Source organism: Diceros bicornis, chromosome 2 (assembly GCF_020826845.1).
Source record: "Diceros bicornis minor isolate mBicDic1 chromosome 2, mDicBic1.mat.cur, whole genome shotgun sequence".
Lineage (NCBI taxonomy): Eukaryota > Metazoa > Chordata > Mammalia > Perissodactyla > Rhinocerotidae > Diceros > Diceros bicornis.
This window is the reverse complement of record NC_080741.1, coordinates 17,933,232-18,077,410: the sequence shown is the minus strand read 5'-3', so window position 1 is coordinate 18,077,410 and position 144,179 is coordinate 17,933,232. Positions and strand designations below refer to the sequence as shown.

The 144,179-nt window shown below is 43.0% G+C and overlaps 2 protein-coding genes across 13 annotated transcripts; one reads left to right on the top strand and one right to left on the bottom strand.

Moving 5' to 3' along the window:
• Positions 1–64,395: 64,395 nt before the first annotated feature.
• ANAPC13 (anaphase promoting complex subunit 13) lies at positions 64,396–71,452 on the bottom strand. 4 transcript variants are annotated; one of them, XM_058552809.1, is made up of 3 exons: positions 71,331–71,452; positions 68,529–68,653; positions 64,396–64,578 (listed from the first exon to the last, which is right to left on the bottom strand). In XM_058552809.1, the coding sequence occupies exons 2-3, from the start codon at positions 68,625–68,627 to the stop codon at positions 64,453–64,455; spliced, it is 225 nt and encodes a 74-aa protein (XP_058408792.1). In that variant the 5' UTR covers positions 68,628–68,653; positions 71,331–71,452; the 3' UTR covers positions 64,396–64,452. The 4 variants fall into 4 exon arrangements, with proteins under 4 accessions (XP_058408792.1, XP_058408803.1, XP_058408784.1 ...); XM_058552820.1 differs by lacking the exon at positions 71,331–71,452 and adding an exon at positions 71,136–71,224; XM_058552801.1 differs by lacking the exon at positions 71,331–71,452 and adding an exon at positions 69,001–70,932.
• On the top strand, positions 71,142–129,515 carry CEP63 (centrosomal protein 63). 9 transcript variants are annotated; one of them, XM_058552709.1, is made up of 15 exons: positions 71,143–71,421; positions 80,119–80,187; positions 81,378–81,555; positions 91,311–91,406; positions 92,257–92,379; positions 96,683–96,796; positions 106,587–106,820; positions 107,068–107,207; positions 108,034–108,171; positions 111,246–111,360; positions 112,469–112,666; positions 114,573–114,659; positions 119,498–119,703; positions 120,470–120,749; positions 122,951–129,515. In XM_058552709.1, the coding sequence occupies exons 1-15, from the start codon at positions 71,225–71,227 to the stop codon at positions 123,107–123,109; spliced, it is 2,334 nt and encodes a 777-aa protein (XP_058408692.1). In that variant the 5' UTR covers positions 71,143–71,224; the 3' UTR covers positions 123,110–129,515. The 9 variants fall into 9 exon arrangements, 8 of the variants coding, with proteins under 8 accessions (XP_058408739.1, XP_058408692.1, XP_058408711.1 ...); XM_058552737.1 differs by lacking the exon at positions 71,143–71,421 and adding an exon at positions 71,488–71,567; XM_058552746.1 differs by lacking the exon at positions 71,143–71,421 and adding an exon at positions 71,960–72,039.
• The last annotated feature ends 14,664 nt before the right edge of the window (positions 129,516–144,179 follow it).

The window sequence follows — 144,179 nt, the reverse complement described above, 5'->3', positions numbered from 1 at the left end:
ATAACAGTGAAACACAGAGACATCAACCATTGCCTCAGTTATGAGGCTCAGACTGCTGGAGATCAAGAAGAGGGGATTCGGGGCCAGACCCATGGCTTAGCGGTTAAGTGCGCACGCTCCGCTACTGGCGGCCCAGGTTTGGATCCCGGGCGCGCACCAACACACCGCTTGTCAGGCCGTGCTGAGGCCGTGTCCCACATACAGCAACTAGAAGGATGTGCAACTATGACATACAACTATCTACTGGGGCTTTGGGGAGAAAAAGGGGGGGAAAAAAAGGAGGAAGATTGGCAATAGATGTTAGCTCAGGGCCCGTCTTCCTCAGCAAAAAGAGGATTGCCATGGACGTTAGCTCAGGGGTGATCTTCCTCACAAAAAAAAAAAAAAAAAAAAGAGGGTATTCACAGGGCTGACATGGGCAGGGAGGGGTTCTGGAGATAGGTGGGTTAGAGCTTCACCTTTGAGTATGAAAAGCGTTTGAATAGAAGGAGGGCATCCCAGCTTGGGAGCAGCATAGCAGGAAAGGCACGTAGATGGGAACTGGTGCCGCGTGACCATGGGCAGGGAAACAGGCCTGAACACATGGAAGGCACATGGTAACAACTTAGAAAATAATGAGAGACTGTGAGGCAGGACCTTTCTGAGTTTAGGAGGTGGGATTAGCAGGACTAGTCTTGGAAGGGAGATGAGGAAAGTACTCAATTCTGGGAGTAAATAACTCATCACTGGGCCTAGGGATAGGCAGCCCCCAGGAAGAGCCTGTAATGGGGCAATGTGTTGGGGGGCTGGGCTGCCATGCTGCCTTCCTCCTCTCCAGGAGAAGCTGCTGAGAATGTGAGTGGGTCTTCGATACAGCTGCCAGGGGAACAACAAAGTTCACCCCGATTCTTTGTGGACTGCTCTAAGATCAGGGGAAAAACTATCATAGGAGAGAAAAGGGCAGGGTCATAGTCGAACTTCTGTGTGACTCCATCCCCTTCCTCTCCCAGTCCTACTCACACCCCCTTTCCTCTCTCCTTGTCTCCTGTCTCCGCTTTACTTTTCTGCACCGCACTTACAGCCACCTAACACATCGGATGTTGACTTATTTGTCTTACATATGGTCTGTTTTCCCCACTGGAACGTAAGCTCCATGAGGTCCAGGATTCCCAGAGACTACAGAGCGCCTGCCACATAGTAGACACTCAATTAATGTCTATCGCACAGAAGAGGCCTTGTTACAAAGTGATAAGCTCTGCTAATAATGAGTTTGATCTGGTTGGGAGGACAGGGGTGATGGATTTGCCACCTCACCCCCAGCCAGGGCAGCTGCATGGGAACGTTGTGTGTCTTTACCCCCAGAGAAGAGCATGCTGGGAACAGCTGCCACCTCAGTCTGGGCCCAGGGAAAGCTGCAGGTGACACAGCCTCCCTCAGGGTCACACTGGAACGCCGCTTTGACTACCCCCAGTAGGCTAACTTCCCAGGTCTCTGAGTTTGGGGCTTCTGCCGGTCTGGAGCCCTGTGCCAGCCTGCCCCCACCTCCCTGGGTGCCTGTAGGAGTTCCATCTCCTCTGTCCCCTCCAGCCAACCTCAATGGGTGCCAGGACCACCTCTGCGTGAGACCCTAGCTGGAAACGGCAGAGCTGGGTTTTTCTCTTCCCCACATCCACCCCCAGCCCCAACAAGCTGCAAGAAAGAGGGTTGTTGATGTTCAGATGCTCTATGACCCCATAAAATATGCTTCGTTTTTCTCAGAAAATGAGCCATTTTTTTCCCTCTGTGTTTTCACATGGTGCCCAGAAGTCCCTGGATTTCCTGGAATTTATATGAAGAATTCCAGCTATTCCAGCCATAGTTTTCACACACACAGCTCCTGCCAACAGACTGTGGCCATCTGGGGCAGCCTGCGGGGGCGGAGTCAGCTCACTCTGGAGCCCTGGAGATTGGGCAAGGGCTTCTCAGCTGACCCCTTGCATGCTCCTGGGTGTTTTTTAAGAACAGTTTTATTGAGGCATCATTGGCATATAATATACACACTGAACAAGGTGTTAAGCTATGACTTAACATGTGCACCCATGAGATGGTCACTTGGACAAAGTCATGAACATGTCCGTCACCCCAAAGGGTCCTCCTGCCCCTCCCTTCACCCTGCCCCCCTCCCCAGGCAGCCACTGATCTACTTTCTGTTCCTATAGACTCGTTTGCCTTTTCTAAACTTTTATACAAATGGAATCATCCAGTAGGTACTCTTTTTTGTCTGGCTTCTTTCACTCAGCATAATTCCCCTGAGATTCATCCACACTGTTGTGTGTCTCAATAGTTCTTTTCCTTTTATTCTAGGTAGTATTTTATTGTTTATGGATGTACCACAATTTGTATATCTCTTCATTTTTTGATGGACATTTGGGGTTTTTTTCCAGCCTTTGGCTCTTACAAATAAAGCTGCTCTAAACATTTGTGTACAAGTGTTTGTATGGACATATATTTCCTTTTCTCTTGGGTAGTCACCTAGGAGAGGAACAGCTGGTTAATCTGGTAGGTAGATGTCTAACTTTTAAAGAAACTGCCAGGCTGTTTTCCAAAGTAGTTGTACTGTCTTTCATTCTTACCCACTGTGTATGAGTGTTTCATTTCCTCTATAGACTCACCAACAATGGTATGGCCAGTCTTTTTAATTTCAACCATTCTAATAGGCCTGTAGTGGTATTTACTATGGGTTTCATTTGAATTTCCCTCATGACTATTGCTGTTGAACATCTTTTCATGTGCTTACTTGCCATCTATATATCTTCTTGTGAAGGGTCTGTTCAAATATATTGCCTTCTCTTTTCAAATTGGGTTCTTTATTTTCTTCCTGCTGAGTTTGAGAACTCTATATATTCTGGACACAAGTCCTTTATCAGACATATGCTATGCCAGTGTTTTCTTCCAGGCTGTGGCTTGTCTTTTCATGCTCTTAAAAGTGTCTTTTGAAAAGCAAAAGTTTTTAATTTTGATAAAGTCCGATTTATCCACTTATTCTTTTATGGGTTATGCTTTTGGTGTTATATCTAAGAAACTGATGACTAACACAAGGTCATGAAGACTCACTCTTATATTTCCTTCTACGAGCTCTTACATTAAGGTCTATGATTCATTTTGAGTTCATTTTTATTAAGGGTGCAAAGACTCCAACTTCTTTCTTCCCTCCCTCCTCCTTCTCGTCCTTCTTCATAGTCTTCATTTTGCATACACATATCCAATTGTTCTAGCACTGTTTGTGGAAAAGGCTGTCTTTTCTCCACTGCATTACTCTTATGTCTTTGGCAAAAATAAGTTGTTCGTACATGCCTGGGTTTATCTCTGCATTCTTTATTCTGTTCCATTGATTTTCTTATTTATCTTTGCACCAATGCTACATTGTTTTTATTACTATATCTTCATAATAATTTCTGAAATCAGGTGTTAGTCCTCCAACTTTTAACCTCTTTTTCAGGATTGTTTTGGGTATTCTAGGTCGTTTATATTTCCATATGAATTTTAGGATCAACTTGTCAATTTATATTTTAAAAAATGCCTGTCAACTTTTGATTGGGATTGCCTTGAATCTATAGCTCTTAGCTCTTAGATTTTTTACTTTACTTCCTCCCTGAGCTTCAGTTTCCTCCTCTGGAATGTGGAGATAACAATTCCTGCATTGCAAGGCAATTGGGAGGTCCATAGGGGCTGGTGCTGTAAACACAGCGCCTAAAGCATAATAGAAACTAAAAGATGTTAGCTCTTTTGTACCTAGTTATATGACAAAACCTTGCATCTTTTACTCCTAACCTTCCCTGTAGATTTCCCCTTGTTGTTTTAGGAAATTCCACCATTACATTCTGGGCAGCAGTGGAAGAGACCTTTTTTTTTGCCTTCTGTCTTTTAAGTGGCCTCAAAAGCAATGTCTTCAGGATCTGTTTAGTTTCAATCTCCACAAGAAAATCTGGGCTTAGGTTTCAGTCATAACACTACTGGATTTCCACAGTCAACCTCCTGACTGGATTCTTCCTCTCCAGGTTTGATCCTCTCCAAAGTTGTCTGAGCCCCAGCCTACTAGTTAGGAATGTGTTCAGTTGCAAGTAACAGTGAATTTGACTGATAGCTTAAACAAATAGGAGTTTATTTCACTCATGCGAGGAATGTGGTTGCTTGTGTTGGTTCAGATGGTTAACAATGTGGCCAGAATACCAAAGGGCTTTCCTCTTTCTGATCTGCCATGCTTAGCCTGATGGTTTTCACCCCTGGGCTTGTTATCTCATGGTCACAAGATGGCTGCCAGGGCTCCAGACAACACATCACTTTAAGGCAGGAAGAAGGATATGGGAGAAGTAGAAGCTTTCTCAGAATACTTCCTCCTCCAGTAGACTACTGCTTATTTCACATTGTCCAGAATAGGCTCACATAGTCATGCCTAGCTGCAAAGGAGTCTGGGAATGCAGGGAATAGAATTTTTGTGATCCATCACCCAGGGCTGGACATATTCTCATCCTACATAAAGCTAGGGTTCTAGTAGCAGAGAAGATGTGGAACATGGATATTAGATAGGCAATGGGCAGTGTCTTTTACACTCAGTTCTCTTACTTGAACATGGAGATAATAATGAAGTTGTTGTAGGATTAAGTGAGATGATGTATAAGGTACTTAGCACTGTACCTTGCCCATGTTAAGTGCTGAATAAATGGTATATATTATTTTTATTACAATTAGTATCTTCATTGACAAGGTCTAAAGAATTCCTTCATTTCTCAAAAAGCCCATTTGGTTCCCAGTGAAATTAGCTCCTCAAACTGGGCGTGAAATCTTTCCACCTCTCCGTCCCCCTTTCCTGACCACAGAGCATGGCTGTGGCAGGTATTTAAGAGCACTCAGGGTGTTCTAGGTTGCAGTGTTGTAGAGAACAAGGCAGACACAGCTGCTTACTCATGGGAAACAGATGATAAACAAACACACAAACAAACAGGGGTGATTACAGCCAGCGATGAGTGGCATGCAGAAATAAACAGGATGGGGAGCTGGAGGGTGTGGAGGAAGCCTCTTCTACAGGGCAGCCAGGGAAGGCCTCTCTGTGGACCCCATTTGAACTGAGACTTGAAGGATGAGCTGGAGCTTCCGAGGGAAGTGCATTCCAGGCCAAGAAAACAGCCAACAGTCAAGGCCTAGAGGTATGAAAGGGTTGGTGTACTTGAGGCGGCTGGAAGGGGGTCAGACTGAGAGTGGAGGAAGAGAAGACACGAGATGCTGCAGGCAAGGGCCAGCAGACGCTGGGAAGGAGTTTAGATTTTGTTTTAAGTACAATGTGAAGCCACTGAGAAGTTTTCAGCGTGGGAGAGATGCGATCTCACGTAAATTTTCAGATGATCACTCTGGCTGTTCATTCACTTATTCAATCACCGTTGATTGGGTACCAGGCAATGTGCTGAGCACAGGCATAGGAATAGATTAGTGAGCAAAACAGACAAAAGTCTCTGCTCTCACGGGACACCTACCATCCCCGTCTTCCAGGGATTTCCTGGGGCATGGTAATTTCAGTGCTAAAATAGGGACAGTCCTGGGCAAACTGGGATGGGCATGATACACAGAGCATGCATTTTCCCCACTAGAGATGGAAAATAAGCAAAACAAGAAAGTAAACTGTATCATTGGTTTGATAGTGATAAAGAAGAGGATCTGAGAATGTGGGTAAACTGTGGTGTTTTGGATAAGGTGGCTAGGGGAGGTTTTCCTGGGAAGGTGAAGCAAGGGCACTAGCACTGTGGATGTTTTGGGGAGCAGCATTCCAGGTAGAGGGAACAGCAAGTGCAAAGGCCCCGAGACCAGTGTTTGCAGAGCAGTAAGAAGAGCAGTGTGACTGGAGCAGAATTTGTGAGAGCCAGAGTATCAGGGATGAAGTCAGAGAGGGGAGGGAGGGCAGGTTATGTAGGATTTTGCACAGCATTATAGGACCCTGGGTTTGCTTTGAGATGGGAGCCAGCAGAGGAGTGATCAGAGGAGCAGAGTGACGCGATCTGATCTACGGCATCACTCTGTTTGCTGTGTTGAGAAGACTGAGAAGGCAAAGCAGGGAGAGCAGTGATGAAGCTATGGCGATCATCCAGGTCAGGGAGGCTGGGGGTTTGCACCAGGCAGAGGCACATTCTGGAGGCAGCATCATTGGGTTGAATCTGCTGGGGTGGGGAGGGTAAGGTAGAAAATGGATGAAAGGCGATCTTCTGCCTCTGGTTTGGGGAAGAGGGTAGAAGGCGGGACGACTGCTGAAGTCAGGTTTGGGGTAGGGACAGGGAACCAAGAGTTTGCCTCGGAGAAGTGTGTGAGATCTGCAAGAGCAGATACTGGGGGGAGAGGGGGATGTGGGAATTCAGGGGTGTTTGGAACTTAGCAGACAGCTGTGGACTGGAATGCAAGTTAGGAATCCTTAGCAAATGTGTGGTATTTAGGGCTGGGGTGATGAGTGTTACCATCCAGCAAGGGAATGCAGACAGAAGAGACTGAACTATTGCTTCCAATTCTTTGCTCTGCGGTAATACATACCTTGGCCACTATTTCATGGTGGGTAGAGTGAACATTATCCCCTTGACTTTGGATTGGGCCGTATGACTTATTTTGGCCCATAAGATGTTAGCAGATGTTACGCTTGCGTACTTTGGCTTGGCACGCCGTGCTTCTGCCACCACCAGAAGAACGTACCCTAAGGCACTGGGCCCCTCAGCTTCGCCCCAGAACAAGACACATGGGACAGAGCCAGCCCAGCCACCACACAAATCCACCACCTCAAGCAGAGCTGCAGCTGGCCCACAAATGCTGAGTAAGAAAGAAATGCTAACTGTTGTGTATATTTTGTGGTTGTGTGTTACGCAGCATAAGCTAACTCACACCTCCCTTCAGCCTCTTGCGTCCATCTTTTCTAACTCCAGCTCTCCTCCACATTGTAATAACCTATCATCTCCCAGCTGCCAAATATTTCCTTTGCTCATCCAAGATCTTCGAATCCTATCCCCTGGACCTTGCTAGACAAGGTGAGGGGGACGAGAAGAGTGCTTTGTCTCTAATAGTGACAATCTGTGAGCACACAGCCCTTCAGCGGGCCTGGAACACGTCTTACACGTTCTTATGTGGTAGGTGTTCTTACCTTGTCCTACTGAGGAGGCAGCCAAGGTCCAGAGGGAAGGAGAGTCTTGCACCAGGTCCCACAGCTGGAGGCAAGACAGGAGCCCAGCAGCCAAGACGGAAGCCTAGGCCTTCTTGGGGCCAAGCAGGAACCAAAAACCAAACACTGACATTCTGGGAACAGGTTGTTTTTCACTGAATAGCCATTTGTTCCTTTTGAATTCTGTACCATGTGCATGTGTTACCTACATACACACACACACACACACACACTCACACACACACACACAAAGCCCAGGAATAATCAATAATATTAACACACTTAAAGAAAGACTCCATCTGTGAGTTGAAGGCGATGTGAAAGGGGATTCAGAGAAGCACACTTCTTCTGTTTCTAGTTCTGTCTGGGGGAGGAGACATGAGGTGCAATACCCTGGCGAGTCTTCTCCATTCCCGGTGCTGGGCCTTCCTTTGGATGGAGGATTATGAGCTGGAAGCGCTAAAAGTCCTAGAGGAGGAGAGCCCTGCTCTACGTGGGATTCTGCCCTGCCTTGTGTGATGGGGATCTGGAACCTCTGGGGTGCCATCACTCCCCTTTCGTGGCAGAGGGTCAAGAGACTGACACCCACTGAAATGTCAGCCTGGAGAGGCCGCACCTGAGAGATCAGCCCCAAATCTCCCCACTTGAGCCCTGACACCCCTTTGCACAGACACACCTGCTAGTAACAGCAGCCCAAACTGAGTACGGGTGCCTTTAGTTTTAAATCTAGAGAGATGAATTCCACATCTGTCCACATCTCCCCTTGTCTCTCTGCCTTTGTTTTCTCATCTGTGAAAAGAGGTGATGTGCTTGTTGTGTGTGGGGGTGGGGGGTGGGATCGGTGGGGTGGGGGCCCCCTCCAGTGGAGGCTGAGGAGGTGCCTGGGAAGGAAGACAGATTAGAATCTTTGGGGCACAATGCAGTAGTTTGAAACAGCACGCTCACAGTGACCACAACGACCACAATAGCTTTGTTTTGTTTTCCTATGTTTATTTTCTTTTTGGTCGGGATATGTCAAAGCATTTGAAGCTGCCACTAACATTAAAGGAAGATGTGAGATATTAAACAAATGAGGGGGAAGAAAAGACTGCTGGGACAGCAGGCCGGCTGGTGGGGCGCGAAAGGGCTGCATTTGTGGCTGCAGAAAAAAAAAAACCTCTTTTTTCAACCCAGTATCCCAAGAGGCCCGGACAACTGGGGTAAACCCGCAGGATCAGACGTGCAGACAAAATCGGCATCTGCATTTGAAACGCGCTCCCGGGGGCTCCTCAGGGAGGCCGGCGGCGGGATCTGCCGGCTGCGGGTTCCTCCAGTCCAGATAACATCCCAGAAAGCCCAAGCAGGAGGCTCCGGCTCAGCGCTCAGGTTGCCGACCCCGGGTCTCTGGGTCCGGGAGGGGCCCCCAAAGAAACCCCGGGCCGAAAGCTGGAGGGCGGCGGAGCGGGCGGATGCCCCGGGACTTGGCTGTTTTGCTCAAGGTCACCTCCAAACGGGATTGGGAATAAACCCTCCTTGTTTGCCTCTCGCTTTGCCTAAGCCCCGGGTCCCCTTGGGTGTCGTCCAGGACGCCAGGCGCGGCTGCTTACAGTGGCGCTCAGACGACAGATGGCGGGCGGGTAGGGGAGGGGCGCGGGCAGGTGCGCGGGGGGACGCGCCGCAGCGCCCGACGCCCGGCTGCCCGGCGAATGGATCGCAGCCCGCCGGCTGCACGCGGCCGCCCAGCCCCGCGAACAATAACCGAATTCTCCGCACCCCCGGGCTGGGCCACGCGCCGGGCAGCCGGGGCGAGCGCCCATCGTGCCGCGCCCATCCCCATGCGCCCGGAGCCCGCGTGCGCTCGGGGCCGCAGGCAGACCTACATGCTCACACTCACGCGCTCACGCGGGGCGCTGGGCCAGCGAGTCCTTGAAAAGGTCACAGGTGTGGCGAGCCCAGTGCGAGAGCACAGTGGCTTTCTTCACTGGCACACAAGCCGACTTCAGAAAGAAGCAGGTTTGGTTTTGAGTGCCGAGCTCAGGACCATAAACCGCGGGCTGGGAGTCAGGCAGGGCGGCGACCGAGAGAGCCCTGAACCGGAGTTGGCGGGGCTGCAGCTTGGCCCGGCCTCTGCCACCCGGTGGGGCCCAGTCGGTGGGCTCGCTGAGCACCTTTCCAAGAGTGCTCACTCCGCCACTCGCCTCTAGCCGTCAGGCCTTCGCAGCTACTGTTACACGCTCCCTCTCCTGTGCTTTATGCTCCTTCTTAAAGTGAACCTGAACGAGGCAAGGCAGGTGACAGGACAGCAGCCCTTTCTGTCCATCCCCTCAGGCCAGAAGCTTTCCTGAGGCCAGGGAGGAACTTTTGTGAGGCCCCAGCACCGTAGAGTGTTCAGTCTTTAGGGGAGTCGCCCTAATCCTTAGGAGACAGTTCACTGCAAATGGAGGCAGGACCCAGCGCAGGCTGAGCCAGGACCCCTTTGTTGTTGAAGAGCTAATGGCAGTCGGGTGACCTGGGCTGTGAATGTCTAAGGTGTGAGTGTGTGTTTGTGTCTGTGACTTTGAGACTGGTGTGTGTGCCCTCAGGGCCTCTAAGAGGTGCCACAGTGACCTTCCCTCCCCACTCCCCAGCACCGTGTGGACAAATAATGATGAACACGACACAACAAAAGAAACATGTGAGGCTCTTATTCTGGAAGAAATTCCTCCCTGTAGTAGAGGCAGATTGGGCTCTGAGGTCCTCCCTAGCCCAGATCCCCCTTTGGAGGGGGTGCTCTGTGAGAGAAAGTCCCTTATGATGGCCACACCTCCTCTCCTGCCTTTCTCTATAGCCCTAGGGTTTCTGTGTCCTTGCTGCTGTCATTCAACTGGATTAAATCTAAAACATTGTAATTCCTGCCTCCTTGCTTTCTTTAATTATCTGCCTGCGTTTTGAGGTCTATCTATGAATATGCTATACATATGATACATATGCATCATACATACCTGGTATATATATGAAATATGTATATATGTATATGGCTTGTCTGACCATGGAAAAGTCATTTTACTAGTTTAACCTTGACTGTAATCTCTCTTCTTTTTTTCTTTAAAGCAACACATAACACCCTGTTAGAAGAACATTCTGGTAATTATACTATGCAGAGTAAGGCTGCACCAGAGCTGGAAGGGAAATACAACATTTTTCTGGTGCAGTATTTCTCAGGCTTTGTCACTTACACGCCACCTTTGTGATTTCTGTCATATCATGCACCACCTGTAATATTAATTACTTAATATGTTTCTGTAAATCCTCTTGCTTTTTAGCTTAAATTTATTTCAAAAGGATATTTTAGAGGTGATTTTGGGGACATGGTAGCCTGATGTGGTTCCCTATCTATCCACTTCCAAATGAGTTTCTCTCCCTCTGGAGCTAAACAGATGTAGGGGCCAGTGGAAAGAACGAGGGATGGTTGTTTTCCCCATCAGTTCGTCAAATACTGGGGAGCCTTGAAAGAAGGTTTCAGAAAAGGAGGAGCCTAGGGAGAGTTTGGACCCCAAAGATCTGGGGACCCCCCAGAGGAAGGCTGACAATGGGCCAGATGAAGATGCTTGGTCCCCTGTACCTCGTCCCAGCAGCTAAAAAGTTGTTGAACCAGTGGGCTAAGTTCCCTTGTTCCTGAGGTCAGAGACTCCTTGGAACTCAGACCAGGGAAGCATTTTCCAGAGGCCTCTGCAGGAGATGGGCAGCATGCCTGCATGCACGCTGCCTTGATTAGGACAGAGCTTCTTTCCCACTGATAGAATGCCCTTCCTTAGGGTTCCCCAGCACTTGAGCCCCAGTGAGCTGGAAAAGAGAGAAGGGACAAACAGAACACACATCCAGGGAAATAGAGCTGCTGAGAGAGGCAGATGACAACATGAATTTTAAAATAATAATAAGCACTGCAGATACTTAAATATAGCAAAAAGAGACTTTGTGGAGCTAAAAAAATGTGATTTCCCGACTAAACAGTTCAATTGGCGAGTTGAAGGAGAAAATGGTTACTACTAGAATTCAGACAAGTAGCATGGAAAATCAAGATCAACAAATAGCTTAAAGCACAGAACAAAAATATAGAGATGGACATTAGGGACAAGAGCAGTCTGGGATGGTATGTCTATCGACCTGACATATGAATAATAGGACTTCCAGAATGAGAAAAAGGAATAGACGAAAGAAATAATAAACGTAATAGAAAAATATTGCCTTGAGCTGAAGGAAGACTTGAGTCTGCAAGATTGAAAGGACTTTCTCAGTTTCAGACTGAATTGACAAGAAAGTACTTAGGCCTATTTCTGAACTCTAAGGATAAAGAGAAAAATGTTACAAGGTCCAGACCTCAACTCACCTATAAAGAGAAAAGAATCAGATTGGCATTAGACTTCTCATCTAGTAGTAGGAGCTGGAAGCTAGTGAAATGGACTCTATAGGACTGTGCCTGATCCAGTGGTTCACCTGTTAAGGAAAAAGAAATATATTTGAAGCTAACCCCATCTGATGAAAATATTCAAGAAAAGATGATCCCCAAACATAATGAACCAGGAGAGAATGGAATGGAAAAGTAGACTAGAACTCTCAAATTAACAAGGGGAAAAATGGAAACCAGTAAAAATAAGAAAAAGCAAAAGAGAGAAGAAAAGAATTGCAGTATATTCTCATTATTCTAGGATTCCTTATTTGAAAATTCACCTACTTGCTAAACTTTCTTTGTAACCTCAAAATCAATATTGCAAAATGCAATATGTATAGAAAATGCAAAATGTACAGCCACTTTGGAAGACAGTTTGGCAATTTCTTACAAAACTAAACATACTCTTACCATATGATCCAGTAGTTGCACTCCTTGGTATTTACCCAAAAGAATTGAAAACTTATGTCCACATTGAAAACCTGCACATGAATATTTATAGCAGCTTTATTCATAATAGCCAAAACTTGGAAGCAACCAAGATGTCCTTCAGTAGGCAAATGGATAAAATAAACTGTGGTACACCTAGACAACAGAATATTATTCAATGCTAAAAAGAAATGAACCATCAAGCCATGAAAAGACATGGAGGAACCTTAAATGCATATTACTAAGTGAAAGAAGTCAATCTGAAAAGGCTACATGCTGTATGATTCCAACTATATGACATCCTAGAAAAGGGAAACTACGAAGACAGTAAAAATAGCAGTAGTTCTGAGGGGTTGCGGGAAGGGAGCGAGGGATGAGTAGGCAGAGCACAGAGGATTTTTAGGGCTGTGAAACTATTCTGTATGATACTATAAAGGTGGATACACATCATTATACATTTGTCAAAACCCATAGACTGTACAACATCAAGAATGAACCCTAATGTAAACTGTGGACTTTGGGTGATAATGATGTGTCAGTGTAGGTACATCAATTGTAGCAAATGTAGCAATCTGGTGCCAGATGTTGATAGTGGGGGAGGCTGTGTGTGTAGGGGGTCAGGGAGGTATATGGAAACTCTGCATTTTCTGCTCAAATTTGCTGTGAACCTCAAAATGCTCTAAAAACATATCTATCTCCTTATCTCTATCTCTATCTAACTCTCTTTCTATCTATGTTGGATTAAAAAGATCAAAAGTTATATAACAAACTATTTAGAAAGCAATGGAAAACTTGAAAATAAAGGAACTAAATATTCATCTTACAAACTAGAAAAGCAAAATAAACAATAACCACTAAAAAATAAGACACTGGATTTAAAAAAAAGAATTAAATCAAGAAAAGGGACTCTAAAAATGATAAAAACTGAAATTAATGAAATAGAAACAACAACAACAAAAATGTCAAAGGACAAATAAACCACAGAATGGGGTCTTCGAAAAGATGAATGAAATAGATAAATCCTCCATAAACTTGATCTTAATCCTTAGACCAAAGGGAGAGAAAGGGCAAAACAAACACTGTTAGGAATGATATAGGAAACATAACTACAGATAAGATTAAAATAATTATAAAGAATACTACATGTAAGTCTTTCAACAACAAATTTGAAAACTTGGAGAAAATAGACAATTCCTTAGAAACATATAAATTTTCAAAATCGATCCTAGAAGAAATAAAAAATTTGAAAAGACCAATTAACGCAAATGATTGGAAATGTGATAAAAATTTACTACCAAAAAACACAGTACCAGATGGGTTGGCGGTTGAGTTTTTTCTGGCCTTTAGGGAAAATCAGGCCATAGAAAAAGAAGGACTGTTTCTAATTCATTTAATAAATCTAGTCTCAGTCAGGTTCTGCTGCAATAATGCTGCATGATAATTTTTTAAAAATCTCAATGACTTTCAACACAGGCTACAGGTCTGTGGGTCAGCTGTGGGTTGACTGGGCTTGGTTACTCTTGGCTTCAGGCTACAGGTTGGGGTTAGTTCTGCTCCACATGTTTCCTGATTCAGAGACCAGTGACTATCAGGGAAACGATCTTCTTAAGGAAGAGGACAGCGTTGCAAGAAGCCAAGTCAAACCATGGATGAATGTGACATTGTGTTTGCTCACATTTCAATGGCCGAAGGAACTCAGGTGACCCAAAGTCAATGGGATGGTGCCATATACTCCATCCTCAATGAAGCCTTGGCAAAGGCAGAGGAGGGGTGGGGCAGAAGTGAGGGGGAAAAGAACTATGTACAGATATTTACTTTCCAGTGTTATTTGAATACCAAACTTTACATTTTAATGTAAATGCAAAAGCTCTAAATAAAATATTAGCAAACAATAGAAATCTTCTCTATCTTGACCTGAGTGGTGGGTATGTAATTATTTGAGCTACTCACTCTGGATTTGTGCTCTTTTCTGTAAGTGTGATATTCTTCAGTAAAAAGTCTAAATGTATACTAGAAAATTAAACACAAGTCCAGACAACCCACAGACCTATGAGCAAGAAATAAGTGGTTTTTTTATTGAAGGTCACTGAAATTTTTAAACAGCTTGCTAAAAGGTAATCTTCATAAGATCAGGGATTTTGTGTTTTGTTCCTTGCTGTGAATCTAAACAATGCCTACAACATAGTAAGCTGTCTGTAAGTATTTGTTACTAGCAAATAAATAAAGTAGCAAATAGATCCCAGGAAAATATCAAAAGAATAATATATTTTGACCAGGTAGAAGTTTTTCCAGGAATAAATATCAGAAACTCCATTCAACATAATTTATCACATCAGCATGTTAAAGGAAAAAAATCATAGAATCATATTAATAGATACTACAAAGACTTGGTAAAATTCAACAGCCATTCCTAAAAAAATTTCATAGTAAACTGGATATAGAAAGAAACTTTAAACATTTAAAAAACTATCCACCAAAATCCAATAGGAAATGTTATTCTAAATAGTGAAACATTGAGATAACTCAATTAAAATTAGGAACTTGACAGGGGTGCCTGCTATGGCCATTGCTATCCAACATTGCTTTGGAGGTTCTAATAAATGCAATAATACAAGAATATTAAGTAATTGCTATAAATATTGGAAAAGGAGAAATATAACTATCGTTTTTTTTTTTCTGGTCATGTTATAGTTCACCCAGAAAATCCAAAAGACTTTAAGAAAGAAACCTTGCTGGAATTAATAGGATAATTTGGAAGGTGTCTTGATAGATGACACATATGTCAAAATAGCTTTTCCTTATTTTAGCAATAAACACCTAGACACAGAAGTAGGAAAAAATTTCAGTAGAGGGGTGGCAAAAGATACATGGCGCCAAGAATAGAGTTAGCATGAAAAACACAAGGTCTATTTGTAGAAAATTCTGAAATCTTACTGAAAGACATATTCTTCTTTGAGAAGGCAATGTCATAAACTATCAATTCTTCCAAAATTAATAAATAAATTTAAAGCTTTGAATTTCCGTAGGACTTTTTGGAATTGGATAAACATTGGATTATAAAGAATAGTATAATGCCTGAGAATTGGCCAAAGGGTTAATATCTATAGTATGATAGGGGCTCTTATAAACTGATAAGGAAAAGACGACCCAATTGAGAAAATGGGCAAAGGATATGAGAACGAAGTTTAGAATGGCCAAGAAACAAAAGAGAAGATGCTCAAAACACTAGCCATCAAGGATATGCAAATTAAATTAAAAATGAAATAACACTTTTTCCTCCTTTGACAACAAAAATTAGAAAGGTAGAGATAGCATCGGTTGCTGGAGGGGATTCAAGAAAGAGGTACTATCATATGGCCCTTGTAGAAATGTGGGTTTTTTGGACTGTAATCTATGAACATCTATTAAAATAAAAATACAGCTTCTCTTTGACCAGCAATCTCACTCCGAGGGTCTACCCCTTAGATATTAAACCACGAGTGTGAGGATGTTTATAGCAGTGTTGTTTACAATGGGCAAGAGTCAGGAGCAGTGTGAATGTTCATCAGTAGGGTTGTGGAACTGCGATGCAGCCACGCCAGAGAATTACATGGTACACATAGCTTCTAAAAAACGAATTAGAGCTATAGCAGTGAATCTGGGGGAATTTCTGAGAGGTATTTTTTTCTGTTTTTTTATTGATGTCATAATAGTTTATAACATTATGAAATTTCAGTTGTACATTATTATTTGTCAGTCATCATATATATGTGCCCCTTTACCCCTTATGCCCACCTCCAACCCCGTCCCCCTCTGGTAACCAGTAATCTATTTTCTTGGTCCATGTATTTGTTTATCTTCCACATATGAGGGAAATCATACAGTGTTTGTCTTTATCTGTCTGGCTTATCTCACTTAACATATTACCTTCAAGTTCCATCCATGTTGTTGCAAAGGGGATGATTTTGTCTTTTTTATGGCTGAGTAGTATTCTACTATATGTATATATACAACATCTTCTTTATCCATTCATCAATTGATGGGCACTTTGGTTGCTTCCACATCTTGGCTATTGTGAATAATGCTGCAATGAACATAGGGGTGCATAAGTGTCTTTGAATTGTTTATTTCAAGTTCTTTGGATAGATACCCAGTAGTGGAATAGCTGGGTCATATGGTATTTCGATTTTTAATTTTTTGAGAAATCTCCATACCGTTTTCCATAGTAGCTGTACCAGTTCGCATTCCCACCAGCAGTGAATGAGAGTTCCCTTTTTTCCACATCCTCTCCAACATTTGTTGTTTTTTGTCCTGCTAATTACAGCCATTCTAATAGGCGTAAGGTGATATCTCATTGTAGTTTTGATTCGAGAGGTATTTTTGAATAAATAAAGCAAAATGCAGGACAGCGTATACACCAGGATTCCATTTTTGTGGAGCCAACAGGGCAAGTCCCTGTATGTATGAAATTAAAAAAAGAAAGAAATAAAATCATCGTGATTTTTCAAATCAAGTAAAAAGGAAAAGAAAACAAAACCTTCTTGTCCCTGCTAACAGTCAGAGGGGTTGATCTGTACTTAGTGTATTTCTGCTGAGTACCTGGATTGATAACAAAGAAGTGTAAGTCAGAGCTCATTTGCAGGATACATGCTCTAATTGATCATCCTTAATTCAATAACATCTGTAAGTGTCTTCGATTTCCTTGGTCTTTTCTAATATCTGGAAAGGTTAATCCTGGCAGGTTTAGTTAAAGCACACTCCCTACCCAACCCCTGCTTCCCCAACTAATGTTAAAATGGGAAGCCCTTTTTAATGAAAAATAAAAACTGAAAAGGAAGCTATATTTTCACCATAAATAGGAAATTAAGTATAGTTAAAATAAATATAAGGTAGCAGAAAAAATAAAAATAATAAAATCAAAATGAAGTTATTAAATTCCAGCTGCTATTGCCAGCAGATGGCTTGGACGGAAGCCCTGCTCAATCTGTTATAAAGGAGGATCGAAGTCATTAGAGAAGTGTTAAAGGCCGGACAGCACCAAACTGAGACTTTCTCTCCTACAGTATTAAAGAACCAAAAGATAACTGTAGAGGAAAGAATTCTGTCAGTGCTTGCTTCTATGTCGTTTGATGCTCTGCTCCTGTGCCACCTAAAATCCCTGGTGTCACAGCCTCAGCACTTGGGCAAATGCTCATTTAGTCTAATCCTCATTTCTTAAATTGGAAAACCAACCCCTGGAAAGATGCGGGCCTCATGCAAGGTCAAACGTCTGGATGGTAGCGTGTCTTTTCTGCCACACCAGCTGGCTCTTCCTGAAGAAGCAGAAGCCCCTCTAGACATTTGAAAGAAAGAGCAAAATCAGGAGATGACGTTCAGTTCTATTCTCTGCTCGTCGTGGAAAATAACTCCTTGCTCCTCTTCTTCAGTCACTTAGAAAAATATTCACATTTATATGAAAATTAAAATAGATGTTCAAGGGGTAGCATGGAATATATAAAAGTCCTTGGAGGAGAAAAATGTTCGTCAAGAAACCATTTAAAGCACTTTGTCTTGTTTCTTAGGGCGGGGAAGGAGTTTAAGAATAGAACTCACGGAAGCAAGTGTTCCAAATGGAAGAGAGCGGTGGCGGGTAATTATAATGTGATGGGTAATTATGGTTTTCCAGGAAGTGCCAAAATTACAGGGCAAGTGTCATTTCCATGTTGCTTCCTCTCAAGAAAAATAACAAAGGTCAGAAAAATTGAGGTCTGGCTGGTACGCATTTGAAACTTGGGCACACCTCATCCAAGGCAAGGCAGCTTTGTTTCAGGGTCTCACGACTGCCCCCGTTCTTCCTTCAGCGCCTTGTCACCTGGCGTGAGGGGTGGCGGTCAGTGACTTCCTCGCCTTCTCTGACCACTCTCTACAGTGAAGGTGGCACTGTTCACTAGCCTCCTCCCTGCCTTCTCTCCAGCTCCCAGAGAGATGAAATGGTCAGAAAGTCAACAGTGGTGAGGTCATGGAGAACTGGCAGCTGTGAAATAGCAGATTCTCTCTCTCCTCTCCTCTGTACAAAGGCAACCTTTCATTCCCTTGGAAAAATCCACCTCAGGCCCTCGTGAAGAAATGGTCTTCCTGGGGACTCCTGTTTACTTAGCTCTCGCCTGGGAGGCCAGGACTGACTGACACAAATGCCACCTTTTTAAGCCATACTGACCTCAAATTGGTAGAGTAGAAAAATAAGAGTTTGTGTGAGGGGCTCCCACAGGGAAGGTCTATGGAATTTTCCTGCAGCCATTTTGACTGCAACAGCAGCTATTTCACACACAGTTGTTTTGATTCAAGGACATTTTGACTCAGCCTAAAACCCAATCGTTAAAGTTTAGGCTTAAAAAAAAAGAAAGGCTAAGTACACAGACCTCCCTATCCTATTCCTGAGCTTGAGCCCTGGGTGCGGTGAGAGTCGGGAATGGAGTAAGGGTTTTAAGAGTCTATTTTGCACATTGATTGATGATTTTAACAAAGTGTTTTACACTTTGACACAACCTTGTCAAAGTGTCAAGATGGTGGCATCAGGGTGGCCACATCAAAATGCCCAGCTTCTCAGCCAGCCCCACTCTTGCCCTCCCACATGGCACCCCCTTTCTCATATTGCTTCCTCTGTTGGTTCTTGTCCTGGCCCGGGCGTAGTCTCCTTAGGGGCAGGCACCACTTCTGAATCTCCAACAGGAACAGCTGCTCGGTGCACGCTGATTTGACTAACAGAAGAAAATATGCTTCCATTCGGTTGGGACTTTCCCACATCTCTGAAAAGAAAAGATAATAAATGAAGTAAGATCTCCAGACCAGTGGTTTCTTCAAACTCTTTGACCACAATCTATAACAAAAAAGGCATTTTGTATTGCAACCCGGTGTAGTGTAATCACACACACACACACCACACACATAACACCTGATACAAAAGTTTAATGAAATAAAACTTACATTCCTATGTGCATTGCGCTTTGCTATTTTCTATTCTATGCTGTTTTGTTCTCCTCTATTTCATTTTTTAAAATGCTTGAACGTTCTGCATTCAGTTGATTTGATGGGCATCCAATGGATGGTGACCCATAATGTGAAAACATTGCTGGACCTGTTCCTGACAGTACTCAGCAGGGCACCAGCCTCATGTGTCACTGCTCACCGCTCACTCACCTCCTTGAAGGTGCATAAGAAGGAGTTGCACCATGTACTCTGATCCTGGGCCCATGCTGGCTCCCATTCCTTGCTGGCTGCTCTACCTGCACATGAAGCTGGCACTCAGTTGATTTCATGGGGTAGGTGGGTAGACCAAGTCTTTCGTGCCAACATAGAGCTCAGGCCTGGTATGCCAGTCAGGGTGCGGTTGGCAAAAGGGAAACCACACTGGGTATTTCAACACAGAGGAATTAATATAGGGAATTGCTAACACAGCTGTTGGAGGGCCGACAAAACAAAAAGGCAAAGTGAGGTAATTCAGAGGTAATGTCAAGCAGTCAAGCGAATCCTAAGCAGAAGCTGCAGGCAGTGGTTGGGCTGGCTTGCCACACATCTGTAGATTTGCCTGGGAAGGGGCCCATGAGCCTAAGTGGATTTAGACAGTTCGTTACTCACAGCACAGCAGGCATCATGAGCGCCATGTTTGCATCCCTTGTCCCCCATGGGGTGATGCAGAGGTGGGCCTACATGAATGCCAGACAGTGGGTCTGCATCATAGCAGAGGAACCCTGAGCTCAGGAAACTCCCAATCTTTTAAGGGGCCTGCTAGCAAACCTGCTGTGTTAGGGCTGCTATCACGGTATTATCAACAGAAATTTACTTTCTTATAGTTCTGGAGGCCAGAATTCCAAGACCAAGGTGTCAGCAGGCTGTTTCTTCTGAGGCCTCTCTCCTTGGTGTGTAGATGGCTGTCTTCTCCCTGTGTCTTCACATGGTCTTCCCTCAGTGTGTGTCTGTGTCTTAATCTCTTTTTATAAGGACAGAAATCACATTGGATTAGAGCTCACCCTAGTCATCTCATTTTAGCTTAATTACCTCTTTAAAGACCCTGTCTCCAAATACAGTCACACTCTGTGGTCCTGAGGGTTAGGACTTCAACATGAATTTTGGGGAGGACACAGTTCAGCCCATAACACCTGCCCAAACTTTGCCCCAGAAGGATCCATTATCTCTATTATCCTGGCCAGAAGACTCATTCTGTGTCCCAGAGGGAAACTCTCTGTAGCTTTCAAGGCTGTTTGCTGTGCAAACCTCTTTGAAAAGATCCTGAACAAAAGCTATCACAAGATGTGTAGAAATGTTTGGAGAATTGGCTCCCAACAGACAGTAAGTAGGGAGCAGCTACCACCCTTTGGGCAGGGGAACAAGGAGAAGTTGAAGTTATCAGAACCTACATGTTCAGATGTGGGCCCCGTGCAGCTGGGACGCAGACATCTGAAGAACGGGCCCTGCTAGGGGTCTCCTCAGACCTCTGACGGAGGCCACAGTGAGGCTGATTCTAGGAGTTTACAAAGAAAATAGGGGCCAGAGCCCAAGGCTGCTGCACGGGTGAAGGGCCTTTTCTGAGACAGGAAGCAAAGGGGAAGGAGCAAGTCCCATCTCCATCTAGCACCGCCTGTTAGTGGAATCTATCAGGGGAACCAAGTAAGCTAAGGGAAGGTAGAGTTTGCAGAGTCCTAATCCCAGTATCTCAGAGCAGAGTACAGAAAAATGGATTTGGGACTGAGAGATAATCACTTATTGACCAACACAGTCTCCCTCTTTGGCTACTGAACATGGAAACACACCCTTCTATAAATCCTTTAAGTCCCATGCAACAATCACAACTCTATGCTTCTTGATGACAATTATGCTTCGTGAAAACACAGATGCTTTCACCCTCCATCAGGAAGAGGAGACAAAATGTCCCACCATTATTGCATCCATCTTTGGGCAATAGCCATAGTGTCTATCTCTGGGTAGTGTTCATTATTTCTCTAATTCAGTCATAATCCCGCTTGATTATTTTCTAACCTAAAATCAGATTCTACAGGTAACTACCAACAGCAATCCTTACATAAAATAATAATGGGAAGAATAATGGAGGAATATACACACACGCCTACCAGCATAGCTGCTATGGTCCTCATTCCTGTAGCTGGTCATGTATTTGTAGTCGATATTTATTACTTTTTTATTTTCTGACCCATTCCACGTTCTCAGATGGCTGCAGTCCTTGTCCTGGTAGGCTGACTCAAACCTTCACTCCTGCATGGTCTGAGTCCTCAGCAGCTCTGACTTTTCTTTGGTTGCTGAAATTTTCATTAACTTTTACTATTAGAGATAGACGTGCTAAGAAGCTGCCAAGAGCATCCTCTGGGTTCCAGATATAGTCCTCCTTACCACCATTGTGCAACAGTAACCCAATTTCCCCTTGGTAATCGGGATCAATCATCCCAGCCTGTGGAGTAAACCCTTTTTCTACCTGCTGGCTCAGTGGCACGAGGATTCCCAAATGGCCGGTCCCATCTTCCAGTTCAATGGAATCAGTGTTTGTGTTCTCTGGGGACTAAGACCTCCAAACCAGCAGAGATCTAAGTTGTATGGGAAGCAAAATTTCCAAGAGCGGGTTATTTGCTAAAATAGTGAGAGGAATCACCCCCACTTCTGCCCCTGATTCCCAGACCCATGTATCCTGGCCTGGAAAAAACAGCAATATCTATTCGTTGTTGAGTCAAAGCTCATGCTGCATCCTGTAGGGCACAACCCCATCATTTAGGCTGTTGTCTCCCAACTGTAGACCCAACGGCTGTAACTGGGTCTTCAGCAGGCCCTCCTGCTGTTCCACCAGCCTGCTGTTTCTGGGTGATGGGGCCTGTGTTAAGACCAGTGAAATCCACGGGCATAGGTCATCACTCTCTTTTGCTGTGAAATGAGTTCTTGCTGTATCTGGGTTCTTAAGAGGATGGAAGAGGAAGGCTGGAGGGAGGATTGGGAGTCATGAGACAGTGCCCCATTTCCTGCAAGAAAAAGTCTAGACCCCTTGATCCAACCTTCAAAGCCCTTTTCTCCCTCAGACAGGCCCTCCTTTCCCGCCCTGGTCACTTTCCCTGCATAATTATGCTCCCTCCTGCCCCGTGAACTCCTCAGTTCTCAGGACAGCTTTCTCATGTGAGTCACTGCCTCTGCCTCTGTGTGAAGCCCCTCTCCTCCACACCTGTGCACCTGAAGCTCTGTTTCGTCTTTTCAGCTGCTGGAACTCTCTGTGCCAAGCCTCAAAGCCCTGACCTGTCCTGTCCTTCAGGGTCGAGCTCCTGGAAGTCTCAGGACTGCCATTTGGATCTGGGTTACTCCTGTGGTGCCCCAACATGTGGTCATCTCAAGAAGGCCACTTGTTCTGGGGCAGGGAGGCAGGAACGGAACTGGCAGTGTACCAACTGTGGGTGTGGGATGCCATGCCCAGCTCTATCCTGTTGAAAATGAGGCCCATTTGCCTGTGTGGGAGTCTGCTCACTGGAGAGTTACTTGTGTGGCCTGACAGAAGATGGATGTTGGGAAACCAGACTCAGAGCAGCGTCTGCCCCGCAGTGAGGGGGTTGGGTTGTGGGGTTACAGCCCACAACAGATGGCATTAGCTCAAGACCTTCAGGCCACAGTCCAGGTCACCTAATCCTGAGTCTCCAGTGAAAACCAAAGCTCATTGAGGGGGTCTAGGGAGGGGAGGAGAGGTGAGGCAGTGCAGGGCGTTGTACAAGGCTGTGCCCATAGGAGTGGGGGGTGAGGGGTGTGGTCCCTGGGGAAGATGCCCTTGCAATGAGCACTCTCACAGGGGTAGGCTCATTACCCTATGTAGGCATCCATTGCCAGGGCCTTAGACACCGGGGACCCTGCCAGGGCTACACTTCCTTGCCAAGGGAAAAAGAGCCAGCAGGTCCATAGGCAGAAAAATAAACCACGTGGGACAAAAATGAGCTAGAAAGAAAAATGTAGACTCAACTCACTTCTGAACTAGAGAGCAAGGACTATCAAGTCATTTTTTATAAAGCAAAGAAATATACTTTGGCAGTGTATTCTGTCCAGTGCAGTGGAATCATAAGGAGAGAGTGACAGAAAAAGGGAAGGGAAGGGGAGAGCTACCTGCAGGGACAAGGAGAGGGCCTGAGAGGGGCAAGAGGCCACTTTTGGCCACTCAGAGCCCCTCGGGCCAGGCTTCAGCTTCTTTGTCTATGGCCCCTTCCTTCCTGCTGTGATTCTATCCATCCTCATCTCAGCACTCATCCTTGCTCCCACTGTGGTCCGCCTCTCAGTCCTTGATTTTTTTTAAACAACTTTATTGAGGTATGATTGACCTGTAAAAGGCTATACATATTTAATGTGTACAACTCGCTAAGTTTGGGGATAAGTATACACCCTTGAAACCATCACCACCATCAAGGCCATAGACTTCACCATAGATGATATCCATTGTCTCCCAACATTTCCTCCCACCTTCTTTATTATTATTATTATTATCATTATTATGATGATGATGATGATGATGTGTGTGTGGTAAGAACACTCAACATAAGATCTGCCGTCTTACAAAATTGTAAGTATACAATGCGGTATTGTTAGCTATGGGCACAATGCTGTAGAGTAGGTCTCAGGAACTTATTTATCTTGCATACCTGAAAATGTGTACCTTTTGACCATCACTTGCCCATTACCCACTCCCCCCAACACCTGGTAACCACTGTTCTACTCTCTGCTTCTATGAGTGTGACTATTTTAGATTCTACCTATAAGTGAGATCATGCAGTATTTGTCTTTCTGTGTTTGGCTTATTTTACTAAACGTAACAACCTCAAGGTCCATTGTATTAGGCCTCTCCAGAGAAGCAGAACCAACAGAATACATACAGATGCGTATAAGAGGACATTTGTTATAGGAATTGGCCCATGTGGTTATGGATGCCGAGAAGTCCCACAATCTGCCATTTGTAAAGCAGAGGCTCAGAAAAGCCAGTGGCGTAATTCAATCCAAGCCTGAAGGGCTTAGAGCCAGGGGGCCACTGGTGTAAGTTCTGGTGTCCAAAGCCCTGAGACCCTGGAGCTCTGGTGTCCAAGGGCAGGAAAAGATGGATATCTCAGCTTAAGAAGAGAGAGTGTATTAGCCTTTCCTTCACCTTTTTGTTCCAATTGGGCCTTCAGTGGATCAGATGATGCCAGCCCACATTAATGAGAGGGGATCTCTTTACTCAGTCCACTGAATCAAATGCTATTTTCTTCCAGAAACACCCTCAGAGACACATCCAGAAATAATGTTTTACCAGCTATCTGGGCATCCCTAGGCCTAGTCAAACTGACACACAAAATTAACCAAGACCTTAAATCCATGTTGTCACAAATGGCAGGATTTCCTTCTTTTTTAAGGCTAAATAATATTCCATTGTATGTAAATACCACATTTTCTTTATCCATTCATCCATCAATGGATATTTACGTTGTTTCCATATTTTGGGTATTGTGAATCTCAGCCCCTGATTTAGCCTACCGAAGCCCACTGTGTCCCTGTGTGACAAAGGGCCTGATGAGCTGGACTTTGGACCGGAATACTCTTGCCACTACATGTGGACTAAGGGAGAAGAGAGAATTTGGTGCCCAAGTCCTCTGGATAAAGTCCAAGTGTTGCTGCACAAAATTGGGGTTCTCACTCCCGATGTGCATAAAAAAGCCAATTAGTAGGGCATCAGATTTTGGGAAAAGAAATCAGCTTTACTACTAGATTGATCTGCAAGGAGACAGGGGTATATGCTCTCAGATCTGTCTCCCTGATCCAGGGCTTGGGATACCATGTAAGGGATGAAGGGCAGGGTGGTCTGAAGTGTGGAGACAGATGAATGGAGGTAAGGAGAAGTGAGGTAATTGATGATCTGCCCAAGTGTAGTCAAGCTTCATGCCTCTTCATAGGATGCATGTTCACAAAATGGTGGCATTACCATGATCTGAGGTAGAGTTTTTAGTTCCTTGACATCAAAAAGGTCACTTATTGAGCATTTGTGCAGGCCCAGTTGATGGGTTGGTGGTCTCAACTGGCCTGAACTGGATAAGGGGTCTCAGTTCCTGAAAAACCACTCTTTATTACTCTGTTGATAAGATAGGGTCAGTTGAACCGGTCCTGGAGGGCCCGTCGTTACACAAGAGTCACAAAGGAGACATTGTTTCAGCACCTCAGAACTAGAAGAGATTTTAGCCATCACCTAGTTGAAGCCTTCATTTCACAGATAAGACGGCTGGGGCTCAGGGACTCCCCCAGATCTTCAGCTGCCACTGGCATGCTCTTGCCCACCATTGCAGAGCTTGTTCCAGCCCAATCTGGGCTGGCCAGGCCTGCAGCATCAGGCCCTGTCTCGGTCAATTATACCACTGGACATCATTTGCCCTCGATTCTCTCAGTGTGTCCTTGAACTGCATGCTCTCTCTTTGTGGGGAAGGATGGTAGAAAGTCCTGGGTTCAAATCTGGGCTCTGACCGTTACTTAATGAGTAACGCTGAGCATCACTCACTTCCCTGAGACCAAACCTCTTTGCTCTAAGAATGAGGATCTATCTTTATAATGGTGAGGTATAGACTAGATGAAATAATGTTGGTGCATAAGGCAGCTATGGAATAACAGAAAGAAGTTATAGTTTTATTTATTTATTTTTTCTCCCAAAGCCCCAGTAGATAGTTGTATGTTATAGCTGCACATCCTTCTAGTTGTTGTACGTGGGACCCGGCCTCAGCATGGCCAGAGAAGCGGTGCGTCGGTGCACACCCGGGATCCGAACCCGGGCAGCCAGTAGTGGAGCTCGCGCACCTAACCGCTAAGCCACGGGGCCTGGGTTCAGTTTCCAGACTTGCTAGTTGTCTGAACTTGAGCAAAGTTGTAGCCTCCCTGACCTCATCACACTGATCTGTAAAATGGGGATAATAACCCCTCTCAAAAACAGTTATTATGATGATAATTTTATTCATCCATTCACTGAACAAATATTTATTAAACTATCAACTACTATGTGCCAGGCTCCATTCTAGATGCTAGGAAAGCAGCAGTGAATGAGACTTACAGAATCTGTCATCATGGAATTTATATTCTATTGGGGGAGATAGTTAATAAGCAAAAGAATAGATGTATATATAATCTAATCTTCAGAAGTGAAAATGGCTACAAAAAATGAGAGAGAGAGAGAGATTGGTTGTGGGAAAGTACTGGGCAAATTACAGAGCACCAAATAATTGCCTGGCACTTAGTAGGTGCTCACAAATGCTTATTCCCTTCTCTTCTTGTCTACATTTCTTATTTCTGCCTTCCTTAGGCAATTCCATGCCCACTGTTATTCTCAGGATGCCCATTGCCCCCCTTGGAGAAGCCCCCTCATTTCCCTCAGCCATCCGCCCACCGTGCTGTATTTGTCCTAACTCTCCACGTCCTGCGGCCCCTGGGCCAGGCACTGAGTGCTCAGTAGGGCATCAATGGCAGGAAGAGGCTTGGGACACAGCAGAGGGACGGCGGGGAAACAGATGCGCAAGATAGAACTGTGAGGCATTCCCCTTGGTGTTGGGCGGCTGCTTGCTCGCTGAGGCCTCGCCCTGAGGCCTGAGAAACTGAGAGATTCTCTGAAAATACCACACTGATTATCAAGGATCCAGCCTCTCTCCCAGATTTATTTGTAATAATGAAGCTTAACATCATTAATTTATCTTATCCACCAGAGTGTAAAAGCAATTCCAAAGTATAGAGTGAAGACAAGGAAAAAAAGAAAAAAATATTTTTTATAAAAAAAGGGAAGGAAAGAAAATTTAAGAAATCCATCATATTTTTTTCACTTGTAAATGTGTACTCTGTCCTATTGCACTCTCCCACGTAATCATGAATAGCTCCCCTGTGAGTTGCTTGTCTCATCTGCTAAGAGTTCAAGGGAATGTCCTTGATTAGTTCTGCTCAAGGTTTCAGAGGAACCGCTTACCTTTTCTGGGAGAGAAGAGTCTTAAACAACCTTCCTTCTATGGCAAAGCCTCCCTTTCGCCCTTTTCTTCCCTCTCAACCCCCATCTCAAGCCAGTCTCTGGGGCAGGCACCTGCAATTCGTCTCTGAGCAAGGGTGGGTGCTTGCACTGGAGGCCTGTAGGGGGAAGGAGACAGAGGCCCCATTCTCAGGGAGTTCGAAGGGAGACCTTGGAATCAGAAGCTCTGCTTTCAGGTCCAGCTCAGATTTTTACCACCAGTACGCCCCAGGCCTCAGTTTCCTCATTTGTAAAATGAGGAGACTGGTATAGATTAGCATTCCCCTAAATGTTATCCACGTACAACAGTCCCGTTAGATGCTCTGGGGACCATGGTACTTTGGACAGTAGGCTTGCGAGCCACTGACACCTCCAGGAGCATCCTGGGAAGGCCTGCGGGTGAAAGGTCAGCTGCACGCTCTCAGCCCAGGCTGCCCACCCTGGTCGGAACACAGAGCCCTTTACTGCCAGGTGCCTGCAGGCAGCTTTCTGGGAAAAGCCAGCTGTGGGTTTCTAAAGGCCTTTTCCAGTTGGAGAGGCCTGGGGAACGAGAACACCATCCTGGGGTTGTGAGGATCTGAGTACCCTCTGTGACCTGTGGACTGTGGTCATGACCCACCTCCGCAGAGCTGCCCCAGCTGCAGCGGGGCCTGACTTCTCCGCAGGCTGGTGGTTAAGTGGGCAGACGTCCGGGTGCATAGCCACCGCCGGTCCAGCCGCAGCCATGAGCAATGGGCGCTTCACTGTCTGCCGCCCCAGACAGGGCGCCTCATCCTGGCCTCCTCACACCCTCTCCTGGTTTTTCCAAGATTCCCTGGGGCAAGGGAGACTCACGGGGAAGCTCAGACTACACAGTGGAAGGGCAGGTCTGCTTGCCTGGTGGGGCCCCTGTCAGGGTCACAGCAGGGACATCTCACCTGGCTTCTAGAAATGGCAGAGTGGCTGGACCGTCAGAGCAGGTAGAGTCAGTCTTGGGTTCCCTCTCTGTCTAGTCCTTCTCCAGTCTATGGTTGCCTCCTTCCAGAAAAAAGTGACCAATTAACCATCCTTGGTGAAAGAAAGACAGAACAACACGCAAAGCCCCTGGTGACCGAGACAGTGGTGGCGAAGGTCAGTTGGGGGAGAGGGTGACCTCAGCCCTGGCATGTGCAGTGTCAGGGTCCAGGAGCCCAGCTGGCACGGCCAGGCCAGCAGGAGGCAGTGGGAGTTCTGGCTGGAGTGTAGACTGAGTCATCTCAGGACGACGGAGTCCAGGATAGTCACCCATGAGTGATGAGCACTTTCAGGGAGGACAGCGTCACTGACGTGTCTGGAAGGTGAGTCAGGGACCCACAGAATAGAGGTCTCTGCATTCCTGGGAATGGCTTCCTCTTACTGCCTTGTTCTGATACGTTTTCTTCCCCGAGTGACCTCAAAGGAATGACTGCTTTGCAATCCACGTTTCTGCAGCAAAACAAGCCAGTGTACATCAGAGCTCCAGAGGGTGGAGCCTGAGGGGTTTCAGAGGCTGATAACTCTTCTGCTCTCCTTCCCTCGTTCCCTCCCTCCCTCCCTCCTTTCCTCTTTCCTTCCTCCCAGTGTCTGTGCCTCTTTTCTTCTCTTCTTTTCTCCCTCTCTTCTCCCTCTCTCTCTCTGACCCTCCTTCCTCCCTTCCTTCCATCGTGTCTATATTCATCTTTCAGATATTTATTAAACAACTACTAAGTGCCAGGCAGTGTGGTCTGGAGACACAGTGATAAACGAGACACGGATGGTCCCTTCCCTCACACATCCTGGAGTCTAGGACGGGAGGACACTAAACAATCACAAATAATTACCTGCAATTTGAACTTAGTCCAGCAGGCTCTGAATGCATCTAACAGAGGTCTTGGCAGGACCTGGAGGGCCAGGGAGAACTTTCTTGAGGACAGTACACTTAGGATGAGACAGAAAGGATAGAAAATTCACCAAGGAAGAGTATTCCAAGCAGAGGGGACAGAAGAAGCAGAGAGCTTGATGACTCTGAGAAACAGTGTGGTCAGTGTGGCCTGAGAGAGGGGAGTGAGGGGGAGGGGCAGGGTTCAGGTCAGGCAGGGCCTGGGAGGCTGTGCTGAGGACCCCGGGCTTTATCATAAGACCAAATATTAGGCAGGGGAAGGTGGAGGACTGGATCCCCGCAAGCCCTGCAGGGGAGTTGTGAGACTCGGCTCATGGAGTGTTCTGAATGCCCCTGCCATCAGTCACAGCACGTAAGGGTGAGAGCTGATGGATGAGCCATGGAGAGGCTCAGGACCAGACTTCCCACTCCAGGAGGCTGGCTGCCCGGTGTCGTCCTGCCCAGACCCAACATGGGGATGGGGGGCAGGTGCTGCAATTCCCATTACTATAAATTGAGTCGAATAAACCTTGGATCGGGATGTTGAGTTTCTAAGGATGAATAATAGCAGTGGCTGGAGGGGAGCCTTGTGCTCTTTTAATGGACAGTCTAGGCCCAGATGGAGGCTGCTGAGTGCTCCCCTCCAAGCCAGCAAACCCTGGGGTCACAGAAACATAGCAGCCTCTTCGTCGTGAGGGGGCACCTTACTCTAGGAATTGGAAAAATCCCAAGGAAGAATCAAACAGTTCACAGATACTTCGATATAGTGGAAGGAGTCCAGGCTTTGGAGCCAGAAAGACTCGGACTTGCATTCTGGATCTGCCACTAGCTCTGCAGCCTTGGGCAAGTCACTTAAGCTCTCTGATCCTCATGTCCTCATCCGTAACTAGAGGACAGTTGTAACGAGCTACCTTTATCCAGTTGTTCGAAGGATTAGCGATGGTGTTTGTAAGAGGTTTAGCACAGTGGAGGGCAAGAGTTGCCTTTCAGTATTTGGGAGAGGCAGGAAATGTTCAAACCTTCTGAGAGAGGTGGCTTTTCTGAAAAGGGAGAAGGCCCATCTGCCGTCAGTGCCCTACCATGGTCCTTTATTGGTCACTGCTAGGAAGTCCTGCCTCAAGTCTCTCTGCACAGCTGCTGGAGCCCATCTCCCTTGATCTGCCCTAAGTTGACTTGGCAGCATCTGGGGACAATCACCGCAGAGAGGAGCCTAGACTTCTGGCCACCCACAGGATTTCTCCCCCTAGTTCCCACTAAAAAGCTCACAGAAGACACGGCACATGGGGCCAGCTGACACAGCATGAAGATGGCTGGATTAAATCATGTCACACAGGCATCCCTTTCCCCATCACTGCCCATGGGCCAAACACCAAGACCTGTCGCTTCAGGCACTAAACCCTCCCAGAACCAGGGCAGGAGAGACCAACCCTGAGGTGAGCAAGGAGCCAGGATGAGGATACGGGGTTTCTGGGGCTGTGCACACACACACACACACACACACACACACACACACATGAACATGGACACACATGAGAACTCATAATCATGTAACACATAAAGAAAGACAAGTAAGGGGACCGCAAACCCAGAGACCTCCAGATGCTTGAGTACATAATAACGTTAGTTAACTTTTCCACACCTCAGGTCTCCTGTCTGTGAACAGGGATGATAATAAAAGGGTAATGTTGTCAGGATTACACATAAGGTACGTGGAACACTGCCTGGCCCAGAGTGGGAACTCAGCTTTTGTCAGCTGTGATTTAGTACAGCTAGAATCCCTCACAGGACACAGACAGACATGGGAACACAAATACACTCAGACCCAGCAGATCGGATCACAGGCACACACATACCCCGAGCCTGAGCACAGACACCACGTGCAGGTGCCCATCCAAGAGAGGCTCCACTGGTGGCGGTGTGGTCGGCTCATACAGTTTGGCCTTCCAATTAGGCCTGGTCTGTTTCAGCCAGACTGCAGCAAAGAAAATGAAATTGCTCTGCAAATTCAAATAAGCAGAATTTTGAGACGGAGAGTGGAGGGAGGCCAAGGAGAGAGGGAGGGTATGAGGAAAGGCAGGTGGCTGGGCCCAAGAGGTCAAAGCTTCTTTTTAAGAGGTCAGATAGTCTCTTTTAAGCTGTCTAATGGCTGATGCTGCCAGGTAGCCCCCACCCCACCCCTGACTCTTTGGTGGAAGGCATATTGCTAGCAGTGCCTGACATGGCAGGTGCTTGGAGATGATCAAAGAGAGGGGGCTGTGTTCCACATCTGAGTTAATGCACAGCTGGTTACACTCAGAGGCAAGAGACAAGAGATTGGAATTCAGTGGGAGCGGGGAATTAGAGCAAGCTGACCAGGAGAAAGGGAAGAGGCCAAGGCCACTCAAAGATATCCTCATAAGGTGAGGATCAGAGCCATTACAATGGCTGGAGGGTGCAGGACCATCCAGATGGCCAAATTCTGGATTATAAACAGGACAGAAATATGAGCTCTTACGTCCGACTCTCTCTAAAACAATATCCCCACCTGCTAAGGGAAACTGGAGTGTGGGAATTACACGGATCTAGTAAGAGAAGACTCTGTGGAAAGTGAGTGTGGGGCAGAGGAAAAGCTATGGGTGGTCAACTTGAAAGCAGTGCAGTTACATCTTGAGGGAGGTCCTCTAGGTACTTTCTCTGCAATTCATCAAGAGATTTCCTGTGAGCCCACACTGATTATATATAGGAGGTGGCCCTCAGATAATTAGTCCCTATCGTCTTTCTTTCAAGGATGAAGCCACCCCATGACACTGTGATTTACACAGCGACTCTGGGTGTCAGCGGAGATTAAAGGAGGGGATCAGGCGCTTGTGAAGAAAAGGTGGCCATCTGGATGGTGCAGGTGCAAGGTGGCTGGGGCTGAAGGTGGCAGATGGTTTGGTTTTCTGAAGACAAATTAGGGAATGCAGGGGATGACAGATGGGCAGGTGTTGGGTCATTGTGACAGGGATTTGCCCAGGTGAAACAAAGATTTTTTTTCTATTTAAATTTGGGCTGAGCACAAGGATTTCATCACTATTTATTAACTGCCTTTCAACCTTTGCCCACAAACGCAGTAGGAGTCTCTTTACGGCAGATTAGTTTAGGAAATAACTCAAGCAATAAAAAGAAGAGAAAGAAGAAGCCAGGCACTACCATCCCTTATCTGCAATTCCAAAAGGTAAAACAGCTCTGAAAACTGTACGTTTTTTAAAAACTCATTTGGCAGCACAATCTGACCTGAATTGCCCGGAAGCTCTTTGTCACCTTTATCCCGTGTAGTGCGAGCATTTGGTGCAGGCTATGGATGCATTGGACTATCGAGTACTGCCCCAGACTCCGCTGGGGTTTTACATTATACAGGTGAGGTGCACTATATTAACTTTCTAAAATCCAAAAAGTTCTGGATTCTGAAAAACATCTGGCCCCCAGGGTTTGTGGACAGGTCCCACCCACCTCCAGGGACAGCTGAGAATGGCTGCCTGGTGATGGGTCGCACCATGGGGCGCTCAGGTGTAAGAGAGTGGGAGAAGCTCCAAGGAAGGCTGAGATCTTTGTATGGGTACACTTGGTGAGGGGGAAGCAGGAATACACACCCAGGCTGACTTGAGGGTGTGAAATTAACAGAGAGAGAAATCCTTAGGAAAGCCGTCCTCCTGGATGGAATGATAATTCACTTTGAAATTATGCTAATAATTAAAACATTGTTATGGTGACTTTGTTTTAAAAGACTCATTCAGTTAGGTCTACCTGCAGAGCCACTCCTACACCTTTTAAAACACAGTTCAGCAATCTGGGGTGTGGTTTTGCTGTCCTTTCACTCGCCTTTCTTGTCTCCCTCAGATGAGTCCCCAGTCCTGTAGCCCCTGCAGTGTCCCCTCCCGGGGGCAGGAGGAGGTGAGGAGGAAGGCTGGGGTGGGAAGGAGGGAGCCAGGATTATCACCATAAATAGATTCGCCTTCCCCTTTCTTCTCATTGAGGCGCTCCTGAGCGTCCCAAAACAGCTGGGGCAGCAGCACAGCCACGGCCGCAGAAGTGCGGTGTCACCCAAGACACAGCATCAGGTAAGAGAAGGGAGTGGCTGCCAAAAAGGGGCAAAGTCAGAGACACTCTGTCGGCTGCCAAAAAGGGGCAAAGTCAGAGACACTCTGTCGGCTGGGAGCTTCGGAGCAGCCTGATGAGAAAGGTAAACCACAATTAAATAAACACACCCCCACAGAGTTCTCATAAGAAAGGAGGAAACATACAAATTCCTTGGACAATTTTTTAAAAATAGAGCTTAATTCAAAAAGAAATATCTTGTGTGAGGTTTATGCAGAGAACCTTGAGTGACTTGCTTCTTTAACATTGGTTTTGCCACAGATACAAGGTGAATTTTTAATGATTTTTTTGTTGATGTCACCGACGGAAGACCTTAAATGAGGCTCCAGACTAGTGCTTCTGCAGGAACCACTGTGAGCATTCACTTGTAAGCACGCTCTCTTACAAAGGTGCAGGAGCAGGCCGTGCTAGGGTCTCCTCCGGAGGGCGCACGAAGAGATGCTGATGGGGCAGGACTTACTAGGGAGAGAGGATAAGGATCTGGGTGGGAACTGAGTCCTCTTCACAGATATGAAGAGCTCCAAAAGGAGAAGGAGTCGGGCAGAACAGGGACCAATGGCCTGAGTCTCCATAGTCACCTTCTGTCTGACTCCCTTGGGGGAAGAATTCTTCCTGAAGACGGAATGGGCTGTGGTGGGAAGCAATCAGCTTCTCAGCACCAGAGGTGTTTAAGCAGAGGCTGGCAACTCCCTGACAGACATGCGGCAGAAGGGATTCGTGTATCAGATGGGGGATTAAAATAAACAAGTTATTCTCGTCAGGAAAGACAGAGGAGAGAAGGTTTCCAAATCGCGGAATGGAGGGGGCCAGCAAATTACTGTGTCTTTTGGAGCCACTGATCTGCCCCTCCTCAAAATCTCAGACCACGTGTAACTGAAGCAGATGGGCAAGCGTCATGTCAGTCAAGCTGTTAGGGAGGAGAGGTTGAGGACCTCTGGGCTGATGCTCTCACCTGGGGTACTTTGAGCAACAAATACTTGGGTAACTGTAATAGAGTAGAGAAATACTAAGCAAGAGTTTCCCAGGAGTGTTTCAGCTCAGACAGGCAAGCTGAGCTCACGTTTGACAAAAAGTCTTTTCCAAGTTCTTCTCCAGGTAAGCAGGACCCCCAGACACCACTGTGTCCACCTTGCCTGGCTAAGCGCTGCTTCTGGTTTATAGGCCACGGGATACAAAAGACTGTGGTGTCGGCAAGTATTTAACACCAGGTTAAAACATGAAGCTGTTTCATTTGTTTCATCAATCCTCCTCTTTTTGCTGAGGAAGACCAGCCCTGAGCTAACATCTATTGCCAATCCTCCTCCTTTCTTTTCCTTTTCTCCCCAAAGCCCCAGTAGACAGTTGTATGTCATAGCTGCACATCCTTCTAGTTGCTGTATGTGGGATGCCGCCTCAGCATGGCTGGACAAGCAGTGTGTCGGTGCACACCCGGGATCCGAACCCGGGCCACCAGTAGCGCACACACTTAACTGCTAAGCCACTGGGCCGGCCCCTATGTTAGCTTTCTTTTAATTGGTGTTCACATGGTATATCTTTTTCTATAAAAAAATCTGTTGACCTTTAACTTTTCTGTGCCTTTATGTTTAAAGGGGGGTTCTTATAGACAGCATATAGTTGGGTCTGTTTGGGTTGTTTTTAATCCAGTCGATATTTCATTTTATCTCCACTTTTAGTTTTTAGCTATATGTCTTTGTTTTATTTTTTAATGGATATAATAGGATTTACAATGTATATCTTTATTACAGTCTACATTTAAATAATATTATACCACTTCAGGTATGACATAGAACTTTACAACAATATACTTTAAGCCTCTCATCCTTTGCAGTATTCTTGTTATACATTTTATTTCTACTATAACCCCACAATATATTGTTATTATTTTTTCTTTGAACAGTCAGTTATCTTTTAAATAGATTTTAAAATGAGAAAAAATCTTTCATGTTTACCCACTTCTTTACTATTTCTGGCACTTTTCATTCTTTTGTATGGGTCCAAGATTCCATTAGAATCATTTTTCTTCAGTCTGAAAAAGTGCTAGTTATATTTATAAAAAATCTTAATATAATTTTATAGAATAGGTCTGGTGACCATGAATTCTCTCAGCTTTTGTTTGTCCGAAAACGTCTTTACTTCGCTTTAAGTTTTGAAGGATATTTTCACGCCTTATAGAATTCTCAATTGATTTCTTTTTCCTTTCAGCATTTTAAAGATGCCATTCCATTGTCTTTTGGCTTGTATTTTTTTCTGATGATAAGTCTATGATAATTCTCATTTTGTTTCCTTTATGTTGTGTGTCTTTTATTCTCTGTCTGCCTTTAATATTTTCTCCTTATTCTTGGTTTCCAGCAACATGCCTTCATGTAGTTTTATTTGTATAAACCCTTTTTGGGATTAGTTGATCTTATCAGATCTGTGGTTTGAAAAATTTTGCCAAATTTGTAAAAATTTCAGACATTATTTTTCCAAGTATTTTTTTGCTCCCCAGCTCCTTACACATATGTTCAACTACTTGACATGTTTCCATAGCTCATAGGCTTTGTTAACTTTTTGCAGTTTTTCTTTTCTCTCCATGTGCTAGCTTTGAGTTTCTATTGTTACGTCTTCAAATTCACTTGCCTTTTCTTCTTCAGTGTTTAATCTGCTGGTAATTCCATCCAACAAATTTTCATGTCAGACATTGTATTTTTTATCCCTAGAGTTTCTTATTTGTCCTCTTTCATATCTTCCATTTCTTTTCTCGTTATGTCTATTTACATTAGCAAATTTATAATAGCTGTTTTAACATATTTGTTTTCTTATTCCAAAATCTCTGTCATTTCTGACTGATTTTTTTCCCCTAGTGATGGGTCACATTTTCCTGCATCTTTGTATGTCTAGTAATTTTTTATTGGGTGCTAGGCATGGTCACAGTTGCCTTTTTGAGGGGATGCTTTTTGTTTTTCCTTTTAAAGAATATTGAACTTTGTTTTGGCATGCACTTGAGGACCTTAGGATCAGTTTAGTTTTTTGAAGGTTTGCTTTTAAGCTTTGTTAAGGCAGGTCTAAAATAGCCTTTACTTTAGGTCTATTCTAGCCCTGCTACTAAGATGTAAGCCTTTTGGGATCTCTACTGAGTGTCCCAGGTGTCCAGTGGGCTCTCTTCTCTCTGGCTGAATCTCTACTATCTCACAGCTCTGTGTAAGCTCTGGGGATTATTCAGCATACAGATTCCCAGAACTTCTTTGCACTGCCTCTTGGAGTTTCACCCTAAACATTCACAGCTTAGTTTTTGCAATAGACTCAAGGAGACTCCTCTCTAGATTCCTGGAAGTCCTTCTCTGCATAGTTCTTTCCTCTCTAGTACTCCACCCCCAAAATTCCAGCTGCTTCAGACTCTCTGAACCCGGATCTCTGTCTGCGTAACTTGGCAAGCCTGCAGTGCTATGCTTGTGTTCCTTTTTCTGCACCACTCTCTGGAAAAGCAGATCCTGGCAGAAAGCCAGGGCAGTCGTAGGGCTCACTTTGTTTCTGACTCTCCTTAATCATGGTCCTGCACTGCTTGTTGTCCAGTATTTGGAAACAGCTGTTTCATATATTTTGTTCAATTTTCTCATTTTTTATAGTGGGAGGACAAGTCTGGTACCAGTTACTCTGTCAGAACTAGAAAGGAAAGATTTTTTTTTTTTTTTTAAAAAGATCACATTCACAGCAGTGGTAACTCTAAACATTTCTCATAGAGCCACATACCAAGGGACTTTGGGAACTGGAAAGGACTTTGGAGAATGTGAAGTGTGGAGATTTGACAGTGGTAGCAGAGGCCCAAGATGCCAAGAAAGGGATTTCAGCAGAAAATATGACACTTCAGGCTAGAACAATTATAATTTCTGTTGTGCAGCCTGAGACTTAGGATGGGAAGAGGATTTGAGTATTTTCTATCTAAACATTATTTGCTTCTTCTTGAAGCAGAGAACCCAATATGAGATGGACCAGGGCCTTTTCTTCTAAGAACTGGATCTCAACCTTGGCTACACATTAGAATCATCAAGGGATCTTTTATGAATCTTGATGCTCAGGCTATACTGAAAAAATAAGTCAGTCTCTGGGATGGGCCTAGGCATCTATATTTTTTAGAGCTGCTTAGGAAAGTCCAGTGAGTGGCCAAGGTTGAGAACCACTGCTCCAAGGTTCTCCACAGTCAGCAGGGGGGCTGTAGATCTTTCTTCCTGGGGAGCTGTATCAAGTGCTTTCACTGTATCACTGTATCAGATGTATATCTGATATCACCCACTTCCTTTACTTTCCTGAGCATCTTCTCACTTTTCCCTTTTCTGCTCAGAAGGAGGCCCAGGTGATAAAACAGTGGGGAAGGCTAGGCAGGATGTTTGCTGTGGGAAGGAGGGGAGTGTGGATCCAGGACCTGGGAGGGAGGCGGGGGCAGAGAGCAGAGGCTGCAGAGGGGGAATCCCCATTGCCCCTTCCTCTCCTCCTGCTCTCACACTTCCTTCCTCTGCTCTAGGCCAAATAAGTCTGCAGCTAGCCAGCTCGGTTGGAGACTGTCCAAAGTCTTCTGCCCATGCTTCCTGGCCATCATCCTCCTTCAGGGTGATGAAAAGGCCCTGGCAGTCACTTCCTATTTACCAAGGAAGTGTGGGCTTTTCTCCCGGGAACATAGTCCACAGACTTTCTGTTATGGAAAGCGCCATGGGTCAGAGCTCCTGCCCGGCCACTGACTCCAGGGTGACCTGGGTCAGTTGCTTCTCCTTTATGCACCGCAATTTCCCCACCTGTAAGATTAGGGCACCAAGCTACATGGTTTCCCTGGTCCTCCAACTCTGACAGTTTGGATATGTGCAGGCAGCCTTATGTTCCTTTGTGCTCCAGAACTAGGCTCCAGAACTTCTCCTCAGAGCTGTGTGACGTCTAGTGGGTGTTGGCGCTGATCTCCCCTCCTGAGCATGCCCAACTCTGAGGAACAGGTTGGAAACGGAGATCTTTGGCAGGTGAGAAAATGTCAAGTGGATTGTTGGATGTGTAACAAAGTATGCAGTGAAATTGGAACTTAGCATGGCTTTTTTTTCTTTTCCTTTAAAACTGAGAAAAATGACCATTTTGAAAGGGTCATATTGGGGGCAGACTAAGTGTCTAATTTGAAAGGACCCATTCAGCACTCCCACTGGTGGTGCCAGAAGGGAAAGACCTGATCTCTCTGGGCTGAGCATGTGCCATGGAGACTCCTGGGGATTGGGTGGGGTGAGGGTGAACAGCCAGATGGAGGATGCTGCAAGAGGACCCTATCCTTGGAGGATGTCTGGGAGCTGGGAGAAGCCAGCATAGTAAGGGACTCTGCAGAAGGGCTGAGCCTGGGGGCTCTCCGAGGAGAGGTGTGGAGCAGCAGTGGAGGAGAGGTTTCTGTTCATGGCGTAAGGAGCCAACAGAAGAACCAGGTCTCCAGGCTGGGCCCTGCAGCAGAGCTTTGGCGGGGCTCAGCCCAGCCACCAGCAGAGAGATGCCTTCACAAGGACAGTGGGCAGAAGGGACAGCAGTGCTGGGGCTAAGGATGAGTGAGGAGGCTGTCTGGAAGCATGTCTGAGGCTTGCCTCTAAAGCCCACAGGGGATGGCTCCTGGGAACCCCCTCGGAACGTCTAGGGAGCAGACTTTCGGAGAGCCCAGATTCCCTGCATTGTAGGACAAGAAGTGGTCCTTCCTTTACCACTAGGGGCTGCCGAGAGCGAGGGCGTGAAGGCTGCTCCTCCCAGCACTTAGCCCGCACACAGACATACTGCACAGAATGGGGCGAAGAGCTGATTACCAGAGCAAAATGTGTAGGACCCAGTGCCTTCGGGTGCATTGATGGAACTGCTGCTGTGATGATCATCATTGCTAATGATCCATCATGGGAATGTTTTCATGAAATTTGGCCCAATTTACAGGGATCCTTTTGTTGACTTTTGCTTGGGTACCACTGTCTGTCCAGGCCTGCTGCTCACATTTGTGGGAACAAGTTCAAGAGTGCAAATGAAGGCCTACATACTTAAACATTATAAATCTAGCTAACAACCAAATTTAATAGCAATCTGAATTATATAATGTTGCAAAACGTTCCTTAGCCACCATATATATACAACTGCTGTGAATGCAGCACTGATCAATGAGAGCATCGAGAAGCACACATTGGAACACGAAGAGAAGCAAGAAAGTGGATGCCAGGCACTACTGGGAATCTTATTCTGTTATGCAAGGTTCTATTGCATTCATGGTCTCTGAGAGGAAGGGTTGGGTAGGAAGGGTTGTTAATTTTCTTTTCTTGATCTAAGCACACTGCCCATCTCCGAAGCCACACCTTCACAGCAGTCACACAGTCCACCATTGTCTGAGGCTTCAGAGAAAAAGGTTTGGAGATGGATTTTCCTGGACTCTAAATGGTGCTTCTCAAGAGGGTGGATGTTTAGGTTTTGTGTATGTAATATGCGGGGTGCTCAAAAGCGTGGGGTCCCCTCATTGGGTCAGCGTTGTTTTATTTCATTTTATTTTATCTTTGCACCTTAGATACAGAGATTTTAGTTCAGCGTACTCCTCAGTTCATGATACTATATAATCTTTGGTGTGTCCAAGGGCCTCTTAACATTGGATGTGAAATTCAGAATGAGTTTTTCAGAGAACTATCAACTTAGGCTAAATGTATGACTAAGATGATGGTTCTCATCTATTTTGAGAAATATGACAATTAGTTTTACATAGATTCAGCTCAACTCTTGGATTTTTTTATCAATCAGTTTTCAAGTTTTTTCTTTAATATCAGTTAATAACCTATTGAGGATCAGAAGGATCAACTCCATTGGATGCAGATAAGCGTTTATAGAGGAAGGTGTCTAGATTTCCCATGAGGAGAATATAGCAATCGAGGAAGAGGTGCTAAACTTGTGGGCTGGGCTGCCTGTATGTGAGGAATGTACAGCTCATCCTGCATCCCCATCACTGGCTTGTCCACTGTGGCTGTCCCTGGCGGTCAGCCTCTTCTTGCCTCCCTGGCTAGCATCTGCTGGGGTTTCCCACCCCCAGCTGTCCATTCAGCCATTGAAGTGGGCACCGCTCGAGGCTTAACAATGTTTCTGGTGTCTCCTCAAACCCCAGGGGCCTATCTGTGCCCTTTGTGCCCACCTCCCCCATCTCATCTCAACTGTCTTCCCTGGAGGCCAAAGGCTCTGCTTACGGAAACTTTTGCTTGGCTATCAACCACGGCAATCGAGAATGGAGCTGTGGTGAGAGCACCGCCACAAGCCGACCTTGTGTGGCAGCTCTGGGAGTGTGCCGCTCAGCTCTCTCTTCAAGGGAACTTATCGATAGGAGGGTAGTGAGCTGACAGCCTCCAGCCTCAGGATCTGTCGCTGTGCCTGAGCTGAGGCCACACTCTCCTGGGCAGCAATAGCCAATGACTGTGTGTAGCAGGAGCACTAGGGGCTGACAATTTCTGTCCAATGCAGGACTCCTCTAATGGGCAATCTTTGTTCCAGAGGTCTCAATTGGGCAGGCCAAGATTTTCTTGGGGCTGTACTGCTCTGAGTCTCTTCCTATATAATTCTCCTTCCTTTCCTCTCTCCTTTCATGGGGGGTCAGAACCATATTGCAATCTGAATGCTCTCTCTGCCTACTCCTACTCCTTCTTCTTCCTCCTTCATAGTCATCTCCCCCAGCAAATCTCTTGCACTCCTAACTCCATCTTAGTGTCTGCTCCCTGGAGGACCTGAACTGACATAACTTGTGAGAAAGTCTGTGTTAGAAAAACCACGTGTGGCTTTTCAGCTGTTGGCAGAGAGGGGAAAAAATGGCTTGTGAGTGGGAGTGGGGAGTGGGCCAAAAGAGGCCTGCCCAGAGCCACTTGCCCATAAGAGCGTGGCTTGAGCAGGAGTAAAGTGGGGGAAAGGTGTGGGCCCCTGGTTTCTGTGCCTCCCCAAACCTAGGCCCTTTCTGCAAGGGTATAGGGAGCCTGGGATCCAGGCCTGGTGCCCACCTTCTTCTTTTGACCATTATCCGTCCCCCACCCCCACTACTCACAGGGTTTTTCAACAGGTGGAGGACAACAAGGAAGAAACTGGCAGTGAGACCCTCTTTTCATCTGGCCAACTTGCCTACATATAAATTCATATCTGTTGTTAATTACTTGTGCAAATATCTCTTAAATGTCTGTCTTCACCTCTACAAGGTAAGCCCAATGAGCAAAGAGACTCTGTCTGTCCTGTTCAGAGTTGACTCCTTAGAACCAAAATAGTGCCTGAAACATAAGAGCAACTCGATAATATTGGTTGATGAATAAATGAGTGAGTGAATGCAGGGTGAACCATATTCTTATAGCAGTTACAAAAGTGAATTAAGAAATAACAGATATCTCAACAGTTTAGTATTCTAGACAAAAAAATACCTCCCATAGCCATCTTTCTAATGGGCATGGTCCCTGTGGTGTGTCTATTCACCCTCTCACTCTGTCACAGAGCAATCCGTCCCTCCTGAATATCTGCCCCTGTCCTAGAGATGCCATTCCAGTATTCAAGACTTTTTTTTTTAATTTCTTTTAGAAAGACTGTGCCCCAACCCCCTGCCCCCAGACTTCCCCAAGAGGCTAAAGCCAGCTCTATCTGTGTTGGCCAGCATGTTTAGGGTGCCCCGAGATTACTCAGGAGAGCCTGTGAGATGACATTCCAAAGGGTACTCCTCCCATCTTCTTTCATTTAAGTAATTACAGGGCTCCTTCTCCCGAGGTCCTGAAAGAAGGTCCCCATGGGGCAAAGTCCTTTGGAAGGTGACCCAAGCCCAGCTTTGGTGATGTGCATTCATACTTTAAAAGCCATCCTCTATCAGTGATCTCAGGCACTGGGCATGCTAGCAAGTAATTATTTGTCTATACCGAGAGGAAAAACAAAAGCCACACTCAAGAGTTGAGTTCAGCTAAGGATCGCTGGGCTTTCTCAGAGTGGAGGTGGGAGGCTCAGTCTATCCTTTCTTCACCAAGGACCAGAGAAGAGACAACCATCCCATGAGCTGGTTGTTGCTGAGCCGTGGCTCCCTTAAAAAAGGTCAGCTCACTGTCGTAGAGTATGTAAGATGTGCTCACAGAAGATAAAGTCTTGTGTTCCCTTCCTCCTTGGTCACCTCAGCATACTAAGCCAATTAAAGGGCAAGTTGCCATACCAGGGATGAGTTCTTTCAACAGAAGTGTCTCTTTCTATCTGAGTCTCACTCACTCACTTGCTCTATCTTTCAGAAAACATTATGTTATATAAGAGGAAGTTTCTCCAAGACCAAGGTGGGAAAGAGTATGTTCATTACATTATTTAGTCATTCAACAAACATTCATGATGTGTGTGCCAGGAATTGTTTTAAGAGCTGAGGGTGTGGCAGTGAACAAAACATACAATGTCCCTGCTCTCAGGGAGCTTATGCTTTCATGGAGAGGAAAGACTATAAACAAGCTGGAAATAAATGAGCAAGACAATTTCCAATAGGAATAAGTTTCAAGAAGACAATAAAACAGATAACGTGATGGAGAGGATGGGCTCTCTTTGGGCAGGGGCATGTGTTGGGGACAGAGTTGCTAATTTGGGTTGGTGGTCAGGAAAAAACTCACCAAGGAGGTGCCTTTTGAGCTAATACCCGAACAACCCCAAGAAGCCAGCCATACAAAGACCTCGAAGCAGAGCTTTCTGGGTGGATGGAAAAGCAAGGCCAAGGCTCTAAGACAGGAATGAGCTAGGTGTGCTTGAGGAATTGAAAGAAAGTCCAAGTGACTGAAGTGTAATGAACTGGGGGGAGAGGAAGGCATCAGAGATGTAGATTATGTGGTGAAAATAACCATCCTGCCATACTAAGGAAAATTTAACTGTTCCATGCCCATCTCAATCTCTAGGCACCTAACACTAGGTGCCTATCGGTGCAGGGATCACTGATTGGTAACAGGATGTGGGACCTGAGCTGACTCTGGTCCCTTCCACAGTCACACATATATGCAGGTGTGTGTAGAATCCTTCATTCCCAACCAGCTTCTGGCTGGTCTCTTCCATATTTCACTCTCATCTTGGTCAAGTCAACAGAAGCAGCTTTGCAAACTCATCATTGCCAACCAACTATAGAATTCCCATTTCAACAACTTGTGTTACAGGAGAGGGGAGTGGTTAGCCTTCTATGCTTTCCAGCGATGCCTCTGAATTCCATGTTGATTCTCTTGCTATGGAGCATCGGGCTACAGATCAAATCTGATTCAAAGAATTCACACCAAAGCTTCTCACTGATCAAGCCAGGGCTTTGCAGAGTTTTGCAGCGCTTCCACTCATTTTCCCTAGTGATTGTATCTTCTCCTACTTTCCGTTGACTATTAGAGTCAGAAGAGTCATTTGAGATTCGTGCTTCCGACCCAGTGAAGGAATCTCAGTGCCAACATCCTTGTCAGGCCATCATCCATCCTTGACTAGATTGTTCCTCTAATGGGGAGTTCACCTCCGTTTGAAGGAGTTGGCCCCTTTGTTGGGCAACTTTAGTTACTAGAAAACTCATCTACCTATTGAATAGACATTTGTCTTCCAGTAACATTCATCGACAAGATATTTGAAGAGAGCTATCTTGTCTTAGAGTCTTCTCTTCTCAGGATTACATCACCAGTTCCTTAGCTGCTCTCCATGGTGAAATTTCCAGATCCTTCCAAGAACTCAGATACACTTGTATCAGTTAGGACCCTTTTGGTAACAAATGACTGAAAATCCAAATCAAATTGATTTAAGCCCAAAAGGGAATTTATTGGCTCAAGTAACTGAAAAGTCCAAGAAATGCTCCAAGACTGTCATGATCCAGGGGCAGGTTTCCCCCTGTCCAGCTGACAGATTCAGCCTTCCTTTATGTTGAGTTCATTCTAGCGCCCCACGTGGCGGCCCTTGGAGCTCCAGGCTCACGGCTGATTTTACACGTGATGCTCTGATTGGCTGATCTTGATCACATTCCCGCTCGTAAAGCACAGGCACTAGGAACAGAGGTGCTGAGCATGGAGGAGAGGCGGTCCTCAGAAGAGAAGTGGGGTACAGCTACCTGGAGAAAAAAGCGAATAGACGCTTAGGGGCAAAACAACAGCTCTCCAAATAAACCACAGATTTAAAAGTAACCAATAGGTCCAACTTCATCTGCTTGGGGTACAATTAAGGTCATATTTTTCTTCGTGGTATTCCAGTTAAAGACCTCAAGCCCCCAATCTCTGCTCATCTTTTCTTTCTTCCTGGGCTCTACCCTGCCAGGATAAATCGAGAAGTGTCCAAGTGGTTAACTTGTGTTTGTGTTTTATCCTGCCTCAAGGTGGAATTAGAACTCAGACCTATCCCAGAAGCCAGAAATCAGGCACCACAGCTGATGCCTCTGAGGCCCCTTGAGACTTCTGCTGCTGCGGTGGCCCTCACCACACAAGGATGTCACACTACTGGTCACAGGTGAAAATCTGTGGCCAGCTGGGACCGAGTCTCCTATTCAGGTGCAGCCTCTGGCAGAGGCAGAGGATCCTCAGGTTGGGATGGAGGCTGACTTCCCACTCCTCCCCTTCCCAAACCCTTGTGCCATAGACTCTTACTTTGGGGTCCTCAACAAAGTATTGCCTGGGCTTCAAGCATGTACACAAACAATTCTTTAATGTTTGAGGGCTTTGGAGGATGGAGAAGAATTACTACTCCTGTACTTTGTTTTATGGTTCATTCATCACTGTTCCAAATTTATCAAATGATTAACATTCCATTAACTTTAAATGCTGTATATTTCTCTACATATTCACACAACACTTACACAAATATAAATCAAAACTCATTGACTTACAAATTACATTTCCCCAATCATTTTCCCATTGATGGAAAATTATTTAATCTTCTAAAACATTTATCATATTCTAAATCATATTTTAAAATTACAAATCCATTATATCAGACTTTCTTAAATGCTTCAAATACTTTAAGAAATAAAAATACTCCAAATATCACAGTCATAAAACCGATTATTAGGCTTCTGTTAAAACCATTTACAAAAGTGCTAGTACTGGGATTTATTTATTATATCTGGTCTTATCCTCATTGTTACTTTTATTTTTTTATTTATTTTTTAAATTATTTTTTATTTATTTATTTTTTTGTGAGGAAGATTGGCCCTGAGCTAATATCTGTTGCCAATCTTCCTCTTTTTGCTGAGGAAGATTGGCTCTGAGCTAACATCTCTGCCCATCTTCCTCTATTTTGTATGTGGGATGCCGCCACAGCATGGCTTGATAAGCGATGTGTTGGTCTGCAATTGGGATTCGAACCTGTGAACCCCGGGGCTGCCAAAGCGGAGCTCGTGAACTTAACCACTACACCACTGGGGCTGCCCCCTCATCGTTAGTTTTAGTCTAATATCTCATTGAAGTTCTCTTGCTAGGGTTACAATGAAGAAAATAATAACTGCCTATGTTTCTAGCTTTCTCTTTGTAGATTGCTTGAAACAAAGGATGCTTCTAACAAATTTAGCTTCAAACAGTGAGATCTGATTTATTTTACAATGTTAATATAGGTTACATTTGGGGAGTGGCAGTGGGAGGAAAAAGAGGAGAAACTTTAATTTTTAATGTATATATTTGTATATTGTTGGAATTTTTTTTATCAAGCATTTACTACCTTTGTAATAATAAATACAATTTAAAGTGCTCTGAATAATAAAAACTGAACCACCCATGGTAAGCACTGTTAATACTTTTTGTGCTTCCTTCTAGTATTTTTTTCTCTGAGGCATCTATTTCTTTTTGCAAAATTAGGACCATAATCCATATTTATTTTTTTCCTCATGCTTTTAATTTTAACTTAACATTGTGTCACAAGCACTTTCTCATGTTATCACATATTCTTGGGAAAGAAAGGGCTTGTGACAGCTGCATGATACTCTATCACGGGGATGCACCATAATTCATTGAGTCATCCTTCTATTGTTGGCAAAGCATTGCTTCAAATCTGGGAAGTACATGAAAGATCACCCCATTTGAGTTTCTTATTTTCCAGATGAGAAAAGTGCATTCCCTGAAGCTAGTAATTTGTGCAAGCATGGCCAGCTGGTCAGAGCCTGGCTGGGACCTGGCACTCCCGGGCCTGGGCCTCTGCTGTTGCTCTTGTCACATGCTGTCTCCTGGGCCTCTGCAGGGCACTTTTTGGAACCTGACTGTAGGGCACTGCCTACATTCTTTCTAAATTACATTTTGTAATTTAGGGCCCATTATTCCTGCCTGTCAAGAACATTTTTTATCTTCTGTCATATAACCATTAGCTAATGAGGGACACTGCAGCCAACTTCAGAAATTACGGCTCTTTCCTCTACCAGGATGTGCTTCCTAAATCACCCCTGTGCCAACAAGGGAAAATATTGTCATAACTTCTATCAGATAATTCCAATAGTCACCAGCAATTACAGGAAAGGGTGCTAATAAGCATACTTCAGTCCATGTTTCTCAGGGATCCCGTCTGCGATCAGCATTCCAGCAGATGCCTGGGCTCTCCCCAAGGGCCAGTGCTCACAAGGTAGAAGGAGAATAACCATTGGGTGGGGAAGAAAGAGGAGAGGAGGGAACTAACATTTGTGGCCACTCTGTGCCCAGCTCTGGGTGCCAGGGTGTGGATGATGGAAGCATTACAGGAGGGGATCCTGGAGGATGGGATTGGTATGGTTTTAGGGAAAGCAGGTAGATCAGGGGTATCTCCCTTTTACTCACACCGTCTCATTCTGAGGCTGTATTATTAAACTCTATCTGGAGGAATTCACCATGATAGAAGAGGTCACTCTTGGAGGGCTGGCGCTTATTCTGCTTTTTCCTTCACATTTTATGAAACATGTTTTATCCAAATTTTGTAAACGAGTCTTTGACATCTGTCATCACTAGAACCACTTTTTGAGTTATCTAATATAGGTTTTTTTCCAGAATGCCATGTTCACTCCCGCCATTTGAGATATCCCATTTGAGATATAGTCCCTTTAGAGTCTGTCTTTGGAAATGTTGTGGTTTGGCTTTATTCTGCATTGACATTTTTCTTATGTTGCTTTTCAGAAAATGCTTAATTCATATGAATGTGAATGGCAGGCACCAGACAATGTGATGGTTTCTATTTATGGTTAATGTTAATCCATTGACCATATGGTAGTTTAAATTTCTGGTACAAATTCTTTTTGCATGATGTTATAGCTTATTCCTGGACTCTTATAATTATGTAATTTATCAATGTGAAAAATGGACTTTGAAATGTAATAGTCCAGAACTAATATGGAGAGCAGCAAGGGAATTTAGTATGCTTGAAGAAGAGATGTTTCCACGGAAACTAAATCCTTTGAACAAGGCCCCTGGGTCCCCGGGCTGCAGTGCGAGTTGTGCGTCCAGGTGATGTGACCTGGGTTCCAGGCTTGGCTCTGACATGAATTGCCAGGTGCCATGGGCAAGTCACTTAACCTCTATGGGACTTAATGTTCTTATCTGTGATTTGAAGAAGTCAGACTAGTTCAATGTTTACCAGACTTTGGAGTATTAGTGCCAAATAATACATAAATATATTATTGTTATTATAAATAAAATATATTTATTTTTTAAAGTTTTATTTTGGAATAATTTTAGATTCATGGAGAGGTAGCAAAGATAGTACAGAGAGTTCCCATATATACCTTCCACCCAGCTTCTCCTCAAGGTAACACCTTACATAACCACAGCACATTTGCCAAAACTAAGACATTGATCTAGGTGTGATACTATGAACTAAGCTACAGACTTTATCTGGATTTCCCTAATTTTTTCACTACTATCCTTTTCTGTTCCAGGATCCAATCCGAGATACCCCATTGCCTTTAGTTTTCATGTCTCCTTAGTCTCCTCCAATCTGTGACTGTTTCTCAGTCTGTCTTTGTTTATCATGACCTCCTCAGCTTTAAGGAGTACTGGCCAGGTATACTGTAGAATGTCCCAACCAGTAACATTTTTAAAAAGCAAAACCAAATTGGAGGAGCAGCGTAGGGCTGGAAAAATTAGACAAGATGTATGAGTGAGGTCTCTGTGTTGAAAGCGACAGACAACCCACCCTGAACTGTCCTGTCAAACAGGGAATTACTGGCTCATGTAACTAAAAAGGCCAAGGGCATATGTGGCTTCAGAAGGACATTCATATCCAGTTCTGCCCTGTTTCTTGTTCTCTCCTCTGAACAGTTAGGTGATTCTCAGATGTGCATTCACCACATAGTTACAAGATGGCTACCAGCAGCCCACATGGCTATGTCCATCCAGTGTGTGCGTATGTGTGTGTGTGTGATACCCGTTTCTCGTCCACTTTCTCAACTAAGCTCTCAATGGCTCTGATTCTGCCCTCTGCCCATCCTTGAACCAAAGGGAAAAGATAACCCCTTTTCTGCTTCTGATCTGAGGATGCGTTGCCCAGAGTTGTGGCCACATCTTGTAACCACGAAGGGAGAAAGCTGACAGCTGAGGAGGTCACAAGAACCTTGAAGATGGACGAGAACCTGGGTTCTGGGTGATGTCACTTAGTTGTGGAGTTAACCAACCCTGGATCTGGGTTATGTGACATAATAAATTTCCTTATTGCTTAAGCTTCTGTTAGTTGAGCTTCATACAAACAAAACATCCTAAATGATACAATGATGTTGCACTTTTCCCTGTTGGATACAGGATATTACCTGGATACAGGTCTGTTTGTCAGGCTTTTATATTTGACAGCACAATACAAACTGGAGTTCAACATATTCTGGTTCACAGTCTGCATTAGAGTTATTGTTGAAAAATTCAGCTTCATCGTATAGGCATTTTGGCAAAAACAGAAGTGATAATCTTCAATTTTGCACCATATAGAACAACTGAATAATTGCTCCAATGTTTCTGGTTGCTTCTTCCCATGAAGGCTAGAAGCAAGCCATGGGGAAGGCCAGGGAGGGAACAGGAAAGGGTCTGCAGGGTGCTCCTCACTCAGAGCTCACCAGTACTTAGGCTTCTGCTCATCCAACAGGTACCACGTGGAGTTGGTCAGAAAGGACACCCTGCCTGGAGAACACTGTCTCATAACAAACATTTGGGCTCCCTGGGCTGAGATGATCTCGTCTAAGGCCCTTTCCACTCAGTCAGGCTAGTGCTGCGTGATGTAAGGGTGTGGGGACCACCAAGCCAAGAGCTGGGGGTCCTTTCTCTCAGGGTAATAACTATCACTGAGATAATCAAAACCTGAGTGATAAAGATTTTTTTAATAAAGGTTTTTATAAAGGATAAAAGGTTTTTTAGGACAGAAAGATAGAAAGTGATTTTAAAAAGGAGTTTTTAAAATTAACATTTAAATTAAATTAAACATAAATTAAAAAAACAAAACAAAGTGTAATTATTACTAAGAAAACAAACACCAGCCTGTGGTTTCTCATTAAAGAGTAATCTTCCCAAGGGCTAGAATGACAATTTGGAAATGCACTGGCTTCTCCCATCTCTATGCCCTATACACTCACTTCTTTAATGATGTATATGAATGGATTTTGCTTGCCCTTTTAGCTTTTTAAAATGAAAACAGCTTCTACTCCTTCCTTCCCTCCCACACACAATTTCTCACAAGCAGATACATACTTACATGAATACTCTCAGACTTCTTGTGGATCCACATATTTTGGGCATGGACATAAAGCCATTTATAGGGGTTTAATCCATGAATCATAAACAGGAGATTCTCATTAGGAATGGGCAGTGGCCTCCTTAAACTCACCGAATACTCACAGTATTTGAAGGTGGAAAACTGTCAACATTTTATGGGAGGCTCACAGATTACAGTGGACTCTGCATTTGAATGTAAAAACTGAGATAAGGGATTAAGCCCAAGAGGTAAAAACAATCTGATATGATAGCAGCACTATATTTAGGGCCCGGCTTAGATTAAGTTGTCAAAAACACTTGCCGAGAAAATGAATGACCCTTTCCCCCATTTTTAACGACTGAATAAGGGAATTAGGGGTTTTCAGCATAAAAGTTACAAAGCAGAGCTTCAGGGAAAATCAATGACTTCAGGATAAATAACAAATATTGCTGGATTGTTAAGTGCTGAAACAATTTTTAAGTTTCTCTGTAACCTTCAACAGGGCTGTGGACAGTCCCACGCAGATTTGTTATTTTTTGGTAAATGAAATTTCGTCTTTAGTGAAAAACTGGCTCTCTTTCTTGAGCCTATTTTTCACGGGTTACAGCTGTTTTCCAGCCCCCCACCCCCAAAGCCCTCAGGGCCTGGGTACTCACTCCATGCTGAGGCCTACACTTTTCCTCTTGCTCTCAAATTAGTTTAACTGATACTCTATCTTTATGCAGGTCAGGACTTCCTTTTTCCTTAAAAACTTTTTTTTCCACTTTAAAAACAAACAAAAAAACACTCTCCCATTTCCAGAAATTCCTTGCACTTCTTGTTTCCTGTTGGCTTATTCGGGGACATTTTTTTGCTAATGAAGTTTCAAGATGATTTCTTGAAACCGTTATAAAGTTATGTAACTTTGCTGATTTAAAACTATCTTCTTTGCTAAATTCTTAACTGTTGAGTCTTTTTCTCTTTTCAGAGTAGAGGCTCTTCCTTAGCTACTGATGGTCATAACAGTGAAACCAGAGTGGATTTTATACTGTATTGATCTCAGTTTCCAAGAATGCCAATCCATTATGCATTTTTCCCCTTTTTCTGATCCGAGAATTAACTGTCCTCTGCTCTGTAACAATTGTTATTACCTCCTATTTTAATCCTGCCGATTCATACTATTTCACCTAAACCCACTTGCGGACTCAAAGGGTCTACCAAGGGCTTGTTTCTGGGCTCCTGGGACATGCTGTCAAGAAAAGAACCTTGTGCCAGGAGCCAGGACATGGGGCCCAGTCCCAGATTCTGCCTTTGTTTCCCCATCTGCACAGTAAGGAGCCTGTAGTGGGTGTCTTTATGGTTCCTTCAGTCCCAAGCCCTGATTCTGCCCAGGCATGATGCCAGCCATTCTATTTCTAAAGGCATCAGAAAAGAAAATTCTAGAGTGCAGGGGTTCCTGTCTTTTTCTGCCTAGCATCTGTAAAAATTTCTTCCTTCGGTCACATGAATCTTCTCTCATTCAATCAAGGCCGCTTCTTCAGCCTCATGAGCAGTTGGCATTTGCACACTGATCCATGTATAATGCTTTACTTCTTTTCTTCATAAATGTTGGCTACCGTAATTACTCATTTTTTCCATAATAAAGATTACAGGTACAATGGCATGATGCAAGTAGGATGGGCTGGGGCTGGGGCTGATGGCCCCTCGGTTTCTGGGGGACCTTGGCTCTCTGAATTTCCTTTTCCCCATCTGTAAGGTAGGGACTTGGCCATGCTGGCCACAGGGCTGTGGTAAGGATGAATTGAGACGCTGCACTGACGTCCCCTCGAGGGTGGCCGTCTTCACCATAGGAGATCGTGCTGCAGCCTGTCGCCTGCTGGCGCAAGGACAGGGATCTGGCTGTGCAGCTACCCCCGACAGGGGTGGCTTTAGACCCCGCGGAATCCTTGGTAGAATGCCGTGGGCTATAGATAAAAGAATAAAGTGAAAATAGAGCCTCCAAGAGAATCTGCTCCCTGGGCTCCGTCGGGGTGCTGGGCAGGGAGCGTTTACTCGGAACACTGCGCTCCCTCCTGTGCCTCCCCGTCGACCGGGTTAAAAACAAAAAAACTTTCCTGAACTTTCCCATTCCTCCACGGCCTGGCTGCGAACACCGAAATTCCATCCTCTGTTTGTTGTCACCCGCGGGCCCGTTTCCGTGGTTACCCAGATTCCAGGCGCTGGCCCGGGGCCCACCACAACCCATCCCTCAAAGTCTCCCTGGCCGAGGAGAAGCATTCCTTCTCAGCGTGGACGCCAGAGGAGAGGCGCTCTCCTCCCGCCCGCAGCCCCGCTCCACCCCCCGGGAAGCGTGTGATGTGCGTGTTCTAGGTGGTTCTGTTCAGCATCGGTTTTGGGGGTAAGCACAATATACCCATTTTCTCCATTGCTCTTTTCCTCATTTAAGCTGAGGAATTACTTGCTTGTACCAAACATTACACCCTTGGCAAACACTCCAGATGGTTCTCATTAAAATTCCAATTCCTTTTTTAACAATTCCTTTTTTTCCCATTCTCCTCACACTGTTATCTCAGAAATAAACACCAGATTGAGGACTGAATGAGGGTCCTGAGTATACCAACTCCAAGGAATGGAATCTTTGCAGAGCCCCCTGATGTGGCCATGAAGGGGCCCCCAAGTCCTGTTCTTACCAACGGCTCTTCTCTAGGACTAGGGGCAGCGGGCCAGCTAGGTCCCTGCTCCCCAACAGGCCCTGGCCCTGACTGTGCCTGCAGAGGGACTGGGGCAGGGGCTGCTGCCCACCCCAGTTAGTGCCCACGGAGGCCTCTGTAGGCTACTCAAGACAGGGCCACAGGAGTGAGATATACTTGCTCTAAGAAGCCAATGGGAAAGATTGCCAATGCTTTTGGCCATAATTGCAGCTGAGCAAGCCACAGGCTTTGCTCCCACATCTGGAAAAATCTGCTTGGGCAGGAAAAGTGTGTGTGTGTCCAAGGATGTGTATTTGATGTGTTTTTATTTCCAACTTTATATTATGAAGAATTTTAAAAATACAGAAAAGTTGAAAAAATAGTATGATGAATACCCATATCCCTCCACCTAGATTCAAGTGTTACATTTTGTCATATTTGTTTTCTCTTTCTCTCTTTCTAGAGAGATAGATGTTAGATAGACGGATCAATCTCTATACATCTTTTGCTTAGGCATTTGAAAGTTGGGATCGTGTCCCCTATGGTGTTTTATAATCTTTTAATTTACATATTAATATAATTATATATGAATACATCCTTACTGTAAAATATTCAAACATTCAAATACTACAGAAGATTAGAGACTAGAAACAAAAGTCCTGCACAGGCCCTTCCTCAGCCCCCCTCCCCCTACCTGCAGGGTAGCTTGGTTTGTCTTTCCTGACCTTTGCCTGTGTTTATGCAGATATATGCACTTTTAAATAGAAACATATACTTTTGTTTTTAAACATAAATGAGATCGTACTAATACATGCTGTTTTGCAATTTGTTCTTCACCTGGAAATATGTCTGAGATCTTTCCATATTAGTCCTTGGAGCTCTGCCTCATTCTTTGACTACTGCAGAGTATTCTGAAGAATGATTGTACAATAATTTTCTTAACTATTCCCTCCTGGTGGACATTTCAGCTATTTATTATTATTTTTCCATTACTCACAGTGATGTAGTTAATATCCGTGGAAAATGTTTCCTTAAGGACATGTAGCAGTATTTCTCTTTGACAGATGCCTGGAGGTGGAATGCTGGGTTGGATGCGATGCACATTGCGCATTTGGACAGATACTGACAAACTGCTCTTCAAAATGGCTGCTCCAACATACACTACCTCCAAGAGAGAGCCCATTTCCCCTCACCCACAGCCACACTGAATTTTATCAGTCAATTTCAGGTGTTCACATTCTGATGAAGGAGAAATGATTTCATTGTTGGTAAAATTTGCATTTCTTTGATTATTTTTAAGGTTGATCATTGTGTTAAGAGTCCAGCTACAGATGACAGAATCCACTCTAGTTAGTTTACATAGAAAGATAGGTAGAAAGGGGGTAGGGGAACTACTTGATTTAAAATAGGGGATTAGGTGCTTATAATTTTGTCAGATCTGGTGGAGGAGCAGATTCTAGGTTGAGTTTCTAGGACTGACTCTCGGAACTCCAGCTCAGAACCCACACACCGAAGGCGCCTCCCCTTCTGCCATGACCGAGAAACAGGGGATTCGGGAAGCTGTGCCCCAACTGCTGACTCTCCTATCTGGAAACCAGGAAGCCTCAGCCACACCTGTTCTCCAGGACCACACTGCCTCAGCTGCCCCTCATCTTGTCCACAATGTGACGCAGCTGGAGACTGCATCTAGACACTGAGATGTCTGCTGTGTTGATGCAGGAAAAAAACCCACTGGACCAAACCAAACACAAAAAATAAGGTTCCCCTTTAACCCTGTGTGCCACCAGAGTCTGTAGATCTCTTGAGGGTACATCTGCCCTGGGGAAGCCAGGCCACATGCAGAAGCTCAGCTCTAAGGGAGCCTGGGAATTGTAGCTTTCCTGGCTCCAGCAGGCAGCAAGGCAAGCTACAAAGTGGTGGACATGGAGTTGAGTGTATCACTCTGAAATATCTGCCATGATCATATTTTCATGTTTGTTATCCTTTTTCTGTGAATTGCCTGATTACACTTTTTGCCCATTTTTCTATTTGGGTTATCTTTTTCTTATTAATTTATAGAAGCTTTATGGGTTATCTGGAAAATATCTTTCATCTGTTATATATATTAAGACCACTTTCTATTCTTTTAATGTCATATCTTTTGTCATGTAGAAATCTCAAGTTTATCTATTTTTATAATTTCTGGTTCCTAGGTTTTGTAATTTACTTAAGAAGGCCTCGCCTATCTCAAGGTTCCTAAAGTATTCAACTACATTTTCTCCAAACATCTTTAAAATTTTTTTATGTTTAATTCTTTAAACCATCTTACTATGTGGTGTGAGGTAGGGATCTAACCTAGTTTTTGTTTTCCCAGGTGGAAAGCCAATTGTCCCAGCATAATTTGTTGAATGAATTTATCTTATCATACTTTAAATTTGCAGGTTTTTAAAATATAGAATAACTGCTTAACTTTTTCTGATGCAGAACCAGGGTAAAGCTTAAAAAAAATTAGCTTGTTATCACTTTATATTTTGGTTCTCTTTAAAATAGGGGTTTGGGGCTGGCCCCATGGCTTAGCGGTTAAGTGCGCACGCTCTGCTGCTGGTGGCCCGGGTTCGGATCCCAGGCGCGCACCAACGCACCGCTTCTCTGGCCATGCTGAGGCCGTGTCCCACATACAGCAACTAGAAGGATGTGCAACTATGACGTACAGCTATCTACTGTGGCTTTGGGGGAACAAATAAATAAATAAATAAAAAGATTACCTTTAAAAAATAAATAAATAAATAAATAAATAAATAAAATAGGGGTTTGGCATTTCCTAAAGCAGAGATATGACAAGATTATTCCCCTAATCACAAACCTTCATTGGGTTCCCTTTTCTTTAAGACCAAGGTTTATTCTCTGTTGACTAGCCCTCTATCTGCTCAGCATATCCCATGGGCCTTTCCAATCTTATTTCCCTGCTCCTTTGCCTAGAAAGGAGGTCACATCACTTGATTTGGCTGACAAAAGCAGAAAACATGTGCAGGGCCAGCCCCGTGGCTTAGTGGTTAAGTGCGCGCGCTCCGCTACTGGTGGCCCAGGTTCTGTTCCTGGGCGTGCACTGACGCACCGCTTCTCCTGCCATGCTGAGGCCGCGTCCCACATACAGCAACTAGAAGGATGTGCAACTATGACATACAACTATCTACTGGGGCTTTGGGGAAAAAAAAAAGGAAGAGGATTGGCAATAGATGTTAGCTCAGAGCCAGTCTTCCTCAGCAAAAAGAGGTGGATTAGCATGGATGTTAGCTCAGGGCTGATCTTCCTCACAAAAAAAAAAAAAAGAAAAGAAAAGAAAAGAAAACGTGCAGATATCTATGGTAGCACTTTCTTTATGACATTGTAATAATCTGTTTATGATACTTCTCCCACTTACTGGTATTTCTTAATACCAGTCACTGTCAACATCTTGGATAGAACAATTCTTTATTGCAGTATATTTAATAGCCCTGGCCAAAATGCCACTAAATGCAGCGGTATTCTCTGAGACACCCTCCCCCACCATCCCAGTCATTGTGAAAATGAAAAAAATTGTTTTCAAACATACCAGCTCTGCCCCTTAGTTGGAAGGAAGTGAGAGAGGGAGGGAAAAACTGGGATTGAATCAGAAATGACAGGATATCATCACCATAAGTCACCTTCTCAACTCCCCTTCTAATCTCTGGATGTCCAAATCTAGCCTGTATTTCAAAGGCTATCTTTTCCACAAAGCTTTCCTAAATCCCCTCCACTCTAGATCTATTCCTCTTCTGATTCTCTTGTTCTATGGCATATCTCTATATCTCCATCCTTCCATCCATCCATCTATGTGTTTGTCCCATCCATCCACCCATTTGTCCATCTATCCAGTAAGTATTTATTGACCATTTTTAGTGCACCAGGCACACTGACCACTTTCTTCTTAGATTATGACTCTTTGCATAAATGTCTTATCTGGTCTAATATGTTGTCATCTCAGGTAGAATCCTACATCTGATCTACCTTTGCATCTCCCAGAGTGTTTGCACAGAGCTGGTGCTCCTGCTGAACGGCAGTAGAAAGTTACCAAATGCTGACACAAGTTTTTAACGTACATTCCAAACCTTTATTCAAAGGCAGTGAGAATATTTTTAAAAAAACAATGCTATTCAGGGCCGGCCCCGTGGCTTAGCGGTTAAGTGCGCACGCTCCGCTGCTGGCGGCCTGGGTTCGGATCCCGGGTGTGCACCAACACACTGCTTCTCCGGCCATGCTGAGGCTGCGTCCCACATACAGCAGTTAGAAGGATGGGCAGCTATGACATACAACTATCTACTGGGGCTTTGGGGAAACATAAATAAATAAAATTAAAAAAACAAACAAAAAAAACAATGCTATTCTGATTTTCACAATATCTACAACATTATTTAAAAAAATTACCCATAACTCCACCACTTTTTCGTAAGGAGATAAAAGAAGATGTGACAATTTCTTTCTTGGCCAGTCTAATCTTGTATCTAGAGGCAATGACTGCCAATAATTTGCTGTCTTTCCTCCCAGACTTTTAAAAATATGTTTATGCAAATTCACATACAGATATGCCTACATGTACATTTATTATGTTTAAATTAGCACATATATTAAGAGCTACATGAAACATGAATTTGAGAATAAATTATGAATTTATGCAGTAAATAAATTATGGTGTGTAACTAATGTGTATATAGTTCTTTATAACTACAGAACAGTTTTGAATTCGTTGTACTTATTTTACTCCCCAATCCTGTGATGGAGGCTCAGAGAGGTGACAGGCAGGCTTCCAGTCACACAGCCAGTAAGTGCTGTAGCTAGAACTTGAACCCAGATCTTTTGCCTCCTAATTCATTGCTGTTTCTACTATGTAAAATAATCCCTGAGGATTATTTGGGAATGATTATTTACATAATAAAATTATACTTTGCTTGACTTCAGAGTATCAATGTAGACTTCCTTTGGAATGCTTAAATATTTTGTTATACTGAAAAAAAACAATAGTTCATATTTATCAAGTGCTTACCGTGTGCCAGAAACTGTTTTCAGCACTTTACTTGCATTGTCTCTTTTAATCCTCCAGTAAGCCTATCATGTAAGCAATATTATCAACCCTACTTTCATTGAGAAAACTGAGGTTCAGAAAGGTAAATACCCTATTTGGGGATGCACAGCTAGTGTGTGCTATGCTGGGTTTTGAATCTAGGTCTTTCTGACTCCAAAGTCTGTTGGACTCTTAGCCACTATATTTTGCAACAGCTTATATACATCTTACTTATATGTAATTTCAAGTAAGTATTATGTAAAATAAAACAAGATGCCTAATTGATATGAGCTTTACTTTAAAGGTATTTGCAATATGAGAGAAGAAAGATAAGTCTAACATATAGAGTAAGATATTTAGATAAATGATTGAATGTGAGAGAGGGAGAAAAACAGCGAGAGAGAAATAGGAACATACACAGAGAAAGACTCATTGCTTGATTGATTGAGAGAAAGAGAGAAGCTGGGTGACAGAGCTAGGAAGCAGTCAGCGGGAGGAGAGAGGACCAGAGTTGCAGCCCTCTCCACTTCTGCCGCGAGTCCAGTCCATCTGGAACTCTCCAACTCAGCCTGGGGCTCATCTTTCTTGTACTCCTGGGCTAAGAACTCAGATTCGTTGAGCACCTAACCTCCCAGAGGGCAGCCCTGGGTGAGCAGGGGCTGTGAGTAGAGAGGGAGGAGTCTCTCGCAACATCTGCATGGCCCTGAAGGTTGAGAGCCTGAGAAGCTGGGAGGAGCATAGCTGGGAACACAGAAGCCAGGAATATGGGACTAGAGAGAAGGGGCTCACCAGGCTGTTCCCACATGTCTGGGCTGAGCTGGGGGAAGCTGTGTGGCGTCTCACCTGATGACCTAGGGCATCCCCACTGACAAAGAGGCAGGGATGCTGCCACTTCACTCTTCCTCAAGAAGTCAAGAAGTCATGCACAGTTGGACTGTGTGCCAGTTAGAGTAGCAGTCTGTGAGCACGGCAGTGGGGGCAGGGAACTGCTTGAGACTAAGGTGACAGGCGGGGAAGAAGCATGGGCAGAGACGCTAAGAAAGTGGAGGCCAGATCATAACATGCGCAGAGGAAAACCCCTTTTTCCTTTGGGTGGTGGCACCACGACAGAGGGGGTCTGAGTCACCAGGGAAGGTCTGGAGTCACTGGGATGGGTTTATATACATCAGCCTCCCTCACTTCCTTTGGAGTCATTTGGTTGTTTTCAAATTCTCCACCCTTTGCTGGCTCCTCACCTCCCCCCATCAAATCTGGTTTGTGTGTGCTGTGTGTGTATGTGTGTTTGTGTGTATATGTGCACAACTGGATCTAGGTGAGAATAAAATTAGCTAAAAACATAGGAAACTTAGTATTTTTTTATTTTTTGGTGAGGAAGACCAGCCCTGAGCTAACATCTATTGCCAATCCTCTTCTTTCTGCTGAGGAAGATTGGCCCTGGTCTAACATCTGTGCCCATCTTCCTCCACTTTATATGGGACGCCACCACAGCATGGCTTGATAAGCGGTGTGTCGGTCGGCGCCCAGGATCTGAACCTATGAACCCCGGGCCGCCAAAGTGCAGCGTGTGAACTTAAGCTCTACGCCACTGGCTGGCCCCAAAACTGTGACTATCTTCAACCTATAAAACTAGCTTTTTCATATGGTTCAACATGATAGGATAAACTAAAATAAAAACCCAGGGAGAAATCCTTCATGCACTAATGCATTGACCATTGTTCCAGCTCTGTCATTGTCCTTCTCATTTCTTCTTTCAGTCAGAGGCTCTGTTCTGAGACATCTGCATTGCTGTACCCAGGGCAACAGGGTGCAAGTTCACATAGGAGTTGGCTAAGGGCCAGATGAAATTTAGGCAAGAACATTCCCTGGGATTGGGTGATAACCTTGCTCCAAGTTCTTAGCTGTCCACAAACCCGTCTTGCTGCACTTCCAGCATTTCTATACCTACCCCTCACCCCGTGGTCAGTTAGACCAGCTTACAGGTGGCAAGAATGACAGAGGGCTCAGCTGAGCTCAGGAGACAATTTCCGCAACTGCACTGTAAGACTTCATGAGGAAGCGGAATACTTCTCAGGCCGCCGCAGCAAGCCTGGAGCTCTGCCCCAGCTTCTCCTGGACCTGCCTGGTTTGCTGTCACCCCAAAGGCCAACGTTCACAGTGTCTTGAATTCTCACTCCCAAGGTGAGGGCATTTGCTGGGTCGAGTTAGTCGCCATCCAATGTGGAACCCCTACAGATGGCTGCCATAGATTTAAGGACCAGCTACATAATTTATGGAGTCTGGCACAAAATGAAAACATGGGCCCCTTGTTCAAAAATTAAGAGTTTCAAGAGAGCCACAGCAGGCCCTTCTGAATCTGGGGCACTGTGTGACTGCACAGGTTATAGGCCTGTGAAGCCAATCTTGGCTGGCTCAGGTTCAGAGGCCAAGGTCATCATCTGGGGCCACGAAGGCCACAAGATGAGAAGGCTCTTCAAGAGACCACCCAGCTATCTTCCCATGTCAGCCCTGAAGCCCCCACTACTTTCCATAGGAGCTCACTAATGGGGTGCAGCCTGGCAAGGAACTGGGGAACAAATTTAACTATGGATAAAGCAGGGCCAAGTCAAGAAAGGAAGCTTTGGAAAACAGTCTTTCTAGAGCCCAATGGATCATTCCAGATGACACCTAAATTCTCCAAATGATTTTACACAAAGAGCTGGGAAATAGCTTAACAAAAGACTCCCCAGGCCTGACAATGAGTATGAGTTGGGTCACAGGTGGGCAAAATTCCTGATTCTGGCTACGTTTTTCTGTAACCAGAGTTCTGAACTGCCCTCCCCTTCCATGTTCCCTCACTTGGCCCCTATAAAATACGAGCAATGAGCCCATTAGGTGAGCTGCCTGGTCCACGCATGGCCGGCCTAAATCCCAGGGATTCACACAAACCCCTACCCAGCACTCTGGGCAACCAAGATATGCAGAATCACTGCCAAGCAAAACACCACATTTATTCAGGATCTTCAGTTTCAGAGTTTACTAAAAGATCTGCCAGTGATTCAAACTTTCTCAAAGGAATTGAGCACCCCCTGCTGGGTACTAAATAGCATTGACACTAAGTGGTCCGCTCACAACGCACCAAAATCTGAAAATTTATCTTAGGGATTTAACCTTATATAAAAACCAGTGGCAACAATATGACTCATGATGATAAAGTTATGATTTCTGCATGGGCTCGTCAACAGTTTGAATTTTTAATGTGTCATGACTCCTGGGCTCCTAGTAAAAACTCCTCTTTCAGTTTTTTATCTCAATTAGAGAAAGAAGATAAACATTTTGAAGTTCTAAGTGTTCCGAGAGGATTTTCTTCCCATTTCACAAAGGAGTGGTCACAGCGGTTTTACAGGGGAGGTCACATGGTCCTGGGAGAGGACATGGGTTTTGGGACCAGGCAGCCTAGGCTGGATCCATTTACTATTTGAGTGACTTAGAAATAAGCCCTTTAACTTGGAACAAGTCCTTTAAGTTGCCATCTCCTGATCAACGAGGACAATATCCACCTTCAAAAGCAGATGCTAGGGCTAGAGATCCCATGTCAAAAGCCCACAGAAGTGCTCAGCTAACCATGGCTGTCATCATCATCGTTACCATATTATTAAGAAGTGGGTCTACATTGGGCTTCAAAGGATGGGCAGTTTCTGGACCCAGATTCTACATTCTTAGAGAACAGAGGCTGCACCTGGAGTCCTGTGTCTGGCTCAGAGAATTCGCTCGTGGGTCGTAAGGGCAGCTCACACTGGGTACTCAAGTCTCCTCAGAATCATACCACCATGATGCAGGTACTGGCTTCATGAAACACACCTCTCCCTCGGCAGGGCTGGACACGTCTACCTCTAGGAGAAATCCCAAGTTCCTCTACTTCCTCCTTCATCTTGCTAGTCCAAGCCACCACCATCTCTCCCTTGAGCCAATGCGGAGCTCTTCTGTCTTTCCACTTCAATTCTTACCTCCTCAAGCCCTGAGTGACTCACATTAAAAAAATTCAAATTCAATCTGACCAAGCCACTCGCCCATCTCCCACCTCCCACCCACCTTGCCTGTAAAGCCAGTCCTACCTCCAGCTTTATGCAATTTGCTCTCTGCCTTCAATCCTCATCCCCTAATTCTTCCCCTGGCTACTCCCACCTGTCCTTCCGGTGTTGGCTCACAAACTCAAGGAGGATACAAGAAATATCACATTTTCTTAGTTTCTTCAGAGCAAATTTAATCTTTTCAGTCCTGTTCTGCTGTGCTGAAGCAGAAATTAAATCCGTGGTCACTGGGGTGTCCTTTCTTCCTCTTAGGGTCTCACACTTAGGATGCTCATGAATGACCTCAAAAGTGGGCAAGGACCTCTACTCTCCAGTCCATCTGGGTCACTGCTGCTATCCTCACTGCCCGCTCTGAGGGGCCCTTGAAGGAGCTGGTTCCAATGCTTTGGGGTCTTTTGCCTTGGCTGGAAGACTGTATTGAGCTTCAGGTCTCCTTCAGGGCACCCCCAAAACCATGAACCTCTAAAGTTCACCATCCCATTGGGGTACTACCAGCAACTGGGGCACAGCTTTCCACTATTCCCAAGAGGTTCCTTCTCCCCCTCCCTCTCCTGTTTGCTGAACAAGGGGTAGGGTTGTTTGAGCACATCTGCTCTCTGCTGTGAAACAGGAAGCACCAAGGACCTGGCCACTTCCTTGGAGAGTGGGAAAAATTCAGAAACAAAATTAATACTTCAAATTATATGCTATAAAAGCTACTTACCACAAGGTCTCCTGTGACCATCGAATCCACAGCAGGTGCCCCGTCACAGTCTCTTATACCCTGCAGTAGTCACTGTTGGGGCCAAGATCCCCTTTACCTGGTCTGTCTGCACACCATTCCCTGGCTACTGGTGTTGGTTGCCAAGAGCTCACAGCTGCACTGTTCTCTGGAGAGCCACGACCCCTGGCCCTTCCTGGGTTTTGCCCTCCCTGGGGGATGGTGGGAGAGGCAGAACCAATGACTAACCAACATACACTGAATACAAAGGCCTAGCCCCTTAGCTCAAGGTGGGAAAACTCTTGGTGCCATCATGTTCCATCGAGACCTCGTGTTCTGCTGAGACCCCGTCTTTGCTCCACTTCTTCCCCTGCCCTATCTCGCTTCCTGCACAGGTTCCTCCTGCAAACTCAACCTCAATACATCCCTTGCACAGGAAACTCTGCCTCAGGCTTTGCTTCTGGGAACCCAACCTAAGTAACATTCTGTATTTTTCCTTCCTGACATATGTCACAATTTAAAACCACAAATTTGTATGGCTATTGGTTTAATGCTTGTTTCCTCCACTAAGTGAAGGCAGAAGCCATACTCATCTTGTCCACTGTCGTATTCCTGCACCAAGTGAGATGCCCCCAGAGGAGAGCCAAACACATGCTCTGAACCAGAAGGCTGCAGGAACCAAGGTGCCACATGGCCCCTCAGCTGCCCTCTGCACCTTCCTCCTTGGGTGTACTGGTACATATGGTTGAAAGCCACAACAGCAGCCCAGCATCTCTTGGTGTCCATCATCCTCAAGCCAGTCCTACACAGGCAGATTCCAAAGCAGCAGGTGACAATTTGGCCCAGGTTTGGTCACCTAATTCCTGATACACTGAGCTATGGTTCTGACACCATATCACAGGTCACTAACTTGGCCAGAGGCTATTCCTGGGCGTGGGGAAAGACCTCAGATGAGGGTCATAGGCCAAGCAGATAAACCAACAGCTGTCTATTTTACAGGCATCATACTCTGTTGAAATCAAGACAACTTTCATATTTTACTGGTCTACCAAGATTCCTGGGAAAGGCTGGGCCACAAGCAAGGCTGGATTCACATGAACATCCACTTAGTTCCTAGATGTCAGGGTCTTAGATATTACATACCATGAATAAAATCGATGTAAAACCCTCATTTAACTAGAACGTAGAAGAACTAGCATTTTAGGTAATTTTTTGAAAAGCTTTGTTTTCTCTTGGTCTATAATTTTTTTTCTAAACATCATAATTCTCTTTTTCCCTGGGTTGTCTTTCTTTGGTGACTGAGGGACTGGTGCCTTGGGGTCTTTATTCTGAGACAATGACTTCCAGGCAGGACACAGATGCACAGGGAGGAGCTCAGCCTGGATGTGTCTGGATTACAGGAGAGCGGCTACAACCATGTTTCTGATTGAAATTCTAAAAGAGGCTCATTTGTTTTGTGATGTACTTCTTACTCCTAAAAGCTAGGTAAACAAAAAGACCCCATAAAAAAGGATGAGAAGAGAGATTTCAATTATTCAGTGTTTTCAGTTTTTCAATGAGGGATACAGAAGTATAAGCCAGGGCCTCTTCCCAGAGTTTATGATCTGGGCACAGAACAAGAAAGACGCCACTTAACAGAGGCAAACAATTCCAGGAGATCAATGTCCATGAATGGGTTCTGCAAAATACAAGTTCTTATACAAATGCTTAACTAAATCTGACTCCATGGTGTTTCAGTTACATCTGAAAGCGCTTTGAGAAAATAAGAAATGCTGTTACTAGATAAAACATCTAGCCAAAGATCCTTTCCAGAGGCACCAAAGGAAGTTGTAGGGGCAGCAGAGGTAACTGTGTCAGATAACTTTTTAATCTGTAAATGTATCCAAAGTTTGAAAATCCTACAGGGAATCTTAGGAGTCCCAGTAATCAGTGAACAGGCTATCTATACATCCATTACATCTACAGGCTTCACACACATCACTCAGAATCTTCTCAGAATAGGGGTATATGAGATGGTAATAATTCTCTTCACGTCTGGCTTCCTCTTTGCCTTTCCCTCTCATATTTTCAATCACCCGTGTCACAGGACACAGATAAGCAGTTGGGATGTGTTAAGCTCTGATAGTAAAGCAAAATCAGAGTTAAAGGCAAAGGTTTAACTCATGATGTTCAGACACAAGCCAGTGAATGAAGAACTTTAGGTTCAGAGAGCCAAATATTCTGCACTCCTGAGAAATCTCAATCAGTTTCTCGCTCTGGTGAGTTATCTCCACATTGCACTTTGCTGCCACAAACTAAGTGGGTATACATTTTTGAGTGCTGATCTATTACTAAAAGATTTCAATTAGGAGACTGGAAGAAAACATTCTGCATCTATGTATTTTTTAAAAATCTGTCCATGAAAAAGGAGCCGAGGGTCAGTTTCCTATGGGGGGAACATTCTCATGGAGGTACTGTAAGGCTAAGTCTGTCCACTTCATTTCTTGTTCTTTAATAGATTCTGTGGTGCCTCCGTTGTCCTGTTCAGGTTCAGGAAGCTCGTTCTGAAAAGGTACAATGGACATTCAGAATGACGGTTTACTCCGCATTAACAAACCCCTTAAAACTCAAAAGCACTTAGAATTAAAACCTGAGTTCCTGGAAATAAGCACCATAATTCATAGAACTGTATTCTATAGAAAGAGCTAGAATAAACAGATGTCAGGACATACTAGAAGTATTGCTCAAACACGGCCTGGTCTGCCTCAGTAGGGAATGATGGCATCATGACCCTAGTGCCTGTGCAGGAGGCAGTGTGGCAGAAGGCTAAGGGCTCAGGCTATGGAAGCCACCGGGATCCAAGCCCACGACGCCATCATTTGATGGGTTACTCGGGCAAGGTATTCAAACCTTGGGGCCTTTGCTTCCTCTTTGGCAGTGAGGGAAAAAAAGCAGCCGTCACCCCACAGAACTGCCGTGAGGACTAAATGAGGTAATCTAGAGCAAGTGCTCAGCACTACACGGGGCACCCAGCGCTCAAGGAATATCTGTGCTTATTAGTGCCTAGGAACACCGAAAAGAGCCAATATTAAATCTTTTTTAGGAGGCTGCTTTAATAGAATAACACATTTTCTGGAATATTCCTTAAGCACAAGAAACTTATTAAAAAACTACCCTGTACCCAACATGCCCACATTATAATTGAGTTAAGTGGGGAGCCCTGAAACTGGAACATAACGGATGCGACCTCCCCCTAGTGGTGGAGCAGGGCAACATAAAACACAGCAAATGACCAACTCATATTCCACCAGCAATTTTCTTAAAATGGTAAGCCATTCTATACTTAGTGTAGAATCTGGGATAGTTCCCTTATATATAAATTTTCCAGCTTTATTGCGATATAATTGACATGTAACATTGTGTAAGTTTAGGTGTACAACATGATGATTTGATACACGTATATATTGTAAAATGATTACCATGTTAAGGTTAGTTAACACCTCCATTATCTCATATAGTTACCAGTTTTTTGTATGTGGTGAGAACCTTTAAGATAGTTTCTTTATATTTTCAATTTAAATTTATTACTACCAGAACCCTGCGTGGTACCAGAGTTCACTGATACCAATATATGTCCTTTCAATTATCTGAATTTACACTTTTTTTAAGAGTTAGCAAACTGTTACTCAATATCCAGACTTAGGATTTCCCACTGGATTCCAATTTGCAGGACATGAATATAATAATGTTTTTCTCATTTAAAATTATGTTCAATATATAAAAACTGATTTACTTACAATATGTACAAGTATATTTGAATCATATACATCTTGCTCTACAAATGTAAGACTGAGATTCAAACATGCTTGCACAAATTGAAAAAAATTATTTACTGTAAGGCAATAACATAAACTTAAAAAGTTTGGTTCTAATAATTACTTATAGCTGACAAAGCACAAACAAGTCCTTGGTTAATAAATTATTTAATTCAGAGACAGGCAACTTTGCTTAATTTCATCCCATCTGTGGTACGCATTCTAAAATAATGTGTCTTTCATCTGGTCACTATTGTCTCTTGCAACGAATGCCAACATATAAAATTGTGTATGCATCTGGAAAACAAACACAAAGTATCATAAATCTCTACAGTATACTGCAAAAATGGTCACAATTCTTTGCAGCTCCTGCTATAAAAGTCTGAGTCTATCTCCTCATCTTGATCTGGACTGGCCACGTGGTTTGCTTTGGCTAACAGTATGCAGCTGCAGTGCCAGGGGGCCAGTTCTTGGCCTAAGCTCCATGAAGCTCTGTAGTTTCCTCTCATGCTGCTCTTGGAACCATGTGAGGCCATGCGAAGAGGTCTGGGCTAGTCTGCTGGACAATGGGACACTGTGTCCTCATCACCCCATGATCCCATCTGACAGCCTACTAACAGCCAGGACACGTGAAAGTGTCCTGAATTACCCAGCCTCCAGCTAGCTGCTGGCTGACTACAGAACACCAGCCAAGTCCAGCACGGATGAGCCAAGCTGGTGAAGACCAGAAAACCCTCTCAGCTGAGCTACAAAGCTACGAGATAAACAGCTGCTGTTTTAAGCCACTATGTTTTGGGGTGATTTGTTATGCAGCAAAAGCTAACTGATACACAAGACATGGGAAAAGATGGATTAGCAACAGGGCCAGGCTACAAACTGAAAGTCAGCATGGAAATTTCCCTCTCCTTTATCCCCTACCACACAAATGGTCTCCAAATCCTGCCATAAGCATGTCCAGAATTCAGCAATTCTCCTCCATTTTCTTATCTTTGTTCAGGCCCTCCTCCCTTGCCTAGACCACTGCAATAGCTTCTTAATTGGTCTCTCTGCCCTGTCACTTGCCCCTTTCTCCACGGCAGACATTCTCTAACAATGCTGATTGTTAAACTGATTTTCCAAAACCCAAAACTGAGCATGGCAGACTTCCACTCTGAAGACCACTCATTCCTGGATATCCCCAGGATGAGGTCTAAGCACGGCACCAAATACTCTTCTCAAATCTGGTCCGAGCCCAACTTTTCTGCCTACTTATATGACAACATATTCTCCATCCACACTGAATGCCTCACCATCTCCCAAAGCCTTTACAAATTTGGAGCCTTTGCACCTCTGTCCCCTCTGCTGGAGTGCCCTTGTCTACCTGACTAAACTTCTGATCCTCCCTTCTGACATTCTCTCTGAAGCCTTTCCTGAGAGCCAACAGGCAATCAACCACCTCCAATACTACATAGCTGTTCATGACCCCCACTTAGGACACTTTTTATAACTATTTATCTATGTTACCTCTTTAGACCTCTAGGGACAGAAACTACATCTTATGTTCAATTAGTCTCATGGTACACAGTAGGCTTAAAAAAAATGCTTGTCGAGTGAAAGAATGAACTAAAGTTTACAGGACATGATCTGGAGCCTCACAGACCTAGGTGTGAAGTCCAACCCAGACTGTGGACAAGGTCCCCTCTCTGATCCTATTTCCTGCCCGTAAAATGGGGTAACACCACCACCCCTGCAAGGTTGCTCTGAGGATCAGAGATAATGTATGTCAAATTTCAACCTCAGTCCATGGCATAAAACTGGTATTCAATAAGTAGCAGCTATAATTCTCATTATGCTCTTTTGACTATTTTTGTAAACTCAAACTAAGCTGTGACTTATTATTTGATATGTTTTATCCATCAAACATATTATTATCTCCTATTCTTAAATGAAAATGTGGGTGAGCTGAATTTTATTTCTCTGTAAATAACAGCAGCAGATCATCTACCTCCAAGCTATTTTTTATTAATGGCTCTTCTCAGGGCAGTTGGCATGCTCTAAAGAAAAACAGTCCCTAAATCCTGTTCTCCTTGTTTTTTGTTAGGCCTCTTATGACATAAATAGGACTTTTTAATAGGCATTTATACAAGCAAAACTTTTACATAACTTATTCATGAAGTTTAACAAACTCCTTGCAGGAGAGTTTTCCAGAGATTGGGAAAGAAAAGAGTATTCCAGAAGCCTGTTGGTCTAAATGCAAAAGAAGAAAAGCCAGGTGTCTTTTGAATATTTTCCAGGGAACCTGGGATAGGTGTGTGTACCAAGAGTGCGAGTTTCTAAAAATGTCAACTGACAAACCACAGGTAGAGAAGTTAGAAATGCAGTGCTCATGCCACTGCTTCTTGTTCCTCTCCTTCTAATGCACTAAACTCTCATTATCCAGTTTACTAGCTTTGGTGTGGTGGATAGAACACGGCTCAGAAGACCTGTGTTCCATGCCTGGCATGACCCCTAGCCAAGGTGGTCATATCAGCTCTCTGAACCACAGTTCTCTTCAAATAAAGACTTGAGCTAAATGCGCTCCAGAGGCTTCTAGGGTTAGAGGACTCCACAGCTTTGATTTCTCTGCCCTGCTAGCTTTTTTGTCCACTGATTCCTACCTCTACCAGGACCCACCAGATCATACCTTTAACCCATCATCCTCAGCACAAACTATAACCTACCAGTGGTATTGCGACATCCTCATAAGGAAGCTTGTCTTCTCGCCAAGCATCATCAATCAAATCCAAGATCCTTCCATCTCTCTGGACCTCACTGTCCATTCTCCGGCAGCTTTATCTTGTCAGATCTGTAAGCCAAAGAGGTTATTTCTTAAACACGAAGACTGAGATGACGTAATCCCGCACTCGGAGTTCCCAGGCTTTTCGGCCTGGATATGTCTTTTGGGATAACATCACCCTGGGAACGACTCACCTCTTGCCTGGGTCAGGTGACAACTTACTTTATAAGATCACAGTCCCTTCCTCCTGCCCCCTCACTGCTCAGCTTTACAGTGTTATCGGACAGACATCAGACATAGCCCAGTTGACAGACCAGTGTCACAGCGTGACAGGAGGCCAACATACCTGAGGGCCTCCTTTACAAGGCCACAGTACATCTTGAATGTAGCTTTTCTCTCCTAAATTGCACACTCACCTTTCCCTGTTTGAGATGCCTTTGATGGGTCCTTGATGCATAACCAAGTCTCCTCTCTGGCCCCTCTAGCCTTTCCTGCACCATTTTTACAAAAGTCTCCACCTGCCTTGGCTCTAATCTCAGCATTCTTAGGCACAGGAGCTAAATGAACACACTGAGATAATGCTGAACAGGGTTACACGAAGTGACCAACGACAGATTTGACAGAAATCCTCAGTTGAGCCTGTAAAAGAAACTGCTTCCTTTCTGAAAACAGCGCCCAGCCTGAGCTCTGAAAGGAGCACCTCTAGGTGAACAACAGTGGCAGTACCCCATGCTGCTCGTGTCTGTTTCCCTTCAGGGTTCCTTCCTCTGATTCTCAACGCCATACTCCCTTCCATGCCTGGCCCAAGCAGTCAAGCGGCTTACTTAGCTCCTTGACTACAGCTGATTCCCTATTTTTCTCCTAAACGGCTGCTGCCAGCTTGGAGGGCACCTCTGCATCTCGTTTCCAAGTTTGGGCTCTTGCTTCTTCATCACAGGCACCAGACACCACCCTACTGTGCCACCTGCTACAAAGCAGCCATCCTGATGGCTTGGAAGCCAATGACACCAAAGGCACTCTTTTATTCCCAGTTTGAGACTATGAAGATTCATACAAGAAACAATCTTCAGGTGCAGAATCCAACTCCTTCATACAGGCCTGTGCTTGTCCCCAGTAGTGTGATTGCAAGGTAACCCTAATACCTGTAATAACTGTACAGATTGTAGTGGCAGAAGGGTTTTGCCCCCATGATAAGGATCCAGGCAAAACTGAAGCAAAAGGTGCCCAGCTACTTCTGCCACCAGTGAACATGATGAGGTCTTCACGTTTAACTCAACGATTAATCCAGGACTGCCCAGTGGACAAGTGAAAGCCAAGGAACCTGTCTTTAGGAAATCCACACACAAGGAGTTCCTGCCCTCAGTTCCAGTTATACTTTTGGAGTCCCTGGACTCCAAAATCTGGAGTCCTATAAGACCCCTCCCTTTTCCTGCTGCCACTCCTTCGTCCTTGCTGCTCTGCCCCTGGGGATACCCTCCTTAATTTTCTAAGGTGACCAAAACCAGCCGATTTTCCCAGTCACACACAGATTCCATCTTTTTGTCAAGTTTTCTAAAATCACAGCAGCTTCAGCAGGCACTCGGCCCTCAAATGCTTCCTTCTTGTCCTTAACATCTACTAAACAAGTCAGGTCGCCTCTGCAACCCACTGCTCAGGTATAATTGTCTCCAAGTGATTTTTTTTTTCTTTCTGCTGAGGAAGATTAGCCCTGAGATAACATCTGTGCCCACCTTCCTCTATTTTGTATATGGGACGCTGCCACAGCATGGCTTGACAAGCTATGTATGCATAGGGATTGTTATGTGTAAATTTTGTATCAATGCCTCAGCACATCTTCCCCCAATGTGTCCTCAATCTTTATTCACCCGTTCCTTTTCCAAACACCTCTAACCCTCTCATACTTGCCAGCCTCTGCACTTAAAACCCTCTTTCCCCCAGCACTAACACCTACTTTTCCCTCCAAACTCAAAGTGTGCGTCAGCTCTTCCGGATCAACGTCCTCCTTCCACAGTTGGGCGCTAAATTGCCTTCACTCTTAAGGGGCTGGAAGAGTGGAAAGCATCAAGACAGGCGATGTCCAGGGCACGGCCACTGTCCCAAGCACTTGCCACACTCGACAGAACGAACCACTACCAGTTTCCCGAACAAACTGTTCTTACGCACGTGACAGTCCCAATGCCTGGAAGGCTTTTTACTCTTTTTCCCCAGCTAATCCCCAGTCAGTCTAGAAACTCTCGGGTCGCCTCCCGCAGGAGGCCCTCCCCCAGACCCAGGCGCGCGCGCGCCCGCCCCTGCAAGGGTCCCATGGCTCCCAGGGCTCATGAACGGTCCCGACGGGAGGCTGCCACATCGCCGGTTACACGTCCTCCCAGACAGACGGTGCGTGCGCCCCCCGGGGCAGGCCTCTCTGTGCTCCAGAGCTCTGTAAACGCGCAGCTCCGCGATCAAAGCAGGAAGGCGTTTTCCCTCACTAGAAATGACCCTCGCAGGCCACCACCGTCGTACAGGTGAGGCTGCCCCCGCCGCGCCTTCCGGCCCGGGCTGGAAGTACCAAAAGCGGAGCGGGGGAGGTCCAGGCCCGCCACGCGAGTCCTCTCCACCGGACCCGGCGTGTGATAGGCGAATGAGTATGAGAACGAAATGAAAGCCTCAGCTTCGGCCGACGGAAGTTGGAGAAGCGCGACGCTGAGGAACAACGCGATCCCGCCCCTCCAAAACCTAGGCCTGCAGCGCGGTAAACCCTTACCGGTACCCGACCCAGATCGCACCACTTCCGCCAGACCCCGCCCTCCTCATCACGTGATCCGCACGCCCTTTTCTCCGATCCCCGGATGTGGGTGAGCCCATTTGCTGGCGCGGAGGGGAGGTCAGGGAGGACGTAGTGTCAATTCAAAGTGAGGGCGCAGTGGGCGGAACGAACGTGCCGGCGACGGAGGCTGGACGTCAGGTTGGCGGTGACGCGCGTGCGCGCCCCCGGCCGGAGGTAACGGCGGGAAGGCTCGGGGGCGCGCTCGCGGCAGCCCGTAACCGCATGTGCGCACGTAGGGCCGGCGAGGGCCTGAGGGGTTCTGGGCTGGAGGCCGCTCTGGCTGCAGTGGCGCCGCCGGCCGCGCGGCCCCAGGGACCGGGACTGGCTTCCGGAGCTGCCCGCCTGCCGCCGGGCCCGCCCCCGCCGGCCCGGGCCCGCCCCGGCGCCCCGCCCCTCGTCCTTGCCGCGGACGCCCTGCGGCCGCGCGAAGGCGACTATGGCGGTGCCGGGCGCGCCGTCCGCGCCAGCCAGGTGGTCAGCCTCTACCCGGAGGCTGGGAGGCTGGGAGGCCGGGAGGGCGGAAGGGCGGGGGCGAGCTGCTCTCGGGCCCTCACCTTCCCTGGCGGAGCCAGGCTTCCTCCCCGGGGGAGGGACCCCGGCACAGCCCTCCCGCCCGGGCTCCGTGCCCTGTTAGCTCCCTAGCAAGGTGCGACTTAGGTCCTGGACGGCGGGTGATACCGGTTCATGTGTGGTGGAGAGGTTAGCGATTTTTAGCAAGGGAGTTGCTTTACAAACGTTAATGTTAGTACAGGAGATACGGAACTGTGGCAGAAATCGTGAAGGACTGAAGTTGGGGAACCCTGAACTTAACGGATTGCTCCATACGGATCAGGGATGGGAAATAAATGATAGAGTGAGAGTTTAAAAGGGACGGTTCTGTAGGAACACTTGAATCATGAAGATATTTGAAGACAGTAAATCTAGGCTCATAGCGTGGTTTTGCTTATGTCTCTTACAACAGAAGAGTAAAGAGTCTGCTGTCAGTGACTGGTCTCCGTTTACAGTTACAGTGCACTTATTTGCACAAAGTAGTTTTCATTGAGCCTTACATCCGATTCCTTAAACCGGTCTTTGAAAAAAGTTTTTTAATTCCTTTAATAAAGCAGTATTGTAGGGTAGGTACCCTGTAGTTATGCAGTTCCCCACATGCTTACATTTAATTTTATTTTATAGCTATGAAGAGGAAATCGTCATAAGGATCATCAACTACATGTTACTTTCAAATATTTACATTTCTACTTATCGTAGCTGTAGCTTAACGATAAGGTGTATGTATTTTCTTATTCAGCTTGCAGTACCATATTTAGATTGATTTTTATCCTGAGCTTCTTGCCCTTTGACTATATCATTATCACTGATCAGGATAGTAAAAGACAAATTAAAATAGGTTAGAGATTTATAAACATTCAGACAGTCACACCGCCCTTTAAGATGTATGTAGATTCAAGTTTTAAAATTATTTGTAATAATTGTGTATGTTAATTGTACTGATGCCATTTTCCTCCCATTAATAGGTGGGAGACGTTTGCTTGGTCATCCGTATTCTCATTTGTGTAGTAGTGGTGGCTGGTGGTGACAGCATCAGTAGTCCACTCTATCAGAGCTTCCTACTTAAAAAAAAAAAAAAATGTTAACTTGATTTGAAATTCAGCTGAAGCCAACATTAATATAGGTTTCAGGAACTGAATTTTTGATTTTTATGTTATGTTAGGTTTTTTTTCCCCTCCAAGAGCTAAGTTTTTTTTTTTCAGTTTTACAAAACCACAGTGTTGTCATCACACCTAGGAAAATTAAAAAAATTACATAATGTCAATATTCAGTCTGGATTCAGATTTCCCCAACTGTCCCTTAAATGTCTTTTTACAATTAACTTGTTTGGATCAAAATCCCATAGAGATCCACATGTTGCATTTGGTTGATACACCTTTTAAATCTTTTAATATAGCAGTCCTTGCCTCCCTTTTTTCCCTTAACATTCTAGATTTAGCTGATTGCATCCACATGGTATCCTTTAACATGTACATCTATTCCCTTTATTTCCTGTGAACCAGTAGTTAAAGCTAGAATTGCACTGTCCACTATAGTAGCCACCAGCAAGCTGTGGCTATTTAAATGAATTAAAGTGAAATAAAACTAAAAATTCAGTTACCTGGTTGCATTATCCACGTTTCAAGTGCCCAATAATCACAGGTGCTTAGTGGCTACCATTTGAATAGTGTGGATAGAAAATATTTTCATAATTGCAGAAAGTTCAGTTGAACAGCACTGATCTAGAAGCTGGATCAGATTCAACCTTGATTTTTTTTGGTGGTGGGGGTAAGATTTCCTAGGTGCTGCAGTACACATCCTATTGTATTAGTTATCAGAGAGGCATGCAGTGTCTCAGTTGTCTCTTTTTGTGATATTAAGATTGAGCAGTGTAGTGGCTTCAGGTGTTGTCAGCCCAATCCAGCCATCATGAAATTCCCCATGAGCCTTTCGCTCGATGGTGAATTCTTTCCATGGATTTAGATTGCCTATAACCATTATTGCATTAGGGGTTGCAAAATGGTGATTTTCTAGTTCTATCATTCCTTCAGTGTTTATTAGCTGGAAATCTTTTATGAAGAACTTTCCCCACCAGTTATTTGACTGCCATCAGCTATTTGAAATACAGTTTGTGCAGGAAAGGCAAGAAAAATACTTAATTCTTTCCCTCTATTTTCAGACTACGATAATGAGTTGGTGGCCTAGCAACCTCCAAAGGTAACCATGAGGGTTTTTGCCTTTTTATTTTTTATCATGAACTTACAGACTTGAATATATTTAAACTGTTTCAACCTAGTGTAGGTTGACAATACTCACATTGTCCTGTCTTTGGCCAGTGGCAGCCCTTTTAAGTTGGCTCCTGTCCACTTTGGTATGACCAGTAGTCTTTGATAATTTCCTTGTTTTCTGGTAAAACCTCTTCCTGGCTCTTTTATACATTTCTGGCCACTAGGAAGCCCTGGTTCCTTTGAGCAGTGTTTAGAGACCATAGTCTGGGTGCTGGAGGTGCTCTTGCTATTAGGCTGGTCATTGGTTCTAGGATTTATAGCAGCCAAAGATAGGAAATACTTTTTTTTTTCTTGTTTTTTTTTTTTTTTTTGGTGAGGAAGATAGGCCCTGAGCTAACATCTGCCAATCCTCCTTTTTTTCGCTGAGGAAGGTTGGGCCTCGGCTAACATCCATGCCCCTCTTCCTCTATTTCATATGGAACGCCACCACAGCATGGCTTGACAAGCGGTGTGTCGGTGCGCACCCAGGATCCAAACTGGTGAACCTCGGGCTGCCGCAGCGGAGCGCACCCACTTAACCGCTTGTGCCACCGGGCTGGCCCCAGGAAATACATTTTTTTTTTTCTTTTTTTGAGGAACATCAGCCCTGAGCTAACATCCATGCTAATCCTCTTTTTGCTGAGGAAGACCGGCTCTGAGCTAACAAGGAAATACATTTTTTAAAAGAGTAATATACAGAATTCACACTGATATTTCCAACTTAATTTTATAGTTTTTTCTTTACATATTTGATTTTTTTATTTGTATCTTTTTTGCTGAAAATCATCGTATCTAATGTCATTAATATAATTACTTTTTTTCTTATATTATATTTAACAGTTTCAAATTAACAATACCAATTTTATTATTAACAATATGATTCCTGAATAGTGTTTAGGATTTCTTTGCAGTTCTTTTTTGTCCTTATATATCTCACTTGGGATATGTACAGTAAAATTACTGCATTTTAAAGGCATATGAAACAATTTGTTATATGATTAGGCTGCTGACTTGATGTCTAGTTGACTTATTTCATTTTGTTTCCAACTTTTCAATACTACTTTTTTTCCCATTTGCATTTGTTTTATTATATGTAAAGCATTAGCATATTTCCTATAAAACAAGTAACTGTCAAATAAGCTACAGCCAGACAAGTTTAGCTTTCATCCCTGTTTTCTCCACTCTATTTCCCTTTCTTGTAGTATCATATTTACTAGTTTTGGATTTATCCTTCCATAAAAACAAATGCACCATATATATATATTTTCCTCCTTTCGTAGATAAAAGGTAGTATTTGCATACACTGTCTTGTATCTTGCTTTTTTTACCTAATAATATATGCCTTGTAGATCCCCCCACAGAAGTATGTAGAGATTGTTGTCCCTTTTCACGGCTTCATAGTGTTCCATTGGTGGATGAATATTCTATTAGTCCCCTGTTGATGGGCATTTGTGTTGTTTCGTACTATTGCAAATAGTGCTGCAGTGTATATCCTGTGCATGTGTGATTTTGTATTTTTACCAATGTATCTTGGGGATAGCTTCCTAGAATTGGCATCGTTGTATCAAAGGGTAAGTGCATACGTATATATCAGTTGCTAGGTATTGCCAAAATCTCCTCTAGGGTAGTTGTACCATTTTGCATTCCTACCTACAGTGTCTGTGAGTGCCTGTTTTCTCATAGCCTTGTCTTCAGAGTATACTGTCAAACTTTTAGTTTTTGGTTAATCTAATACAGAAGAAAGGGTAAGTCAGTGTAGTTTAAATTTGTGTTTTTCTTATTGTGAGTGAGGTTGAGCATCTTTTCATATGCTGAAGGTCATTTGCATTTCTTGTTTGGTGAACTACTTGTTTGTATCTTCTGCCCATATTTCTGTAGACCTTTTTCCCCCCTCAATTTTTAGAAGCTCTTTGTGTATTTGCATAATTAACCCTTTGTGATAAAATTTTCAAATACTGTTGTCATTTGTGTTTGAACTTTGCTCATGACACTTTTCCCACGTTAAAGTGTATTTTTGTCAACTCAGATTTCTCAGTCTTTCCCCTTATTCTTTCCGGATTTTGAGTCATAGTTTGGACAATGTTGTAAAACTTCATTTTTAGGGGCCGGCCCGGTGGCGCAAGCGGTTAAGTGAGCGCGCTCTGCTGCGGCGGCCCGGGGTTCGCCGGTTCGGATCCTGGGCACGCAGCGACGCACTGCTTGGCAAGCCATGCTGTGGCGGCGTCCCATATAAAGTGGAGGAAGATGGGCACGGATGTTAGCCCAGGGCCGTCTTCCTCAGCAAAAAAAGAGGAGGATTGGCGGATGTTAGCACAGGGTTGATCTCCTCACAAAAAAATAAAAAATAAAAAAATAAAACTTCATTTTTATTTTGGAAAATTTTTTTGATACTTTATCTGCTGATTTTTTTTTCCTTTAAGTTTAAGTAGGAACCTTTCTGGCAGTGGTAAGTTATGTTGACTGTTTATTGGAGCAGCCACAGTTTATCAGCCATAGTATATCTGACACAGCCATGGGTCTCTGTAATCATAGTAACACCAGGCAGATAAGGGGCAGAGCACTGTTATCCTCCTTTACATGAGACTGGATGGGTAGGCATATCCCTTCTATTAGTACACATTGATTCATAATTCTACCCAGAGTTGTTATTTTCTTCGTGTGTCCCATTTTGTGAGTAATTTGATCTTGGGCATATAGTCTGGATATTTTTCCTCATATGTAAAATGATGAGGTTAAATTGGAGGCTTTCAGGTTTTTTCTAGCTCTTAAATTCCAATATGTTAATGAATTTCAAAGATTTGCCCTTTATCAGATATCCTATTTGCATTCTTTTTTCCGTAAGATTTAAAGTGTGTTTTCCCTGCTTCCCAGACTTGGTGAAGAAGCTTGTATTTCCTTTAACCATCCTATTCCAGATTTCACTGATTTAAAACAGTCTTCATTCCAAAGGAGAGTTAAAATTAATAACTTCTGTTTGTTGAAGTCCTGGTCTAGCTACAGAAGTGACTAAGATTATTCTGTGACAATTGTAGAGCTACATAGTTTCCATTTAAACACATTAGCATTTTATGTTAGTGGGAAGGAGTAGCAGATTATCAAACAATAATTACTTAAATTTATATTTAATATTATGAACAAAGACTATCTAACATATAGCTTTCACATGGCACAGACAAAGAAGAAATCAAAGTGACATAGTGCATAGAGCTGAATGAAGGTCAGGTTGGTTAGGAGAGGAATCAATGATTTAGCTGTGAGAAACTCAGATGAGAAAAGTCCACAGCAAATCCAAGTCCTTGCTCTTCACTTGATCCTATGGAACGAGAACTGATGGTGCCGGGCAGCTTCTCAAGCAGATGGTGAAAGTATTGTTAAAGAAACACATTACACATTAGTAAGATAACTTATTTTCCATGGAGAATGTTGCTGGTCCCCCCTGCCCCCCAACCCCCAACCCCCCCTCCCCCCCACTTGAAAACAGATATCTCTTTGTCTTAGTTTTAGACCATTATTTTGATTTCTGAAATGGCCATTTTCCCCTATGTGGACTACTTTCACTGTTGTGCTGCTGCCATCTGGTGGCCATGGAGGTGATGTCATACTTTAGTTTGTATTTTTTTCCTGTATCCAGACTTTGATTTGGTTTGATTTTGTTTATTGCCAAGAAGAGACTATTAAACCGAAAGAAGATATGAAGGTATTTTAGGATCTGGAGTACTATAAAATGCATAAAGATTGCACAGTGGCTGTCACAATGCCTAGGTTTGAATCTTGGGACTATAATTTTTAGTTTACTGGTCAGGTTATTTAACTGTCCAAGCCTCAGTTTCCTCCAAGTAATAATATCTATCTAAGTTTTGTGAAGAATGAATTAGACAATATATACAAGGCAGAACAGTTGAACATTCAATGACTTAGCTTCTATTATACATATTGCTAATTATTAAATCATAATGTCATCCAGAAAACATATTAATGTATTATATGTTACTAAATATATCAATGTTTAAGAATAATATGACCTGAAGAAGTATAATGTTACTAATGATAATCTTGAGTGACTGTAGGAGCACTGTCCTCAGGACTGGCGCTTTCCTCCATATTTAATAACTATCCGTGTATGGTGGTCAGGAGCATGCTACTTACCGTGGGCGTTTAATTGGCTGTTAGAATCTTATGAAAAAGCTGGAAGAAGCCTCGGAGATTACAGTTCGTACTTCTCATTTTACAGATGCCAAAACCGAAGTCCAAGGACACAAAGCTAGTTGGTTGCAGAGCAGGACTGTATCCTGGGTCTCCATCTACATGGTGCCGTGGGAACTGTGTACTGCCTCTCATTTCCCTAGAGTGGACCAAACACGGAATCTGGGTTGTGTTGTAATTGACTGTGATGGGGTTTGAAAGAAAGTGGAGTAGAACGTGAAAACCTTTTCCTTTAGGTTTTTATTTTGTCTAATGTTGGTGCAATGTGAAGGATAAACCAACTGGAAAAAAAACCTCTCTGCCGTGTTTGTGCATAAATAGTTAGTTTACTACTCCTGTTAGTAACTTTAGAAATCAATGTGGGTAGTGTGAAGTGGTTGTATTCTAGGCTTCTCATCCTCCTCTGTGTCTCCAGGACACCCCATGCATGCCTCTGTCACTACATTTATCACACTGGGGGAACATTTTCGGTTAATTTTTTCTCTCCCATACTGGATTAATTCCTTGAAAAGGGCTGTGTCTTTCATCACTGTGTATCCAGTGGTTAGTGCAACACTGAATCCTTTGTTGCATAAAGGTATCCCCTTCTCAGAGCAATAAAATGTTTAGATGAGGCTTTAGGACGAGGGGGCAGAACCTCCACACCACAGTCTTTGGGAATTACCTAAAGACTAATTCAGGGTTGAGCCTTTGAAGGTCTAAGGAAGTGAGAAGTGGTTTGACGTTGATTAAAGTGTTGAAGATTTGTGACGAGAGGGGGGGAACCTACAGCAGGTGCTACTCGTTGGCACTTCTGAATTTAAGGGCAGTCTTTCTCCCTCTCACCTCCCTTTCTTTACCATGTGCCTTTCCTTTTCTGCAGCAGTATGTTCTCTCTCCCTTTTCTTCTTTCTCTTGCTAGACTCTTCTCTGTAGTTCTTTGGCTATGACCAGTTTGCACAGGAGGCTAGGTAAAAGGGAGGGGAGTTGGGAAAGTTCAGCCAAAAGCATCCAGCACATGCTGTGTTGAAAGTTGAAATGCTGTGCTAAGCTCTGGAGCTGCAGGGATGAGTCAAATTGGTTTCTGCCCTTGAGGGATGAATAGTAAGGAAAAGGCGTGTACAAAAAACTCATTTCCAGTGTGGTATAGCTCCCGTGAAGGAAGCTGGAAAGGACGAGGAGCGATGAGGTGCCCAGGAGGGAGGGCCCACGTGGCTGCCTTCCAGGGCAGGGAGGGTGCTCTGGGAAGCTTCATGGGCCTCTCTCGAGGGTGCATAGGTCTCCTGTGATGGACCAAGGAGTTCAAGCTCAGGGCATTTTAATAATATCTCTTTAAAAACAGAAAAACCTACACTTTTCCTCTGACACATGTGACCCTCAATTTCTTCCTCTCATTTGTAAGGGGGTTTGTGTCAGTGTCCCTCTGCACTAGCACCCCATCTCCAGCCTGGCCCACCCTTACGTCAGAAAGTAGGGATACAGCAATGAGGTATGTGAAGCAGTCATTTGGGGAGAGTGTCAACAGCCATTCAGATCCTTTTAAGTGATTTTTTTTTTAACCTGAAAGGTATTTGGTCCTGGTGTTTCTTGACGTCATAGTCCCTGCCTGCTTCTGCAGTTATCCTAAGAAGTGCTGCAGTTTCTCGTTGTTATTTGTATGCTTTTCACTCACGTTCTTAAGTTTGTAAGTTGGAATGTTAGAACTTAAAAAATGCGTTTGGTCCTGACTGATTTTTTTGCTTTCCCAGTTGCCGAAACAAAGGGGATTTGGCGATGGAGGCTTTGTTGGAAGGAATACAAAATCGGAGACGTGATGGGTAAATTTGCTTTTGACCTTAGCTTCTCACTGAGTTTTCAAAAGCGTATCTGAGTTATGCTTCTGACCGTTTCGTGCTTTGGGTACAGAAAAGAAAGTGTTGAGCACAGCTAAGCTGGTCCACGCCATGTTTGTGGACAGCGTCTCTCTTTGGGGTATTTGCCTCATCTCTGCAGTGTGAAGCTGGATGCTGGCCTTCATCCCACTTTAAATTTTCTGCTCTTGAAAAGCAAAAGTAGAAGTACAGAGGTTTTGTGACACGAAGAACAAATGCTTTTTTTTTTAAATTTATTTTTTACTTTTTTAAATTTTATTTATTTATTTTTTCCCCCAAAGCCCCAGTAGATAGTTGTATGTCATAGCTGTACATCCTTCTAGTTGCTGCATGTGGGACGTGGCCTCAGCATGGCCGGAGAAGCGGTGTGTCGGTGCGCGCCTGGGATCGAACCCGGGCCGCCAGCAGTGGAGCGCGCGCACTTAACCGCTAAGCCACGGGGCCGGCCCCACAAATGCTTTTTTAAGAAAGTATTTAAGCCTTAGTAGTTAGAGCTCTCTGTGGGCACCCCTGGAAACCTCTTTGAATCCAACACATCTGTGTCCACTTCTCTTTCCACCTCTGCAAGACCTGGCATCTTCTGAAACTTGGAAGGACATCAGTAAGTTTACATAATAAGATAGGTGCAGTAAGTGTCTAATAATAAGGTGGGAAGAAATAATTGAAATAAATCTGATTCAAGGGTGAATTTCTTGTAACAGCTCTTAAAATTGTATGATTTTTCCAATAGCCTACTTGCTTCCAAGGCTTTTTGTTTTGGCCAGCTGAGAATGTGACATAAGCTTGCCTGGGTTCTTCCTGAAAACTTCCTTAGAATATTACAAAAGAGCTAGTTGTTGGTTGTGGAAGTGGCACTCACAAGCCAGACTTAAAACATCAGTCTTGTGTTTGACCAAATGACTTAGGCTTTAGGTTGGTTATTAGAGGAAGACAAAATATTCTGTAGAATAAGTAATCACCTACATATGAACATTAGTGGGAAAAGCTCAGAAATCCTCTTCTTTGCTTCTGATAATTTATTTACTGACATTGTTCCACCTCAGGTAAGTTTACATCTGCTCTGTTTTTACATGTGAAAGATGAAAAGCCACTTGGACATATGTTCTGTGTTCTTGAGGGTCTGTTCTTATTTTTAGGGGTTTTTTGACATCCTGTGAAGCAGAACTACAGGAGCTCATGAAACAGATTGACATAATGGTGGCTCATAAAAAGTCTGAATGGGAAGGGCAGACACATGCCCTAGAAACTTGCCTGGATGTCCGTGAGCGGGAACTTAAGACTCTTAGGAGTCAGTTGGATATGAAACACAAAGAGGTAAAGCAGCTGATTTACTCTTTTTGGTATTTTGTTCTTCCTTTTATATTAAATATGTTTCTTAATATTTGTTGAAGAAAGCATTTGTGTGTCAAGTTAGTTTCTATATTGTCTTTTAATTCTGCTAGTTTCTTTTAGAAGAAAAATTCACTGTGAAAATGCTAAGAATATTAATATTTATTTCAAGGATCATGTTACCTTGGTCACATATAATACATACATCACTTCTTTAAGAAAATGTAAAGGGTGTCACACAGTCTTTGTATAACCTTCTACTATTACATGTCCATATTAACATTCACTGAGTTTAGTAAATGTTGTTTTTGGCCTCATTGTGTGGCTAGTGTAAAAAAGTTAAGCCCAAAATTCAATAATTTGCTTCTTTTGGTTAGATGTAAAACAAAATTCAGAAAACCCTTTTAAAAATATTTGTATTTGCCTTTGTTGAAAATTAGGGGAAAAGAAAGAGGAAAATAAAAATTACTTGTAATCCCATCACCCATAATTATTGGTGACTTGGGGAAAAAGTTTGATAGTATTTGCTGATTGATTTCTCATAATTTAGCTGTACAGTACAAAGAAGTACACTGAATATTGGAAGGGAAGCAGAAAGCTTTGATAACCGCAAGAATTGCCTCTAAATTTCTGGCGTGGGGGCTGGCCTGGTGGCATAGTGGTTAAGTTCGCACGCTCTGCCTCAGTGGCCCCGGGGTTTGCGGGTTTGCATCCCAGGTGCAGACCTATGCACCACTTATCAAGCCATGTTGTGGCAGGTGTCCCACATATAAAGTGGAGGAAGATGGGCATGGATGTTAGCCCAGGGCCAATCTTCCTCAGCAAAAAGAAGAGGATTTGGAACGGATGTTAGCTCAGGGCTAATCTTCCTCATAAAAAAAAAAAATTTCTGGCATGAATGTCAATCTCAGAAGGATTAGAAGAGTTGTAGGGAAACACTGGTCCCAAGCTCCACTCTGATGGGCTTTCCTCCTGGGAGGATCACCACTCCTTAGTGCTGCTACTCAGTGTGCTCAGGTTCACGTCCCTGAGTGGTGCACACTGAGACTATGATTCTCCTGATGTCCTTATCAAGAGGTCCTCTCTTGGTATTTTAGAAATGTTTCATGTAACAAGAAAAGAGTTAGGCTTGATAAAAGTATTTTTGTGCTTCTCAAGACAGTCTTTCTTTTTTTTTTTTAAGATTTTTATTTATTTATTTTTTCCCCCCAAAGCCCCAGTAGATAGTTGTATGTCATAGCTGCACATCCTTCTAGTTGCTGTATGTGGGACGCAGCCTCAGCATGCCCGGGATCCGAACCCGGGCCGCCAGCAGTGGAGCGCGCACACTTAACCGCTAAGCCACGGGGCCGGCCCTCAAGACAGTCTTTCAATGGTCGGCCATTTGTACTTTGGGTCAGAGCAGTGTGTGGTAATATTGGCTGTGTCAAATTCAGTTTTCTGTGAAGGTCATTTGCTAAACTGGAATTTATTTTAAAATTTGGGTAGACTTTTGAGAATATATTTTAAAATTACACTTCATGCAAAGGTTTGGAGGTGGTGAAAAAGCACATGGAATGATAATTGTATTTGATTTTTTTAAAAATTGTAATTTAGGTAGGGTCAGTGCTCCTTGTCTGCTAAGCTACCTTAGCTACCATTTCTTTATTTCTCCTAGGGTGGAACAAAAGTAGTTCTGTTTGGTAAGTTAAAGTGATAGTGGTTTCCTAGTTAAGAAAAACACCATGCATATAGATATCTAAGTGGTTTATTTGTTAGAAACCCATTGAAAAAAATTCGTGTGTGTGACTATGAGAATATTTAGTCACTCCAAGGCTGTTTGAACTTATTCCTGTAGCATGGTTTTGATGTCAAGGGCATTGCTGCCATTGCTTAATACTTTAAAGAGAAATTAAAGGGATTGAATGGATAGGTTCTGTGGTAAGGATTTGAAGATTACAAGTTTGGCCTGGGGACATAAAAGAAATTCAGAATTGTAGCTGTCTGGTCAATTTGCTGCTTCATTGATTGGGCTGCTGAAAGTTGATTAAGTTTCTAGAAGTAAACTGCTTTTACCAAACACTAGTAATGGGAATTTATTCCATGGAGTTTGTCTGTGAAATTGTGTTGGTAATAATGTGTTCATAATCTACTTTGAACAGTATGTGATATAAGAACTAGAAAAGAGGGCTTTAAGTTTTTGTCCTTCTTATTTGTTTGAAAGTTACAGCAGGCCTAGAAGCAGCTAGGCCTATGGTACAAACCACTGCTACTGAGATGACAGGTCCTCGGTGAGATAAAAAGCTTGCACCAGAATGTAAATCAGTACATTGCGTCCTTCACTTCAGAGGAAGTTTTGCTGTATAAAAATATCAGTTTGCACTAAACAGTGTGTTTCGTGACACAGTTGATTTACATTCTGCCTCAAGCTCCTTCTCTCTCTGGATTCCAGCCCGGCTGCAGATCATAGTTGGAGGAGTACTAGTATAAACAACTCATTTTGTAAATGAATGCTTTAGGTATTTGCTGATTACACTGTTGGGAATGCGTTGGTTTTTTTCTTTTTTTTTTTTGGCTGAGGAAGATATGCCCTGAGCTAACATCCATGCCAGTCTCCCTCTGTTTTTTAGTATGTGGGCTACAGCACAGCATGGCTGCTAACAGAGCAGTGTAGGTCAGCGCCCGGGAACCAAACCCAGGCCACTGAAGCTGAGCACGCTGAATTTAACCACTAGGCCCCTGGGGCTGGCCCGGGAATGTGTTGTTTTTAATGGACATTTCTGCTGCTCTTACCTTCTCATGCCCTACAGAGTAGGTAGGCCTAAAGAAAGGAGTAAGGAATTTGGAGTCCTGGCTCTGCCTCTTTTCAGCTAAATGGCCTTGAACAAATAATCTCAGCTCTGAGCCTGTTTCATCATGTGTAAAATTAGGATATAATTCCTATGTCCCAGTGTTGTTGTGAAGATTGAGTTACTGTTTAAGAAACCTCTTTGAAAACTCTAAATTGTATTGAAAATGATCAGTTATTTCAGCTCTTTTTTCTGTCATCCATACTGACAGTTTCAAACCTTGGCTCCCATTTCTCTACCTAATGCCACTCCCTCCCTCTGAACATTTAACCTCTGTTTTTCTCCTCTTTTTCTTTAAGAAATTTAAGTATTGTTGAGTGCCCATTATGAACCATACTCTGGTACATAAATTAAATTAAGCAGTCTTTTCTTCGCATTTAATATTTATGCTTGCCATGTATAGTAAATAAAAAGAAAAATGGTTCTACCATGCTCGTAAGGAAAAATAGGAATCATCTGCCCCACCCCTCTGCACCTAGGAGTCCTGCTTCTCTGAAGCAGTCATTTCAATGCCTTTAACTCTTTCTTTTGGTATCCTTCTGGTGTTCTAAGTAACATTTTATACTGATATCTCTTAATTTTCAGTTTTAGCTATTTATTTAACAACTTGCTCCTAAAAGATAAGGGTTTTTCTCTCTTATGTACATTTTCTATCCCGTCATCCTGCTGGATTGTTTACCTTAACTTTTGCTTAGATTAGTATTCAGTATTTATGTCATTAAGATAATAAGTATTATTCACAGCTGAGTCAGATAGTATAATGATAATCAGACTTATTTCTTGAACAATTTTTTATTTTCCTGGGAATTAATAATTGTCTCATTTTCATTTTCTTTTTAAAAATGTACCTAACGTTAATTTTTCCCTAACTCTGACACAAGTGTCAATCTTCCCTCTGTGTTCAGACGTATCAGGTAGTCTGTCCATTTCCTTTGTTTCGCGGTGAAGACATCTTTCCTGGAGCTCACTGTTCCCAAATATGGATAAGTTACTCTGTAGGCTAGCTATAGAGCTGTCATCACCATTATTCTGGAGGTTTCTATACTTTTCTTCTTTTTGCTCCTTTGTAATTCTCTGTCATATTCTTTATAAGTTTATTTCTTCGTTTTGGTAGAACATACTTTTGAGATCTTAGACATCTGAAAAAATTTTTATTCTCTTTTCACTTCTGATTGGCTGTAGAATTCTGCTTGAGAAGTAAATTTTACTCAGGGTGTTTTTACTGAAATGTGACTTTTTCAGACTTTAACATTTGGTAATGGCAGACTAGGTAATTTGGGCCAGTCCACCCACTGAGAACAACTAGGTAAGTTAGATTTAAAAAAATCTGCTTGAAGTAGAGTGCTAACAAGATAGTGATGAATTACCTGGCCAGGGTCTGGGCTAGGCTAGAGGTCCAGGGAGGTGAGCCCAGAGTTTAGGGACAGTTATTAGCTGAAACTAGAGAAGGCAGCTGAGAGGAGGAGAGGCTGAACGGGGTTTTTGATAACTTCAGGGGCTAAGAGACTAAAGGATTTGGTGTCCAAGGTGGCTGTGAACACCTCCTCACTTTGGGTTGGGACCTTGGAAGGCAGCACCCTAGGAGTAAGGACGGGCCAGATGAAGAACAGGCCCTCTTGAAATTGCCACTTAGCTGCAGACATTTAAATCTCTGAAATCAGTTTAAGATGATCCTAGAGTGCTGCTGTCCCCAGGTATCTCCAAAGTGCTAGGACTTCCAGGAACCTGAAAAAGCAAACAAATTTTCTCCAAAGGAAAAAACACCATTCTGGGTCTTAAATTATTTCTTCAAGTAATTTTGCTAATGAAATACTTAATACCCACACAGAAAGGAACCTCAGATATACAAGGAGACAAGACAACAAAAATGAAAAAAAGCAGAAGCAGTAGAAGATAGAAGCTGACCCATGGCAAGTCTAGACATTGGCATTATCATGCTCAGACTTGATGATAGCTGTGGTTACCATGTTCAAGGAGATAAAAGATAAGATTGAGCCATTCAAGAAAGAATTGGAAACTATAAAAAAAATGAAATGAGTGGAAATTTTGGTATTGAAAAATAGAATAACTGAAATTAAAACTTGAAAGATTAAGGGATACTTAGTGACCTGGAAGATAGGACAGAAGAAAATATTTAGAATAAAGCCCAGGCAAATGATAAAAAATATAGAAGAGAAAAAAAGAGAAAGAGGATACAGTGAGAAGGTCTAATATGAGTGTTTTGGAATCCCTGAAGGAGAAAAAAGACAGAATGGGCAGAAGCAGTGTTTGAAGATGAATTGGCTGAGATTTTGCCAAAAATGAGGAAGGCCATGTATTTAAGAAGTCCAAGAATCTCAAGCAAGATAAATAAAAAGGAATATTTACCTAGGTTGAAAACTAAAGACAAAGAGGAAATCTGAAAAGCAATCAAAAAAACCAAATGGATTATCTATCGAGAAAAAAAGACAGATTATCTACAAATAGCTCCTAACAGCTGGCTTGTCAGCTACAACAGTGAAAGCCAGAAGACAGTAGAATGATATCTACAAGCAAAGGAATGACTTTTGTTCCTGCCAAACTAGAAATCTCTACCCAGAATACAGATGAAATAAAGACATTTTCAGATCAACAAAAATTGAGAGAATTTGTCACTAGCAGACCTGCACCAAGGAAAAACTAAATAATGTTCTTCAGGCAGAAGGAAAGTGATCCCAGATGGAAGCTCACGACATAAAGCAAGAAATGAAAGGCAGCAGTAAATATGGGGTAAATCTGAATGAATATTGACTATATATAGCAACAGTAGCCTTTTCAGTTTAACAGATATGTAGAATTATGACGGCATATAAGTCAGGTTGGGGAAAATAACTAGAATTAAAGTATCTCTGTATCCTTCAGTTGCCTGGGGATTGGTAAAACTACTAATTAACATTAGATTTGTTAAGTCACAGACTCCTGTTTTAATCTTGAGAGAACCATTAAAAGTATATTATTATCTATATAATTGTATATATATTAATATGTTAATACAGTGTATATCTTCCAAGCTAATAGGAGAAAAATGAAATAAGAAGTTATTAGTCCCAAAGGAGGCAAGAAAGGAGAGAAAAAGGAACATAGAGATTATTAAGTACAAATAGCACTTAATAAGATGACAGATTTAAATCCAAATAGGTCCATTAAATGTAAAGGCACTCAATGGCCTAATTAAAAGATAAAAATTGTCCAACTGGGTAAAAATAATTAAACTCAACTATTTCGTGTTTATAAAGATACAGCAAAGTTGAAAGTACAAGGTAAAATAAAAGTATATACCAAACACTTTGAATAGAAAGATGGTATAGCTGTATTCATATTAGAGAAAGTATACTTGAAGCAGAAGCAATGAACATTACTAAAGGTGAAGAGAAACACTTGTGAGTGATAAAATATGAAATTTCAGGATATATAACCGTAGCAGACATTCTCTGTGGCCTGTACCACGTCCTCTTTGCCCACTGATTTCATCTTCGCTGTTGGATGCAGCTCCCTGTGCACTGCCAGCATCCCGCTGCTCTAGGCTTCTCTCTCTGGAGCCTTAGAAAGCTGCTCTGGGAATCCTGGAAGTGAGGGGGAGTCAATACTCCCGGGGCAAGCCTGAGCAGTGGAGGGACTGGAGTGGGTGGCTGAGTTCTCCAACTTCCCGTCCCTTAGAGGGACAACACTGGAACGCATTCTGTCTGGTTCCTGGTGAGTTCCCAGTGGTAGTTAGCCCTGGCTGCTTACTGCAGAAATGGGCTCTCTTTATTGACTTTTTGTCTGGATGATCTATCCATTGGTGTAAGTGGGGTGCTAAGATCTCCTACTATAATTGTGTTGTTGTTAATATCTCCTTTTAGGTTTGTTAATAGTTGTTTTATGTACTTTGGTGCTCCTATGTTGGGTGCATATATATTTATAATTGATATATCTTCTTGGTGGAGTGTCCCTTTTATCATTATATATTGCCCTTCTTTGTCTCTCTTAACCTGTTTTATCTTGAAGTCTACTTTGTCTGTTATGAGTATGGCAACACCTGCTTTCTTTTGTTTGCCATTAGCTTGGAGTATTGTCTTCCATCCTTTCACTCTGAGCCTGTGCTTGTCTTTAGAGCTGAGGTGTGTTGCCTGGAGGCAGCATATCGTTGGGTCTTGCTTTTTAATCCATCCTGCGACTCTGTGTCTTTTGATTGGAGAGTTCAATCCATTTACATTTAGGGTAATTATTGATATATGAGGGCTTAATGTTGCTGTTTTGTCACTTATTTTTCCAGTTCTTTTGCATTTCCTTTGTTTCTTGTCCCATGTGTTTTGGACTGCCAGTTCAGTTTGGTTGTTCTGTCTTATGACTCTTCTAGTTTTCTCTTTGTTTATCATATGTGATTTTGTTTTGCTTATTTGTTTAGCAGTTACCTTGAGGTTTGTATAAAAAATCTTGTGTATGAGAGTCGATTTTCTGATGGCCTCTTATTTCCTTATACTAAGACAATTCAATCTCTTTCCTCTTCCCCTTCTGAGTCATTCTTGTTACAACTTATTCTATCTTGTGTTGTGGGTGTATGTTTACAGTGATGAGGTTATATTTATTTTTGGTGATTTCCTTCCTTTGATCTTTGATTTTGGTATTTAAGTGGTTGCTAACCTATTCCGGTAAAGATCTACTATTTTTCTGATTTTTGTCTACCTATTTTTCTCCTTGCTCCAAGCTTCGTATTCCCTGTCGCTTCTTTTTTTCAGACCTGAGGGCCTTCTTGAGTATTTCTTGTAATGGGGGTCTCGTGGCCATGAACTCCCTTAGCTTTTGTTTATCTGGGGAAGTTACTATTTCTCCATCATATTTGAAGGATACTTTTGCTGAACAGAGTATTCTTGGCTGAAAGTTTTTGTCTTTCAGTATTTTGAATATATCATTCTAGTCTCTCCTAGCCTGTAAAGTTTCTGTTGAGAAATCTGCTGACAGCCTGATGGGAGTTCCTTTGTACGTTATTTTTTGTTTTTGTCTAGCTGCCCTTAATATTGTTTCTTTGTCATTGACTTTAGCCAGCCTTACCACTGTGTGTCGTGGAGTGGGCCTTTGCCTATCCATGTATTTAGGCGACATATTGGCTTCACTTATTGGTATTTCTTGCTCCTTTCCCGTATTTGGGAAGTTCTCAGCTATTATTTCCTTGAATAGGCTCTCTATTCCTCTTCTCCTTTATCTCCTCCATTGTGTTCTTCATTTCCATCAATACTGATTGGTTTTTCTTTATGATTTCAATCTCTTTTGTGAAGACACTCCTTATCTCATTGAATTGTTTGTCTGTGTTATCTTATAGAAATGGGCCCTCTAACACATCCTTTATTGGTTTTCCTCCCTTCCCTGGGTCTCCCTCTCCATTTCCTCACTGTGCTTCCTGGGATCACCTCCAGTTACCTGTCCTGAAGTCCGTGTCTCAGGCTGCGCTTTTCGGGGAATTCAAACTATGACAAAAAAATCTAAATTTGTAAGTAATAAAATAGTCTTAAAAGAAATCTCTCCCTCTCTTTTTTTCCTTTCCCTTATCTGAATGCAAAAAGTGGCAGAACTACAAGGAGAAATAGATGAAGCTGCAATTGTAGTTGTGGATTTTAACCCACTTTTCTTAGTATCTGATGGAACAGGAGACGAACATCAGGAAGGATTTGAGCATCATGATCAATAAACTTGACCTAATTTATACATACAGAACATCCCATGAGAGAAGTGCAGAGAGCACATTCTTTTCTAGCACAAACAGAATTCTTTCCAAAATTGAACATATGCTGGGCCATAAAGTAAATCTCAACACAATTCAAAGGTTTGAAATTATAAGGGTATGTTCTCTGAACATAGTGGAAACAAGTTAGAAAAAGATACCTAAAAATTAAAAACCCTTTGATATATTTTTGTAAATGTTTTTCTCAGTTTATTTACTTTTTAATTTTAATGGGATTTTTTAAAATAAAGAAGTTGTACGTTTTTACATAGTCAGATCCATCATTTTAAAATGACTTTTTCATTAATTTTAAGCTCAGAAAGTTTCCCCCACCTAGAAGTCCAGTAAATATTCACTTAGAACTTTTTTTATCTTTTCCATTTTATTGGCTATATTTAATCATTCTTTTAGTTTGAACTTCAGAATCACTTTTTCAAGTTCCAAAAAAAAAAAATTATACTAGAATTTTTACTTGGAATTGCATTAACTCCTTGTTCCTACAAGAAGTTTATTTCTGTTTTTTTTAATTACTATTCTGTATTGTGATTGAAATTACTACCTCCTGTTATCCATTCTCCCTCTCTCTCCTCACTCATCAATAGATGAAATTCTAACTGATTATCGAGAGATGTAGAGAAATACTGATGAATATTGATGCAGGTGAGGGCTGGGCATGAACTAGCTGTGGCTGATACCAAACCATTGAAAAGTGGGCCAGGATAACGTCTTTCCTCCAGTTGGTAGAACTGGTTTCTGTGAAGTCGGGTAAATGGTAAAGCAGGTACAAGTGTCCTACTGTCTGACATTACTGTTCCACACTTTGATTTATAGAACTTATTCTTGAAGTCTCATAGATTTTAGTTCAATATTCTTAGTTTCCAAGTTTTTTATAACTATATCTCTTAATTTTTTTGTAAGTTTTTTTGATAAAAAGGGTTAGGGAGAATAAATCAGACTGAGAGCAAGTTTTCATCTAAACCTAGAAGTTTTAGAACAGTTGTTTGTTTTCCATTTTTTGGTAGTGTTATGGATTAGTAAATAATTAGATATTTGACTTCATGGGAACTGGGGTATTACCATATAAATTTGAGAACTTGTGTTTGCAGATAAGTATAAAAGTTATTTCCTATTTTTATGTCTTAGGGATATTGTTTCAATGCTAATAATGAGAAACACTACCACCTCTCTGCTTCTAGGTTGGAATGTTACGTCAACAGGTAGAAGAACAGGAAAAAGTCAAGCAAGAGATGGCCGTGGAGTATAAGCAGGAGTTAAAGAAACTGCATGAAGAAGTGAGATTTTCATTCTGTGTTGTATGATTCTCTCTCTCTAACCTTTGAGAATTTTGTTAATGGGCCAGTTTCTCCCTTGTAAAGCGGGAAGTATGTATTCCATGGGAAGTATAGGGTGGAAATCTACTTCTCTGTTCTTAAATCCAGGCAAAGAATCTTGCCTAATTATATGTTTGATACTACCTAGAACAGGGATTCTCAAATGTGTTTGTCGGTTGAGAACCTGAAAAGAATAGAGCTATTTTTGTATAATACTGTGAAATAGTGATACCAAAAATTTATATTAAATATTATAAACTTTGAGTTAAATCAGTTGCTAGATTTTAAATAATGGAGGATCCAAAGGTTTCAAAAGCATTTTGGGATAGAAAAGAAAAGTAAGAAAATTCTATATATTAACTCAATTTTATTCTTCAGATTGGGGAAAAAACTGCTTTTATTTTTGTTTAATTCCAAAGTACTCCTCTCCTGCTTACTGAATATCAGTGTTCCACGGGAGAATGGCTCAAGGACCTAGGCCTAGAGAAAAGAAAGAGGTTTTATTTGCTGCTTTTCTGGTGGGGGCTAGTTGTGGGGCCCTTAAGTGCAAGGTTATTATAATAAAAATTAAAGTTTTGTTTAAAATTGTTTTGCCTTTTTCTCTGACTCAATATATTTCTTTTCTAGTGTTTATTTTTTATATGTAGTTTTGAGTTGTTTTGTATTTTAATTTGCAAATCTAACATGCTCTCAGTCTATTTTCAATAGTACCATTTATCAGTGTTCTTGCTTTCATTATACCAGTTTGTTCCACCACATAATACCAATACAAATTCTTAAATTTTAAGTCTGGAAATAACTGTGTCTACAGTTAGGCAGACTGAAGAGAAGCTATGAAAAGCTACAGAAAAAGCATATAAGGGACTTCAGAGGAAACACCAAAAATCACAGGGAAGATCGGTCTGAAATTGAGAGGTTAACTGGAAAAATAGAGGTATGTTCATAGTAATAATTTGTTCATGGTGATTGTCAGCCTTCATGTGGGAAAATCCTGTTTCTGATAGTGCTGTTTCCTGAAACCAATTTTCTACCATCTCCAGGACTGCCGCTGAGCTATTTCAAAGGTGGGAGGATGATCCAAGTATATCCTGTCATCATCTGGCTCCCTGTGGTTGATGGTGCTGCTAGCATCAGTAGTTCTCAACAGGGCAGTACCACCCTTACAGGGCATTTGGAGTGTATGGAGATGTTGTTTCATTGTCAAAACGACTGGGAGGGAAACTGGCATTTAGGGGACAGGGACCAGGGATACTAAACATGCCTGGGACTGTTCCACACAGCAAGGGTCACTGTACCCAAAATGCCAAAATTGAGAAACATTGACCACCAGTTACTAGCAGTTCTCTGTGAGCAGTGTCCTTGTCTTATTTATCACCTAATACAGAAGGGGCTTAGTAAATGTTGCAAGTATGTGGCTTTTTTTGTGTATAGTACTCTGTGTATCAGATTGTTTATTCCCAGTTAAGATTTAGATATAGTAAGCCACTTACCTCCCTCTTTGCTGACTTTGTTTTTGTTAAGACTGAGTAACTTCATGCTTATTGTATATATCGCTTCCTTAGAGGACTTAAGGGAGGTGGTGAGTCAACCCTGCCAAGAGTAGATGAAGGAGCAGCACAAGGCTGTCGGTCTTTTCCCCTTGAATCCACCACTCCCCTCCTCTGTCTATGCCGCTGGTTCTCTGGTGCACCTAAGAATCACCCAGGGTCCTCTTTAGGCTCTCAGAGATTCTGATCCAGTGGTATGGCACGGGACCTAGGAATCTGCATTTTATCCAGCCCCCCCAGCTGCTTCTGATTTGAGAAACATTGTTTAACTTACAATGTATGGTTACTTACAATTTTTCTACTCAGAGCAACCTGTCACCCACAAATGCCAATATATCATTACTACCTAGAATTGTAATTTCTGTGTTTAATATTCTTTTACATCTCAATATTTTTATACATTTGCAGAGCTTAGCATTAGGACTACACAGATACTGCTTCCCCTCCCGCCCTCTTCAGTGATACCTGGGGTTTTTCCTCATGTTCTTCTTGCTGCTCATTACCACTTCCTGACTATTCTCTTTCTACCTCAAAAACTTCATCTTTGATTTTCATGTCATCAGCTATACCACCAACCAATGTACATACAACAGAAGTAGTCATCTTCTGATTCCTGGGTTACGCCCCTGGCTCACAGCTGTCGGCTCCCAGTTCATTGTCACTCTCTTCAACGTTACTCTTATCATAATTCTTGAGGATTTCAGTATCCACAGGGATGAGCTTATAATACTCTGGTCTTTGCATTCTTTCGTGTTCTTTCCCCCATAGATATTTTGATCTCCTCCTGTCTCATCCACCTGTTCCCATTGACATTCCTTAGGTGTTGTCATTACCAATACTTGCAACCCTCTTAGAATCACATTTTTAAGCATCTCATTCTCTGACTGCCATCCCTGTCTTTTCAGCTCACTCCCTCTAGTCCTTTGACTCTCAATACTCATTTGACCCCATCCCTTCAAGTGATTGAATTCTGACATCTTGTCACTGCTCCATATCTACCTCGTGTCCTCACTTTTCAGTCCTTACCTGGCTTAAATTCCATGGTTATGTTCCTTACGTTCCCCTTCAGCTCCTGTGCCTTTCTGTTACTTCATCATGTTTGCTTGGCAAAACCATAACTCTAGTTACATCCAACTTTCTGCCCATCTCTTCTTGCCATGTTGGCAGAACATGGCTGGAGAAAAACATAATCATGTTGACTTTGCCTCATTTTGAATTTGTAGTCACTCACCTCAGATGGATCCTAATGCAAGACGGAATCATACTATACTTCCCCTTCTCTCTTACTTCCCATAATGACTGTTTCATACTTTCTTTTTTCTAAACTTTTAATGCTTTTCCCCACATCCTCACCTTTGGGTGATGGTCTTGCTTTCTATTTCATTGAGAAAATAGAAGCAATGGGAAGAGAATTTTCACAAATTTCTAACACTGTATCTACCCACCTATTTGCTTCAGTGCCCATTTACTCTGCCTTCCTGCTGGAGGAACTGTCCATGCTCTCCCCCTTCCCTACCCGAGACACTGCTCCCGCGATTCTCCTTCTCTCTGCTGCATCCTCAGTTTTTTCCTCCCTGCTGAATATTTTCCACCAACACCCAAATTTCTCCCCTCTTAAATATCCTCTCTTGATCTCTCTCTTCCTCCTCTGGATACTACTCCATTTTTCCCCTTCGTTTCATAACTAAACTACTTTAGGCATCGATACTTGTCTCTAATTCCTTTTCTTCCACTTTTCTTGTACCCACTGAGTAAGACTTGCCCCCTCAATCTACAGAAGCTATTTACGCGGGAGTCACCAGTGACTTCCACATTGCTAAAGCCTGTGGCCAGCCCTCGTCTTTCTCATCCTGTCTGCAGCATTGGACCCAGCTGGTCTGTCCCTCCTCCTTAAAACACTTTCTTGACTTGGCTTGGAGAACAACCACACTTTCCTGGTTTTTCTCCTACCTTGTTAGCCACTCTTTCTCCATCTCTTTTGCTCTCCAACCTTTTGACGTTGGAATACCCTAGGGTCATGTCATTGGACCTCTCCTTTTTTCTACCTATGCTTATTCCCTTGGTGATATCATTCAATCTCATAGCTTTAATCACTGTGTATATGTTGATAATTCCCAAATTTATATATCTAGTCTTGACTTCTCCTCTTCATTACAGAAAATTTCCAACTGCCTGTTTCACATCTCCACTTTGATATATAAAGCTGTCTCAAACTTCATATGTCCAAAATAAAGGTCCTGATTTTCTCTTCCCTCATCTCCCCAACACCATTCCTGTTTCAGTCAGTGGCAGCTCCACTCTTCAGTTTGTTCAAGCCTGAAACCTTGGAGTCACCCTTGGCTTCTCTTGTGTCAGCACAGCAGCCAGAATGATTCTGTTGTAAGTCAAATCATGTCCTCTCCTAGACAAAAAACACCTTCTAGTAGCTGCTCTTAAAAGCTGAAGTTATCCTAATGACTGCATAGTCTCGCTCCCTGTTAACTCTCTCACCTTTCTTCTGCCACTTTTCCTTTTACTCACTCCTTTCCAGCCACACCAGCTTCCTTGCTCATCCTCAAGCATACCACGATGCTTCCACATCAAGGCCTTATACTTGCTGTTCCTTCTTCCCAGAACAGTATAACTTCATCCCCATGTCCCTAGTGTTTCCTTAAATGTTACTTAGTCTGGCCATCCCGTTTTAAAATTGCAACGCCCACGTCTGAGCACTCCATGCTCTATTTTCTCTAAAGCAGGTATTACCATCTAACGTACTGTACAATGAATGTGTTGTCTATTGCCTTCTAATTGAGTGGGGCTAGGATTTTTTTTTGTTTTATTAAATATTGTATCCCCAACACCTACAGCAGTACCTGAGAGATACAGTAGAGTGAATGAATGAGTGGCTATCAGAAAGCTGGTTAACAGTAATTACCCTGAGCTAGCATGAGACTTCTGGAATTGAGGGTCCTGGAGGACAGTGATAGCAAGACTGAGTTTCCTTTCCCTTTGATTTACCCCGTTTTCATAAATATTGGACTCATTTTTGTGATCATGCAACTTGAAGTTACTATTGATCTATCATTAATTTTGAACTGTTTGGCTTTGAGTTACAAATATCTATTAAATTTAGTAGAGATATCCCATGTTATTCAAATCTTTGTAGTTATTCTGTTAAGATAGTAAAAATTTGGACATCAAAGAATATTGTATTATCTGAATCTATTTGGTTCCTGAGTTTTAGATCCTGAGAAGTAAGAATTCTGCTACCAAGGGACTTATCTGAAAATTTATTTGAATCTGTTCAATTCCTGAGTTTGGATATCAAGAATTTGGATAGTGAGGGATATCTGTAGTCATATTTTGAAATTTTAGTTATCTTAGCATCAGTTTTCTGAAAAATTACAACAACCCTTAGGTGGCAGCAAATCTGTGACAATCATCATGAACCCAGTAGTTAGCATCTGTGTTTCATACTCTTCACCATTAGGGTGTTAAATTTAGAAAGACAGACGTCCAGAGGCACAGTATGTGAGGAATTCAGGATTACTCTACAGTTGTGTCAGCTAAGTGAATAATGGGGCTCCTGCTGTGGAGAAAGGTGCGTGCATACCGGGGATGTGGGGAAAAATTAAAGTAAAAGTGACTCTGGGAAGTAGTGACAGCGAGGGGGAAGCACTTAGAAGTTAAGTACCTTAATTGCCTCTTCAGGAATTCCGTCAGAAATCACTGGACTGGGAGAAGCAGCGCTTGATTTATCAGCAACAGGTGTCTTCTCTGGAGGCACAAAGGAAGGCGCTGGCTGAACAGTCAGAGATAATTCAGGTGGGTTTAAGACGTTTTCAAATAATGAGAGACAGAGAGTAAATGAGTAAATTTGATTAAATATGAGCCAGCTTAATGCAGTACACGTGAGCTCCCTCCTGTCCCCTCCGTCCTCTTGCCCACCTGCTCCCGGCTCCTTTCTCCCTCCCTCATGCTCTCTCTCTCTGTCTGTCTCTCTCTCTTATTCACATTCACTCTCCTCATCTTGGTCTCTCCCTCCACTTCTCTCTCTCTAACCCGTTCTCTGTCTGTCTCCTTTTCCACTTCTTTCTGTCTCTGTCGTTGGGTCTCTGGCTCCCTTGTGCTGGCTGTTTCTGGCTCTTGCCTTGGCTCCACTTCTGTCTGTGTCGTGCTCCATCTCTGTGATGGCTGGGGGACCTCAGCTGGTCTGCCTGTTTGGACACAGATAAACTGAGAGATTCACACTGCATTGGTGTGCACACTCACTAAAAGCAGCACTTCGTGGCAGAAACAGAACACTAGTAGAAACGTGTTTTTAATGAAGAACTAATGGCTTCAGCAAAAACAAAAAATAGCCACCTAATTTAGGAATATCTCTTCTTAGAACATATTGTTTGTTTTTTCAATTAAAAACCAAGAACATAAAGGAAAATGAACATAGAGGAAATAAGTATTTGCAACCATCTATTATGTGCTAGTCAGTCTCGATGCTTCTTCTAGATGCATTTATCTAGAATATATAGTTATATGTTATCTGTTTAATTTCATGATAATCCGTCAATGTTGGTAGTTATCTTGGTTTTACAGAATGAGGGAACAGACCAGATAAGTTGAGAGAGGTGGAGGGAAGCTTTTTTTTTTTTTAACAATCTGCATTATTCGCTGCTTTAAGTCTCAATAAGAGTTGGCTTTTGATCATCCCGCTGAAGTATCAGCTGGCTGGTAAACTACCAAGAAGGCCTCGCTCTGAGTGACTCTGCTCAGAATGGCAGGAGGGGCCCACAGCAACCTCAAGGAGGAAAATTATTTTCTAGGCTGCAGCAAGCTATGCAGCCGAAGTGGGCCAATAAAATCCTGGTCATCTAGACCAGAGTTTTTTGACCTGAACGCTAAAGCACTATACAAACGTAAGTAGCTGTAAGATAGTGTTATATTCTTTTTTGTGTGTATGTGTGAGGAAGATCAGCCCTGAGCTAACATCTGTGCTAATCCTCCTCTTTTTGCTGAGGAAGACCGGCTCTGAGCTAACATCTATTGCCAATCCTCCTCCTCTTTTTTTTTTTGTCCCCCAAAGCCCCAGTAGATAGTTGTATGTCATAGTTGCACATCCTTGTAGTGTTGCATGTGGGACGTGGCCTCAGCATGGCCGGAGAAGCGGTGCGTTGGTATGAGCCCAGGTTCCGAACCCGGGCTGCCAGTAGCAGAGCTCACACTTAACCACTAAGCCACGGGGCCGGCCCGATAGTGTTATATTCTAATTGCAGCCTTCAGATTGGCAAAAAAGAAAATTGAGTCTTAATTTTTAGTTCTCAGTTATTCATCTATGAGTATGCTTATTATTGATTGCAGATCCTTTTTTCAAATTACTATTGTGATTACTCTGCATAATTAAAACCTCATTGTTAGTGAAAATGAAATTTTAATTTACCATGATTCGGCAAGTGCTAGAATAAGAAACCTTTAAAAAGCTAACATTTGTTTTCCCTACTAAAGATATTTGAATTATTCTTCAAATAATAATTTTGTTTAATCTAAAACTGCTCTGAGTTTTTAATTCAAAAAATGTTATTCATGGTGTATGTCTCTTTATCCCTTAGCAAACTAAACAAAATTAAATCTTTCTGTGATTCAGTATGTAGCAGTGCTGAGTGGTCATCATTTTTTTTTAAAAAACTTTTAAATAAACTTCTGTATACCCATTACCTAGCATTAGTAGTTATCATTTTGCCAATCTTTTTTTTTATTGTGGTAAAAAAACACATTAAAATGGACCATCTTAACCATTTTCAAGAGTACAGTGCAGTAATGTTAACTATACGCATATTGTTGTGTAACAGATCTCTAGAACTTTTTCAACTTGTAAAACTAAGACTCTATACCATTGAACAACTCATTTTGCCAATTGTGTTTCATCCTTCCCTACTTTTTATTTTTGGCAGGAATATTACAAAGCATAGCACAGACATTGTCTTATTTCCCAACAGATAAGGACTTTAAAAAAAAACCATAATTACAGTGTATCAGTATTATATTAGCAGAATAAATAATAACTTATTAGTATAATTTAATATCCAATCTGTTCAAATTTCCCTAGTAGTCTGAAATAATGTCTTTTTACAGTTGGATATTGAACTGAACGGAATCCATTCAAGGTTGACACATTGCATTGTGTTGAAATGTGGGTCACCATTGAACAATAAAGGTAGAAAATCTGGGAGATTGGGTAAATGGATGTCAGCATCCACACTTCCCCTCAATTTTTAAAAATTCTTGATATAAACTTTTTTATTATATGTTTTTTAACATCTAAAGGTGGAGTTCAGAGTAACTTCTCACTCTGAGCCATATATTTGCTTGAGTTCTTTTCTTTAGTCAGCTGTTAATATTACATAATACATGTTTATTTTAGAAAAATGAGAAAATGTAGATGAAATGAGAATTAAATAAAATCACCCATAATTCCATAGTTGAGAAATTTACCATGGTTAACATTTTGGTGTAAATTTCTTCCAACTTTTTATATGCTTATATACAGTGTACATTGCATTCATGTACATTTGGTAGAAAAACATGGTATGTGTGTGTATGGGAAGGGAGGGATAGTTACAAACTTTAAATATTACCAAGAATGGCAAAATTTTGATAATTATTGAAGCTAAGTGATGAATATGTATGAGTTCATCATCTTATTCTCTATATTTGTTTATGTTTGAAAATTTCCATAAAACATAATTTTAAAATGTAGAATGTTTACTATGTGATGGGCACTATGTCAAGCACTTTATAATACAATATTTTATTTAATTTTCACAAGTTTAAAATTTTTTCTTTTTAAATATGACATGTCCACAAGTGCGTAATCATAATGATTGCATAGAAGTCCAGTCTACCATTATATGTACCATAATTTATGTAACCAGTCCCTTATTGTAGAACATTTGGTTTTTTACTTTTTCACTCTTGTAAATAGTGCTTGAGAGAACATCCATAAATAAACATTTAGGAGTATATGTCCATTTATTTTCTTAGGAAATGGTCCTAGAAGTCAAATTACTGCATCAGAGTAGTTGTGCATTCTTAAAGATTTTAATGTATATTGTCAAAATACTCTCCAAAGATATATTGATACAGACTTTCGCCAGCAATATTTGAGAATGTCCATTTCCTCACACTTTCCCAATCTTGGTCATTATTATTTCTTTTTATTTCCCCTACTTTTAGGCTTGTCTTTGCCAATCTGATAGGTGAGAAAAATGATATCCAATTGTTTGTTTTAATTTGCATTTCTTTAATTATGAATGAGGTTGGGCATTTTTTCATCTGCTGATGGCCATTTCCGTTCTTCTGTAAACTGTTTGTATCCTTTGCTCGTTTTCCTTTTAGGATATTTATATTTTACTCTTTTGAAAGAGCTCTTCATACATTAAGTATACTAACCCCTTGCTGTTTTGTTGCAATTGTGTGTATTTTCCCAGTTTACCTTAATTTTGCCTAGTAGTTTTTATGGAAATATAATTGCTTTATAAACAACTATTTAGAATTGCTTAATTCTATTAATTTTTTCTTTAGGGTTTCTATCTTTGATGTCATACTATAAAGGCTTACCTAAGCCAAGATTTCTTCTAATGCTTTATAATTTCTTTTTTATATATTTGATCTGAATTATTTTGGTGTAAAGTATTTGATAGAGATCTAAATTTGTTTTTTTCCAAATGGTTATCCACATAATTATTGACTGTTACATTTTGAGAACTTGACAGAATGATTCTAAAATTCATATGGAAGGATAAATGAGTGGTACTAGGCAACAATTTTTAAAAGAAGAGTAAGGGGGATGTTTATTCTATCAAATATTAAAAGGTATTATGTTAAAAAGTACAGTTGTTAAACAACGTGACATTATTAGATGCAATGACAGAATGATCGTTATATAAGCACAGGAAAAGGATGGAGTTGGTCACTAAAACATTGGGTCATTTCTGTTTGAAAGGCAAGGAATCACTTGCTACTTTTTCTTTTGTCCAAATAATACAAGTGTGAAAAGGAAATATTCAGAGAAATCTTAGAGAACATTAAGGACATTTGATAAAAATTAAAATATTAAGCCAGCACAAAGTGTAAAATATTTAGCTGATAAATGGTATGCGAGAAAAGTAGAGGTTGCATTATATATGTTTTCCTTTTGAAATATTTAGATGAGCTGTAAGATATTACTCAAGTTAGTTGTAAATCCACTGTTCTATTATATATATATATTTATATTTATAAGTATAAATACATATTATATTTTTAAAAGCACCAGTTTCCTATCACAACTTAGGAAGAAAAGATGATGCTAACTCAAAAGTTAATCTGATGTTTTGGTAGAATTATCACAGAGTTAACTGAATTGGCTCAAACCTACTGTTTAAAGTTTATGGTGACACAGTCACAAGAGAGATAAGAGGGTCTTACTGGGAGCTGTACTCTTAATGGGCTCTTTAAGCTGCTACCTCCTGGAGATGCTACAAGGCTGTGGCCTGCATTGATGCCTTCGGAGTTGACAATGATGGGGAGCTTGGTAAAGACTGAAGCCTGCGGTGGCCGTAGCTTCACGCTGGGATCCTTTGGAAAATTAAAAAAACCCTTGTTGCTTCATATCACATTGTTCTCAGTAATCTCTCTATCTAGGAAAGGCATTTCCTTGAAGCATCAGGATTACGTACCACGAAGCCAGGTACCACAAGGCCAGAGGAGGATTCGACTTCAACCCCCACCCCCGGCCTCTTCCCTGCTCTGCTCTCGCACGTTAGCTACCCACCCTTGGCTTTTGTTTCATCTCCCTGGTGTAAATTGCCTTCTTAATTATTTCTTCACTTATAACCACCTCTTCACTTTTAACCACCTGTGATTTGGGTTGTCCGTAGAATTCCACCCACTCCAGTAGAATAGTTAGAATGCTATATGTTAGATTAATGAGAGGAAGTTCTGGTTTCTGGTTCAAAAAATTAGCAGTAGTGGTTAGTGCAAAAAGAACAAAGGTTTGAAAAATATATTAGCCTTAAAATACCTCCAATGCCAGATGTTTAAGACAGATACTCATTATTTTATAAGTAGGATATATGATTATTTGTGACTTTCTTAGTATTGGAAGAGGTATTCTTGAGATATTCTTGTGCAGCTCTGTCCAATAGAAATATAATGTGTCACATATGTAGTTTAAATTTTTCTAGCAGTCACATTAAAAAAGTAAAAAGAAACAGGTGGAATTAGTATATTTTATTTAACCCAGCATATCAAAAATATTATGATGACAGCATTTACATTTTTATTTTTTTAACTGAGTCTTTGAAATCCAGTGGGTATTTTTACACTTTGAGTACATCTCAGTTTGGACTAGCCACAATTCAGATGCTCGCTAGCCACATGTGGCCAGTGACTGCCATGTTGGACAGCACAGGCCTAGTGTATGAATTCTAGTTAGTGAAAATTTAGAATTTGCACTTGGGATGATTATGTACTTTTCACTATGCTTAAAAACACTGTGTATTTTTGTATGACTGAACTAGTGAATCAATAAGGAAGGCTATGTTCTTGATTCTTAAAACTAAGAAGTTGGTTAGTTTTTAAGTATCATATCTAAACTCCATGGTTAAACTGGTGTAACTGCAACATTGAGTTTACTTTAAGATCACAGATTTGAATTGAAGAGTATTAAATAGCTATTGCACTGTTAAAAAGACAATGCTAGTGTTTTGCAATTATGTGTTGCCTTTCATCCTGAGTGTCCATTGGACAGTGGTTTTAGCTGTGTTCTGCCAAGCCCCAGGGCTGCTGTGCAGGTTAAGGTGGGTTGGAGAGGTTCAGCAAGCCGGGTTCCAGCCCTTTTCTCCTTCTCACTCTCACCCAGTGTCTTCAATTATTTATTCTGCACAGGATTCTGTATAAAATTTCCTCTTGGAAAAAAAAAGTTCATATTGTACTTTAAAAGTTTGGAGACAATTGCATGCTTGGCAATTACTCTTATGGATCTAAACCTATTTGATGTTTTTCTTTCATACTGTTGTAGGAATCTGGTAAAAAAAAGTTTGAGTTTTTACACCAGAATCTTGATCTGTAATTTATACAAACAGTATTGTCTGTCTCTTTGCCTTTCTCCACCCACCCTCTCTGTGGCTTACAGGCGTTATTGACCATCTACTTTATGTGACCACAGTATAGGATTTGGCCCTGTACTGTGTACAATAAAATCTTTAAATCTGCAGCAGATAGAGTTCCCAGAGACATTTCCACTTTAATTTCTAAAATAAATTGTGTATCTTTACCTTTTAAAAATAGTTAGAATAAGAGAAGCTTTACTTTTAAGATGATTTATGTCCATCTTCAGTGTGTGGATGAAGTACCTATCAGATGCTGGATTAAAACTTGTAAAAAACTAGGAAGGTGGGAGCTAAAAACCGGTATAGCTGGGATACATAGCCTAAAAATTATCTAAGTCTGCAGGAACTATATATTACAAGTCTATAAGACTGTTGTCCAATTGGTTTAGCAATCAGTAGGTACATCATTGAAAGAAACTAGTTTGAGATGCACTATATTTGGTTAAATCTTTTAGCTCAAGGAATGTCCAAAAATTGATGACAAGAACTAATCCGTCCTCCACTCCACGCACCTTTTTCTTCAAGGAACAAACTTCCACAATTCTCTTCCTCCCACGCCCCACCCTCCCCAATTTAAACATTTTGTGGTCAGTTTGAATCATCTGAATATGTATGTATATAATATATCTGAAAAGAATGTTAAAACAGAATAATCAACTACATGCAACATGTTTTGTGGTAGGGAGAGGGGAAAATTTGACCTGCAAATTTAAGAAGTTTAGTGATTTAAAATAAATTTTAATTTCTGAACTTTCATAAGAAATACAATAATGCATTATAGTTCCTATTTCCTATATTTTAAATGGGAGATAAATCCAGTTTTCCTGCATGATGACTCCTGGGTGCACTTAAACTTCTGCGTAAGTGGATAGAATAATGCAGCTGTCTTTTCAGTAGATGGGAGGGATCTCTTCTCCTGAGGAATCCCTTTACTTTCTCAATTCTTTCTTATCCTTCCTTCTCAAGATATTTATTATATATATGTATTTCTGACTTTATTTTTTTAGAGCGGTTTTAAGTTTACAACAAAATTGAGAGGGAGGCACAGAGATTTTCTGTGTATTCCCACGCATGCACAGCCTCCCCATTATCGACATCACTCACCAGAAGGGTATGTTTGTTACCAAGGGTGAACCTACGTTGATGCATCATAATCACCCAAAGTCCATAGTTTACCTTAGGGTTCACTCTTGGTGTTATAGAGTCTATGGGTTTGGACAAATGTATAATGACATATATCCATCATTTATAATACCACACAGAGTATTTTCACTGCCCTAGAATTCCTCTGTCCTCTGCCTGTTCATCTCCCCCCTACCCCTTTCACTATAATTACTGATCTTTTTATTGTCTCTATAGTTTTGCCTTTTCTAAAATGTCTTATAGTTGGAATCATATATGCTGTAGCCTTTTCACTTCGTAATATGCATTTAAAGTTCCTTTGTGTCTTTTCATGGCTGATAGCTCATTTCTTTTTAGCACTAAATAATATGTCATTGTCTGGACATACCACAGTTTGTTTATCCACTCACCTTCTGAAGGACATCTTTGTTGCTTCCAAGTTTTGGCAGTTCTGAATAAAACTGCTGTAAACATCCATGTGCAGGTTTTGGTATGGACATACATTTTCAGCTCCTTTGGGTAAATACCAAGAAGCCCAATTACTGGGTCGTATGGTAAGAGTATATTAACTTTTGTAAGAGAACACCAAACTGTCTTCCAAAATGGCTGTATCATTTTGCATTCCCACCAGTAATGTGTGAGAGTTTCTGTTGCTTCACATCCTCGCCAGCATTTGGTGTGGTCAGTGTTCCAGATTTTGGCCATCCTAATAGCTGTATAATTGTTGTTTTAATTTGCATTTCCGTGATGACATGGATCATCTTTTTATATGTTTATTTGCTATCCATATATCTTCTTTAGTGAGATGCCTGTTCAGGTCTGTGGCCTATTTTTTGGGGGTGGTTTGTTTTCTTATTGTTGAGTTGTAAGAGTTCTTTTTTTATTTTGTATAACAGTCCTTTATTAGGTGTGTTTTTTGCAAATATTTTCTCCCAATCTGTGGCTTGTCTTCTCATTCTCTTGACATTAAGTTTTTAATTTTAATGAAGTTCAGCTTATCAATTATTTCTTTCAGGGATCGTGTCTTTAGTGTTATATCTAAAAAGGCAAAAGGCTTCACTATATCCAAAGTTATCTAGGTGTGCTCCTATGTTATCTTCCAAGAGTTTTATAGTTTTGCATTTTACATTTAAGTCTATATTTTGAGTTAATTTTTTGAAAGGTGTAAGGTCTTTGTCTAGATTTGTTTTTTTTTTCGCATGTGGATGTCCAGTTGTTCCAGCACCATTTGTTGAAGAGACTGTCTTTGCTCTGTTTATTGCCTTTGCTCCTCTGTCAAAGATCAGTTGACTATATTTATGGGGGTCTGTTTCTGGGCTCTCTGTTCTGTTCCATTGATCTTGTTGTGTATTCTTTCATCAGTACTACACTGTCTTGATTACTGTAGCTTTATAGTTAGTCTTGAAGTCAGGTAGTGTCAGTCATCCAACTTTGTTCTTCTTTTTCAATACTGCATTGGCTATTCTGAGTTTTTTGCCTCTCTATATAAACTTCAGAATCAGTTTGTTGATATCCATAAAATAACTTTCTGGGATTTTAATTGAGATTGTGTTGAATCCATAGATCACATTGGAAAACACTGACGTGTTGACACTATTAAGTCTTCCTATCTATGAACATTGACTATCTCCCCATTTATTTAGTTCTTCTTTGATTTCATTCATCAGAGTTTTGTAATTTTCTTCGTATAGATCTTGTACATATTTTGTTAGATTTATACTTAAGTATTTAATTTTTTTTAGGTGTTAATGTAAATGGTATTGTGTTTTTAGTTTAAATTCCAATGTGTTCATTGTTGGTATATAGGAAAGTGATAGAGTTTTTGTATACTAACCTTATATCCTGCAACCTTACTATAATTGCTTATTAATTCCAAGAGGTTTTTTTGTTGATTCTTTGAGGTTTTCTACATAGACAATCATGTTATCTGTGAATAAAGACAGTTTTATGTCTACCTTCTCAATCTCTTTACCTTTTATTTCCTTTTCTTGCCTTATTGCATTAACAAGGATATCCAGTGTGATGTTAAAAAGGAGTGGTGAGAGGAGACATCCTTGCCTTGTACCTGATCTTAGTGGGAAAGCTTTGAGTTTCTCACCATTAAGTGTGATGTTAGCTATATGGTTTTTGTAGATAGTCTTTATCAAGTTGAGAAAGTTCCCGTCTATTCCTAGTTTTTATCATGAGGGTTTTTTTTTTTAATCATGAATGGGTTATTATATATTTTTAATGAGCCAATCCTTTATATTTTTATAGAAGTAAAACTCAATTTCATTTTAGTCTTCCTTATTCATTGATTATTCTTTTACCATTTCACTTCTACCTATTGGTAATCTGTGTGTTTCTAGGCTCAGCTTGCCAATCGGAAACAAAAGTTAGAGTCTGTGGAGCTGTCCAGCCAGTCGGAAATTCAGCACCTGAGCAGTAAGCTGGAGCGGGCCAATGACACTATCTGTGCCAATGAGTTGGAAATAGAGCGCCTCACCATGAGGGTCAACGACTTGGTTGGAACTAACGTGACTGTTATGCAAGAGCAGCGGCAAAAAGAAGAAAAATTGAGAGAATCTGAAAAACTGTTAGAGGTGTGTTTTAAAATGACTATAATTGGGGAAATGTGTGTATGCGTGTTTCAAGAGAGAATAATTAACTTAGAATTAGGTTCTAAAATCTGTGGTTTCTTCTCTACTCTGTAGCCAGTAGATCAGATATTGATAGCCTTATTAATATTGTGTCTGTTGTATAACTTAAACAGTCTGATTCTATGGCTTCCTTTTCTCATGAAATAGAAAAATTGTAGTAACATCTGACTTTTTTCTGAGTATTTTGCAGTTTCTGCAGGAAGAAAAGAGAGAATTGAAGGCAACTCTTCAGTCTCAAGAAAATTGCATCCGTGAGGAAAGAATGCAGAAGGAGAAGCTACAAGCAAAATTAAAGGCAGCTGACACTAAACACGCAGTAGAGGCCATAAGGTATATTTAGTCTGAAATACTATTAATCTTAGCCACTTGGTGGTTTGGCATTAAGCACCAGTTTTAATATTACATATTCATAATTTTGTGTTTGATCATAGTATGGGTTTTCTTTTTTAGTTTTAATTTCTGAGTTACATTTTTATAGTGTTAAAAAAATTTGTGTTTAATTTTTTCTGCCTCCTGTTTGTGTCTCTAACCAAGAGACTCTGATATTTAGAAAATTGGAAACCCCTTGGTCAATCCAACCCTTGGTGAAACTTCAAATGTGAAAGGAATTGTAGTCCGCATCTCCTGGAGGCCTCTCTGCCTTGGTAGAATAAGTCGTGATTAGTAGCTGCTTATCATCAATATCATCAACAAGCAGCTATTGAGATAGCCCTTTTAAAAAAATTCCTAAAACTGATTTTATTTCTCTATATGAATTATTGCTGTGAGATTTATAGTGGAAAGTAAAGAAAGGAGCTATGTTCCTTTGCTTGATTTGTCTTGTGGAGCACATTTCTGTTCTTGCCAGAACTCTCCTGTAACTTTTCAGTTTGACTCAAGCTATCAAGTGTCAAAAAGTGATTTTTGTCGTTTCGTCTTTTTCCCTTGAAAAACAGGCCAAATTCCAATTGAGAAAGGAGTAAACTGCTGCTGACTTTTTTGAGAAGCATTATCTCTTGCCCCTTGACTTTCCCAGTGTTCCTTTTGTAAAGCAGGCGACAAACTGAAGAGTTCCAAGGAGTTTCATTACCAAAAACAGTAGCGAAATATGAACTGGTTGTGCGTTATTTTTGTTTGCAAAGATAAAAGGCCTTTAACATCCTGTGTCCTTTCACAGGTCACTGGAGGAGTCTCAGGCAGAAAGGAGCTACCCCTCTCAAGGGCAGGGGGACTTAGACCTTGTGCTCTCCCAGCTGGATTTTACCCATACAAGTGAAGAACTTCTGCAGGCAGAGGTGACTCGTTTGGAAGGCAGGTAGATGATTATATACACTTTTCAAAAATGTTGAAGTTTAGGGCCGGCCTGGTAGCATAGTGGTTAAGTTCACATGCTTTGCTTTGGTGGCCCAGGGTTTGCGGGTTCAGATCCCTGGCTCGGACCTACACGCTGCTCATTAAGCCATGCTGTGATGGTGTCCCACATACAAAAGTAGAGGAAGACTGGCACAGATGTTAGCTCAGGGCCAATCTTCCTTACCAAAAAAAATTAAAAAAATAAAAATTCAAGTTTAAAAAATGATTTTTCATCGTCATATTGATAAAGTAAACTAATATAATAGTCTTAGTGAAAAAATAAGTTTTTTTCTCTAGTATCTGCAAATGGCCTAACTTCTTATTCCATTGGTAAAACAAGCAATTAAAGGAGAGCTTCCCAATCTTTCTTCCACCAAATCTACCAGTCCGCCTGCCTCTACGCATCATCTGTTAACAGTGGGTGAATTGATGGATGACATGTCTGTGCTCCTAGGACTCTACTTGTGTACTGTTTCTACAGTTTTTTTTTTCTTTTACGTCATAAAGTTCTTTCTTGCTGCTAAATCATTTCCAGTGGTATAAAATATGCTTTAATATTTCCCGTCTTGGGAAAAATATTAAAACTTTCCTTTAATCCTATATCCCTGTCAAGTTACTTCCATATTTCTCTGCTCTCCTTCAAAACCAAATTCTTCAAAGGAGTTGTCTGCACTGACTGTCTCTACTTCTTTACCTCGCTGAAGCGATGTGGAACCGCTTCTATCAGGCTTTCCCCTCTACCAGCCGCCTCGCTGGAACTGCTCTGGGCCAGGTCACACTGCACACATGGTACGCCTTCCTTCTGCTCTGAGTGCTGCTGCTACTTCTTGGGTAGCAAGAAGTATCCTGGCTTATGCTGTACCACGCCCAGCTCACTTGTGTCCTTGTCATACTTGTGAACATCTTTTGTTTGTCATACCTCTAAACTTTTTGACTGAGAAGTTTCATATTTTGTTTAAAACATGAATCATGATTATTCGTACACTAGCATTTTCTGTGTAAAAGATGAAATATATAAACTAATAGTCTTTAGCCAAACAAACAACAAAATAATTGTCACTTTACCCTTTAAAACTTATCTTTAAGTAATACATTTTTTGTTTTTACTTTTCTTTCTGTTTTTGGAAACCACTAAGTATTTTCTTTATATATGAAATATACATGCATACACACACACAGTTTTTGCTTTATTTCTTTTTCACTTTGAAATACATAAGATACTCTTGATTATCGTTACTGAGGTATATATTCACACTTTGGATTGAATAAAATGAAGCTTATTATTCCTTTTTGACATTAGAACTAAAATTACATTTTTGTCATAGATTTTCCATTGATTGGCTTTTTAGTAAACTTTTACCTGTATGTATGTTTTGTGCTGTACGTGTATGTACTGTGCTCTCATTAGGCTCTGAAGACATGCCTCTTGTTTCTGATTTCCAGTGTGACCTTGGACACCTTAGCTTCCTTAGGCCCCCATTTTCCCATCTGTAGATAGGACAAGATTATCTCTGATTTTGCTTCTCTCTCTCGTTATTTGACACATTATAATCACATAGTAAGTACCAAATAAATGAGCATTCTAGAATTTTTAGAAATAGGTAATATTGGAATAAAGGTATACAAACACCAGTGTTCAGTAATAAAACAATGGCTCTAAAAAATTATTTTTTTGTATCAAAAGGCAAGTAGAGGGGACGGCCAGGTGGTGCAAGCGGTTAAGTGCGCACACTCCGCTGCAGTGGCCCGGGGTTCACCGGTTCAGATCCCGGGTGTGCACTGACGCACCGCTTGTTAAGCCACGCTGTGGCGGCGTCCCATATAAAGTGGAGGAAGATGGGCATGGATGTTAGCCCACGGCCAGTCTTCCTCAGCAAAAAGAAGAGGATTGGCAGATGTTAGCTCAGGGCCGATTTTACTCACCAAAAAAAAAAAAAAATGGCAAGTAGAAAAAGGAACCCTTTTAGACAGTTTGTGTTGTTCAGTTTGAACAAAGTGTTCCTTAAAACAGGAAGTGGGAGAATTTAAATAATTGTGTTTGTGTTGTTGTATTGCAAAGATGGTATTTTTGAATGATAGCTTACCTGGTGAGTTGACTATGTTTGTAAAACTGTCTAGGTGGTTAGTAAGCATTTATTGAACAGTCTAGAACCAGAGGATATAGGGGCTGAGGGAATGATAGGCAAGGTTGGAGGGAGATAAGACGTAAAAGACATTATTTTAATCATAGAATTTGTAGTTTGATAGACAAAATATACACATTACAAGGCCTGAGAGCAATTTAAAGTAGAAAATTCTAGGAAATTTGTACATTCAAGCTGTATAAATTAAAAATAAACTCTATTTAAGATGATTAGGGGGATGAGGGTTGGGGTGGTTGTGTCAGATGAATGCTGATCTGATTCTTGAAAGGGTGTTGACCATCCACTGCCAGGTGGGAGGGGAAGGTGCTGTGTGTTCAAGGGGATGGTGTATGAAGAGACAAGAAGTCAGGCATAGCAAATGGCACATGGCAGACAGAAAAGCCTATCGATTTGGAAGCAAAAGGTTTTGTTAGTAGAAATGAGCAGTGAGATAAGAGAGGTGTGGTGCCCCTGAGGGTCTTCTATCTGGTGAGAGATTGATTCTTAAGTAAGGGTGACAAGTTGGAAACTCTTTAAAGAAGATTATTCTGGCAGCTGTGTGTAGGGTGGAATTGTAATTAAGTCTAGTAAAGATTGAGATTATGATGGCAGCTCCCGTACAACTAGAGAGAAAAAATTAGCTAAATTGCTGTAATCTTTAGAATTTTGTGACCAGTTAAATTTTAAAGGGAAGGAATGATGATAGGTAAACACAGAAATCAAAGGTAACTTCAAAATTTGAATCAAATTTAGCTGCCTCTAATAAGGAAATTGGAAATGAGCTTTAATTTGGGGTGAGAGGTGGTGTCTAAGATATTTCTTGGACATCAAGAAGGTAAGTTAGATAATTCCATTTGTGGGTTTCAGGGTTTTTGTTTTGCTTTAAATGTGTGATCCTATTTTTGTCATACAGCTTGGAATCTGTGAGTGCAACATGTAAACAGCTGAGCCAAGAACTAATGGAAAAATATGAAGAATTGAAGAAGATGGAGGTATATAACAATGAGTACAGAGCAGAGATTAAGAAGGTAAAAATCTGCATGCCTGGGATCACAAAGTTGTATGTGTTTATGGACTGAGCTGTGGACTGGGAGGTTATAGGAGTTATTTTTAATGACAGAAATATGTAGACCAAAGGGCCACTTGATATTCAGGAGGAGACGAGCACCTGGAATGTTCTTAGGGAAAGTGTCTTTCTTGGTCATCCTCAGTGATGCCATATTAATATTTTCAAGATAATTGAAGCTTTCCCCCTTGAACTCTAAAACTTTATTTTAGACGTGTTTTGATGAAAAGCTTTCTAAAAGGTGTATACTTTCTTGCTTGCAAAAAGATATTATATGAGCTGGCATTGGCTAAAGATGGTTATGGCTGTGTATCCTCTTCTGTGCTGTGGTCTAATTAATACTCTCATTGGCTGCAGAGCTGTTCGTCTCTACATTGTGGGCCCTGGCTGTCCTGTGTGTTGACTCCTATTTTTTTAATCACTTCTTTGAGATTGCTTCTAGCCCCTTTCTTCTTCTTATCTTTCTGTTATGTTGTGTGGATCAGGAAACCATATAAGCAAAATTTTTAGACTTGCAACTAAAAAAAGAATGAAAGTCACAGGTGCTGTTCTCTAAATGATGTGTGCATGGACTTTGATACTGGTTCTTAGCATTTGGATAACCCATCTCTCACTGTTTTGAGATCTAATAAATGATTGTGGGTATAACCACCTGACCTTCAGCACAGGTATGCAACTTGGTAAATTGCTAATTTTCCGCAGATTTAATCTAGAAAAAAATTCATTGTCTTGAGGTAAGGTAAACATTATCTTATTATTTTAACTATTAATATATTTTTTTATTTATTTTTTATTTTTTAAATTTTATTTATTTATTTATTTTTTCCCCCAAAGCCCCAGTAGATAGTTATATGTCATAGTTGCACATCCTTCTAGTTGCTGTATGTGGGACGTGGCTTCAGCATGGCCGGAGAAGCCGTGCATCAGTGCGTGCCCGGGATCCGAACCCGGGCCGCCAGCAGCGGAGCGCGCGCACTCAACCGCTAAGCCACCGGGCTGGCCCTTAATATATTTTTTTATTGACATGCTTTCTCTTAATTTTTCATGCTTTCCTTTCTGTTTCTTTGTAGCTGAAAGATCAGATTTTGCAGACTGAACAGAGTTATAGTTCTGCGCTAGAAGGAATGAAGATGGAGATCTCACAGCTCACTCGAGAGTTACATCAGCGAGATATCACTATTGCTTCCACCAAAAGTTCTTCCTCTGACATGGAAAAGCGACTCAAAGCAGAGCTACAAAAGGCAGAGGAAAAAGCAGTAGAGCATAAGGTGAAGCTTGAACAAAAACTCTTCTTATTTGAAGTTTGTTTTTGAAGATTGAATTTATTTAAAATATAATTTCCGTAGTATTTAATTCAGTAAATTTTTATTAGACACCTGCTTTGGGCTGAGAGTATGCTGGTTAACAAGCGTTCTAGTGAGGCTTGATGGGGAGGTGAGAGTAGATATAGACACGTGAAGAGACTATTTCTGTGGTGTATGGTGAGAGAGGGACATGTTCTCTGTGATAGACTAGAGTACCAGGGGCAAGTGGCCGAGATGAGACAGGAAAGCAGGGACTAGCTCCTGAGGGGCCCTGTCAACCGCATGGAGGAGTTTAGTGTTGTCTTCAGGTCAGTAGAGAATAGCTTTAAGCAGGGTAAAAGGTCTCTGTGGTTGTCACATGAGGAAGAAGCAGGGACACAAAGAGACCACTCAGGTGCTGTTTCGGCAGTAAGATGGTGGCCTGAGGCGGGGGCAAGGGTGGTAGAGGGAAATGGATGAATTCTGGAGATATTTGGCTGGTAAAATTGACTGGACTTTGTATTTGGTTTGATAGAGAGAAGGAGTTAGAGTTAAGGAAGGATGTCACTCGATGCCAGTTTGGGCAACTGAGTGGAAAGTGATGCTCTTTAGTGAAATAGAGAAAAGATAGGGAGCAGGTTTAGGGAGGATGAGGAATTTGTATGAAAAGTACACAAAATAGCGAAGCTGGTGGAGGGGACATTGGTTTGAGATAAAGATATTTCATATGGAAATATCTAATAGTCAATTCCACAGACGGCCTGGAGTTCGAGATTAAAATCAGGGTAAGACATTGAGCTCGAAGTGTTTGCTTGAAGTTGGCATTTGAAACAGCCTGAGGGGCTTAGAGATTATATGAGAAAGCGTAGAATATGAAGAGCAGAGACTTGAACCAAACTTAGGATACTGCTCATTTAGGGTAAAAAGGTGTTGGAGTGGAGCTGAAAAAAAAAAAGTAGCAATAAGAAAAGAAACAAGATAGTTTTCACTTAGGAAGCAGGAAGCCAAGAAGGCAGGAATCTCTCCAAGTAGGAATGGTCAAGCAAAAAGGCCAAGGAGAGAGCTAGCCCTCATGGCCTAGTGGTTAAAGTTCAGCACGCTCTGCTTTGGCAGCCTGGGTTCACTTCCAGGTCGTGGAACCACACCACCTGTCTGTCAGTTGCCATTCTGTGGCGGTGGCTCACATAGAAGAACTAGAATGACCTACAGTTAGGATATACAGCTATGTACTGGGGCTTTGGGGAGGGGAAATAAAGGGAAGATTGGCAACAGATGTTAGCTCAGGGTGAATCTTTTCCCTGAAGACCAAAGCTAAGGAGAATCTGAAAATAAGTTACTGTATCGTGAAAGGAGTACAATTCTCATGATGTTGGAGGTAGAAGCCAAGTTAGAAGAGGCTAACCAGGAGAGTGATTCGGGATTTACCAGTGAACTGATTCATCTTCTTAGACTAATAGTTTAATTACATGTCTGTTAATTCATCTTGAAACATCTTTTTTTTTTTTTTTTGTGAGGAAGATCAGCCCTGAGCTAACATCTGCCAGTCCTTCCTCTTTTTGCTGAGGAAAGACTGGCCCTGGGCTAACATCCATGCCCATCTTCCTCCGCTTTGTACGGGACGCCACCACAGCATGGTTTGCCAAGCAGTGCGTCAGTGCACGCCTGGGATCCGAACCGGTGAACCCCGGGCTGCCTCAGCGGAGCGCGCTCACTTAACCGCCTGCGCCACCGGGCCGGCCCCTTGAAACACCTTTTTAAAAAATCCTTTTAGAAAATATTTGTGTATGTATCAATGAAGAATGTAACTTTGCCTAATGAAATTACGTATGCAAAAATTTTGTAAGATGCATTTGATTTATTTGTTATGTTTTTTCTGCTTTTCCCCTCTCAGGAGATTTTGGATCAGCTGGAGTCAGTCAAGTTAGAAAATCGTCATCTTTCTGAAATGGTGATGAAATTGAAATTGGGTTTACATGAGGTACGTAAATGGAAACTTAAGTTTTTCTACTATCCAGGCCTTTAAAAGAATCACTTTGTAAATATTGATATTGTAAAGAGAGAATTCAGATCAAACTATGGAATGATCCTTTTGCAGAAACTTTCAAATAAAACGAAGTCAGGACAATGATAGAAGTGAGCAAAATATGATTCTCTGCTCCAGCAATTGGAGGATATTTTTTATATCATGTATGTGATAAAATACATGTACAGTCTGTGTTCTTGATAGGGAGAATGTATTTAAGGGCTTAGCATAGTGCCTGGCATTTAGTAAGTACACAATAAATGTTAGATGCTGTTATTGTTATTGTAATTATTATGTTCACAATATCTTTTCATTATAAAGTATATTATCTTTTAAATAATTTAGTTTTAATTATATTTCTATAAAATATAATTCATTTAATCAAATATTCTAGAATCTTTTATGTTCAGAGCATTTTAGTAGATGTTGTAATGTACACAAGGATGAAGAAGATAGGATTCTTGCCCTTAAGAGATTGAGAGTAATCCAATAGGGAGGATGAGAAATGTATACAAGCTTACGTGAAACCAGAGAGCACGTGATTAGCTAACGGTGAGTCATAAACAGTGTCAGTGTTCTTTTAACTATTTTGTTATAAAATTCTTATAATTTGCAAAATGACCCATCTATTCTGACCCATGTTTTCTTTCTTTTTTTTTTTTTTTTTGTGAGGAAGATCAGCCCTGAGCTAACATCCATGCCAATCCTCCTCTTTTAGCTGAGGAAGACTGGCCCTGAGCTAACATCCGTGCCAATCTTCCTCCACTTTATGTGGGAGGCTGCCACAGCATGGCCTGACAAGCGGTGCATCGGTGCGCACCTGGGATCTGAACCCCGGGCCGCCAGCAGCGGAGCGTGCCCACTTAACCACTATGCCACGGGGCCGGCCCCTGACCCATCTTTTCTTCATGTAGGTCAAATGCCCCAAGATAGTAGAAATTCTTTTTTTCTGTACTTCTGGAGATTATGTGTCTCCAAAGATGCACAGTTACACAATGCCCCTATTTGCTCCCAAGTAGTTCTGATTTCACAATTATGGGTTATGGAGGCTGGGATGGGAGAAAGTGCAAATGCTATATGAATACTTTATTTCAACTGAAAGAAAATATAGAGCATGACTTTTATAATCTTTGGGAGCATAAGATTCTCTTAGCATCATGAAACCATAAAGGGTTTTACAACATAAGGAATTTTACGACGTAAAATTTCTAGATGGCAAAAGACCCCATAAAAAAAGACTTAAAGGGGGGTCGACCCAGTGGCATAGTGGTTAAGTTTGCACGCTCTGCTTCAGCGGCCTGGGGTTTGCAGGTTTGGACCTATGCACTGTTCATCAAGCGATGAATCCCATATATAAAGTAGAGGAGGATTGGCACAGGTGTTAGCTCAATGACAATCTTCTTCAAGCAAAAAGAGAAGGATTGGCAACAGATGTTAGCTCAGGGCCAATCTTCCTCACCAAAAAAAAAAAAAAAAGACTTAAGAGGCCAGCCCGGTGGCATAGTGGTTAAGTTCATGTGCTCTGCTTCAGCGGCCCGGGGTTCACAGGTTTGGATCCTGGGTGCAGACCTATGCACCGTTCATCAAGCCATGCTGTGGTGGCATCCCATATACAAAATAGAGGAAGATGGACACACATGTTAGCTCAGGGCTAATCTTCAGCCAAAAGAGGAAGATTGGCAACGGATATTTGCTCAGGGCCCATCTTCCTCACCAAAAACAAAAACAAAAACAAAAAAAAAGGCTTAAAAGATTAAGGGAAAACAATCTATAAACAGACAAAAGATTAATATAAAATACTAATATATAATGAATTCCTACAAAGATAATAAAAAGATAATCCAGTAGAAAATGGGCAAAGGACATAAGTAGATAATTCACAGAAGTAATACAAAAATCCAGTAAATAAGGAAAGCTGCTCAACCTCCCTAATAGTCAAAACAAAATGAATATTCTTTTGCTAATTAGATTGACAATGATTTTTAAAAACTAATATAGCCAGTGTTGGCAAGGATATAGGGAAACAGCCTCTTTCATGCTCTGTTAATGAGAAAGTGAACTGATATAGCCTTTCTAAAGGACAATTTAGCAAAACCCATCAAACTTGTAAATATATACAGCCTATGGACTCCAGAGTCATGTGCATTTCTGATTTTGATAGTCATTGCTGAATAGTTCTCCAGAAAGTCATATTAGTTTGCTTTCTCAAAGAACCCATACTATAGGAGCAAATGTGCAAAAATGGTCATTTCATTGTTGTTTGCAATAGCCAAAATTTTTTTTATTGATGTCATAATTGTTTATAACATTATGAGATTCCAGTTGTACATTATTATTTGTCAGTCACCATATAAATGCGCCACTTCACCCCTTGTGCCCACCCCCCAACCCCCTTCCCCCTGGTAACCACCATACAGTTCTCTCTGTCCGTGTGTTGGTTTATATTCCATGTACGAGTGAAATCATGTGGTGTTTGTTTTTCTCTCTCTGGCTTATTTCACTTAACATAATACCCTCCAGGTCCAACCATGTTGTTGCAAATGGGACAATTTTGTCTTTTTTTTTTATGGCTGAGTAGTATTCCATTGTATATATGTATACCACGTCTTCTTTATCCTGTCACCTATTGATGGACACTTGGGTTGCTTCCATGTCTTGCCTATAGTGAATAATCCTGCAATGCGCATAGGGGTGCATAAGCCTCCTTGGATTGTTGATTTCAAGTTCTTTGGATAAATACCCGGAAGTGGGATAGCTGGATCATAAGGTATTTCTACTTTTAATTTTTTGAGGAATCTCCATACTGTTTTCCATGGAGGCTGCACCAGTTTGCATTCCCACCAGCACTGAGTGAGGGTTCCTTTTTCTCCACATCCTCTCCAACATTTGTTATTTTTTGTCTTGGTGATTATAGCCATTCTCACGGGTGTAAGGTGATATCTTAGTGTAGTTTTGATTTGCATTTCCGTGATGATTAGTGATGTTGAACATCTTTTCATATGCCTTTTAGCCATCTGTATATCTTCCTTGGAAAAATGGCTGTTCATATCCTCTGCCCATTTTTTGATTGGGTTATTTGTTTTTCTGTTGTTCAGTTGTGCGAGTTTTTTATATATTATGCAGATTAACCCCTTGTCAGATTCATGATTTGCAAATATCTTCTCCCAGCTGGTAGGTTGTCTTTTCATTTTGATCCTGGTTTCGTTTAATAGCCAAAATTTTGAAATAAACTAAATGTTAATCTGTAGAGGGATGGTTAATTTGTTGCTTTCTATACTATGAAATATTGTGCTGTAATTTAAGGTGGCAGATGAAAGTATGCATCTAATCTTGCTCCTTCCCCAGATCCCTCTAAAACTATAATGAAAGGATTTTTTAAAAAGCGCAAACCAACAAGGATGGGAAAAATAGGAGAGGAGACAACAGCTAAACATTTTGTAATGGGGGAAGATGGATGGATAGAAAGATAGAAGGAAGATGACTTTATATGCCGTGGTAAAGCCAATAGTAAGCTAGTAGTGGAGAAAGCCAAGAACCAATCTTATTTACACCACAGAATCTTCAAAAGGCTCGGGATTTGGCAATACCTGACTGAGAGAATCTTATCTTGTGCAGTGATTACCTGTTCATATTTAAGAGTTGGGAACTCTCACGGGTGCGTAAGCTAGACTATGTTCAGAGATTCTGTGTGGCTTAATTTCTTCTGAAACCTCCATCTAACAGTGGTATTACTGTCCTTTCCTTACACAGCCAGATGTGTGCTTGCTGTACAGTTTTTATATTATCTTTCACATTCGTTTATCTGTAATTGTTATTGATAAAATAATAAATCTGAGAAAAATTTAAAAGATACCTAGCAAAGGCAAACATTACCTTTTTTAAAAAGGTATATTTAATGACATCAGACTCTGGCTGGTGAATATCCTGTCAGCAGTTTGAACTTCCTCTGGTTTTGAGTTATACACAGTGTGAATATGATGTACCTATTAAAAATAATTATTAGAAAGTAACTTTTTGCATTTTACCACCTAGGAAGGTAGAATTACTTTTACAAATGAATATGTGGGTTAAATAACTATTTTAATAAAATTAATTATCTTAATAAAAGCAATAGCTCTGACAACATAAATTATTTCCACATTTAAAAAAATTGACAGTAGTTTACAGTTTAACTCATATATACTGCAAATTTTTTCTTTTTTGAGATTTTATTTGGCGGTGACAACTTATAGAAGGATTTTATAACTTATTTTCGCTACTGGAACACAGATAGTTAGGAGGTCGTATTTTAAGTTCATGTTTTTAGGTCGATTTTCTCTGTCAAACCGCTCTCAACCAGCTTATTTTCAGAAAATTCTTTATAGAAAAGACCAAGCTAAACATCAGACTAAACTCAGAAGAAGATTACCATAGTTTCTCAGAATGCTAATGAAAATATTTTGTCATTAGAAAAAAATGGTTCAGACTACTGTTTTTTGAGGTACTGTATTACCAGGAAACACCTGGAATTGAAGAGCAATAAAATTTATGATCACAGAACTCAGACCAGCTCAGAGTAGTAATTCCCACCTGATACTTGAATGCTGCTTTATCATGTCCCATTTACTGTAAGAAACAGAACGCTTTTCCTCTCTTAGTCTTAAAAGGACCAAAAACAAATCTTCACTTTTTCCAAAGTAAAGCTATAGGTGAACTAATTACAACTAAAAAAAATGTGATTTTTCCACCAGCAGTGTCACATCTCGCAAGTATTCTGATACAAATTACGTGACTTGAATATTCTTTTTTATTAGGCAAAAGAGATTTCACTAGCAGACCTCCAGGAGAATTATATTGAGGCATTAAATAAATTAGTGTCTGAAAATCAACAACTACAGAAAGATTTGATGGATACCAAATCTAAGCTGGAGATTTCTACTCAGATGTGCAAAAAAAAGCATGACAGGATCTTTAAACCAACACACAGCAGAGCACCTGAGTTCAAGAATACAGAGTTCAAGTACAATTTCTTCACAGTTTGTTTAAAATGTGTATCATTGTAATGTAATTCTCATTTCTTTGAGAATAATTTCTAACTTACAGAAATTAATTCTTCATCAAGGGACTCTATGTTTTATTCTGAAGTACAGTGTGCACTAGTAAACTACTCTATCTGCTGCTATCAGGTTAACAAGTGAAGGGGGTTATGTAGCACTTGGTCATTTAGTTTAGACACTCAGGGTGTAGGTATATGCCTCCCACCTCCCGAACCCCACTTGCCCTATAAGAAGTAAAAGTTGGCTTTTTATAAGAAGCTTCTTTGGTATTTTTGGTCAATTAATTATAGGCTGTTACCGTAAGAAGTCAGCATTCGGTGAAAAACCTCCTGGCTTCAGCTCTTACTATATGGTTTACATGTTCTCCTACCAAGAGCCTTTGGGGACGCCCTCACGCCTACTCCCACCTCCACCCCCAGATGAAGGGAGGTGCCCTTCCTATGTGCGCAGTACTTGCCCTGCCCCAGCACTGACCACTCTGGATTACTCTGGCAGCTTGTCTGCCTTGCTGTATTGCAAGTGTGTGAGGGGAGAGGCCTGGCCGTGGGGATTGGATATTTGGGGCCGGAATGAAAAGAACATCTGGTCTGAGTGGGCTGCTCATTTTATAAATTACAGCCTTACTAGTTAGCCTGTTCCTTTATTTTTAAGCGAACTTCGTACAACATTTCTGTTTTAAAAGAGAAAAGTTGCAACAATTTTTGTTTTGTTTTCTAATCTGCTATCCAGGCCAACCCATGGCCAGCACAGACATGATGGAATAAAGACTGACCACTACAAAACAGGCCTTCATTCTCCGAGAGGACAAGCGTCGGATAGTACAGAGCCCGTGTCCAGGGTCCTCAGCCCCCTGAGTCCTCAAATCAGCCCTTGCAGCTCCACCATCTCTTTGCCTTCTAACTTTCTGTGTAAAACTCAGTCTTTGCCTTCAGTGCTAGATACAAATGAAGCCAGTTTTTCTGACACTGTCTCTGAGAGTATAAATGACCACGAAGAGTTTATATCTTCGGTATGGAAACTTTCTGATCTTACTGGTTTATTAAGTTTATTTAGTTTGATGATATTTTTTATTTTAAGAATGAGGAAGATGATGGGTTTTATTTTTCCTTATTGGTTCTCTATCTTAGGTACCCTTTATTGTTCTCCTGTATTTCTGTCTTACGGTTTTGCTTAAGAAGACGTGTTCAGCCACCATTATTTTTCAGAATACATCTTAGTTCTGAAATATGAGTTATAGGCATTCATTTGGTTTTAACCCTAATTATAAATTCCTTTCCTGTGTTTTTCAGAGAGGGTCAATTTTGTGTTGGAATGGTTGGTTCAAGGAATATCTCTGGATGCCAAGATGGTCCTGAGGCATAGACAGTGAAGGAGGAAAAAAGGAACAGCTAGAAAGGGAAAAGGAGATGGATGGGGTGGAGGAAGGAATTGCATCTGACATGTCCAGAGCATGGATTCGATGCCACGCCGGTGGTGGCCCTGACGGCAAGGGCTGCCCTTTGACGCTGTGCTGGCCCCTTGTTCCTGCAGCTGCTCTGCAGCCTCTACTGTCTTTTTTGCCTTCTGTACTGAAGCACTTGCCTTGGGCCGTTCATTCCCATCACCAGTTATATGGTCCTATACCTGTGAAAGTCCAGTATTTTTGACTTTTTAATGTGCCAAAAAATCCATGGAAAGGTTTTCTTTTTGTTTTCACAATGTAATTCTGAAGTCCAAAAAAGTCCTGAAAACTAACTTTCTTCCTGAGTTTGGCAGCAAAACTTATTTGGCACTAAAGCCTGACCTGGCCTGAACTGACCTGATGTGATGATATGTGTAGACTTTATCGCACTTAGCATTTTATTAAAAAAATGTTTTGACTATGGGATGTTACCTCAGACTCCTCTAGGGTAATACAGTTGATCCTCATTAGTCGTGGATTCTGTGTTTGTGAATTTGCCTACTCGCTAAACCGTCTGTAACCCCAGTCAGTAAACGGCACTTGCAGTCATTCGTGGATGTGTGCAGAGCTGCAAAAAACTTGTGTCACTGGATTGCACTTTCCCAGCTGCGGTCCGCAAGGGTGGCCCTCTGCCCCCCCGTTGCAGCTCTCATCCAGAGACAGCCGGAAGATGGAGCTCGTAGGGCAGTGCGGTGCAGTGCAGGAAGCTCAGGCGCTGGGGCCCAGTGAACAGGGTTTGAACCCAAATCTAGCACTGTTAGCGGGGTGGCCTCAGTCAGGTCACTAAACGCTTCTCGACCTTGTTTTCTCTTTTGTAAAATAAAGAAAATGGAATCTATCAGGATGAGTTGTTTTCAGGATGATAATCTATATGAGATGTGTGTGTATATTTTCCTAGGAGCAATGGTTCTGTGTTCACTCATTCAGCATTTGAGGTGACTTCATAGAAAATAACTACTGTGAATGAGGGTCGACTGTATGTGGTATATGTCCGTGTTACCTTCCTAAAATCTGAATTCTGAAATACCACTGGCCCCAAGGGCTTCAGATAAGGAACTGGGACTGAAATTTTGGAGGAGGGAAAATACTGATTTTAACTGGTGTCTAATATGTTATAGGTGGATTTTCTGTGCTTTAAAATGAAAGTAACATATTCAGATTTTAAAAGTGAGTATGAAAGAACAGCATTAAGTCTATTCTCTTCTGGATGCGAAGGATATACAAGTCTAAGTTGAGATAGTCTTCAGACCAATAACCAATACCTTACTTTTATATGACACTTTATACAGCTTGGGTCAGGAAGGGAGAGAGATGTGTTAATTTTTTTTTTTTTGTGAGGAGGACTAGCCCTGAGCTAACATCCGTGCCAATCCTCCTCTTTTTGCTGAGGAAGACTGGCCCTGGGCTAACATCCGTGGCCATCTTCCTCCACTTTATATGGGACGCCGCCACAGCATTGGCTTGACGAGCAGTGCGTCGGTGCGCGCCCAGGATCCGAACTGCTGAACCCTGGGCCGCCACAGCGGAGTGCGCGCACTTAACCACTTGCGCCACCGGGCCGGCCCCGAGATGTGTTAATTTTTGCAGAACTTTTTTTTTTTTTTTAACTATTCTTGTCATTAGGATAAAAACAAAGAAATATCTCTTCAGAGGAAAACGTATTTTTAAAAAGTCACTTTTTGTTATTGCTAGTTAGAAAGTATCATGAATAATGTGTCTTACAAATATACTATTCAACTTACGTATGTCAAAATTTGTTTCTTTTCCAGTGTGCCTTGCCCGTATCTCCCCTTGGGTCAATAGCTACAAGGTTTTTGGAAGAGGAGGAACTGAGGTCCCATCATATTCTAGAGCGGCTGGATGCCCACATTGAAGAACTGAAAAGAGAGAGTGAAAAGACGGTGAAACAATTCACAGCCCTAAAGTAGCCTCTCCAGAATCACAAACTTGGAAATAAAAATAAACAACACAGAGCTACTGTCATCTGAAGTAGTGCCTCTTTAAAAACAGGAATGCATAAAAATCGCCCAGGTGAGACATACTAAAGCTGTTATGAAGAAATCTGAAAAGCTGTTACTTCTTTAAGGCATTTTCACTGCACTGGTTTATTTGAAGGACTTTTTCCAGCAATAACTTGGAAGAATAAACCACTTTGCTAGACTTTTTTTCTCATATTAATATCTATTATCATAAAATAATACTTTCCTTTGCTGACTTAAATGTGAAAAACTATAGACTAATTAAAATAAAGATTTTTATGATACATGATGAAAATAAAGTAACTATAGGAACTTCCTATAAGGGAAATACGTAGCAGAAGTATGGATTTGAGTCACACTGATCTGGACTGATATACTGGTTTTGCTACTTACTAGCCAATTGGGCTGGTACTGTGCAAAGTCGGGCTGGAAGTGTATAAAGGGGCTAGAGAACTTTGACCTGAAGCCCTCTTTTGCTCAAACGCAAGTGTAAGAGAGAGGTAGAGGGGGTGACAGCGGCTGGTTTTAGTGTGTGGTGCCTATGGAACATCCATGGAGATGTTTGGCAACTGCATTTCTGGAGAGAGGTTTAAGGGAGAGATCAGAGTGCAGGAGGCCTTTGAAACCATGGAGAGTTGATAAGATCCACCTGATGAGATCTCCTGAGAAGGGTGTGGAGAGAGAGAGAGAAGAGCAGAATGTAGGGCTTGGGGCCCTGAAGGATGCCAGTGTATGGAAATAGATCCGCAGAGGAGCTAGAATGTGCAACTAGAGACAAGAAGGTAAAGTGGACTGTACTTGCCAGGTCAAGGATGTGGCTCCCGTGATTCTCCCCTCTCAATGGATCTTTCCTATCAGCATACAGGCACCCTGTTATTTCTCCTTTCCTTAAAGCAAAACAAAACCTCAAGTCCATATGCTCTCTAGCTACTGCACCATGTATTTGCTCCCCTTCACCCAAACGTTTCTGGCAAGACTTGTCTGCAGTGACGGTTGCCACTTCCTCACCTCCCATTCTCTTAACCCTCTCCCACCCCACTTCCATCCCCACCTGTAAAACTGCTCTCTTGCTTCTGAGGTCACCACTGACCTAATTAGTCCCTGAGCATCATTTCATTTCACACACTTGGCCTCTCCCTCTAACTCTCTTGGCTTCTATGACCTGACTCTCCTGGTTTCCCACCTATCTCACTGGCACTCCATCTCATTCTGCTTTTCTGGCTTTTCGTCTTCTAAAGACCCCCCCTAGGGCTTTGATGTGGGTTTTCTCAGTCAACATACTCTTCCCTAGAATGTTCCATTTGATTCTCAAGCTTTTAGTCCCATCTAAAGGCCAGTGACCCCTACATTCAAAACTAATCTTCACCTCTCCCCAGAGCTGCTGTCTTAGATACCTAACTGCTTATGGAATATCTTCACTTGAATGTCTGATAAGCAGAACATTTCCGGGAGAGAACTGTTGATTCTCCTGCTAAGATTCCATGTCAGGACAGCATCATGTTTGCCAGTTGCTAGGAGTTATCCTTAATTCCTTCCTTACCCATACCTCCACACCTAAGCCATTGGGAGGACCTGTCAGTTCTGCCTCCAAAATCCATGTCAGACCCAACCATTTCTCTCCGTCTCCACTGCTGCCACCCTGACCCAGTCTAAGCCGACTCTCACCTAGATTCCGGAAGTAGCCTCCTAACTGGTGTTACTCCTACTCCTGACCCCAATAATTCGTTCTCCTCAGCGCCTCCAGAGTTATCCTTTAGAAATGTAAATGAAACAGTGTCACCACTACTTCCCTTAAAACACTTCAAAGTCTTCTTCACTCAGAATAAATCTGAATTGCTTACCGTAGCCTCCAAGGCCCTCTGTAATCTGGGCCTGTCTCCATCACCACTGCATCCTCTTTCTTTCATCGTGCTCCAGCCACGCGGGCCTCCCTTCGGTTTCTTGAGTTGCCACCAGCTTTAACTGGTCAGGGTCGTTGCGCTTGCTCTTTACCTGGAATCCCTTTCTCCCACCTCACCCGTGATTGGTGTTTTCTCCTCTCTCAGGTCTACACTCAAACGTCCCCTCTGGAGAAAGCCTTCCCTGACTGCTGCTTCCAAAACCTTCTCCCTGTTTCTCTAGCTCACTGTTCTGAGTTATTTCCCTCCTAGTACTCACCACTCTCTGAAATCATTTGTTACTTGATTTACGTTTTTATTGTCTGTTTCTACTTTTAGAATTAAGCTCCTTGAGGGCCAGGCCTTTGCCTGTCTGGTGTGTGGTGGGGTCCTCGTCACCCAGCAGGAGCCCAGCACTTGGGAGGTGCTCACATAGCTTGCACTGGTGGATAAATGTCCTCTCTCAGATGCACCAGGTTTTCCCGTCGTGCCTTTGCACATGTGTCCCTTGGGTCGGCCTCCTCTTCCCACACACTTTCACGTGCCCCTATTATCTTGCTTTGCAAAGCTTTCCCACACCCCCTGACCAGACTCAGGGAGGTTTCTCCTCGTTTCTCGCAGCACCCTGTCTGCCCCTCTGGAAGCACTGACTACACCGAGCTGTCCTCTTCAAATTCTGTCCCTCCCACTAAACTGAAAACTCTTTAGAAGCAGGGACTGGGTCCTGCCTAGATCCTCAGTCAGCACGCTGCCTAACGCATGACAGATACTAAGCAAACACTGGATGAAGGAAGCCACTACCATTCGGAGCTTCATTGTTCTTACCTGTAAATGGAGATAATACCTCATGGGGTTGAGGGGATTTACTGAAAATGTATTTCTGAAAGGGCTTTGCAGACTCTGAAAATACTATTCCCATGTGGATTGGTCTCAGGGGACTTCTGAGTTTCAGACTGTCCCAAGCTTCCACTTAAATATGTAGAGTACAGCCCCTTCTTCTGAAATTTCCTTAGTATGTGTTGACCGGGAGGAACAGTGACGGGCTCTGTAGTCACTGGAGGTACCTAAGGAGTCATGAGGTACCATGTACTTCCTTAAATTTATGCTTTGTTATTTAAAGTTGAAGTAGTTAACTGATTGTCTAAATTGTCAGAACATTTTATAGTAATTTAGTCTCTCAGCTTCATTTTTAAAAAAGATATGCCAAATATTAAAATGTGTCATAACTAAATTTGAGTTAGTGTTTTTTTTCGTGTGTGTGAGGAAGATTAGCCCTGAGCTAACATCTGTCGCCAGCCCTCCTCTTTTTGCTGAGGAACATTGGCCCTGGGATAACATCCATGCCCATCTTCCTCTATTTTATATGGGATGCTGCCGCAGCATGGCTTTATAGGTGGTGCATCGGTGCGCACCCAGGATCCGAACCTGCGAATCCTGGGCCCCCGATGCGGAGCCCGTGCACTTAACTGCTATGCTGCTGGGCTGGCCCCGAAGTTTGAGTTAGTTTCTTAATACACATTTTGGAAAATCAGTGATCAGGGTACCCAGGTGAGATGAAGAGATGAGGGGGCTGTAGTCGACTGTTGGTGTTTACAGGTATGTCTTGTTGGATGAGTTATCTATTCCTCTTGGCCTGGATTCCCAGTGAAGTTTTGTCTGGATTTCTGTGCAGATTTTAGCTGAGGAGGACGAAGCTGAGTTCCCATTGTGGGTGGGGCACTACCTTTCTTTCCATGGAGCCTCATTTGATCTCAACGAGTCTAGGAAGCAGTGGGTGTCATTGTTCCCATGTGACAAGGAGGATTTAAGTGGATTGCCCAGGGTTCCAAAACCCGGGCTCTTTCTAGCAGAGCCTCAGGGTGGAGAGTGGACTGCAGGCAGATGACCCTGTTCCTAATCTAGCTCTGCCACTTACTAGCTGTGTGACCTTGGGCACGTTCATTAACCTCTCCAACCCTTAGTTTTCTCATCTGTAAAGTGGGGGAAATAAAAATTGTACCTACCTGGTAGGGTTTTGTGAAGACTAAATTAACGTGTGTGAAGCACGTAGAACAGGGCCCAGCCTAGTGAGCTCTATCCAAGTACCTTGTTGACTAGACAAAATACAACACCGTGTTTCTGTTGGGTCTACGTAACTCCAAAAAATTCTACCTTCCCTCTCATACACGGACATATAACACCTGGTAGACGATAGGCGATGGTTAGCTGTTTGCAAAACACCCTTGAGCCCAGTACCTAAAAGTTACAGGTGAGAAAAAGAACTGTGTCTGTGACTGAGAACATACGTTAAACAGACAGTTGTTGTGAACGGCACTCAAGTACAGCATGGCAAGGTTAGGAAAAGAAATTTGTTTACTTGTTCTAAAAGCGCTCTGAGATAGCATACAAGAATGCATCAAAAAGAAACAAACAGTGGAATCAGGGCAAAGGGAAAATGAAGGCCGTAAATGTTGATTCGCAAACAAACGTCTCGTCCAGTCCGGTCGCTAGAGGCAGGCAGCAGCATTACCTCTGAGCTGCTTAAGGGCAAAAGCAGAGAAGAAAACATTACTTAAAAGCTTTATGGTGCCCACAAGATCAAAACAGACTGTGGGTTCAAGAGAAGCACATCTTTTCCTGAGTGTGTGTATGAGCGTCTGGCTAGGTGTACGAGCATAAGGAGAGGTCCTACAGCATTTGGTAACTGATAATAATGAGAGAACCTGTCCAGCTTCCTCACAGGGGCCTTCAGTGCAGCTGATGGCATAAGGCTGAAGTGCAATTCAGAAGAACCAGTTCTGAGGTGGTCCCAAACATGGTGGTGTAAAGCTCTCATGGCCTGGCTTGATCAAGGGAAAATGTAGAGGAATGAAGGACTGCAGGCGTTTAAAGCAATCTTCTATAAAAGCTGTTTCACTACAATGCAATTTCGATAATTCAAATAGTTCACTCTTTTTTTCTCTGTGGGAACCTAGAATTTGGGAATTTTATGTTGCCGATGAAGACCAGGTTTGAGTGATTTGACAATCCAATCAGAAGTAAGTTTATACACCTCTTATGAAAAGAAAGAACCTAATCAAGGCAATGCTTGAATGGTGGAAGGTCCAGGAACTCCCTAATAATAAATGCAAAATATATAAATATGCATATGTATAGTTTTCTGTGGCAGAGGGTCCATAGTTTTCATCAGACTCTCAAAGATATCTGTGAACCAAAAAGAGATTAAGAACCACAACTTTGGGCCAGCCTGGTGGCGCAAGCGGTTAAGTGCGCGTGCTCCGCTGCAGCGGCCCAGGGTTTGCCGGTTCGGATCCCAGGCACACACCAACGCACTGCTTGTCAAGCCGTGCTGTGGCGGCGTCCCATATAAAGTGGAGGAAGATGGGCACAGATGTTAGCCCAGGGCCAGTCTTCTCAGCGAAAAGAGGAGGACTGGCAGATGTTAGCTTAGGGCTGATCTTCTTCACAAAAAAAAAAAAGAACCACAACTTTAGGGACTGGAATTCTCCCAGAATGGTGTTCTGTTTCCTGGGGAGAGATACAAAATTGGAGGAGCCCAATCAATTCCTATTGGGGCTGAGTTTTAAGTGCAGTTGAATAGTCATTAAAAATTCAAGCTTTTCAATAATAAAAAAAAGACAACCCAATTTAAAAGTGGGCTAAGGATCTGAATAGACATTTCTCTAAAGAAGATATACAAACGGCTAATAAGCACATGAAAAGATGCTCTACATCATTAATCGTCAGGGAAATGCAACTCAAAACCACGTGAGATACCACTTCACACCCACTGTAATAAAAAAGTAGGCAATAAGTGTTGATGAAGATGTGGAGAAATGGGAACACTCATACATTGCTGATGGGAATTTAAAATGTTGTAGTCACTTTGGAAAACATTTTGACATTTCCTCAGAAAATTAAACTTAAGAGTTACCATATTACCCAGCAGTGCTATTCCTAACTATATACCGAAAGTCGATGAAAACATATGTCCATGCAAAAAGTTGCACGAGAATGTTCATAGCAGCATTATTCATAATAGCCCAAAAGTGGAAACAACTTAAATATCCATCAGCTAATGAATGGATGAACAAAATGTGGTCTATCCATACAATGGAATATTATCTGGGAATAAAAAGGAATGAAATACTGATGCTACAACACGGATGAACCTCGAAAACATTATGCTAAGGGAAGGAAGCCAGTCACAAAAGACTACATATGTATGGTTCCATTTATATGAAATGTCCATGATAGGCAAATCTGTACAGACAGAAAGTAGATGGGTGGCTGCCTAGGGCTGGAGGGTATGGGCGAATTGGAGAGTGAAGACTAAAGGGTACGGGGTTTCTTTTTGCGTTGATGAAAATGTTTTAAAATTGACTGTGGTGATGTGCACAACTCTGAAAATAACACAACTAAAAATCGTTGAATTGTATAATTTAAATGGGTGAATTATATGGTATGTGAATTATATCTTAATAAAGCTGTTACCAAAAAAAGCCTCTGATGCATAGCAACGCCTAAAAAAATTCAAGTTTATATTCAGAAAACATCACAGCACATGCTATTCTAAAGTTTCATATTTTCCACTCTCAGCGCACAATCAGGAGTACGAGTGGTACCCCTCTTTGGAGAGTGGATGATCAAGCTCTGAATAATTGCTCATGGGTGGGGTTGTTCTGTACCAAGAAGACGTGGGGAAGGGCTTTGTGGGCAGTCAGGCACACTGCAGGGTTCCTGTTCTCCCTCCAGTGGAGCACGGTCTTGTCCTGCCCTCGAGGGAAGCAGTTTCCAGGATTACTGAGGGCTCTGGCAGCAAAGTCCATACTAATCAGCCAGGCAGAGTTGGTTGGCTAAGTATATTGTATTGCGGGGCTGCAGGAATGCTTGGCACTAACCTCAGGGGTGAGGAGCACTGTTTACAGAGCATTATAGTGATGGTTACAGACCACTGATGGGGAAATGTGGGAATATGGGACTTGTACCCTAAGACTGCTTGGTAAGTCCCCCAATATCTCCACAAGCATGCCTGGGCGAAACAGAAGGAAAAGCCAGGTACATTACATAAACCTGCTTCACTTCTTCAGCTAGGGAAAACAGATCAGCTGAGACACTGCTCGACACTGGTTTGCCCAGTGCCTTTATGGAACGGCCACTCCTTTGGGAGGCATCCAGTGTGGACGCGTGCATTGTCAGTTCCCAGAGCTGTCCTGAGTCCCGTGGCACTGGCTTGGGGAAGCAGTGGGGGCCACTCAGTGGGCCACCTCGTGGATTTGTCTTGCCCCTGATGTACAGCATAAACTAAAACAACTCACCAGTCCCTGAATCTTTCTGCAATTGAGGACATATATTTCGGATCCTCAGCCTAAAATTAAATGCCACAAACAAGGCAAGAAGTGTTTTGTACCAGTTAGTCCCTTCAGCCATGGTTGAGCATAGCCCTCGCTCCCAGCAGGAGCCTGTAGTCCAAATGTGCAGGTCCCCGTGTCACCCAACAGAGCGGTGGCAGGGGCAGGAGCCCAGTGGCTTCCCCAGTTATCCCTTTCCTGGCTGACAAGCCCCTCAGGCCAGCATGGAACCCTAGCAGCAGCCTGTTCATATTAATAAGTGCTGGACAATGAGCGAAGGGTGGGCAAGGTTCTAAATTGCTGATATATTCAACCTGCTACCCACTGCATAAGCTACCATTTGTAGACTAAGAAGACATCACCTGATCTCTTTATTTTGCTCCAAAAAAGTTCACTAACATATTTTTTAACAACAACAAGCAGTTCCAGTATCTACCCAGCCTAAGTTATTCCTTAAATCCACATTTCTCAAGCTGTTTTCCAGAGATCTGAAATTTTTCAGTGTTACTTAGTGTTCCTTAGAAATACGTGAAAGCAGAATGGAAATCGCTGCATATCGTATTCCCTAGGGCCAGGATGGAATTGGGAGAGCTGCCTCTCTTCCTCCCGCTGGCCAGGATCCCTCCACTCCTCTCCCTGATGGCCTCCCTTATTGCTTCCCCAATTCACTGGGAGCTGGTGCCTTAGACACTTGGAGGTTCTGAACCCTTCGTGTTCCAGGCGCTTCTATAGCAGAGTGGTGAAGAGTAGGGACCCCCCAGAATAATGACTACGTGCATAAAATAGATTACATCATGTTAAAACGAAAGCCAATTATATTGACATTCAGTTACCAAAACCTAAGAAAAGCCAAATTTGTGTTATGGTATTATATGTGCTTCCTTATTAACTCATTACATAATGAGACCGAGTGGCAAGTCTGTCGCCTACTATGTTGTTGAAGCAGTGGTGCATGAAGACAATATTTTGAGATGCCTGCAACGAGCGTAATGAGATATGAAAATATCTGTGGTCTCTATTGGAACAGAGCCCCAGGTACTGCTGGCACTGCTGTGGTTTATAACCTCTATTCCTAATGGAATAAAAGCTATATTTCAGTCAGTATTGAGAATAAGGATATCAGTTTCCCTATCCAAGTTCACGGAGCCCTAAATTCTATCCTTGGACTCCTTGGTAGGGGGTCTGTGGACTCCAGTTAAGAATTTAGAGGGTTAGAGTTTTCTCGTGCTTTTCCTCGTACCTGGTGAGTCTGGTTCTCTGTGAACACTCATTGGTGAGGGGCCAGTATTTGTGTTTAGTGTCACCGACTTATACAAGGGGAACACTTTTTTATTCATGGCATACCTTTGGGCATCTTGGAGAACTAGTGTTGTGCACTTGACAGATCAGAGCATGCCACCTGGGTTACTGGGGGACCCTGGGGTCTTGGAAGCCCTCAGCATTTGGGGCAGGCAGGGCAAGCCTGGGATGGTCAGTGCTTCTAGCCTGGGGGTCCTCTGAGGAAATCCAGATTTGGCCAAGCAGCCCACAGTCCCTATAGGTGACAAGTCCAATGAGTGACATGTGGCATCTTGGGTTTGCTACATGTGACCGAGGAGAAGCTGGACCACTCGGACGTCTCCTTCGACAGAGCTGCAGAGGGTGCTGCTGTCCACTGTGGACAAGGGGCCCATGGCATCCTGGAGGAGCTGGTGCTCTGTGCACCCAGGGAGCATTTTGCAGCCCAAGTGCAGCCACCTAGGGACTGTGGAGCAAGGGACAGGTGAGGGTTGCTTGGTTCAGGGAGGCCAAGTGTTCGTATGGGTGCAACTCTAGACAGCAGCCCCAGATCTCTGTCTTGACAACACAATCCAATAGTCTCTGAATCTTTCTGGAATCTCAAGACACGTATTTTGGACCTTGGCCTAAAATTAAATACTATAAACAAGGCAAAAAACGTTATCCAGCAATAGATAATTGTAGCTGTCTGCCGGTGTACCCTGCCACCTCTCACCCCAAGCCAGCTACAGGGCGACTGCTCAATAAGAAACAGAAGTTCTCCAAATTAGTGTTTTGAGTTATTTGTTAACAATAGATCTAAAAGTGTTTGGTTGGATTCAAAATCTACCCATAATAATACTAGAAACTTCAACAATAAATTTGTCAGTGAAAGAAGAGGAATTGCAATTAGTTTTTAAATACAATTTGTATTTAAGGTTAATTTAAATTAAATTAAAATTACAATTTCCAAATTAATGCTGTAAAGAAAATTATCACTACTTTGCAAAGTTTCTCATCAAAGCGAACTATGAAGAATTTAAAGACGTTGTTAATTAAAAACATCTTGACCAGGAATTGTGTGTAACAATTTCAAGCATAAATCCTGGTATAAAAAGTTAAGATCACAGAAGAAAGCTCAGGGTTTTCATTAAAATTTTTTGAAAAGATCATATTGTAAGTTTTATATAAATTCAATGTCTTTCCTAATACATTTTATTTTTATCATAATAGTTACATATTGTAGAGAAAATGTAATGAATTTTGTCCCATATAGACACCCTTAAATCCTCTCCCGTGTACGCCAGAGGAGTGTGCAAATATTGTTGTCTCTGCTTTCGTGGGAAGTCCTCTCTTATACGTTCAGCCATGAGACGAGAGGATCTCGGTGGCGAGGGCTTGGCGTGGGTTCTGGCGTGTTGTAAGCCAGCCCTTCCTCCTCTTCCTTTATGCCTCAGCTAAAATATTTCTGCAGTTAAAATCTATTTTGATTAATGGTTAAACATGTGGGCTAGTCAGATGATAGTTCATCCATTTGTTCATTCATCAAACATTTAATCAAGCAAACCCCTCATCTTAGAAGACTGAGCTCCTGCTGTTCCCTGAGGATGCCAGCACAGGTGACACAGACCCAGCTCCCTTCCTGCTCCCAGCACTTCTGACAAGTGTGCCTGGCAGGCCCAGTAACACACCTGCGCCCTCAGCAATTTACATCCCCAATGCTGCAAGAGAGCCCTGTGCCCAGGGCGGTGGGCCCAGTGAAATGAGTCTGAGAGCAGAGAAAGCCTCAAAGCCAGCTAGCACTTAGCAGCTGTACGCCCATGGGCAATTTCTTCATATGCAGATTGTGGACTCTGATGCTGCCCCTCCGGGCTGTCTCCAGGCCAAGTGAGATGCTGAATAGGGAAGAGAATCGAGAGCTGTAGATGGGGCCTCTCAGGTAATATCAGTCACTGAAGAGGGGGGCTATGGGAAAGATCCACTCAGGGTCAGGCAGCTGTCCTCATGGTTTGGGAGACAATCAGAGGGCCCAGTAAGAGCCACCTGGACGGCCAGCCCACCCAAAGGGGGTGCTGCAACTCCGTTCCCTGTGGAAGTGTTCACAGGCTTCTTGAGAAAAGCTGGCCAGTCAGATTTTAATGCGATTTTCCTGATTTTTAAATGTTGGCAACAATTAACTTTTTTTAACACCATGCAGGCTGAACAAAGTTTGCAACCTCTGCCCACATCAGTGTTGGGGTGATAATGACCTGGGGCCAGGGTCCATTACCACAGGCAAGGCCCCCAGGAGAGCGGGTGTGGAGGGCAGCGGAAGGAGAGGCCATCTTCCCTTGTCTGCAGGCTCCAAGGGACACCGATGCCGCAGACGCTGGCCACCCGCCATGTACTGTTCGTTCCATCCTCCAAGGAGAATGGGGCTCATTTTGCAATAGATCGACTTCTATTAAGAGCTGAAACCATAAAATTTCTAGAAAAAAACAGGACAAAACTTTTGTGACCCTGGGCTAGGCAAAGATTCTTTTTTTAAAATGGTGGCATAGATGATATGTTTCCCCCTGGATTTAACAATTGCCGACATTTCATCGTATATGCTTCAAAACATACATGTATAAAAGATTGCCAAAAATTGCTTTGTAGCCCTTTCTAATTCCACACCCTTCTATCTCCAGAAGCAAGTGCTATCCTGGTGATGGTGTTAGCACTTCACAACCATATTTTTGTATTTGTACGCGTCCACAAAGAACACATAGCATGATTTCATGTATTATAATTGTGTTTCTATACACTAGAAGCAAACAATTAGAAAGTGAACTTAAAAATTGACACCATTTACCACATCATGAAAAATATACCTGTAAATACCTAGAAATATATTTAATAAAAGATATGCAAGGCTCTACAAAAATCAACTAAACTTTACTGAGAGAAAGTAAGAATTTGCTCCCTCGTCCTCTAAAGTGAGAGACGGGAAATCGAGAATGGGGTTGGAATGGCATCAGATGTCCAAAAACAGCATCTAACACATCAATATTCAACATTTATATTACTGAAACCATGTAAATATCTATATGTCACCCAGGGAAGTACCAAAAATATTTTCCATGTCTAATGCTTTGTTTTTAAGTCGTGCTTGCTTATAGGAACCAAGGCAGAACAATGCCAGATGGCCAAATGACAGAGTGGGTCCAAACCAGAAAAGTCCAAGATGGCGATGGGGTGCCACATGCAAAAGGAAATGCATGCAAAAGGTGCCCTGTGCAAGAAGAGATCTGTGCACGCCCCAAATGCCCCTGCCCTGAGCGATGACATGGAGACCCCTCCCCCACACTTCCCATAAGACCCCTGTTCACTTTCCTGTTCCCCACCTTCGGGGGGAAGGTGTTTTAGAGCACGAGCTCTGCTTCCTCTGTTCATTGATCAATGAATGACGTTTCTGCTCTGCCATTCCAAACCCTGTCTCATTCTATCGTAGCTAGTGGCTCCGGGCAAAAGGACCCACTTGCTGGTCACCAGTCTCTTAGGGCTCGGTAACAGATATATAGTATACCACGATTAAATTGACTTTTTTGGTACAATTTTCCTCCGTAGAGTTAGCATTTGCTTTGTTTTCTGCGTACTTTTCACCAAAGAAGACCCCCGAACTCCTCATTGTCACTAGAAAATTCCCTCGATAAAGTCAACTGCATCAGATCACCAACTTATTGGTCTCATTTTATTTTTTCCTGTGACATGCCTCCTGGACCAGTCTGCCCCACTCCTTTCTAGACTGTTCCTCCTGCTTGCTACACAGCCACTCTCCAGACACATCCTGTTACTATTTCCCTTTGTCTCTCCTTTGTGTAGGAGCTTCCTGGTCCCAAGTGCACCTCATTCTTGGTTTATGTCCCTTGTTGGGTTGAGCACTCCGTCAGAGAAATGGCTCATGGGAGGCAGATTTTCTTTGAGACCTTGAATGTCTGCAAATATTTTTATTCTGCTCTCACCCTTGAGAGATTTTGACGGAGTATAGAACTCCAGGTTGGAAGTCGTTTTCCCACAGAACATTGAAGGCGTCGTTCCGCTGTCTTCTCACGTCCAGTGTTGTTGTGAAGTGCGAAGCCATTCTGATTCCTGGCCCTCTGCAGGTCACTTGGCCTGTTTTATGTCTTATCTGGAGGACCTGTTTGTCCCCAGTGTTCTTTAGTTCACAATCATGAGCCTTAGAATGGGTCTGTTTTCACGCACCGTATGTCCTGCAAACCTGGGAGATGCTCTTGAATGATGTGTTTAATAATCTAATCCTCAGCAGTTCCTGGCACAAACTCGGCACTGTGCTAAGTGTTTGCTAATATAGTTATTCTCTTCCTGGAACTCCTGTTAGTCGACATTCTCTTCAAGTCTGGGGATCTTTGGAGGGACTTTCATTTTAAAGATTGAAATACCAAAATGCTGTATTAGTCACCTATTGCTGGGTAACAAATTACTGTTAAACGTAGCAGCTTCAATTAACAAATTTTTGTCATCTCATGGTTTCTGTGGGGCAGGAATTCAGGAGTAGAGGAAGTGGGTGGTTCCGGCTCAGGGTGCCTCACAGGTTCCCATCAAGAAGTTGGCCAGTGCTGCAGTGTCTGCAGAAGGATCAGCTTCCAAGACGGCTGCTCACATGGCTTTGGGCAGGAGGCCTTAGTTCCCTACCATGTGGCCCTCTCCAGAGGGCCGCTTGAGGGTCTGTACTCCAAGGTGGCTCACTCTCCCTGGAGCAAGTGACCTGAGAAAGGACGAGGAGGAAGGGGTAGTGCCTTGTATGTCCTATTCTTGAACATCACACACTGTTCTTCGATCTGTTCGAAGAGAGTCACTAAGTATAGCTCCCACTTAAGGGGATGGGTTTTATGAAGGGAGGAGCACCAAAGAACTCGTGGACATGTTTTCAAATCACACATGACGTCGGGAGCCAGAGGTGGTCCTGTGGGGCCCTGGTCCCTTCACTGGAGTGCTGCCCACAGGTACTACTGTGGGTCTTTTTTCTTGGGTTGGTCAGTTTTCTGAAAAGAGTACTCAGCCGCTGCTTGCGGGGTATAAGCCAGGCAGCCAGATTCGGGTCGTTGAGTGGGGTAAGGGCTCAGGGTCGTCTCGCCACTCAGTATGTGGAGTGCGTTGTTTTTAACCGCGACTTTTCTTCACGTGGTGTCAGATGCTGGTTTGCAGCCTCTCTTGAGTGGAAGCTTTCCCCCTTTTTTCCCTTCTTTTGGGCTCCCCTTCCCTCTCTAGATATATTGCCACTGTTTCCCAGCTCCCAGAACCCCCGACTAGAGCTGGGTTTTGTGCTGGTGGCTCAGGGCTCCTGCCATATGCTGGTCCTGGAATATAGCAGAGAAGTTCATGGGCCAGTGGGCGGACGGGCTCAACTGCTCTAATGTAAGGCAGTTCTGCATAGGGAGGGCCTTTTAACAGAGGTGTCCAATAACGGAATACTGCCTCGTTGATTGGTGGGCTCCTGGTCTCTGGAGGGATTCTAGGGGAGGCCGGGTGGCCAAGTAGTGGAGACAGGACTTCTTTTAGAGGCTGGAATCAGTGACGGCTATGATTTCATGATGGGCCTGTGACCTTTGGATTCTTCAGGGAACAACACATGCCATGTCAATATCCTCCTCATAATGCTGGTGACAACCAGAGTGTGGCGGTGATGAGAGCTGACTTCACCGAGCACGTACTCTGTGCCAGGACTGTTGTGTTCACAGTCTCATGTTCGCTCATTCAAGCCCCGTAAGAAACTCGCATGGAAGGTGCTATGATTATCCCCATTTTACTGCTGAGGAAGCTAAGACAGGAGGTTCAGTAACTTGCCAAAGGCAGCGGGAGGTGGCAGAGCTGGGGTTGGATCCAGGAGGCTGACTCAGGGTTTATACCGGCCCGCTGTTGTCCCACAGGTCTGAGCCCCAGGGCTCCCCCAGCCTCACGACAGCCCGGGCTCTGCAAGGCAGGGTCTCCAGGTCAAATCAGCGTTTATAGAGGGAAACTGAGGCTTCAGTCATACACTAGTGGCCCCTGACTGCACAAGACAGCCCTCAGACAGGGACCAGCGGCCATGAGAGCGTCTTTCCAGAGAGAAGCCCATTGGCTTCTTTTTAAAATGGACATTTTAAAATGGACATCTTGTTGTGCTTTAAAAATGTCAAGCGACGCTTTTACTGACAGAGTGGATTTCCCTCCCGTCAGGTGAATGTGTTCTCTCCGCTGCGCTTCTCCTGGGAGATGGGGAAGGGGATCCGATGCTGATGAAATGGCTGCCAGCGGGTTCATGTTGCCCACGCTGGCCCCAGTCCCAAGGGCAGGACCATCACAAAAGAATGGGGGGAGGAGACAGCCTCCAAGTGCCTCTGGCATCTTGGCTATATTTAATTTTTTAGACGATAATAAAATTTAGTTTTCAGATCCCGTTGGTGTTCACACACATACAAACACAGGTACAGAGTAGCAAAGTGAGCACGGGGAAATTTGTCATCCCACAGTCATTTCCTTGTAAATGAAGGTTTCCTCCTTTTCCCTCATCTTCATGCTTTGTGCACATGGGGCTGCCAGGACCCTCACTCCTAACACATGCGCTTCCTTCATCATGCAGCCCGATTGTTCCTGGCCACTCCCAGTGTGGCTGTCCCTCTGCCCTCATGCCACGTCTCTCCACAGTGCTCCCCGCCGCCCTGGAGGAGGCATCACTGCCTTGGTCCCTGCACAGCCAGGGGGAAATGATGGCTGATTCCTTGTGTCACGGAGGCAGTCAGCCGTCCCCCATGGACACAAAGCAATCTCAGCACAAGCTGGGGGCGGTGGGTCCCCCGAGAGGAAGGGCACTCCTCCGACGATCGATGGGTTGCCCTGGTTGCTTCCTGGTGGCAAACACCATGAGCACTCCCGGGCAGGTGGCGATTTCTGTTTTCCTGTAAACACACATTCCCACGGGGCCAAGGAGCTCGCTGCCTGGCATGTCCTTTTATAGTTAGTTGGGAAAAAGAAGGAAATGACTACTTAGGATGTTGTAACTCAACGGTCTTTTTCGTCATCAGCCAGGGAAATAAATCCAGCGATCGATTAATTCATTTTCGAAATGACAAATTGATGTTCGCTTCAAAAATTAACTGATCACTTATTCTAAATGCACGGTGTTGTTTAATCATGGAGACGAAACGGCAACCTAGTTCAGCTTGGGATCCTTCTTCCGGGGGCGACGTGCCGGCATGCATTTGTGTGCTCCAAGTGGGTATGTGGGGCACATCCTCCTGGAGACCAGAGGTGGTCAGGAGGCCTCCGGCGCATCCCTGGACCCATGGTTTGCTAGTTGACTGGTTGTCAGTCAGTGGGCTAGGTTTCTGGGAAGCCAGTGCTCATGTACTGGTCTGAATGACCTCCTTGGTTATTTTGGTCTTAGCCTGATTTGGCTGCCTTTAAGTCAGAATCGGCAAATACATGCATATCTCACCCTTCGATCAAGTGTCTATGGATCACCAGCTGATCACAACACTCTTTCCTGTGGAGCTCGATGTGACCTCAGAATCCTTCTTAACCCAGTGCCCTGGGCAGCAATGACCAAACACACGGGGAGCTGGTTTAAGGTAAGACATGAAAACACTTTGCAGTCCCTGTCCAGGTTTCCTTCTCATTCTCGAACCTTCATGACTCAGTTTTGCCACTGGATACACCAGGAACCTCAAGGCTCTTGGTCGTTTTTACCCCTCATCCTGCAGGCGCTTCTCTGTAGAGGATCAGCCTTGAGGACGACCATGCTCAAATAAGCCACGAGCTCTGAGCGCTCACCTGAGCACTGTTTTCTAAACTATCAGTTCTCCTGAAGATGGTCCTACACACGCAGGCTTTGCCCAGGTGGAACATGTTTATGCATTTTGGTCTTAAATAACCAAAGACTGGCCATTTTGCAGCTCTTTCGTAAGAGAACAGGTTCTCCCGGGGATTAGGAGCCTTCCTGAGAGAGGTTTATTTGTCGGCTCTGTTTGGGTGGGGGCCGGTGGGACTGGCGGATGCCTTTAGGGAGACTGGTGTGCTCCTAAACAGGAGCACCCAGCTTAGGTATAGACTCTCCTTCCAACAGGGTCCTGGGAGGTGGGAATCGCAATTAGATAGAGGGAAGGTGCCTTCCAACAGGGTCCTGGGGGGTGGAAATCTGGGGTGGGAATCGCAATTAGATAGAGGGAAGGCGATTTCGTAAAACTGCTCACGGCCGAGGAGTCCCTGAGCACCCTCTGCCACCGCCAACACCCTCACCGGCAGGGCGGCCGCTCTTCTCTGTGGATAACCTGACTCATGAGGTGTAGCTTGCTCACCTTCAGGGCTCCACCTCCCCCCCCCCCAGTCACAGGTCCCATCTGGCTGGGGTGCTAAGAGCCATCCTACACACTCTCACCTAGAGTGAAGACCTCGGGACCTCGCCTCTTCCGAGTCCAGAGAAAGGAGGAGACCCTGGGCTTCTTCCTGCCTCCCTATTAAGATCAGTTTTTGTTTGAAGACCTGTCTTTTCCATCAGCGCCTGACACAAATCATGCCTTCTTCGGAGATGGCGAACTTTTTCTGGAAGGCTTTTGTGGAAACCTTTTCTTAACACAAGCCGGTAGTCCTGTGTTCATATAAGAAGAAACGTGGAGAGTCATGAGGCTGGTGGGGGTTCATGTCATCACAGCAAGCAATCACAACAGTGGAGCTGGGAGATGATGAAGGCCGGAATTACAGCAAAGGCCTTGGGGGTGGAGTGGACGCGGAATTGGGAGAGTGGGTCAGATATGAGACACAGCCAGAGCGGACCAGATTTCATCACTGAGGGGGATGAAGGAGGCACGAGTGGCCACCATGAGTCTGACTTAGGTACCTGTGGGATGGGTATGCATTTACTATACTGGGGGCCCAGGAGGAGTTGGAGGTAATTGAGGGGAGAAAAGTGACTTTGCTTCAGTATCTTATGACTCAGGGAGGCCTGCAGGACCCACAAGAGCGGGCATCCCAGGTGCTGCCTGACTTAGTTTTCTTTAGTTCTGCTTGCAAAGTCAGAGAGAAGCCACATCCTGTCAGGGGCTGTGGATTCCCCTTTGGTCCCTCTGCTGGGTTTTCTCCATCCCCTTGGCCTCAGGCAAGAGAGGAGCCAGCAGCGTAGTCTGCTGGGGGCTGCAGGGCAGGCTCTTAACACAGCAGGGCCCTTCAGATGTGCTGCAACTGACAATCCCAGGTCTACCGCCCGCCGGCATCTGTTCACGGAGGCACAGCATCACAAATGCTCCGGACTGGAAGGGACAGTAGAGGTCACCCATTCCAGCCTCGGGGTTGGCATTTTCAGACTGTTCTAATAATTCAAGAGTCCCTCCTTCTATTATGCGGGAGATTGTTTCTTCTGACATGCCCTCAATATACTGTTAACGACGTGGTCCACCCACGGACCTCTTCGTAAGAAGCGTGCAGGGGCTCGTGTTTGTGGATCTGGCAGTGAGGGACACGACGGGGCCAGATTTGGGAGCAAAGTTCTTTTTGTCCTTCACATTACAGCTACCAGAATGGTCTCCATGGTGACAGCAGCTTCTCAGAGGTGTCTAGATTTTCATTTTCTATATTTCCCTAAATGTCTAATTTATGAATAATCTGTTTGGGTAACCTGCTGGCAAGTATCTGTATGTATATGAATATCAAGAAATAGATATTTATATATATTCAGAACACCGAAAAAGTACAGTGATGGGCATTTGTGGTACATTTTTTTCCTCCCCCACTAAAAACAGAAATTAGGATTGACTTTAAAATTTTCAAGTTAAACAAGATTCAATAAAAGAAACACTGCCTTCATGTTCTTCAAAGGCACGTGAGCCAGAGAGGAGCCAGAGCTAACCTAATTATGTTTTCTTTAATGTGAATAAGCTATTTGCCTGACATGCTATTTGCATCTCACCATCACATTCAAATGGCTGGGACATTGATTTTTTTTTTATTTTCTGTGGCTTCCTTTGAACATGAAAGTGTTTTTTTTCCCCCCTTGTGAGAGCGGTGATAAGAATGGATCGATAATTACATTGTTGGATAAAAATGAATATAAATTTTATTGAAAAACAACACCAGCAACAACGTGGGGAAAGCATACTCAACAGTCACCGGCCCACACAACTCAGTGCACAGGTTATGAAAAGTAATCACCTCTTAAGGTTTCCAACTACTTACTCCAAATGAAAAGAAATCATAGACCTCAGGGAAACCGATGTGGGACGCAGATGGACACCACCTTAGAACACTTTGCCGGTAGCAGAGGACGGGGCACCACCATTCACCCTGTGTCCGCTGTGGACCATCTAGCGTATTTCAAGGATTAGTCGGCTTGGAGAGAACTAGTGCTTCCAGGGAGCGTGGCATGTAAAATACCAGACCGCTGGGAAAACACTTCTACTTTTCAAGTTCTTTGAGAAGAGGATTTCACAAACTTCTTGGCAACTTGTCCCTCTGCTTAACAACAGGAAATAGTTCTTTAAGTCTAGCCTAAATCCTTCATGCTTCAGTTACTCTATTTACTTTCTTTTAAACTCAGCACGCTGGGTGTGAGGAGTTTGTCCCGGTGGGACATTGTAAAGGATGGGGATGATCATAATCACAATGATCATAATCAGATTGAAAGCGGAGTCCAGCGGTGGTGGTAGCGCTTCTGAAACCAGCTGGAAAGAAGTCGATTGCTGCTGTGGTGGTGGCCCACCTGCCCCTGTGCTCCCCCGTCCTCCCAAACCCTCCGCACCCCCTTGTACCTGTGGCCTGAGAGTTGCCACCCTAGGACCAGCCAGGAAAAGCCCTCTGAGTTTGATCAGTTTCAGTCTTTCACTGGCATAGTAATGAGTGTGGTCAAAGCTGTCCCACCTAGTCCTGTGTCCACTGTTTCTGTTTCAAGATGGGATTTCCGGGCAAAGCACTCCCAAATCCTATTACATTCCCTGTCTTCTCACCATGCCAGGCTGGCCTCGCAGCTTGCGCGTGGCAAACACGTGCTCCGTGTACACACGAGGAAGCACTGAGAAGCTACAAGAAAGCACCCACTGAATATAACATAAACATCTCAGCTGCGTTTTTCAAGTTCTGCGTAAAAACCTCGGTGACAGATTCAGCCTCGCGGAGGTGTGCAGCGCGGGCAGCTCCGCACGTTGGACACCAGGGGGCGCCGGTGCCCTTCCACCAGTCGCTGGGACGCGTCGACCGGGAAACAAAGATGGGGATTTGGATAAAAGACTTCAAAATGCAACACTGAATTCTACCCTGAGCAGCGTGCGTGTAAAAATTCATGAAGATTGGATTTCATTTCATGTATTTTTACTTCAGTGGAAAGAAATGCAGGTGATTTTCTGGCTCTGCCTACAGCTGTCTTTACAAAGGGGTGCCTGGTTAAACATGAGGGAGGGGCGGGGATGCTCCGGTTCTCGGGACACGCATCTCCTCTTTTGCTGAGTGGCGTCCTCTGTACGCTCCAGAATGTATGGATTAATTATATTGTTTTTGAAAAGATGCGTGTCGTTCTCTGCAGGACTAGCCGTCGCAGCCGGTCCAGTGAATGACATGAGTCACGGAAGGCACTTATTATTTTGATGAAACACAGCACATTTCTTTCAGTCCGTAAAATCAAAGGTGTGAGAAAAGACTGTTTTCAGGGTGTAAAAACTCCCCTTGTTTCCCTGTCGTGGTTCACAGTAGTTCTGCCTCTGGGGCCTCTGTGCATTTCCCAGGCGTGAGGGACATGGTGCGCAATGCCTGGCTGGCAGAGCCTGCCAGAGGGCACTGGACACAGGCCAGGGCAGCTCAGCCCCCCGTGGGGGTGCTCCCCTCCTGTTCCAGAGCCCCCTGCCTGGTGGAGGATGGGCACCGCTGTAACATCGCTCTGGGCCAGGTCCATGCTGGGTGGCAGTGGGGACTTTTGGGGGAAGGAGGCCAGGGGTGTTGGGAACCTGGAACTTCAGCAGGCCTGGGCGAGGGAGGCTGCTGGTCCCCCAAGCTCTGGGATGCAGGGGCAGGCCCCTTGGTTCCCTCTGTAGGCCCAGCATCTAGCACAGCGCCTGGTGCTTCTTAAGTGCCCCACGAACATTTGTTGGATACACAAATGTGAGAGGAAGGCAGAGGAGGCTGTGAGGGTCCCTGACGGGCCCTGGCTATAGCTGAGCCTTGGGGTATTTGGAGCGCCAGCGGGGGGAGAGTCCTGGGCAGTGCTGGCTCTCAGGGGCCGCAGAGCTGAAGCCAGGAGGTCAGCAGGGACCACCCCAGTTGTCTCTGCGTGCCGGGAGGGTGTTGCAGTGGCCACGCACGGCCTCTCCATCCTTCCCTCTCTGCTGCCCTTGCTGGAGCCAGCCTTTCTGCTGTTGCCATGGCAACGCCAGCCTGAGGTGCTGCTGAGGGCCAGCTGGGCAGCTGAGGCTTCTCCGGCCTGAGCAAGCAGGGGACTCTGAACTGCCCCACAGCAGGTGGGGCCCCCGGGGGCTCTCTTGTCAGAGAAAGGGAGGAAGCGAGACAGGATAGGGACAAGCACAAAAACCGCTCCCAGCGCAGGTGGAGGTCCCCCCAGGC

Bases quoted from the DNA above. Each gene is read 5' to 3' on its own strand.
- ANAPC13 (XM_058552809.1), bottom strand. From the start codon at position 68,627: ATGGACAGTGAGGTCCAGAGAGATGGAAGGATCTTGGATTTGATTGAT. The intron at 64,579-68,528 runs GTAGGTTATAGT...GTACCTTTTCAG, and splicing joins AGGATGTCGCAATACCACTG to AACGAGCTTCCTGAACCTGA.
- CEP63 (XM_058552709.1), top strand. From the start codon at position 71,225: ATGAAAGCCTCAGCTTCGGCCGACGGAAGTTGGAGAAGCGCGACGCTG. The intron at 96,797-106,586 runs GTGGGTTTAAGA...GTGTGTTTCTAG, and splicing joins AACAGTCAGAGATAATTCAG to GCTCAGCTTGCCAATCGGAA. The intron at 107,208-108,033 runs GTATATTTAGTC...GTCCTTTCACAG, and splicing joins CACGCAGTAGAGGCCATAAG to GTCACTGGAGGAGTCTCAGG.